Source organism: Thalia democratica, chromosome 2 (assembly GCF_965202585.1).
Source record: "Thalia democratica chromosome 2, ktThaDemo2.hap1.1, whole genome shotgun sequence".
Classification (NCBI taxonomy): Eukaryota; Metazoa; Chordata; class Thaliacea; order Salpida; family Salpidae; genus Thalia; species Thalia democratica.
The window spans coordinates 106,874,729-107,018,907 of NC_139166.1; the positions used below are offsets into that span (position 1 = coordinate 106,874,729).

At 23.7% G+C, this 144,179-nt stretch overlaps 2 protein-coding genes across 2 annotated transcripts; both read right to left on the reverse strand.

Moving 5' to 3' along the window:
* Window positions 1-18,171: 18,171 nt before the first annotated feature.
* On the reverse strand, window positions 18,172-27,534 carry LOC145829443 (meiosis-specific nuclear structural protein 1-like). Its single transcript, XM_082937228.1, has 11 exons — window positions 27,376-27,534; window positions 26,656-26,747; window positions 26,190-26,334; window positions 25,669-25,819; window positions 24,618-24,813; window positions 24,136-24,264; window positions 23,567-23,636; window positions 23,022-23,189; window positions 22,469-22,644; window positions 21,039-21,205; window positions 18,172-18,554 (listed from the first exon to the last, which is right to left on the reverse strand). Exons 1-11 carry the CDS (start codon window positions 27,469-27,471, stop codon window positions 18,442-18,444), a joined length of 1,503 nt encoding a protein of 500 aa, XP_082793354.1. The 5' UTR covers window positions 27,472-27,534; the 3' UTR covers window positions 18,172-18,441.
* A 38,279-nt stretch (window positions 27,535-65,813) lies between these two features.
* LOC145849684 (integrin alpha-6-like) lies at window positions 65,814-96,170 on the reverse strand. Its single transcript, XM_082954699.1, has 25 exons — window positions 95,997-96,170; window positions 94,815-94,951; window positions 93,853-93,996; window positions 92,595-92,686; window positions 89,191-89,257; window positions 88,316-88,435; window positions 84,466-84,644; window positions 84,328-84,392; window positions 83,595-83,707; window positions 80,757-80,847; window positions 79,365-79,467; window positions 78,948-79,046; window positions 78,289-78,432; window positions 76,662-76,805; window positions 76,074-76,224; window positions 75,370-75,533; window positions 74,760-74,881; window positions 73,887-74,063; window positions 72,216-72,366; window positions 71,704-71,915; window positions 70,187-70,304; window positions 69,588-69,677; window positions 68,949-69,126; window positions 68,189-68,363; window positions 65,814-67,683 (listed from the first exon to the last, which is right to left on the reverse strand). The coding sequence occupies exons 1-25, from the start codon at window positions 96,159-96,161 to the stop codon at window positions 67,624-67,626; spliced, it is 3,261 nt and encodes a 1,086-aa protein (XP_082810825.1). The 5' UTR covers window positions 96,162-96,170; the 3' UTR covers window positions 65,814-67,623.
* Window positions 96,171-144,179: the final 48,009 nt, after the last annotated feature.

Genomic DNA, 144,179 nt, shown 5'->3' on the forward strand with positions numbered 1-144,179 from the left:
CAGACAAATGTTTTACCACCAGTAAAAGAACAAAGATAAAAAATAGTTCTTCACAAAAGTTAGTAGTGATAAAGTGCAACTGAAAAAACTAAAACAGACATTTGAAAAATGCATAGAAGAAACAACTGAGATTTTTGAAACAGTTTACTAAAATGATGGACATTATATCAAAATTGGAAAAACATTTTAGAAAAAACAAAATTTACTTGTTTTTCAAAAGACTAAAACTGTCATTAACTCGTACAATTATGTTTATGAAAATGTTTTTTTTCATCAGTTGTGTTTCTATCGAACTTATCTTTGTAGTTGATAGAAAGAAAATAAATGTTTGATTAATTTTTTAAGATTTCTTATTTAACTGTCTTATCAAATAAAATTGATATTTTAAAACAGAGATAAATTATCTCTTAAAAATAAAAGCAACATAAAGCATTTTAAAGAAGATCAAAATAGAGTTAACCCTTTATTTTGAAACACATAATTTCGATAAATTAAACTTTGAAAATAGGGAAAATAATTCAAACTTTATTTTGAAATGAATATATGAGCATTTATAAAAAGTTTCAAAAAAATTCAAATACATTGTTAATCACTATAAGTTTAACAGCAAATTAAATTTCTGAAATGTTAAATAAGTAGATATCTAAAAAAGAAATATCATTTTCCTCAACCAAAAGCTCATAAGAAACCTAATTAAACAAAAAATGCATAACAAAAAAAAAACTAATTTAAAATTTTGCTTATTATTGCTTCTTAATATAAAAGAGAAATTTCTTCTAGTGTCAATGATCCTTCAAAAATTGAAAAAACTGCTTTCGATGAATGCAAAAGTTCTTTAAAAATAAATTTTGAATGCAGTTTTCAGTCTGTTCAAATAAAAATACTGATTTAAAAATATAAGGAAATGTTCAGTAAATTCAAAGAAAGTGGAAAAAAAACTGATATTACTAAAGTTTTTTATATTTTCCAAACTACTGAACAAAAGTTTCTTTTTACTTAATTGTTTAAATACTATTTTCCATTGTTGTTACATATCAGTTTTAGATTTTTTATTTAAGCACTGACGAGGTCTTTGTTGACCGAAACTTAGTTTGCATAGTAAAGTCTTGAAAGAACTAATTTATTATTTCTCGTCTAGTAGTTGAGATCTTTTTATTTCTTCACTCATAATCAAACCATGTAGCTTTTCACAAACAATAACTTTTGTAAATTCTTATTCAAAAAACCAAATGGCTATTTGATTTACAAAATTTTTAAAGAAGTTAGTAAACCTACTTGCCAAAATGAATAAAATAAAACTGTTTGGAAGTTTTTCACAGATAAAGAAGAAAAATCATAAAAGTTTTGATTCAGCAAGCTTTAAGATAATGTAAATAAAATATTGAGAGATTGTTGATTTGTTTGAAAAAACAATTTGAAAGTTTCTATGCTATCAAGGTTAAATATTGACAATGAAAACAAAATGTGAAAGAAGCTTTTACAAACAACTTAAAGATCTTTTTTTGTAAACTGCAAAAAATAATTTGTAAATTAAGAAAGGTACTTAAGTTAATATAAAGTCGTACACCACTTATAAGCATGTGGTGTACGACTCGATAACCGAAAGGTTTCTTCGTACACCAGGTCCTTTGAGCAAACTTTTTGAGCGCTTTTTTTATTGTTAAATAAACAATATAGTACGTTTGTACCCTCTATTTTTTGAAAGTTAAATTATATTGAACACAAGAAAACTAAAGTACATGACTTCTTTGTAGTTTAAACATTTATATGATGTCCAAGCTAAAAAGTGAAACACTTATAAGATTCAAAGAAAAAACAAAATCCAATTTCGAAAGTGTCAAAAGATATTATTTAAGTATACAAGGTGTAACTTAAACAATCTGATATTTGATAAAGTTTCTATACAAGCAAGTCTATTGATTTATAACGAGAAGGGAAATAGTTAAGGACAACTAAGTCCAAATTTTAGCATGACAGGTAAGATTAGGCTTTTTTGTTGTTAAAAAGCGCTTTAATTTTCTACTTGCAGTAAAGCTTGTAAATAATTTTCAAAATTGGAATCATTTGATTATTTATCTACTTGATGCGAAAAAATCACAAAAAAAAACTTTGACTGTGTCCTGGGCAGATTTAAGGTTGTATTTTATATAAAAGGTAGTCTTATTGTTTAGCAAATACAGTGAAAGCTGCAGAAAAAAACTTAATAGTAGTTTTTAATAGATGAATGAAAAGGTTTAGACAAATGTTTGAACACCAGTAAAAGAACGAAGATAAGAAAATAGTTCTTAATAAAAATAGAATTGATAAAGTACTCAAAACTAAAAAAGACATTTAAAAATGCTTAGAAATAACAACTGAGATTTCTCAAACAGTTTATTTGTTTTTCAAAACACTAAAGCTGATATTTTAAAACAGAGAAAATTTTCACTTGAAAATAAAAACAACATAAATAATTTAAAGAAGATCTAACTTATTTCAAAACACATAATTTCGATAAATTAAACTTTGAAAATAGGGAAAATAATTCAATGTTTATTTTGAAATGAATATATGAACCTGAACAAAAAAGTCAAGGAAATTCAAATACATTGTTAATCACTATAAGTTTAACAGCAAATCAAAGTTTTGAAATGTTGAATAAGTAGTTATTAAAAAAAGAAATATAATTTTCCCCAAATAAAAGCTCATAAAAAAACCTAAATAAACAAAAAAATGCATGACAAAAAAATACATCAAGCTCAAACAAAACTGATTTAAAATTTTGCTTATTATTGCTTCTTAATATAAAAGATAAATTTCTTCTAATGTCAATGACCCTTCATAAATTGAAAAAACTGCTTTCGAAGACTGCAAAACTTCTTTAAAAATAAAACTTGAATGCAATTTTCAGACTGTTCAAATAAAAATACTGATTTAAAAAATATAAGGAAATGTTCAGTAAAGTCAAAGAAAGTGGAAAAAAAACTGATACTACTAGAGTTTTTTATATTTTCCAAACTACTGAATAAAAGTTTCTTTTTACTTAGTTGTTTAAATACTATTTTCCATGATTGTTACTTATCGTTTTAGACTTTTTATTTAAGCACTGACGAGGTTTTGTTGACCGAAACTTAGTTTGCATAATTAAGTCTTTAAAGGATTAATATATTATTTCTCTTCTAGCAGTTGAGATCTTTTTATTTGTTCACTCAAAATAAAGACATATAGTTTGTCACTAACAATAATTTTTCTAAATTCTTAATCAAAAAACCAAATGGCCATTTGATTTACAAATTTTTTAAAGAAATTAGTAAACCTACCAGCCAAAAAGAATTAAATAAAACTGTTCGAAAGTTGTTCATAGATAAAGAAGAAAAATCATAAACGAAGCAAAAAAAAGTCTTCAAACATAACCTTTAGTTATTTTGATTGAAAACAAAAAAGGTTTAAGTTTTCAAAACAAACTACTAGCTTCTTTTATGAAAGATTTTATCAAATGAAGCTTGGTGAAGAACGTTGAAGAAAGAATATTCAAGTTTTATTATGACGTAGTGATAAAAATGTTTGCATTTGCATACAGGTCTCGGAAAACTTTATGTTAAAAAATATTACAATACTTATGTTTTCAAAATACAACATTGAAAGGAGATATAAAACAACATTTAACTAGTAATATAACAGTAAAAATGCCAAGTTATGAAAAATATTAGTTAACTATGGCCCGCAGACCAAATCTAATCAGCTGGGAATCATTTAGCTGTAGGTACTTTGAGAAAATCAACCAAAGTCAGCCTTTTTCAATAAATGTTTACAAAAGTACTTGTAGGGATTTATTGCTTCAATTCAAACAATTAAATCATGAATCATTTTGATTTTTAATTAGATAACAGAAAGTTTACGGATTGATTCAAAAGTTTAGATATGACAAACATATTAAATAAAATTCAATTTTACTTTTATTTTTCGTTAACTGCAATTGTTCTTTTATTTTCTAAATATTTGGTTTTAAAGCTTTAACGAAATTTCAAACTTCTTCTTGAAACTATTTGTTGCTCTCGTTATTTAACATAAGAAGTATCAACATTATGCTTCTTTTTGATATTTGCTTCTATTTTTTGAACCTAATCTTTCAACTACAAAGTTCTACGGATTTCATTTTCACTGTTTTATCTTTTCAGATACTGCATAATTTCTTCCAAAAAAATCTTCATAACTTTATATGGTAGCTTATTACTGTTGTTACCATTCAAGTTATAAGTGTTATGTATTCATCTTTAAATATTTTATTTAAATAACACACAACATTTTTGTACTAATTGCTTAACTTTTAAAACTAATTATTTGTGTGAGAAAAGTTTTTACAAAATAAGCAATGGAATCGATCGTTTATGTACTTTAATCAAGAAAAAAGCAATTTTTTTCAACCAGTTTGAACAATGAAAGTTTTGCTTTAATCATTTTCCCGTAGTTCTTAGAATAAATTGTCAAAAGAATACATAGTTTTTTTAACTTTCTATTTATTTAAGCGTTTATAATCGGTACTTGAAATTTCAATAGCAAAATTTGTTATAATTTTTTATTTCTAATTTTGTTGTATGTAGATTAAACTTTTATTTTTTTTTTATAATAGGTTAATAAAGTTGTCTCTTTCTTTATTAGAGTTATGCTTGAAGTTTAACTAATTCAATACTTTGTCTAAACTAAAACTTTTTTATAACTTATTATAACAGTTTTATTTGGTCAAAAGGTTTAAGCAAAAGTTTTTGCACAAACAAGACATGAAAAATAGCTCCGTCTAAAGTTTAGGTCTAAACACTCATCTTTTTTGTCAATCTCAATCTAGTTTGATTAATCTTTTAGTTTTTGACGTAAAATTTAGTTTAAAGATTTGTAAATTTTGTTATTTATACCAACCTAATTAAAAAATATATCAACATTTTTTATTTCAAACTAAGAAACTCTTTTTTTAAGCATAATTAGTTCAATTAAAAACGTTTAACTGACCATGAATATAATCACTTCTCCGTAGTTAAAATGTTAGGCTACTTCCTAAACAACTATTTATTTGAAAAATTTACAGCAGAGTTTGTTTTTAATCAGTGTGAAATAATTAACTGTTTTTAAAGTTTTGTTTTTATTATCCACAAGACTTTTCGATAGAAGCTTAATTTCAAGTGACCAATAAAGTTAAAAGTTTTAATTTTTGTACTTCAGATATTATGAAAAACTTTCATAAAACTTACCTCGTTTTTATGTTTTATTTATTCTTATTTAATCAGAACATTTCTACGGAGTTTTAAATTGTATGTATGATATTTTTCTAGAAATCTTGTTAGGCAGTTTAGAAGATGTATAGTTGTAAACAAAACAACAAGAAAAACGGTACATTAATAAACTATTCTTCAAAATAATATTTTCTTATACTTTATTTGTATTTGTATTTTATCTTTCTTCTTTTTATGAAGCTTGAGAATAAATATTTTTTTATTTTTTTTAATATACGTCTTGGTCTAAAGACTATGCAAGAAATGTTTCTATTACTTTGTTTACAATACAGCAAGGCCCCTAATAATAGTTGAGCCACCTTCAATTGACACAAAGTGACAATGGCAGCATATGAAAAGCTGAATTTTAATTATTCAACTAAGAACATTCCTTTATGCAATAAGATAGAATACAAAATAAAGTTAATGGAAAAAATTAGAAGTTTCTGTAGACGAATTAGAATCAAACTTTACTTCTGCACCAATGATGAAGATAGCACAGACATGATAGAAAATAAAGAGACATATGGTTTCAAATCAAAATTCACACCTAAGCAACCTGAAGAACTCAAGAATTTTGAAAATGAAATGTTCGATCTAATTAATCAAGTTAAATTTAGAAAATCTAAAGACAAATTCCAACAAGAGCTTCAAAAAGACTTAAGACAAATAGGCAAAACCAAAAGCCTAATAGTACCAGCCGACAAGACAAACAACTACTACAAGATTCCTAAATTAGAATACGACAGCCTATTACTAAAATCGATCCGAAAATCATATAAAAAAAGTGACAAAACAGTTATGAATGAGATAAATAAAGAAGCCAAAGAAATAGTAACAAATCTAAAACTTGAAAAGAAATTGGTAAACCACTTACCTAAGCAACAATGCTATATAACGCTAAAAGACCACAAAAAGGATTTCGCCAGCAATCCCAAAACAAGATTAATAAATCCTAGCTATTCAGACATAGGTCAAATTAGCAAAGGTATAATTGACAGAATCAACAATGTACTAAGAAAATCAACCAAATACCTACAGTGGCGAAGTTCCCAAGAAGTCTTAAACTGGTACAAAAAACTAAAAAAACACAAATACAAGTTCATGAAGTTTGACATTGTGGAGTTCTACCCATCTATAACAGAAAAGTTATTAAGTAAAGCCTTAGCTTTTGCAAAAGAAAGTACAAAAGTAAGCGAACAAGAAATTAAGATCATCTTAAACGCATCTAAATCTGTATTACATAACAAAGAAGAAGTATGGGTAAAAAGAAAGAGTAACACAGAAGAGAATGAACTTTTCGACATCACCATGGGAGGTAAGCATGGAGCGGAAATATGCGAACTAGTAGGTCTCTATATACTACATAAACTCAGGTATGCGCTCCCAAACCTAACAACAGGATTGTACCGCGACGATGGCTTAATGGTCATAGAAAAAAACAAAAGTAATGTTGATATAGAGAAAATTAAAAAATCCATGCACAACATATCAAAAGAAATGGGAATAAAGTTAGATATTGAAAATCCTTCACGTAAAATTTACTATCTAGACTTAAGCTTCAATCTATACAACCACACATTCCAACCATATAGAAAAGAAAACAGCAAAATTATATATATTAATTCAAAGTCCAACCACCCTCCAGCAATACTGAAACAAATCCCAAAAATGATAGAAGAAAGACTTTCCAAAAATTCTAGCAATGAAAATCTATTCAATGAAATAAGTAAAGATTACAATGACGCAATAAAGTTAAGTGGCTATAACTACAAAATAAAGTTCAAAGATGAAGATGATGAAAAGAAACAGCCTAGAAAAAGAAAAAGAAAAATAATATGGTTTAATCCACCATACTGCAAATCAATAAAAACAAACATTGGCAAGAAATTTCTCCAAATAATAAACAAATACTTCGGAGTAGACAGTAAATTCAAAAAATACTTGAATAAGAACAACATCAAATTAAGTTACAGCTGTTTGCCAAACATTGAGACAATCATAAAGAATCATAACAAGAAGCTCACAAACTGCAACAAGAATGATGAAGATGAAACATGTAACTGCAGAAACAAAGAGAAATGTCCTTTGAAAGGCGGTAACTGTAGAGCAAAAAATGTCATATACCAAGCCACAGTAAAAACTGACAATGCAACTAAATCATATATTGGCCTAAGCGCCAACCAATTTAAAAAAAGAGTGGCAACCCACAGAACGACAATAAATAGCAAACCAGAAGATAAAAATTATATTCAATACAAACAAGCAACTGAGCTATCAAAATACATCCACACATTGAAGAACGAAAATAAGAATTATGAATTGACTTGGACAATACTGGAAAAAGAATATGAATCAAGACCGAGAATCGAGACGTGCAGGTTGTGCTTGAAAGAAGCATTAAAGATCCTACAAGCAGATAAGAACTGTATTAACAAAAGATCAGAAGTAATGAGCTCTTGCAGGCACAGAAACAAATTTTTATTATTCTATTGGAATGAGTCTAAAACCTAATAATTTAAATATTTTTAGCATTTTAATCATCCGTTAGTTTTTTCAGAATTTTGTTAAGAATTTGTTGTGTTTCCGTTTATATTACTGCATTTAGTTTTTTAATTTCTTTTATTTTTATTTATTAATTAATACCAATATTTAGTTCACCTAATTATGCATTTTTCATTAAAATTTGAATAGTTGATGTTTATTTATTTTTTACGCATCAATGAGTTCAGATTCACATTACTGCCAATGTCTAAATGTTATTTACTGTTTTGAAATTATTTGAAAAGGTCGGCTAAGGCCCACCGAAACCGGTAATAAACCAAAGCAGTGCTTAAACATTTGTTTTTATTATTTTATTATATTACTTGGTTTAGAAGAGAATATCAAATAATATTTTAAACATAAAAGCTATCTTTTATTAACTTAATTTTAAGCTTACTTGTTTTTAACTTCGACAAAGTATTATACAAAAATCCTTTGCCCACACTTTGTATAGAAAGTTTTTATAGCAAGATAAAACCTTCATTCTCTAATCGGTCTTTAATTAAACTAAATTGTATTCTTTAGAAGGTTCTTTTTTGTCTATAAAGAATTTTTCTGCAATTATGATAAAATAGGATCTTCTTTAAATAACTTTTGATCGTCAACTAGACTTGTTAAACTTATTTCCAACTTTTGCACAAAGCTTTTTAATACAAGCGTTTAATACAAATAAGCTTATAAAGCTATATTTCAAAATATGATTACATACTAAAGTTTTTGTGCACAACATTCTAAAAGTTTAAAGTACTTTAGATTTATACTCTTTCTCAGTAAAATTAAAAACTAAAATAATGTTTTTGTAACTGGGCTACACTAAATAACTATTTGACGTAGCAGTTCAAATTTTGTATTTTATCCTTTTTTATTTTGTTTGAAGTACTCCATGTTTTTAAAAGTACACAGTCAACTTACATATAATTATGTTATTAATTTTTTTATAAATAAATAACATAGCATTGACTAAAACTTCTACCAATAGTAAAAATTTGACCTTATATAAAGTAAAGCCTTTAATTTTGGGTAAACAAATTTTAAATAAAACTTACTAGTAACTTTGAATATATGAAAGAAAATCTACTTTGTGTTTTTAATGTTAGTCAGTTTTTTAACAGTATTTCTTTCATAATTTAAATCTGATGTTAATGCAGCCTACTAAATTAAAAAAGAATATTAATTTGTTTTTTATATTGCAATTACAACACTATTTTATTTTATGAGTAAAAAATGTTGTTTAAACGTTATTGGATATTTTTGACCAAAAAAAAATCAACGTTTATTGACTATTTTTTTTAGTAACTAAGTGTGAAAATAAGATTTACTAATAAGTAAAAGTTTACAGTCTGAGGTCTTTTAAACAAGTTTATTAAAAACTGTAAACTGGTTAAAATAATAAGTTTTGTGTTTATAAGTATTATTTATAAATATTCTAACATTTTTAAAAAGCTACTTAAATATTTGGACATGTTATATTCATTGTTATTTTCAAAAGTTTTAGAATTTTTTAGTTTTTCTTTGAAACAATTAAACGAGTAACAAAACTAATACTAATTTTTTTAAAGTAAGCTAAAAAGAATTTGTATTATGTGCAAAAGTTTTAATTTTATTTATACTAGTTTTCAGAACAGTTTGAAGTGTTAACCATATAATTGTATAAAGTTAAATGAAACTGATAATTTTGTTACCAACTTACTTATAAAGTTTAAAAAGTATTTCTAGTGTCATAAAATTCGTTACATACTCTCAAAAAACTAAGATTAAGAAAGCAGATTCATAGCAAACAAAGTATATCTTGAATCTTATTTATAGAGGATTATAGGTTATTAGTTTTAAAATAAGTTTAAAATTAATAACTCAGTCTGTTTAACTTACATATAACAAACTACATTTTTATTAAAACTGAAAAATACAATAAATAAAACTAAAACTCTTACCAAGAGTTAAAAATATTCTTTGCATAAAATAACGCCTCTAGTGGTAAATTTTTTTTTTTTAATAAACTCACCTGTAAGCTTGTGTATAAAAGAATTTTTTTTAATGACTAATAAGTTTTTTCAAAAAGATTTCCTTTTTAAACTAGTTTTAAAGCTGCTTTAAAAGCAGTTTACTATAAAAATTTTTCAAACTTCAATATAATTTACATACTGCAGTTTTTAATAAATTATTTATTTTTTTAAAGTTTAATATTTTTCATTTAAATTTTACTCCTATGTATTTAAGTACATGTCATTGAACAGTCTATAAAAGTATTTAGTAGTTTTTGTATTTGCAAAATAAAGTAAATAAAAATAATGAATATCCATTTAATTCCTGTTAATAAATATTGTAATCTTTATTTTTTGATAATTTTAAAACCATAAAGAAACATTACAATTTTATTTGAATAAAACTAACATTTGAATCTGTTTATTTTAAATTCCTTTTTATGTACAGATTTAAAATTATTGTTGTAATAAATAAACTGATTGTATAATTTTTACCAACTCTAAATTCACAATAGTTTAGTGTTTAGGTTTCAACTTTTTATTTTTAAATGTAAAACTAACAGATTTGTAAGTTTAACTCGCCGAAAAAATTTAAAAAAAATTGTGTTGTTTCCAGTTAGATATGGCTGTAAACAATATTTAAAAAATAACAGAGTTATTTATTTCATTTAAGTGTACTCAGAAAGTTTTATCTCTAGCCAAATGTTAAATAATCGTCGACACTATTTTATAAGTTATTCACTTTTGTAAAAATATCAAGACTTTTAAGTATTTTACCAAAAAAAAAATAAACGATATAACTGAAAATACAAACAAATAGTTGTTGATATAATTTCATCAGGTGTTTAGTTTTGGAAAACATATTAAGTTAAAGACTTTAAAGAAATTAAACCAAAAAATAGAAAGTATATAACTGAAAACAACTACAAATAATGCCTAAACTTAAAATAAAAACAAAACAAAAACTTAAGCGAACAACTGAAATTTAGTATCAAATAACTAAATGTATTTTTAAAAAGTACTTGCTTTTTTTTCAAATCAATTTAAAACATTAAGTTTCGAACGTATCAAATTTCTCCTTCTTTTTTATTAAAAGTTAAAATAAAACAGATTTTATGTTTTTTTTAATTTTTTTGTCAATTATGTAGAGCAAAATACTTTTAATTATGTAAAGTAGAAAAAGTTTTGTTTAAGTTAATTAAAAATGCTAAATATAGGAAATTTCTAACCAATTAAAGTTTTTCTCAAATAACTTTCTCTCAAACTATTTCATAAACAAGTATAAAAAAATTCTCGCAACTTAATACTCATGAAAAATTTAGCAACCAGAAGTAAAAGTTGCAACTTTTTTTAAATTTACTAACTGTTTATTGTTTCACACCAAAATATATAATAAATATTGTTGGTTATTTTTATTAGTCAATTTTCTGATTCGCCTAACTTTTATGCTCTAACTAATAACAATTAATTAGAACTTCAGAAAATTTTACTTCTGTGTTCAACCTTTGAACCTTAATTAATTACATAGTTTTAAAACAAATATGTTATTTATAATGAAAGTAATCGTTTGTAAAACGGTTTTGTGAATATTTCCAATAACAAGTAGTATGAGTAGAAAAATCTTATATTGTTTTCGAGTTTAAACAAAACTTAAATCAAAACTAAAAACATAGAACACCAAGTTTAAAAATTATTTAAAACTATTTGTTGTTATATATTTAAAAAATAAAACTAAAACATTTAGCAAAATTTACTTGATTAGTATTTTTAAAACTAATTATAATCTACTCTAAAAATAGTCGTCACTATTTTCATTATTAATAAATAATAATTTTGTAATTTTTTTATAATAAATAAATAAATCTTAAAAGAAATTGAACATATCTTGAATTTAAAAAAAATTTATAAACGAACAATCTCAGATTTCAATAAAAAACATTTTATACAAATAATGTGCTAATTAAGTCCACAGTATTTTATAATTTTATAAAAAAAGTATTAATGAGTAAAACTAAAACCTTAGTTCGTCCTTGTATATAGTAACGCCTCTAGTGTTAAGAAATTAATTTTCAAATAAAAATTCTTGATGAATTTGAACACATAATGAAAATTATTTTACCAACTCATTAAGTTGTTGATCATGTAAACATTTCGGTCTTAATTTTAAAGCTGCTATTTTAGCAGTCTATCAACAATATTTATTGGTTGTAGCAGTTTAATAAAGAAAACTAAAAAAATTTATTATAGCTTTACATATTGTATTATTAAATAAATTCTTTTTTTAACTTTACTGAATAAATCAAATGATTAAAATTCTTTCCTTTCCAATATGTTCATCAATATTCGTCAGGGAAACTACAATTGAAACAAAAAACTAAGATAAAACACAAACAATTTATATTACATTTATATACTAACTAATAATTGTATATATTAACTAAACTCAAGTGTAATCAACGTAAGTAAAATTGAAAGTTAAGATCACAAAAAGAAGATTTTTACTAAATAAGGCTCAAGTACCCTCAAAATCTTTCTTTTTTATAAAAATCAGGTTTATTTAGATATATTAGAATGGCTTCTAGCCTAAGTAATTCTAAAGTATTTGATCATTTTCTCATAATATAAACTTTGAAAAATCAAAACCGTTTCCACAGCAAGTATTGTTTACTAAAAATTCAGTTAAAGCTGATTTTTTCATCGCATTTATGACAGCTACGCTCTTTTTATCTTTTTTGTCACTTATGTGCGAGATGATACACTTTTATTCTTGTTTTTAGGTGACGAAAAAGTTTGTCTAATGTAATTACTTTCACAGTAGCATTTAAACTTGTAGACTACAAGACAAGATGGTAAATTTAAAACCAAAGTATAAAGTAAACCAACTTTTATATGTAGTATTTACAATCCTATTGTAGCAAACGCAGAAAAATTGGTGTTATTAAATCGATTGATATAGCAAAGTACAGAAAATATGTTCACAAGTTTTTAGAAGATGATTTATTTAACATGAAAACAATTCTTAAACTAAATGGGACCCATGAAACGTTAGTGAAAAGAATAACAAAGTTACAGTTAACAAGGTTAAACCTTATGGACCGAAAAAATTCCCAATATCATTGAATAAACTATATGCCGGTTGTGATTTAATACTACTTGAGAAAAAGATAGTTGACATGGCAAACAGAACTTATTTTTCAGTGAATCCTAGAATTCTCTTTTTTTTCTAAGTTAATACTCCGAGGATCAAGAAAAGACTTAATATTAGCAGAATAAAAAAGTCTGGTAGTCTACAAGTTTAAATGCTACTGTGAAAGTTGTTACATTAGACAAACTTCACGTCACCTAAAAACAAGAATAAAAGTGAATTTTTCAAATGTATTATCTCGCACATCAGTGACAAAAAAGATAAAAAGAGCGTAGCAGTCAAAAATGCGATGAAAAAATCAGCTATAGCTGAGCATTTAGTAAACAATACTTGTGTTGTGGAAACAGTTTTGATTGTTCAAAATTTAGTATTATGAGACAATGTTTACATGTTAAAGAACTCCAAATTTATTAGTTATAAAAGTTTTCAAGGATTCCTGGAAATACTTTTAAAAGTAGAAATATTAAGTTATTATATTTTGTTAGATGAATGTTAACAGTTCTGCGTTTGCTACAAATGGATTGAAAATACTACTTATAAAACAATTAGCAAAATTTACTTGATTTTTGGTTTTCAAATAACCAATAGCTTACTCTAGAAATTAGTTCTAGTCGTCACTATTTTCATTAAAAATTAATTATAAATTTGTTCAAACCTTAAAAGCTACTGGTATCTTAAATTAAAAAAACGTTTGTAAATAAACGATCTCACACTTTAATGCAACAACCTAGTTAGCGTTTTTGTTAGAAATAATGTGCTAATTAAATCCGCAGTGTTTTATAGTTTTTTAACCTAAAATAATAATGACTAAAAATAAAACACTAGTTCGTTCTTATACAAAATAACGCTCCTAGTGCTCCTAGTAGAAATCAAACTTAAAATGAAATCTACTAGAGAGTTTAAATACATAAAGACTATTATTTTTCCAACCTTTTAAGTTTTTGAAACAGAAGATTGTGTTTTCATAATTTTGTAGCTGCCTTGAAAGCAGTATTCCAAAGTTTATTTCAATTCCAAAAAAGTACTAATATGTTTTAGTTTATGACTTTAATATTTTTCATTAAGCTTTTACTATTAAAAATTCTAACTATGTATTGTTTTTGAACATTATAGAATTACATCTATTAGTTATATATGTGTAATGAAACTAACATTTCATTTTAATATTTTAAAGCTCGTGAATAAATATGTAATTTTTTGTAACAATAAAAGCTTTTCCAAAATATTTAAATTATTCTCAAAACAAGCTTTTCCAAATTTATTTAAAAGCGAATGTTGTAAACTGTTTTACGCAGATTTCGTGACGTGCTTCCAGTATAAAAAAAACAAACATTTTTTATTGTTAGGAGTTACATTTGTTTTAGTGCTTATAAAACGGAATTTGACTTGCATTTACTCGCAGTAGCAGTAGCAGTTTCGGCAGTAGCAGTATCATTAGTGTTAGGTAAAGCTCGAAATGTTGTATTATAAAATGTATAAGTTTAAGTCTGAAATACTTCGTTTTCTTTAGTTTAAGATACTTCTTTTTACTTATTTTCAACTGTAGTTTTAGTTAGTGTGTCGTGTGACTATTTTATATTTGTAAATAAACTTTTGTTGACTTTTAAGTATCTTAGATGTATTTATCTTATCTAAAACTATCTATCCCCATTTAATTACCCCTAGCAACTTAGATTGATTACAATAAACATCACGTCGGGTCTTCTTATCGAGACATATGTACAAGCATAATACTCAACAGCAATAATGTTTACAATAATGAACTATTAGTGACAAAAATAGAACATAAGCTAAATACTTTATGTTTTTTTTATATCTTTTTAGAAGGATTATTTACATTTCTATTAACTGCAGTATAATCATATTAGCAATATTAAGATTTTGTAACAAAATGCATTTGATTTGTTTATTTTAAAGTAACTATAATAAAAAAGGTAATAATGAACTTTTTTATTGTGATGTTTTACCTTATTTGTATTGTATATATTCGAATCACTGTTAAACTTATAACAAGTCGAAAATCGATCTTAAAAAGATTTTTAATAACTTGTTTTTTATATGAAGTTAAAAAATATCACAACTAAATGGTTGCCTAATTTAAGAAATTTGAATAAAATTACCTCTTTAATAACCGTAATTAAAAAGCTGCTATTTCTAAAAATTGTATCTAAACGACTAACAAATAGTTTAACATTTTAGATGGTGTAAAATATTTACTGACTACAACTTTATTTCAAAACACTTTTAATTTTTATAGACAGTAAATAAAAGTTAAACTTGTTATACAAGTTTGTTCAGAATACTAGCGAAATAAAGTTTTCGTTTTTAATTGAAGTATAAAACAATGATTTTTTTACCTCAAAATTTTTACCTCAAAATACTTCAATAATAAATGTGTAATATATTTTAACTCGACTTTTAAAGATAACTGTTCTTAAAAAAATAGCATAACAGTTACAAATTAAATCATATTAAAAACCGTATTAAAGTTTGCTTTTATAGTGAAAAATTTAATTCAGATTATTTAATGTGCAAAGTACTTTTTTTTATTAAAAATAAACTAGTGTAAATTAAGTTATATTTACTATAATATTTTTTTAAGCTATTTAAGTTAGACAACATTCTAAAGAAAGTTATATTTAAGCTTTACAAACTGATAAAAAAAAATTACAAATTATATGTATTTATTGCAACTAACAACTAATTGATTTGTTTAGTTTACAGAAAACCGTCATATTTTTGTATTGTATGAAGAATTTCAGAGCAACATTTAGTGCACTTATAAATTATTAAGTACACAGCAATTTGTGTTGTTATAGTTGAATATTGCTTATTTACATATACAAAGGTAGAACATTAATTTAAATTTCTTTACAAAAATACGCCACTATATAGTTTAAAGGCAATTATTTTTAAAATTCATAAATGTTCATTTTTTGTATAACATAGAAGTCGTTTGACTACAAATCTAATTAACAGTATTTTTTGTTGACATAAGTTAGTTTGCTCTAAAATCACAAAAGTTAATGATAAATTATTTGTAAATTATGTGATTTTCAAATTTATATGTTTTTTGTACACGAGCTTTAACTTAGCTCAATTAGCATTTTTTGCAAATGAAAAAATTATTTCTTTTGTTATGGATTTCACTTCAAATAATGATAATTTGAATAATGTTTTACATAAAAACATTTAAATAAAAAAAATCGTGGACTATTTAAAATACTCATAATTAAGTGTATTAAAATAAGTTTGAAAACTTTTTTTTTTGCTACAGTGACCTAGAATTTATTTTTTTGCTAGAAAATTGGGACTCGTTTAAAATCTACCCAGTCAAATTCGAGAGCCGCTTACTGATCGAGGGTAAGAGTTAGGGGTAACATAACAGTGATAGTAGAAATAAATGATTTTTTTTTTCAATATCTGATATTAATTAATAAATATAGAATATATAAAAAAAAATCGGGTGGATTTTGATAGTATACCAGAAAATTAAAGGTTATACTAAATTATTATAAATATTTATATATATAAAGTATATATATAATATATATTATGTATATAATTATTAAAGGAAATATACAATCGGACATATTTGTATATATTATTAAAATATTAGAACTTTGAAAAAAAAAAACAACGATACTTGAGAACACAGTAAAGTAAAAATATTAAAAAATAATGATATGTTTTGGCTAAAATATCCGTTAGAAAAAAATTCAATAAAAAAAATTCTAAGGGGCCCCACTCAAAAATTCAAACCCCAATCCAATGGATTTTTTTTTAAACTAAAGACAAAGGAGCGTTCTCTAGAATAAAAAAATAATTTTAGTTAGCTTTAAAGATAAAAAAATAATTGGATTTGAAGTTTGAACATTTTTTAAAAATTGAAAAAAAGCTTATCGAGCTAAGTTAATGCTCGTTTTTTGCACTTAGTTCGTCAAGCCTAGTCGCATTTTATAAATTTAATTCAAAAAGCACATTATTTGCAACCTTGTAGATTTACAAAAACCTATATTATAACAACTACATTGCACAATGTAAGTGTGAATAAACTTTGTGAAAGTTATTGTAAAGAACCAGTTATATTTATACACTATTTATAATACATGAAGGGTTTTAGATTGTTTCAAGATACAAAACAAAATATCAAACGATATAACATTAAAAAAAATTTACAAGTTTGTTGCATACTTTAGTTCATAACGTTTTCAGACCAGAGTCCGTCCTCAGTGAACTTATGCTAAACTAGCTCGGATTTGAGAATTTTGTATAAATATTGTCAAGATACATAACACTATAGTTTAAAAAAAAAAATTAGGCGAGTTTTATGGACTAAAAACAAAAATTTAAACTAATGGATGGATATTTGCTCATCCATTTTTAAAATTGACCAAACTTCAGGAACACTTAAATGTTTTTAAACTAGTAATTTTTGGATTAAGATTTTTAGAACAACTAGTGTTCTACAAATAAGCTGGAATGGACAACAACTACAATTATATTAATTAAAACGTCTTTTATTCATATACAGCAAGTATAAAAACTTTGTGCTTTTTTACCAAAAGTTACGTCACTAACTACTTTAAACGCGGAAATTTATATTTTTTAACAAATTTATTTCAAAACGTATGATACATTTTAACTTTGAAACTGAACTTATTTATAAACTTAGAATTTTTAACCTTTTCAATATTTGGTATTTAATTATTTTAAACATTTTAAAGAAACAAAATTTACATATGTAAAAAAATTTAACAAATCTTGTTTTGTTTAAGACTAAAAAATAAACAATTTAAAAATATAATTTGACTAATAAAATTTCAACACAAAAAATTTATTTCAAAGTTCGTTTATTGTTAGAAATATTGCCAATATTATTTAAACTAATAAAAAGTACAAGGTATTTATAGTTTAAAAATAGGAAAAAAACACATTACTAAAACATAAAACACACTAATACAAATAGTATAAGGTTATATTTTTACACAAAAATTACCAAAACTTACACCACAAAAAATTATAAACAGTGTTACGTTAGCTTTATATAACTGATATTGATTATAAAAATATAGTTTTAATAAAAAATTAAGTAAAATAATAGCAATAAACGGTAAAAACTATACGAAACTTTTGAATATTCAAAATATATACATAAATATGACATATCTCTATTTTTAATCAGAATAGTATTCTTCTTTATTTAATGTTAAACTGTAAAATTTTAAAGTTTATATGTTTAATTTGTAATCAAGCGTAGTTATACTAATTCAATATCGAGCAACAAATCTACAAAAAAAAACAATAATATATAACAAGTTATACTTTATTACAATTTAACACAGAATTGAGTCATTAAGCTTTTTAATAAAAGTTGCATGCTTTAAAAAAAATATTACAACAATAAAGAATGAATAAATTACAAAACATAAAAGATCACTGAAAACCAAGAAAAAACAATAAAATTTTTAACTTGTAACAATCAATATGACGTCATCACCTTACAACCTGTGTTATGACGTAACAATTAAATCTGCTGATCGAAAGTGGAGTCCTCGAATGCGTCCCTGTGCCTTCGGGAGTACTCATCTTTGAACTGGGATCCAAGCATGTCAATTTCAGCACTGTTTTCGAGAACTCCTGGAAAAATATTTAGATAAATATTATCAGTTATAAGAGTTTTCAAAGACTCCTGGAAATGTTTTCAAAGTAGAAATATAAATTTGTAGAAATGTTTTGTTAGATGTTTCGAGAGTTCCTAAAATCCAATTATAAAGTAAAATAACTATTAATAACCACAAGAGTTTTAAAGAAATTCTAAAAACTAAATGTTTTTTTATTAAACTTAAACCATGTTTTATAAATTCCTAATCAAAAATATATTAGTATACGTACAAACAATTTTGCGAGGTATATATTGCTGCGTAGTTATTATTATATACAATATTTATTATAGTATAAAATGTTATTTTTCTTATACCAGTACTCTAGTATTATTTATTAGGATTATATAATGTTCATTTGTTATCCCTTGGAGAATTTTTCTCCTAATAATTATTAACCACGCATAAATAAACATTACAGTGACCTTTCGCGAATCTACGCACATTGTGTCCACAGAAAAAGTGCGCATTTAAATGAGAGAACATAACTAAACGAGAGGTAGATAATATATCTACTATATTAAGTGTTTTCTTATAGTGTATTTGATTAAGTACAGTTTGGGACTTTCCACAATTTTTTCAGTTTACAAAATAGTTTTCATTCTAGTTGTTTACATATGTGAAAAGTATTTTAATAAAAATTGTTTATGTATATAAAAAAAAAGTGTTTTTTTTTCTATGTTTCTTTGCCACATAAGATTAAGCTTGTATTGCATGGTATAGACAAAAAGGTCTTTCTCTAACGCCATGCATAACAAGTTTATTTTTAGCTGGGCAAGGAAAAAATAGCTATAGTGAGTTGAAATGAAACTTAATGCCATGAATATTTAGAGTAAATTAAAAACTGTACCTTGTTTGATTTAAGTACAAAGGGGGTTTAAGACACGTAAAAAAAAGCAAAGCCACAGAGTTCAACAGGTTTTTTGTAAAGACACAAACTAAATTTACAAATATCTATTTTTTGTTGAAATTCCATCTTCTTCTATACCAGAGTTTAAAATGATATATAAAAGGTTATATATATTACTAACTCAATACACACAAAAACTTTAGAAACTAATTATTTTTTAAATTTCCTTTTGTAACTTTTGACAATTTTAAAATGCGTAATTAAACAAGTGCGTAGATTCGCGAGAGGCGACTATGACTTATTTTCCTAACCTTTAAGAATACACCCCAACAGCTTAGCAGTACAACTAATCTTGTATCTAAATAAGTTTACCTTTAGGAAGATACCCAAGCAATTTAGCAACTTAATTAATATAAAAACTTATAAATAAATACGTAATATTTATTTTTCTCACTATTAGGAAGATACCCAAGCTATTTACTAGCGAAATTAGAATATTAGTAATACAGTAACCTCTCGCTTATTCACGCACATTGTGTCCACAGAAAAAGTGCGTAAAGATATGAAAGATCGTAAAGATACGAGAGATACCAAATATACTTACTATAATAACTGTTTTTGATATTACTTCTGGTTAAAAGCAGACTTGGGACTTTCCAACTTTTAACAATTTGTTTACTCTAAAAACAGTATAAAAAAGGTAAAACTATACATATATTAAAAACAAAGGTTTTAAATTTATGTAAAATAAAAATTTAATTTTGGCTTTAATTTTATTTATATGTGACTTATTTGATACTTAATATTTATAAACTATTCTACTTAGCAAATTCAGTTTATAATTAAGCATTTATTTACAATTTAGAAATGATGTGGTGTCTATATAAAAATCTGTTTCTATAGTCTTTTACAAAAATATGCATTTGGTTCTGTATGGATTCCTTCTTTTGAACAAAAATATATAAAATATAATAAAAATAATAAATAAAAATTGTTTGTGTTACTAAAACTTTTTTTAATTTGTACTTTGTTCACACAAGGATAAACTTGTCTTGCATTGTATCAAATATATATTAACTAAATGTTTATCAGTAAGTCAAGAAACATAAGTTTACAAAGTCTAAAGATATAGAGAGGTAAGATAGCATACAAAAGCATATTTTAAGTTAAAAATATACAACAAACCTATTTTGTGCAATATTAGAATTTTTTTTTTTGAACTTTTTAGAATTCTAAAATGCGTAACTAAACGAGAGTGCGTAACGTCACGAGTGCGTAAATATGCGAGAGGTTACTGTACCCCAACAACTTAGCAGCATAATTAATATTATGTGTATAAATATTTCTCACCTTTAGGCAGATAGCCCAACAGCGCAAGTAATATTATATATATATATTTATTTATTTGTCTCACCTTTAGGCAGATACCCGAGCAACTTGGCAGCGAAATTAGAATATTAGTACATGTTTGTCATACAAATATTATATAAATATATAGTATTTTCTCCCCTTTATTTAACCCCACCTTAAAATATTTCTTACCTTTAGGAAGATACCCAGTAACTTGGCAGCGTAATTAATGTTATATATATATATTGATTTATTTCTCACCTTTAGGAAGATAGCCCAGTAACTTGGCAGCGTGCTCCTTGAGCAACTTCTGCCTCTCCTGCTCGATGATCTCTCTCCTTGATCTTTCCATCTCCTGCGCCTCCTTGTACTCGTCGTACTTCTTCTCTTGCTCCTCGGCGAACCTCCTGCGACGATCTTCGAGCAGTCTGTTGTGGAGAGATTTATTGAGAATTATTTAAAATTCAATTGAAAAGTTATGTGTACCAATTAACACTTTAAATTTGAAACAGTTGATTAAATCTCAAATTCTTGCTTCCCAACTGATTAAGAAATTTAAAGATGTACAAAAGAAAAAATTCATTTGAAATGTGTGAAAATTGTTTCCGTAAAAAGTAGTTCTTTTTTGTATTATATCAGATCTTTATTTAAAAAAAGCTATTGAGTAAACAATTTTTTTTCAAGTTGTTTATGCTTTTTATTTTCTATGTTTTTTAGTTTCAATTAGTTTTACATGAAACGTGTGTTTTATTTATTTTTAATTCTTATTAGAGATATATATTTATCTTTTTTAAAAATTATTTTAAAACAGCTTCTGCACAGCTCTTTCATATTTCTGTTACTTCATCCTTCTCTTATTAGCTTAAACAAACAAAAAAAAAGCAGAAATATTCTGATATACAATTACACATATTTCTGCATACAAGTGTAAATATATATATAAATATTTAAAAGTATTTTTACTTTTGAACGGTTCTCTTGTGTTCCTGTTGCTTCATTCTTCTCTTATTCGAATTGAATAAAACAACAATATTAACTTAAACACAGGTTACGTACATCTACCTATGCTTGTGTGCTCATACTCTATACACTAGCGAGAACTTAAAACTAGAAAAAAAATATGTATATACTTTAGAAAAAACTACAAACTTTTTCTCGGCTCTTTTATGCTCTTGTTGCTTCAATCTTCTCTTGATAATTAAACAAATATATTCACAAATATATGCTAGGCACATCATACACACAACTACACACACATTATATACATGTACTTATATTTTTATGAATTAATACAAATCAACAAACTTTCTTATGATTTTGTTCATTCTTCTCTTGTTAAAAACAACAAATAATCAAACCACATACGCACCTGAGTACTAGTTTGATACCTACAATCTACTACATATCTATATATATATATAATATTCCAACTTTTGCACGGCTCTCTTGTTTTCTTGCTGCTTCATTCTCCTCTTGTTAACAGAAACAAACAAAAATACAAAAATTTATTTACTTTTACACATGTTACATTCGCTTCTATAAATCATATATAAATCTAATTCTAATGAAGTTTAAATACTCTTACTACTACACATTCTACTTATACATATGTATATACAAGTAAGTTATTTATTATAATATATACTCATACATCTAAACATTATTGTAATACATATCATAAAATTACAAACTTCTGCACGGCTCTCTTGTGTTCCTGCTGCTTCATTCTCCTCTTGTTGCTGTTTATCTGCTCCAGCTTGTCGTCCTCCGCAAACTTCTCCATCATCTGCCTGCTGAACTCCGCCTCCTCCAACAAGTTCGCCTCCTCCTTCACTCTCTTGAACGCCATCTGGCGGCGGTAGTCTTCCTGTTGGAAAATGAACAAAATGTAAATTAGAGAAGAGTTTTACATTGAGTACAATGCATGGTAAGTAGGCACCAATTGAGGAGAAAAACAAGTCTTGGATTATAATTGCTGTGTAAATTTATAAAAAAAAAAGTGTTAAAAACGTATTTGAAGTAAAAAAAAGTTAGTTTTTTAAATTTTATTTAGAAAAGTTGGTAGATATATTAAGAATTTTAGTAAATCTTGTGTTAACATTATGTTACTCAACATTTTTTCTTTATTAAAAAACTAATAAAATATTTATTTAAAATTCCCCAAACCTCTATTTGAATCCTGTTTCTCAGTATTTTTTCCTTATCAAAACAACATTTAGGTATTAACTCTAAAATTTCTCTTACCTGCATTTGGATTCTGTTCCTCAATATTTTTTCCTTCTCTTCTCTGTCCTTCTCTCGTTCTTCGTTCCTCTCTTCTTCCCAGGCCAGCTCCAACTTGATCTGCTCTCTTTCCTCTCTCTTCAGTCTCTCCTCTTCCAATTGCTTGCCCAATTTTTCAGCTAGTTGCATCTGTTGATAATTGTATATGTTAAATTAAATGGATTTTCAAAAGATATCATTTGTTAGCTTTACTTGTATCTTTATATTATTATACAATATTTTTTTTTTCGTTCTAAACACTAACTAGTATGAAATGTTTTAAATAAATTATCTAATAACACAAAACATTAATAAAGATAGTTGAACTAAGATTTGATTAATATAAAAATCGCTATGCTTATGGCATCATAATTTTAACACTTTTAATACAGTTTATTTTTAGTTTTTATTACTTGTTCCTCAAGTTTATCCTTTCATTTTGAATTTATTCACTTTTATCTTACTCTTTTGCTGCTCATATGTTTTATTTTTTTTTATAATTAAATTTTCAATTTTATTTCAGTTACCTGCTGCTCATATGTCTTTCCTTTCATCTTTTCTCTCTCTTCTTCTCTAGCTCTTTGTTCCTCTGCGTATCTAAAATAAATATTAATAATTTTGTCAATAATGGACAGAACTAATAAAAATAAAATAACCTTAAACGACCTACATATAAAAGCTCTTAAATCTACTAGTAATTTTTTAATAGATTTAATTAGATATAAATTTTAAAAAACGGTTTTAGATCACATCTACTTATTGGTAGTGCAAACATTTTTATGATTTTAAAAGTTACTTCTGGTCAACTACAATTTCTAAGTCAATATAACGCCCAAATGTGGATAAAAGACTATTTTAATCTGTTTTATGTTTCAAATGAAAATTATTTGGAAGCTTATTAAAAACATTGATACACCAGTTAAGATATATTTCATAATTTTGTTATTCTATGTTTTTAAACAAACAAAAACTTCAAAATTTTATGATTCTTCATTTTGTCATAATTTAATACAAACCTTAAAATTTTATGAATTTCTTATTATAAACGAACAAAAACCTCATAATTTTATGATTTTTCTATAAAAAACAAGCAAACCTCATAATCTTGTGATTTTCTTCTTCAAATCTCTGTTTTTCTTGTTCTCTCCATTCATTTCTTGTTCTTGTGAACTCGTCCAAATACCTCTTTGTTGCTTGCATCTTCTCTATACGCATTTGCTCAGATCTTTAAGTAAATAAAATAATATTTTAAAAAACCCAGATATATTTAATTAAAATATTTAAGTTATACTTTTATGGCTTAAACTTTTACCACACGCATTAGTTTTGTTCTGTGGGGAACTTTTAAACCTTTTATAGTAAATAAAACTAACAGCATATTTAAGGAATATTTACTATTAAGTAATTTTTGATTTTATTCTCAGATTTTTTTGAAACTCTGTGCCAATGGAAGTAATATTTATTCATATTAAAAAAAAAGTAAAAATTTTCAGAGCCTGACAAAATAAACCTAAATTTCACCTTTCATTTTTCCTAATCATCACCCATCAAATAAAAATCTGTTGATATCATTACAACCTTGCGTCTTCCTCATAAATCTTCCTGACGATCTCGTCAATCAGCAGTTTCTCCTTCAAGAACTCCTCGTACTTGACCTGCTTCTCCCTCTCCTTACTCTCCAGCTGTTCCTCGATCTCCTGACGGTACTTCATCATCTGATCGTGCTTCTCAACATCGAGGTGCTCCTCCGCTATCTGAGCCCTCTTGTGCTCGCCTGTAAACAAAATTACCCGTAAACAGATTTAATCGCCTGTAAACAGGATTAATTAAAAATTGTTTCTTGTACTCGCCTGTGAACACATTTCAAAAAGGAGGGAAATTTCATATTATTAAGAAAATTTGTACCCCAAAGGATTTTTTAATGAGGAAAACAAAAAAAAAAAAACAAAATTACCCGTAAACACATTTAATCGCCTGTAAATAGATTTAATTGAAAACTATATTTTGTGCTCACATGTAAACAAAACTACCTGTAAACAGATTTAATCAAAATAAAAAACATTAATTTAAACAGATTTAATTGCCTGTAAGTAATTTTAATCATTTTAAACAACTTTAATTAAAAATTCTATCTTTTACTCACCTATGAAAAGATTTTAAAACAGCAATATGAAATGTGTGTACAATGCCTGTTATGCATGTATATAATATGTATATGAAGAGTAAAAAATCTTGTGATCAGCTTTAAACTTTAATTAAATAGGGAGGGAAAATGTTGTTCATAAAATTTTTTTATCACAAAAGTATTTTCATGAGGAAAATGCAAAAAGAAATTTGTTTGAAATTAATGTGTTTATTGCATGAGAAGAGTAAAAATTGTTGTGTTTGGGTTTAAACATGTTTAATTAAATATATATATTGTGCTCACGTTTGAATAATTTAAATTATGAAAACATTGTGCTTGTCTGTAAACAGATTTACTAAAGAAAAACCATAACTATATGTATACATTCTATTCATTGTAACTAAAATTTCAGACTAAGTTACATCAAACTAGAGTTACTAAACTGTAACTAAACAAGACAACCAATAAGCTTAAAAAAGCTGTTATTTGTGATAAGATACTAACTAGCAATGATCTTGTTGATGGCAGCCTCTCTTTTGACTTCTTCTTCCAAGAGAGCTCTCTTCTCTGCTATTTGAGCTGCCCTCTCTCTGTTCATGTATCCGGTTCTCAGCTTCTTTTCAAGCTCACGCAATTCATCACTGTTTGCCCTTACCTGTAAGAAAAATGTTTTTACTGAAACTACATCTGTTTTATTAATCTAAGTTGGAGGACTTTAGAAAAATATCAAAGTTTAAAATATTTTCTGGCAAGCAAAGTTTGGCTTTTAAATAGAATTATCAAACTTTAGTTATTTTTTAAAAGTTTACACAAAATTTGTTAATTGGGGTCGTAGAAATGTTTTGGTGAAATTTCTTCCTTCTTGTCACTTTTTATGAAATCTGGTTATAGTATAATTCTTACCTTACATATAAACAGACTTTACAATTCTAAAGTAGTTAAAAAATTACTAAAACTCTTTCTTAATTACTTGGTTAGATAAAAGTCATCTTAAACTATTTAAAAATAATACTTTAAATCCAAACTTGTTGCCTTATTTTTTCATCTCTCATTTTATTCAACTTAATTTTTTCCATTTCCTCTGCCAGTTCTTTTTCTTGTTGTGCCTGCTTTATTCTTTGTTCTCTTATTTGCCTGGCTCTCACCAACTGTTCGTCCATTAATCTTTCTCTATTAAAATTGTTGAAATTTTCAAATTAAAAACATACCAATGCTATTTAAAATAATGTTTTCTATGTGTATTTCAAACAAATTAGATCTTTTTAGCAATTTCAATTTGTCTGATCAAAAATGTATAAATTTGCCAACAAGAAATTATTATTAACTTTTATTTTGATTCTTGATTTATTATGTTATAAACTGACAAAACACCTGGAATATTTAAAATACTTCAAATATTTTTTGGGAAAAATTTCAGTTGTTTGCAAAAAAAACTGAGGATTTCTAAATTTATTTTAAAGATATTGTTTTTACAATAAAAAATTAACAAACCTGTGAATTCTTGCTTTATTTTTGCAATCCCTTAACTGATCAACTCTATCTTGACTTTCAACAACTTCTTTAAACATTTGGTCTGTCTTTACCTAAAAATTGACATAAACGTTTCAAATTAGAGCATTAAATTATAAAAGTTGATTACTTTTTAATTGTTTGAAGTTATAAACCAGTAATGTGGTAAACTTTTAAATTTTAAACTACCTAAATACAAAAGTTTTTACAACATAAGAAAACACAAATCAAACCAAAATTGTACAATGAAAATTAAATGAACATTTAAAATAAGAAACTAATTAAGTAAAAAATACAACTTAATTTTTAAACTACTGAATGGCTGTTAAAACAGAGCTAAAACTTGTTTCGTTAACACTTGTTGTAGTAAAAAGTTAATGTAAAACTAGTAAGCAATTAAAATCACTAAAATTTTATTTAAATCAGTTTTACTTGAAGACCTTAAAGTTTTTGCTTAAACTTTTTGGGTGAATTTTTAACCCACGTATTTAAGTACTATATTATTTAGTTTGAAAACTTTGCAAATCATAATGACTTTTACATGTAAAATAATAAAAGCATAAGCATAAAAAAAAGATGCTTTTTACCTTTGGTCAATGCTCAAGATTTGAAATAAAAGTAAAAAAATCTCTTGCGCCTCAAACTTATAGAGATATTCTTAAACACAAAGTTTAATTTATTATTATGAAACTTCTTACTAACAGAGACGTAGTAATCATTATCAAGATCATTTCTTCTTGCATCATAAGCAACTCTCTTATTGTACATTTCAGTTGTGATTCTTCTAGATGTAGCCATCTTTTCTGGTTGTTGTGCTTTAACTTTGATATCAGTAGGGCTTGTTTTTATGTTTTTTATTAAAAAAAGTATCTGAGAACAAATTTTCTTTTTGTACTTATTTTTCAATCTTTTTTTTTTGTATTTTTTTTGGTTTTTAAATCAAAAACTAGTACAGAAACTTGATTTTACTTGAAAAAATGTACAAATAAAAAATACAAAATCTGAATATTTATATAAGTTAAATTAATATTGGCAGGATCGTTCAACACATGATGAGACTCTTTTTGTTTTTCTGCTGAAAACTTTTATATCATTAAGGCTTTTATTAAATCCAAAATTATAATCACTACATATGTAATAAACTTTTTTTTAAATCTTTAATTTTGTCAAGTATTTTTATTTAACCTTCTAATTGTAATGTTGCTTAGCAATATGTAGAAATTTTAGTGAACTAAAGCACTACAAAATAAGTTGAAGCTTAGAAAAACCTAATGGTTTAATACCAATATTAATTTTAATACTAATAGTAGTTTAAGGACATAAGGGGGTAAATAACTTTTTTAAGATTTTGATCTTATTTTATGGAGTTTTAACTAAGCTACATAATGCTTTTTACAGACTATAAAAATTCAAAAAATTGTTTGAGATATAGCTAGTCAAAGTCAAAGACTACAATATAAATATAAGTATAATATAGTAAAATGGCAAAAAAAATATTTCACTAAAAATTCATCTTCTCTTACGTTTTTTGAAATAAATACCTCAAATTTTTAGAAAATGTTCCTTGTCATGTGTAAAAAATTCTGTTGGAATTAATTAAATAATAAGAAAAAAACAAAAATTTTATAATAAAAATAAACAAAAAAAAAAAAGTAAAAACTATATAAAATAGGATTAAATTGTGAAAAAAGTTATTTCTCCCCGATGCCTTTAATAACAATATTTTAATTTTTTATCTGCTTTGTGGAGAATAAATAAAAAGTATAGACACACAATGCTAAATAGAAGTATCTTAAAATGTGCACTAAAAACTTTTTAAACACTGTGTTAAGGCCATAGGCGGTCCAACTGAGTAATCTTATTTTGTAGAGTTTTATGCTAGCTTTCAGAAAATTTCAACCAAAATTTTGTGAGCTTTCCATATAATAAGAATAAAAAGGAGTTAATTTATTTTTAGTTAGAATATGCTCTTATACAAAAATTAAGATTATATACTACAAGTCAGTCTTTACAGCACAAAAAAATTGAATAAATTATTTACCTAAACTTTTTTTAAAGTTTCTTTACCAAACATATGGACTGCAATTATTTCATTATCAGTTTATTTTTAATGCAAAAATGACTAAAAATTGACTTAATTTTGATAGGTCATAAATTAAATAAAACTTCATTAAAATAGTTTAAATAAAATTTTATGTCTAACTTTTGTAAATATGAAGAAATAATAGTTTTAGTAATATAAGAAACAAAAACAATTGAATTTTATTAAAAAAAAACTGTTTAAGATTTTAAGATTACTTCAGGTAAATTAATAAAGTATTAATACAGTAATAAAACTGTAAAAATTAAATGAAGCTTGACAAAATAAAAAAAAAAAATGTCTAGTAAAATAATTTGTTTTGTACTTTTTGGTTTGCACCTTTCAAAGAAACCTACTGTACTCACCAAATTTAGTTATTTGAATCTATATAATTTTATATAGATACTTAAAGTTTTATTAAATTGTAAAATGTTCATGGTAGTTAGAGGTTGCCAAAGGTTTTAAAGATTTTTTCTAGATTAAAAAAATATTTTTCTGGTCAATTTAAAAAGTAATAATAAGTTTAAGGTAAAAATGGGTTTTAAATAGTATAAAAGCGTTGTAAAGATAATGTAAAGCTACTTTATACATGTTTTTAATCTTTTTTATTAATATTTTTTTACATGATAGCTTTTTTGTATCTAATCAAAATTTCACTACTTTACATGATTTTTTTTAATCAGTTGATAATTTTTCCAGGTTTTTTAGTGATTTTTGTTCTAATTTCCAAGTTTCCAAGGATTTTTTTAAAGCTCCTAAAATTCTAGGTTTTTTTTACTTTGATGCTATAAAACCTACTACAAAATACAATTAAATAGTAGAAAACAGTGAGCATCCCTCATTTTACAATTCATTGGCTTGAAATAAACAAAAGAAAAAATAATAATGAAAAACCCTTGCTGGCTTTTAATTTGACAAAAGCTCAAAAGGCTAAATTTTTTAATTATAAGTTTTAAGTTGTAGGAAAAACCTAAATTTTAACATTTCAAGCAAGTAATAGGTTGCTAGCACTGTAATAAAAATAAAAGTTTGTTATTTGATCACTGCCTAAAATTAAACTCCCATTCAGTTGTTGTCAAACATTATTCTATGAATAACTTACTTATAAACACAAAAAGCTAAAACCTTATCTAAAAAAAAGAAAATATTATCTAAAAAGTTCAGAAGTCTTTGTAAGTGAAAAACTAACAATAAGTTGTTCTTAGCCAAAAACTATAAGTTATTCATCCACTTCAAGTGATAGAGAAAATTTATAATTATAAGTACAAACAAAACTATACAGAATAAACAAATTTTATGATATAAATTTGCATTATTATAAGAAAGAACAACAAACTGTTATCACAAAAAAAGGTGGTAATTACCCAGCATGAAGTCGCACCAAAATCAAGCTGAAATTGTATTATAATTAATGTCTTTTTTAAACATAATTTTAGGTTAAAATTCAATATCTAAAACCTAATTTGTTTTGTCTAAAAAGATATTAACACAAATTAATAAAACAAAAATTTTAAATAACCTCTATTTTACTATATTTAATCAACATAAAATATTGTACTTATACAACTGCTTTATATTGTAATTATAAAAGCAATTAATACTAAAGGTTTATTAAAGTATGAGAAATAAGTTAAAGTATATTTATGTATTTGTAAAACATTGAATTTCAGCCTAAAATTATGGTTAAAAAAGACATAAATGTAATAAGAAAGAAAAAAAAATGTGAACACTCACGACTAAGGTCAATGGATTGGTGTGGAGAAAGCTTTCGGTCATCAAGCTGCACACCATTTACAAGTAACTAACACTTTGAGCTAACTTTAAAACAATAATGAAAAAATAAAAACCAAAAACTTAAATCTAGTATAATTTCAGCTTGATATTGGTCTGACACCATGCTAGGCAATTAACAAAACTTTTATAAGTTTTGATTATTACCAAGCTAAATGTACGTGCTATTAATTTTATGATAAAATTGTTTTAATTTTTGTAAGCAACTAGTGTTTATTACAAAATTTATAATTCTAAAACTAATTATTTCAATATAATTTTATTTTGGAGAACAACTTTGGAGATAAAACCTTTCTTATCTTTTAAATTTTTACCAACAACTTCAATGTGACATTTATAATTTTTTATCCTGAAATATTTTACTTTTATTCTATTTTCCCACAAAATTTAGGCATTTTTATTTACTTTGTTTTAAGATATCCAGGGCAACTAACTGTTGATATTTTGAAACAATTTGGCTTTTCTTAATACTTGAATGCTCTCAAAGTTTTAATAAACACTTTTATAGTTTAAGTAATTATAGTTTGTTGAACAAAAAAAATAAGCTAAAATTATTTGGTCCTAGGACCTGGTGCACTAAGAACCTTTCTGTTATCGAGTCGCACACCACTTGAATACCCATTAACGTCTTGTCTAGGACAAGGGAAATACTTTTACAAAAGAAACCTTTCTAAGAAATTTTTACTTAAGTAATTTTTATAAACTTATAAAGTTTAAGTTTTGTGAAATCTTTTTAAATAATCAAAAACGAAAAAATTGTTCATAAACTTGATAAAAAATAAAACACAATACATTTAGTTTTCTTTAAATTTATTTTAGTACTTTTGTAGTAAGGCTCATAAGAAATTGTTTCTTGCTAAGTTGGAATGAATGCAAAATAAAATAAAATCATACCAGAGTTTAAAGTTCTAAAATATAAAATGACGTAATAATCAAATATTAAAAATTAAATAAGTGCTTATGCTAAACACATTTGGTTTACTAATAAAACTCGTTAGAATTAAAACAATGTAAATAAACAAGCGATAAAAGTTAAAATTAAAACTATAATTTACAATAAAATTTAACAAGAAACTAACTACTCTAATACTACTAATATAAGGATTTTAAAAGTCTAATTTGGTATACGAACTTTTTCTGCTTACATAAACTGGGCCTTTAAGATTGAATACATAAGGCTTCCAGAATATGCAGTTGAAAAGAGTTCTCCGCTCTCCTCTCACTATGACTGAAAAATTGTCCTTTTTATAATTTCTACCACACTCAGGATTGTCCAACAAATGTTGCCCAATCGCCGAGAAGTATTTTTTCGTTGGTTTCTCAAAACGGCCATCAAACCAGATTTTCAAGTTTTCAAAACTTTCGGAACATGCTAATCGATTCTTATATAAAACCTTTGAGTTGTTTTTCCCACGTAGTCATAACCAAAGTGACAACTACATTTATACATGATGTTACTTTTTTTATGGGTGGGAAAACATCTTTGTAAATTCCACTTAAAGGTCGATCAGTATACAAAACTTTTTTTAAATGAACAGAGCTGAAAACTTAATTTATTTCCTTTGAAATTTTCTTAGAAAGCCTCTTAGAAATATTTCTAAGGTAAAGCAGTTTTAAGTATACTGGACCAGTTTATGTACGCAGAAAAAGTTTGTTGATCAAACTAGACTTTTTAAGTCCTTATATTTGTAGTTTTAAAGTAGTTAGTTTCTTGTTAAATTTTATTGTAAATTATAGTTTAAATTTAAATTTTATTGCTTGTTTATTTAAAATGTTTTAATTCTGACGAGTTTTATTAGTATACTAAATGTGTTTAGCATAAGCACATATTTAATTTTTAACATTTGATTATTATGTTATTTTAAATCTTAAAACTTTAAACTTTAGCATGATTTTATTTCAATTTGTATTCATTCCAATTTAGTAAGAAACAATTTCTGATGAGCTTTAGTACGAAAGTACTAAAATAAATTTAAAGAAAATGAAATGTATTCTGTTATATTTTTTAAATAAGTTATGCACCGGAAAAAAGCTGTTCAAATATGTTAAACACAACTAAATATTTTAATTTGAACTTTAATTGTAAATATCATACAATCTTTAAAAAACAAAGTTGTGTTAATCAAAAAAAAAATTTAACAGTAGATTAGATTTAAAAAATACAAAGTTTTAAAAGCACATCGAATATAAAACAAAAATTAAAAGTTTAAATGTAAAACTTTACGTTTTGTAATACTTTTAACGTTTGTAAATGATAAATTTTTAGTCTGTAGTGGTTAATTTTGGTTTTTTTTTATTTAATAGTTATATTACCGCAACGCTTTTCACATAAATTAAATACTTTTGTTTATAAATAAAAGCAATAGTTAATCGTACTTTCGTCTTATAATTTATTTTTTCTTCAAAATTATTTTAGTACACATCGTTAATTCACAAAAAAGTTTTCAGTAAACTAATAGTAAGTTTAAAAATTTTGATACAGTTGTATGAAACATGTTAAAAAAGGTTTAGCTGATGAGTTACAATGACTACTTTAAGCTATTATAAAATACATTAAGATAATTAGAACAACTTTTAATCATGAGTTGTGAATAATTATTTTTTAATTGTTTTAATAGAACTTAATAAAGTTTCTTTAGATCTAACTTGTTAAGTATATCAATTTATTTAAATATTATATTCTATAACTATATAAATCTCAAGTATTTTAATTCAATTAATTGGTATTATGTCCTAAAAATTAAAAAAACAGCTATAATCTTACAAAGTTTTGGTCAAGTTTAAAAAAGATTTCTACAACTTTCTTATAATAAATATTACTGAAACTTATAATCGAAAAAAGTCTTGTGAACTCAAGAAAAAATCTTAAAAACTCACAAGAAATATCTGAATGTGAACCTTTATTAATTCTAAAAACATTGAAGTGTTGTTTATCAGGCTTTTAACCTAAGAACTTTCTAAAAGTCTATAAAATTTCTTGTACCAAATGTTTAAACATTTAATTTAATTTAAATGTAAAAATTTTATAAACAAAACATTCAATTTTTTCTACAGAAAAAGTTATATTTAAAGAATAAACTAACCTTTTTTTAGTAAAAGTTAAGTTGTTAAACTCTAACTTTTCAGGGTTAATAATTTTAAAAAGACTTTTAAAAACTCCATATAAGTTTGATAAAATTAACAATCGGAAATTCGGAATGTCTCATTATTTTTATTATTATACTTTATAGTTTTTTGATTGACATAAAAAGAAGCTCAAAAGTTTGATCCAGGACCTGGTACATGTAAAAACTATCGAGTCGCACACCACGGATATCTTTAACGTCTTTACCATGAGGACAATTAACTAACCTTATAATAGTTAAGTAAAATAGAAACAAACACTACAGAAGACAAATTACAATCGCTAAATCTGACCAAGCTACTACATTTTAGTAAGTTTGAAAATTGTCTTTCAGTTTAAGTTCAATCTTAAAATTTATTTAAAAATAAAAACTTTTAAGTGAAAATCATGATAATGAGTAATACTTTATTGTAAAAAATATTAATCATTATTTACGTATAATTAGCTTAAGTTAAACTTTTGTTTACTCGTTCGTAAATATATTATTTCAATTATTGTTATATTCGTGTTTAAATTGAAAATTTCTAAGGGTACTTTTCAAAGTTTTACTGTCTTTGTTTGTTTGAAAATAAAATGTTTATAAAATTTACATTTTTAGTTGTTCAAATGTTATTTTTCATTCCACAACTATTGTTTGCTAACTCTGTCATTTTATTCTCTTTTGTTTAAGGCAAAGTTATTTCAAGTAAAGTTATACTAATTGCTCTTTCAAAACTTTTTTTTTTGACTTATATTCGTATAAACTTAATGCTTGACGATATAAGTTAATTAAACTTACCATTTACAATAAATAAATTAATAAACTCAGAATATGGCAATTTCGATCATATTTGTCATAAAACAACTAAATGTACATTTTTAATACAATATAATTTTTTGGTTATTGTTAGTCGTAACGTAGTACTTATTTTTAAAAGTTAAACACGATTAATACATGTAATTAGACTTGTTTTTGTAATGCCTACCAATTTTTGTAAAACTTTTAAGCCCTTGGTTAAGACAATTTGATTCATAAAATGCATAAAAAATACCCTTATTCAGTAATTACAAAATCAATACAAGCTAATTATAGTAATATACTAAAACTAGTAACAATAACTATTAGTACTAAAAATCTATCAAGAAATACAGAAATTCTAAATGAAATAAAAATTCAGATTATTTCATAAGTAATTCATAAATGATAATAATTTCAGTGCTTGCAGTTGCATAGTTTTGATGGCATTTGCTTTTTTAAGATGAAAAAGAATTATAGTTATTTTTGCCTTTTTATGATTAATATATTTTTAAATTTAAGCAATTAGTTACACCCTGGGGCTTTATGATGTCATAAGGGTGCTGTTTAAACTACTTCAAATGTTATAAAAAATTATGGTTTTCTATCTGACAAAAGTCCAGATATGATTAGTTTAAACATTTGTTAAATTATACATCATTAAGAACTTTTGATCTTTCAGTATTCAACTAAGAAAGTTTTTAAAACCATCTTTAACACTTCTAAACCATCATTTAACACAGAAATGATACTGTTTGTAAGTATTGTGTTAAAACTTAAAGTAAAATTAAATTTAACATATGTATAAGATATATATGAGGTCTGTTGCTCTATTAGAGATATATATTATATAAATATATAAATTTTAGAGATTTCCACACTAAAATTTCAGCCACAAATTACATAATTTATAATTTTTTTATTTATTTGAAAGATTAATTCAATTATTTTTCATTATTTGTGGTCTTAGTTTGAACTTTAGTTTTAATAGAATTATTTATTTTCATATTCTTATAAATTCAGGCCAATTTAGGCTAGTCTTGTGTAATAATTATAATATTTATAGTCGTTTTTTAACCTTTAAAAGTTAATCATATTAATATATATTATATATGTTACAGTGTCTGATCTGGATTCTAGTTAAAAACAGTGTCTAATTTTTCAAATATATAAATGTTATGTTATTTATATGCGTTCAAGCTCGGTTAACTGTAAAAATTTATTAGATTTTGGTTCTTACTGCTTAGTTTATTTATTATTAATTTACTTTTATAAACTGAGGCTGTATCTTTCTAGTTTTTTATGACTCAGGCTGGTTTTTAAGCTTAAAAAAGTGATAACCCTGATCAGACTACTTTACTAAACTTGCCTTTTTAAATGAAGAATAATATTTATAATATAATAGATAAAATGTTGATTATAACTAATCATTTATTTTCATATAACTGCTTAAACTTTTAAGTAAAATACCCATTTTATGAAACGGATTTTTCTGTACTTTAATATTAATTTTATTTTACTTTTGTACTTTAATTAATGTAATATTTAAGCTTTTGCCCACAGTCTATTTACTTGAGAAGTATGGAACTAAGTAAAATTAAACATGAAGTTTTAAAATAAAAAAACTTATAAGAGTTTATACTTCAAATTTTTTTGTCAATTTTTGCAAAACATATTTCACCCTTTTATGACCTTCATAGTTTTCTAACAAATCAAAACTTTAAATTTTTATGACTAAATACATTGTACAGCTTGAGTCTTTGATTTTTTAATTAAGATTCTTTTTAAATTCTCAACTTGGTTTAGTTGTAGTACTCATGTAGATTGTTTTTGTTCTGTTTTATATCACTATTTACTTTCCAAAATTTTTATAACTTAACTAACTCACTTCTTTTATTATTTGAAACTAATTTGTAAACATTTTCATAAAAACCATTTTTGCATTAGTGACAAAATATTTTGTTTTGATCATTTTTCACAATCCATAGCACTCTTTTAGATTTTTTTATTTTTATTTTTGTTAATTTAACTAGTTAAATTTTGTGACTTATTAATAATATCCGTTTTTTGTTTGCTTTTATCTTTAAGCAAAAAAAAAAAAAAAGAAATATTCAAACTGTTAAGTTTATTGGACTAAAATCTTTGCTCAGAGGACCTGGTATAAAGAATAAGAGTGGCCACTAAACCTGAAATTTGACAATTTAAGCTAAAAAACCTGAGTTTGATAAATTTTGAAAAAAACTGGATAAGTCTGAAATTTTGTCTTCATCAAAGATTCTTTATCAAAAAAAACATTTAAAGTAGCTTTACTATCTTTTAATATCTACTATAAATATTTACTATATTTTAAAGTATTTTTTAAATGTTGATATAATATTATACATAGTTTTTTACCTTAAACTTAATCTTAAACTAAAAATAGACAAGTAACAAAAAACCTTGAGGAAATTATGAAATCCTGAAGAAAATTTGCCAAAAACCAGTGGCTAAAACCTTTTATCAGAGGAATTTGTAAAGAACTAAATTTTTAGGGTGGCCTTTAAACCTGGAAATCTAAATAAACCAAGAATTTGAGAGATTAAAAAAAAACCTGTAATTTTCAACAAAAAACACTTGAAAACTTGGTAAATCCATGCTTAAACAACTTTTAAATGTTAAGTATTAAAATTATGTTTAAAGTTCTCATCAGTTAAATTTTGTTTAACTATAAAAAAAAATTGTATGTTGATATTACATTGCAGACCATATTTGATAATTTAGCAAATTTTACAAAAAAAAACTGGAGCATATATACAAAAGAAGTAAGTTGTTTTAATGATTTTCATTATTAAAAATTAACTTTTAACTAGAAAACTTCAGTTAAGTTATGTTATAGAATATAGAATAAGTTGATTAGATGTAATGTATGGAAATTTCAATTGATTAAAATGTAATACAACATAATGAAATTTTAATTTACCTATAAAACTAAATTTAATTTTAAATTTATACTTGATTATTAAAACCACATGGTATTAGAGTGATAACAGATAAGTATTTTTTGCTATATGTTTTGATGTTTTTAGAATTTAAGTACAGATAACAAAACTAAAAGTTTTTAAATCAATAAAAATTAATTAAGTTCTATTTATTTTTAATAGTTAATAACTTGGTGTTCCATTATGAACAAAATGTTTAAATATTTTTATTTAATAAGTTAAAAAAAAAGAGTTTAAAAATATCAAAAAAAGTTTAATATTTTTTACAAATTTTTTAATCCAGAGAAAAGTTTGTAAGTTTTAGCTATTTTTGACAGTGTTCCATTAGTTATACACTAGGACCTCAAACTAAATAAAAAAGTTTAAACTTGAAGTTTTTTTCTTTCTTGCTGGAAGTAAATAAGTAACTCATTTGTAAACTATTTAGACCTTTTTATACTGTTTTCTAATGCAAATATTTATCAATTTTTGTGATTTAGTTTTATTAAACTTATTGTATAATGAATTTTAAAAACTATAAACTGTATTGGCTCAGATAAACCCAAAAGCTTATTGAATTTATAAGGTTTGAAAATTATCGTTGTATTTACTATGAGTACATCTTTTATACATAAAGTCTGGAAATCCTAAATATTAGTTTGCTTAAGTTTTCTTTAATAATCATAAAAGGTCTATGATAAAGTTTGTATGTTTTTTGATTAAAAAAGTTAAAAAAATCTTAATAAAAAAACAGTTTTTAAACTGTATTTTGATCATTGGTATATATTTTTTTGTTTTAATTTTTGTGAGTTTGTGCATTAAATTTAATAATACAAATAAATGAAATGTAAATTCAAAATACAACTCCATAAAAGTTGTTTATACTTTCTTTTAATAATATAATACTAAACAATTTTTACAGTCTGTAGAATGATTACTTCTGGGTGTTTCACTATCAATGGATGAAGTTCAAAATTGCAATTTTATGTTTAACCAATCTATTTTAGGTGAGCATAAAACTTTATTTGTCAAAAAAGTACTAGTAAAATTTTGTTTTTTTTTTTACTTCATCAAATTTTTTAAAGCTTACTTTTATTTTTTGCACACTTTTTCTACTATAAATCTAGTTAATGTTTTCTTTTTAACGTTGAATTTATTTTTGTACTTTAACTAACATTGAATTATTAAATGAGTTTTAATAAATTGGTTGCTTTGTAAGGAAAAATTAAAGAAGTATAAGTTAATTTTTGTTCAAGTAGTTTACATTTTTCAAAACAAGTCTTGTATAATTTAAGTTTATTTAATTTAGAAGAAAGTAAAAACATTATAACTATTTAAAACGCTAAAGTTATGAGTTTGTAAGTTTTAAAACGTTAATTTTACTGCAACTTTTATTACAACTATTGTTTGTGTAATTATAAATGTATATGTTCTACACAGAATTGATTATTTATTTATGATTGGTTATATTTAATACTAAGTTTTCTTACTTTCAAATTGGTTTTTGTTGATTAAAAATGAAATGAATTTTTTTTTTGTTAGTTTTTATTTACTACTACATTTAAAAAAATATTTCAATTTAAGAAATAGTGTTAAATGCTGAATTGAACTGTAAATTTCATGGTCATTATATAAGTACTGAATTATTTTTTACACCAACAATTATTATTAAGGTCATGGGGGTTCAAACTTGTTTTTTACAAACTGGTCTTATTTTGTAGAATTTTTTATTAGCTATAATATATTTTCAATTGCTTAACGAAATTCAAAGTAGCTTTCTAGAAATAAGTCGTATAATATATAAGGTTGGTTATGGAAGGCAAAAATAAGAAAAAACTTCTTCACTAATAGTCTTTTATCTCCATAAATTTTAACAAATTTTCTTCAAATTTTCACAGTATATCCATTACTAATATACACGTTTTTTAAGCGCAGGAATTTTTTAATTATGAAAAAAAAAGATTTGAAAAAAACCACCTATTTTTGTTTTATTGTTGTCTAAAATTTTTTACTTTTCATTATTTTAGAAATTTGAACATTCAAAGTCTTTTAAATTTTATAAGCATCCTAAAAGTTTTAAGATGTTAACTTAAAACATGAAAAACAAGATATATTTTTTGTAAATTTTTAAATTTTGGAAAAAAACTGACAATAAAAAATTTGCTGTCCATACATTTGTATCAGAAACTTTTGACAAAAACTACAATATCTCAGAACTTAAATACAGTTTTTAAATTCTGTAAAAGCTGATTTGTAGCTTATACATAAAGATTTCATATAAGAGCCCATGTTTATTTTTGTAAATATATTGTTTGACCCTCTTATGGCCTTAAATATGAAAATACAAACCAAACAAAATGATATAACAATATTTAAACAGTAACTTTTTTAGCAATTCTAAACTTTATGTATGCTGTATAGCAAAACTGAAATTTAACTTTGTGAATAGTATTTTAACATGATAACTTCTTACTTTTATATAACACTACAGTGAAAAATTGTACACATTTCAAATTTTTTGTTAATAATTTGTAACCTTTACACAACATTAACGAGTGAACTGTCACACAGTTTAAACACTTAAACGTTATAGTAAATTTTTTTAATTGCTAGATGGCACCACAGAGCATAGTAAAGTGTTTTATCTTCAAATATTTAAACAATCTGTTGAGAACATGATATAGACGCCCTTAGTAAACTTTCTCTTTGTTATTTAATATATAGGTGTAACAAACAACTGTAGTATTAATCATATCCATAAAGTATTATTAATAAATTTTTTTTAAAATGAAGTTGATTTAAATATTTTACATGCACTTTGTAACGAATATTTTTAAATGTTAATCATACCATTGTTTATAATTAGTTTACAAATTATATTCCAACTTTAACGAAATATTTGCAAACTTTTATCATAGTTTTTGTATATAGGTGTAACAAATAACTATAATATTAAACATATCTATAGTATAATTTCTAATGATATTCAATGGAAATTGGAGCAAATGTAATGAGTTTTTTTACAATTCTTATCTTTTACATATTAAAATCTTTTTTTTTTGTAGTTTATTCCTTATATTTTATAAACTTTTATGGTTGTTATTGAATAAAGGTGTAACAAATAACTATAGTATTAATCATATCCATAAAGTATTATTATAAATTCATTTTTAAAATGAAAATAGTTTAAATATTTTACATTTCGTTTTGTAGTGAATATTTTAAATATGAATCATACAAATGTTAATATATAGTTTAAAAATTGTATTCAAACTTTTACAAAATATTTAAATATATTTTAAAATTTTTAAAGGAGTACCAATATCTATATTATTAATCACATCCATTAAAAGCTTTTCATCTAAATTTAAAAGTAAATTCTTATGTAAAAGTTGTTACAAATATTTATTGCGTTAATCTTATCAAACCGTTTATTTTTTCATCATCTCTTTAAAACTAAGATTTACGCATTAACAAATTTTTCTTATTACTTTATTAAATTTCAATCAAATACCATTAGTATTAGTCATTTAAAATGTTAATTTTACAAATTCTTCTCCATAAAATTATTCATGAAACTTGTTATGTCACAATCATATTGTATTTCACAATAAATGAATTATATCTTGTAGGTAAGTTTAATTTCATTTTTAAATTTCAATTCATTTAGAACTTTTCATGAAATTCATTAGGTTCCATTAATCATTTCACAGCCATATTTTGTATTGTATTTGATGTAATTTTAATTATTTGTTCAGAATAGAATTGTAGGCACATGTAAATCTTTCCTGTAAAGTGCAGTTCTGTTAATATCATTCAAAGTTGCAAAATGTTTTTTATTATTTTTAAACTACACTTTAAGCTTAGCTTGAAATTTGAAGAATTTTAAATCAAACTTTAAACCTAAATTCATTTTCCAAACTTGTTTTTGTCTACTTATTTGTTGATAATTTTTTATCAAGTAGTTTTAACAATTATATTTTTTATTAAAATATTTTATTATAAATTTTAATTATCATTATAACAATTTTTGAACTCTCATTGAATAGGTTTTATCAATAAAAAAAAAATTGAACTAAAGTTTTTGAAGTTGCTATTAAGTTTATGTTTTAGGTTGATTTCAGTGTGTTGTGCTTCGTAAAATGTTTTTATAAATATTATTTACTAATTTAGTTTTGATTGCCTTTTTTAAAAGTATCGAATTTTAAAAGTAGCGTTAAATTTCAATTTATTGTATATTTCTCAACATGCTCTTAGTTTCAACTAAAAGCTTTTAATGTTCAATAATTTTAAATATATATGGCGATAATGAACCCATGATTAAAGTATAACTAAGTACATAATACTCATGGAAACTGTAATTTTTACCAAATGTTTTTGGCTTAATTAGTAGTTTTTGAATTTTACTGATTTGATTTGCAAAATTGTAGCTAACTTGCGAAAAGTTTAACCTGTTTCACATTTATGGTATTAGTTTTGTACATAACTTTAAAATGAAAATAATAAATATGTTAGTGATCAAACCTGGAATTAAACTATTTAAAATGATGAAATCAATAATTGTATTACTTGATACCTATTTGCAAGTTTATCAAAAGTATAACAGTTGTCTCAATTAATTTTCTTTAGATTTTGTCACAGTTTTATCAAATGTCAAATATTTTTGTGTTTTACTAAAATAATATTCAAAATTTTGTTTAATAAAAGTTTTCTAAACTATAAGTTTTAAATGAGTTATCTTAAAGTATAAATAAAGCTTGTAAAAATTACAATTAGATTTACCTTTTTTTTCGAAAATGTTTAATACTTCCAAACCGCTTTAAGAAGTAAATCTGTAGGAAGCAAAGTTTCACTCCAATTAGATAAAATTATGTCAATTAGTATTTGAAATATTAAAAGTGATGCAGTGATTTAGAATATTAGCTTTTATGTTCAAGCGATCATATTAATGTAAACCTATTATTATAATTTTTTTAAATTTAAAATGGTCCAAACATATATTTAAAACCATTTTTAAAAGGTTATAAATTTGTAATAAATGTATATTACAAACTGATATTTTCATAAATTATTTTAAAGGTTTATTTGTAATAACATTTAAATTTAATTCCATTAATAGTTATAAAGTATATTTTGATATTTTACTCAATTGAAACATTCATAAAATTTACTGATAAACTTTTAGTTTGCTTATTTCAGAATAATTTTATAAAACTTTGGAAATATTAAAAATAGCAAAATGTTTATTACAATGTTACTATAAAAAGTTGTTAAATTTATGTAATTCATATTTAATATACCTATACGTTTTTTAAATTTCATATTTAAAATTCAAATAGCACTTTGAAGTTGTTATTGAAAAGTAAACTGTATATTATTCTAGATTATTTTTGTATAAAATTAATAAACTCTTAAGCAAGTTTGTTTGTATATTAATGTTTGATATATGAAATTTGTTTATACCAAGCCAGAAAGTATTTTGTAAATTTAGTTATAACAATATAAATGTCAAATTTTTTTTCGAATACAAACATACATAGACATTTATAATGTTTGATATATTAAGTTAGAGCTAGAAAGTAAACTTTCACTTATGAATTTGTAAATGTCAGTTTTAATTTGTATGCTTTGCATAACATAATATATAAAGCACTGTGTTTCAAATTACATTAAATAAATGCATTATACTATATATTTATATAACTTTGATATTTAAAAGATAATTCGATTTTAAGTTACCAATACAGTTTATTCTTTCAAGACTTTAAGTAGTATTTTATATAATATTAAAAAAAATACAATCAATATAAACATTTTTTGTTGATTATATAATATTTAAAGACTTGACTATTTGTCTTAATATTTGTATTCGAGGGTTTTGCTTGACATAATATATGAAACGCTGTCTTTCAAACTGAATAAAATAAAAGCATAATACAATATATTTAAAATAGATTGTTTGAAGGTATTCTGTCGTTTTATAGTAGTGATTGGACAACCTCGAATATTTTAAAAGTTTATATAATAAACGAAAGATCTCTGTATCTGTTGTTTTTGTTTCTGTAAAAGAATTAAGACAGTTTTTTAAACCAATTTTGATACATGCAGATTACTTTATTTTTATAAAATTTTGATGCTTTATATTATTTCGATAGTAAATAACTATTTAAAATTACAAAAAAGCTTAATAGTTTAATTAACAAGTTGTAGCCTGCACAGTTTAATATTTTTTGTCAGATATTTTTAAACTGACAATTTAAATTATTTTATGCTTGTATCACATAGATATTTTTTGCCGTTTAAATGTAATTGAATTAAGAATATCCCTTTACGGAAAAGTAGTATAATTGCAGCTATGAAATTTTGAATGAAAAATTTCTGTCACGTTTTAAAAAGAAATGATAACATAAATTAAACAATGTTGTACTTCAAAATAATTTTTATAGCAATAAAGTGTGAAAAAATAAGTTTTCAATTATGATTCAAACTTATAAAAAATCAATAAAATCAGATATAAAAAGTTTAAGTTATAAATATTTTCAAAAATCGTAGAACTAAGGTCACGATTATAGAACTAATAAATTAAATTATATAATGTTAATTTAACTCAGATAATTTAAAGCTATCAAAAAATATTAGCATTAAAATCTAATTTTACGGAAAAAATATCCAAAATTAGTTTTAAAGTCATATCGCAAACATTTTTAGATAAAATAAAACATTATTTATCACGTTTCGCGAAAATGATGAATTTAAAATGTTCGTGATATTTTGATAAATTGACCAAAAAGTATTAAATATGACTAGAATGTAGTTTTTAAAATGAAAATAAATCCGTTATTTATTTGAAATTTTACGCTTTGTAATTTTGAAAATTAAAACGGTAAAATTTTATTTTAGATTTACTTTTAGCTTTAAATGTTAACCTTTATTTTTTTTCAGTTTATTACAGATTTTTTGATATTTAAGTTTATTTGAGTTTTGTTTACTGTAATTAGCTTTAACTTTTTTATTCGTATTAGGTAAAATAAATTTTTTCATTTTGATTTGTATGTACTTAAAGTTTTATCGAGTATTGGAACATATGTATTGGTTAGTAAAAGTTATAATCTATCATCAGAACTGATAAACAGTTTTATTTTATTTGGTATTTATTATCAAATATTTATTTAAGTACAGTTTAATGTATTTATTTTGTAGTTTAAATTAAAGTACAGCTTTTAATTTGTAAGCTTTGTGTTCATTACAATAATTTTTAGTGATAATAAGATTTATTTTTATTTAAAAATTTTGTTAAATTTTTAACTTTTTATTTATATATGTTTTTTAGTTTTTAAATGGAAGTTAAGCTTAAGTTTTTATATTTAAATGGTGTTACAGTTTCCATTTAAAACATTTAAGTTTTCTCAAAATTTATCAACTTTTAAATATTTAAACGTATATTGTCGCAAAAGTTATTAAAGTTTTAACTGTAAAGAAAAGTTAGATAAACTTAATTAAAAATTACCTTTCCTTGTAGTTTTGTTTCTAGAGTTTTAAAATTTAAACAAACTAATAGCATTTGTTTACTATGTTTGATAATTTTTAATGTTAGTTTTTCAAAAGGAGTCAAGTTTGAGTTTGAATCATTAATATTTAGATGAAAACCTAAGTTTTAACCATAAGATTTAGGTATTAGTAAGATAAATATAAGAACAATAAGAAAAAATAATCTGAAGTTTACAATAAGAAATTGTACTTTTTTTAATTAAGTAGTCTATTAAAAAATAACCTTTTGTAAGTTAAAACTTTTGATTTTCTTTTAAAATTTGTTATTATATGAAACAAATTAACAGTTTATATACACAAATTAAAGTTAAAACCTAATGCTTAAAGTTTTAAAATGAGCTTTAAAGTTGTAAATTTCTGATGGTATTTTTACTTCAATAAATACTTTCAAAAACATTTATTTTCTAACAACCTAACTTTTAATTTTCACCTTTAAATATGTACAAAAAATCAAACTTGGTTTCAATTTACAAAAAAGGAGTCAATTAATTTTAGTTCCAAAATTTAAACTGATATTTTTAACAAACGAAAGTTTAATTCAACCTTCCAAAAGGAGTCTTAAATTTAAACTTTCAAAAGTGAAACTGATAAGAAAAGTTTAAAAGGAAATCAAGTTGAAAGTTTTATCAAGTTTATTTCATGAAATTCACAACAATAAAACATTGTTGGTAGTGAAAATATTTCTTGGAAACTGTTTTTAATAAAAAATATAAAACTTAAACAAACTTTAAAACTTTTCTTGTTTATTGATTCTATACATAATTTTGTTTTTTATTAAAAACGTTATTTTTATTTGAAGTAGTTTAATTTTTTTACAAAAAAATCACATTTAGATACTAATATAAAGTTCTTCTAAATTTACACTCCAAAAAGAGTTGTTTGAACGTATACTCCAAAATTTACACTCCAAAAAGATTTATATCTATTTATGAAGGTATTGTATATCTTTATGTTAATATATATTTTTTTAAACTTACACTATAATGATTAACTGATTTGTAATGTCTCATTTAAAACATTATTTAAGCATGTTTCAAATAACATTTTAATAAACATTGTTTAAACAACATAGTTATTTACTTAATAAGGTGTTGTTAAAATTTTGTATAATTTCCTGTTAATTTTTTTTTTTGAATTTTATAAAAACTGATAAAGTGTTTTATATATATATACCTTATAGAAAGAATTTTTTATTTAAGTATACTTTAAAACAATAATTTAATAAATACTCTGACATTGTTTTAACAACATAATCATATTTGTATTATAAATGCATAAATATAATTTGTAGTATAAAAAACATTATACTTCAAAAATCACAAAGTATTATTCAAACTACTGACTTTTCGGGTAAAAATTTCAAACAAAAATATTAGTTTTAAATATTTGCTGTACTTTTATTTAAATGAAATTTATGAGTCACAGAGGCTAAACGTATTTTAAACATTGATTATCTTAATTTATGAAAAGTGTTTGTTTAACATTGACGTTTAATTACAAAGTACACAAATTTCTCATTCATAATAAATTATACAAAATTCAAAAATTATAGTTTATTTAGTAACAACATAAAATTAAAAGTTTTCTTATTCGTAAAAAAAAAGTTACACAAGATTTGTTCATAAAAATATAAAAATATAACTTGTTTAGTAACAACGTAAAACTAAAACTTTTTTCGTACATAAAGTTTTATAAATTCACATAAATTCTGTTATAAATGTAAAATTAAAACACTAATTATAATTGTTTAAGAATGACATTTTATCACAACAAATTTATCATAAGCTTTTATAAAAAATACTTAATAAAAATGTACTATATTTAGCAACAAGAGAAAATGAAATCTTTTAAAGTTTTTTAAAATTGCAGAAACTCCAAAATATTCGAGTAATTGAAACACACACTACAGATGGGAGAAAACAATTTGTTAGTTCATTGTTTTCACATTATTACGTCATACTTACTAATAAATTCTAGAGGGAATTAACAGAAGGTTGGAAATTTTCTTTCATGTGCGCTTTTAGTTTTGCACCTTTTATAAATTACTTTTTACAAGTTCAATAACAAACTGTTATTTTGGTTTATTCTGATTAATTTCAACTAATACTAAGTTGTTAATAAGTTAACTAATAGTTGTTAAAAATTGATCTTTTACAAAAAGGATTTATGATAAAGTTTTATTTGTAATTTTGGTACTATAAATTTATTCTATTATTACAAGGATTTGTAATAAATTTATATGTTTTTATTGGTTGTTTTAAATATCTTCGCAAGTAAAATGTTTAAAAAATTAAATAACAAATATTTTACTTTAAAAAAAAAAATAATAAAGCTTAGTCAGTTGCATTTTTTGAGATATACTTACAAGAGCTTAGCATACTTTTACTTAGTTTTGCAGGTTTTAGATAACAGTTGTAATCAAAAATATTAAAAAATAAATAATTTTGCACAAGAAATTACTTAAAAATATGTTTAGTTGTTCTATAGTAAATTATTAAGTAAATTATTTATGTTACAGTATTTGTGACTATTGTGTATTGAGTTAAATTTATTATATCTTAGATTTCCTTTAAACTCAATGATTTTTTTTCTTCAAACTTGAAAGTAATTGAAACAAAATTAAATTAGTTTTGGAAATTAAAGTTCCCTAAACGAAATAAAAATATAATCTAACCTTTTGTTTTAATGGTAATTTAAAAGTTTAAAACAAATAGTGTAGGTTAAAAATAAACTTTTATTTAATCAATTAGTTACGGAAAGACAGTGTGAAAATATAATTTGAACAAAATTTTATTACTTTATTTATTTAAATTAAATTTTATTGTTTGTTTGTTTGCTATGGTAGTTTAAAATTGTTCACGGTTAATTTTGCTTTTGTAAACAAAACATATTTTTATTAAAATGAATGTAAAATTTCATACTAGGTCACACTAGGTGAAATATTTATATTTTGACTCCGTTAACTTAATTTCCTTAAAATAGAAAGTTTAAAAGTAATCAATTCAAAAAATTTAGAATAAAACTTATAAAAGCAACAAAAATGTATTTTTATTAAAATGAATGGAAAATGTCATACTAGATATTAAAATCAAATATTTTAGTCTGTTAAGCAAGTTTCATTGAAAAGTTAAGTAGAATGGTAATCAACTAAAAAATTTGAATGAAACTAATAAACTTTTTTAGCATTTTTAGTTGTATTTTTTTAAATTTAGTTTTTAATAAACAAAGTATCATTTCACTTTTTTGTTAGAAAGTTTAAAAATAAGTCTGTTGTTAATTTTTTTCTTAATGTAATGAAATTAAAAAAAAATATCCAATAGACAGTAGATAATTTTTTTAAGTAAGTAAAATCAAAAATAGTAGTGTTTCGAAAAAAGAAATAGTTTAACATATGCAAATCAAATAAAAAAGTAGCAACTTTTACCGAAATAATGAAATAATTTATTCGTAATTGCTTTCTTTAACGTTATTATCTAATTTAGTTTTCTAATCTTTAAACTACTTCCTAAGTTTATTTTGTTCTTTTAAAGTTTTCTTTTTACTGCTTAAAAATTATCTTAACGAAATAACCACCTAATTTAAATCCAGTTTAACGCTATTATATTTACAGATAAACAATTTTTTATGTTTTTGTTTAAAAGTATAGGAATTGGTGAATAGCATGTTTAGTATTTTGTTCTCTAATGTTTTAATAAATTAGCTTCATGTATTGATTTCATCAATTACTATTATGCTTATAAGTATACACATTAAATATAATTCATTTAAAGTTACTTTTTGACAAATCAGCATCTTTTTTTATATAATAGTATACAGTATAATATATTAGAACTACTTTCTTATAGAATACGTGTATATCCAACTTTAGTATTGTACGCGCTTAAATAATTAATTATATATTTTTAAAAGATATAACAAAACACATTTATTTTTTCTAAAATTTGTTTGAATTTAAAAAAATAAAAAGTGTTTTGTTATATTTTTAAATAAGTTTTGCACCAGAAAAAGTTGTTCAAATAGTTTTAAGAATTTTAATTGTTTTATTTTTAAAACTAGTTGCTAAATAGATTTTAATTGAATACACAGTTTCAGTTTTAAACAATTTTTAGTAAATCATTAAAACTTATAAAAATTATAAAGTTTTTTTCTCTTAACTTAACTCTCTTAACTTAATGTGAATATTTTCTGTTAATACTTTTAAAATTACAAATAAAACAGTCTCAGATTTTTTTTTGTACAGCTTAATCACAACTGTGTTTAAAGAATTCAAAATTTGTGTAACAAAAATTTAATACTACTACTTAAGTTGCTTAAGTACTTTTAAGTATAACAGAATCTCCAAAAGTTTTTTTAAAAACCTACGTTTAGAGAAACTTTAAAAGCTATGGCCCCCTCCGACAAGACTTCTAAAAAATAATTACTTAAAACCTTTTTTTTGCTGTTCATTATCAACTCCAAAATATTTGGTGTAAGTTCAAAATTACGACCTTGTGGCCCTTTTAGCCTTTTTCAATTAATAACCTCATGACCCCCTTAGCCCCTTTGCTGCTTATTGCCCCAAAGGCCAATTGGCCTGATGTATACAATACAGTTTTGATTGTATTGAGTACGTAACAACTTTATTATCTTAAATGAGACACAGACACTTAAAAATCTAATGCTTTTCTAAATACAACTATCCTGTATTGTACTAATGTAGCCTTAAATTAAAAGTTGATGCTGTTACAAAGTATAAAGTTTAAATCATAAAACTTAGTTAAAGCTATGTTCCAATTTGTTTAAAAAAAAAAGGATAATTTTTTTAATCAGCTTAATTGAATACAAGTCAAACATTATTGTTTTCGTTATAAAATGAGTTTAAAAAGTTTGAGTTTTCAATACAGTTTGAAATTGTCATTTAAAATTACTTTTCAAAAAATCACTACAATTTTTTTCTGTAAAGTATTAAAACATCAAACAAAATCGTTTAATGATTACATTATTATTCGTCCTAGACATTTTAAATATTATTTAAAAATTAAATAAAAATTTATTTTCAAAAATTGTGTACGCAAATTAATCTTGATGAAATAATTTTGCACATCGATGATTAATCCTTTTTAAACGTAAGTTTTGGTCATACGACTTAAAATTGTGGTTTTGATTTCTACTGTTTTATTTGTGTTCATGCTTAAAACATTAAACAAATCACTTAATGTTTACTTCCTGTTTATTTTAAACTTCTCAGATCATTTAACAAAAAATAAGTTACTTAACTTCCTTAAATAAATAAAATAAGTAATATTCTATAAGGTGTTTAATTTAGAAAAATGAATGCAAAAAAAGCAAGTCAAATTTAATTTCATGACCAAAACACATGACATTGTTTATATTTAGATCTCTCTAATTCTTTTACATATTTCAAAACAAAAATGTTTGTTTCCCGTTTAGTTAATTTCTTCGAACATTGTAGGAAACAAATAACTTTAAAATATATATATTTTCTTATTCTTTATATTTATTGTTTATATTTGAAATTTCAGCATTTCCTTTACATAATTTAAAACAAAACAAATCACAGTTTCCTGTTTGATTTAATTTTCTAACAGTTAAGCAATAAATTATATGAAATATTTATTTTTTAATATTCTTTATGTTTTTTCTATGTATTTGTAATTTATCTATTTCCTCTACATATTTTAAAACAAAACAAGTCACAAAATGTTTGTTTCCTGTTTGATGAATTTCTTCAAACAATGTAGGAAACAGTTAACTATAAAAAATAAATTGTTTATCAATTAAGGCGAATCTTAAACTTGTGACTTAAACTTGTGATTGTGTATTTACACATTTTTTCTATTTTTAGTTTTTTAATCGTTGTAGACTAAATAAAACAAATTTTATCTTCTTCAAATATTTAAGAATATTATAAATAAATGATTAAAACAATTTTGTTGATTTTGTTTAAATTTCTGGTTCTTTGAAAGACTAAAATTAAACATTAATATATTTAATTTAAATCAAGTACTATAAATCCCATACCAAGTTCAGAAAAATAAACTAGATTAATGAAATTTTTAAAATAACCAGTACACTTGGTTAGTAAAATGCCTGTTTTTTTGTACTATTCAATTCTGCTAAAGAAATCAAAATTAATAACTTCAAACCTTTCATTTTAATGCATAGAAACATACATCTGTAGTAACATTCTATTGCTTGTTAATAATAGTAAAAGTCCATATAGGTAATACATTCTATTACGTCACTAATGAAGTCATATAGGTATTATGACATAATAACTGAAGCACGTAGATGTTTATATTACTTTCGGATTACAGTATATATATATGTTGCCAGATAGGTAATGTAATAGGATTAAATAATAAATAAATAATTGTGTGTATTGTGCAAAGGATTATACTGTTAAAGTTGATTTAAATACAATCTAATTTATTGATTGAGTTATATTCATTATTTCTTATTGGAATCCGTTATTTCATTTAGAATTTGTTGAAATATTATTTTCTGAATGTAGTTTAAATGTTTACTACTTAAAATTTTGTCCGTTTCAGTAACTATTTTTAAATCTTGTTGTTTTTTAAACATAAGTGTTATACTAATAATTTAAAAGAATAAGTAGTATGTTGATTGTGTTTTATTAAGTTAGTTTTTGAAATTAATATTTTTAGTATTGTTAGATAGTTAATTACTAAAGTTTCAGAATCTTTAGTAATCAAAATAAAAGTATATTTTAAAGTATAAAACTTACTGTAAATAACTTAAAACTTTAACCAAATAAAAAACTGTGTCAATTATAATTTAAATGTACATTACAAGCTATTTTTTCAGTTTTTACTACTTACTACATTTCAGATTTTAATAAAGCTTGTTTTACAAAAATAATGCAATTTTCTGAAAAATATTGAATATTGAAATGGAACTTAATTTGCAAATAGAGTTTACTTATTCTAGTTTACTGTTAAACTGTTGGTTAAAAGTCTTAGCTTCATTACATTTAAATAATGTTTTTAAACATTTAAGTATTTCACTTTAAGGTCAACTGAACTTTAATGAAAAGTATTAAAAAAATAGATTAGTTTTCTCATCTTAAATATACACCTAGTTTGGTCAACTTTTTATTTTAGTTAGTTCAACAAGTTTTGTTCATGAAATTTAAAACTTCATACAACTTTTACATAAAACACATTTGATATAATTTGACATAATTTATAAATTTTATGGTTTCTTGTTTTTATAATCAATTAATTTACTAACGTAACTTAATACATCCTCCTACTTTAAATTATAATTTTACTAACTATGTATTGTATAAAGACTTTTTGAAAAAAACTTTTAAAACCTTGACCTAATTTTTTTAATGATTTAATCTTTTTTTTTTATAAATATCTAATTCTAACAAGCCAAACAAATACTAAAAAGGAAATTATTACAAATTTAAAAGACTGCTTAAATGTAAGAGTAAAGTTCACAAATTTAAATGTGGTTTTTTATGCAACCTAATAGTATATTTCTATTTGATAATTATTTTTATTTTATTTATATGAAACTTGTTTATAAAATCTCAAAAATAGAATATAATAGACCGTTGCCATAAAAGTGAATTAACACAATATTCAAGCATTTCCAAGAAAGTTTTTGGAACCAATTTTTTGACGTATAATTTAATTGTCTTAATTTTCAATTTATTGTCTTCTTCTAAGAAATTTTGCTTACATATCATCACATGCTCTGTGATAACAAACAATCTCGTGTTTTCTTTGTTTTTGTGACGTCAAAATACAGCGATAATGCATAATTAATGTTGTGTTTTGAGTTACACTTACTATACACAGTAGTAAGTCCTTTCAATACATTTTTAAATTGATTTTTCGTTTTGTGTAAACATTTAAAGCTTATTTGATCGATTCGATTTACGGTAGTAATCTCTTAATCTATTTTTAGGAGTTTTGAATTGTGTTTTTTTCAAAAAAGTTGATTTTTTGTTTTGTGTAAACATTTAAAGCTTATTTGATCGATTCGATTTACGGTAGTAATCTCTTAAAATATTTTTAGGAGTTTTTATTTGTGTTTAAAAAAAAAAATACTTTCTTCTAAAAATAATGTAAATAAAGTTTTGTTGGGTTATACAAGTTAAGTCTAAATGCAACATCGTTTTTTTGATTGTTTATAAAAATTGAACAATAGTTAAAGAATTAAACAAGTTTAACTGAAAGTAAATTATTTGAAATGTTGATTTTTTAAATAAAGATAGGCGTATACTAGATCAATATTTTTATGTAAGCTATGTTTTACAGATTTAATTAAAAGTAGGTAAAATTAAAATATACTAAAGAATTTGTTTTAACGTAGATATTGATTGATCTGTAACTTAATTATTTCATTTACTAAAATTATTTCTTTAATAAAATATTCTTTAATAGAGTTTAAAAATCGTTTTTAAAACAGTGGTTTAGTACTAAAGTTATTTAATTTAATGTTAACTTTTTATTTTGCTTAAATTAATTAAATTATTTTTATTACCAAGGTTTAACTATTTTATTCAGCATATTTTTACAATTTCAAAAATTATATGTAATTCACTAGTATAAAGTAAAATAGCTAAATGAAACAATTTACACAACTAAAAGTCAAGTGCATAAACTTTTGACACACTAAACATTAATTTAATAAAACATATGCTATCATATCTGTTCAACTGATAAATATGTCAATAATTTGATTAAGTTTGAAAAAGCTTTCCTATTTTTAAACTAGTTAGAAAATCTGTTACACTTCAGTTTTATATTTTAAGCTTTGTTTAAACCTATTTATCTCAGATTAAAATAGTGTTTTCCCACAAAAAATTCTAAATTAATTTTATTTTTACAGTTTCAGTTTTTTTTTGTTTACTTTCTATAGTTTCAATCAAATTTTATGCTAACTTAGTTTTTATAGAGTTTTAAAATTATGTTTTAAGAGTACTTTTTTTCACTAAATGAAAATAAAAGTTTTTAATATATTTTTCTGTTTAAAATAAAAAAAATATGTTATTATAAACTTATATTTTAATGATGTTTTTCAAAATAACAAAGTTTTTCACAGACTTTATCTCTAAGTTAGATAAGATATCATATTATTAAATATACTATCTTTCACAATATTGATTTTAAATTTTTTGATGTTTTAAGTAAATCTAGCTCTAGTTTACTTATGTAAAAATAAATAAATAAGATTTAGTGGACAAGTTAAAACTATTTAAATTTGAGTTTTTACTCAGATTTATTGGGAATCTTAACTTTTATGTTTGTACTCTAATATTGTTTCTAAATATTTTACTAACTATGTTGTAGATATAAGATTAACTAAGCTTAAACAAGTCTAGTCTATAATATTAAAATTAATACTTCTATAGTATTAAATTACATAGTATATGATTGACTTAGCTTAAGTAAACTGTTATTTTGTGATTGTTTTTTTAAGCTAATTCTGTTTATTTAACTGTATACAACTTATAAACTATATTATAAACTCAATATCGAAAAGTTTTTACTACATTTTTTAGATTTAGCAGTAAATTAGAATTATAGAAAAGTTTTGGACTAAGCAAAAATTTAAATTTTATTTTAAATTAAAACTGAATAAGTTGTTTAAAGTGTTTTTTACTGTTATAATTGAGATTAAAATGTTTGTATTGATAATTGCAATTGAGTTTACTAATCAATTATATAAAGTTCAATTAAGTTAACAATAGTTATGAAATACTTTGTAATATTTGTTAGTAAGAACCATAACAAGTTAAAAATTTCAATTATTTATTAAGTTCGTTCTTATTATTTCACAATTATAGATGCCGTAACTATAAAAATATTAGACTTGTTTAAAAAAAAAGAGTTTGTTTTCAATCAAAACTTTTAGCTCTAGTTTAACATTCTTTTATGGCGTTTTAACAATATTGGTATTTTAAAAATAAGCAAAATAACATTAAAGATTGATATACAGATTGATATACAGAAACTAAATTACTAAAAAAGTTAATTTGTGTCTCATATCTGCAAAAATTTAAAGTTAGAAATTAAAATATAGAATTAATAATTGATATACTTGTAAAACACAAAAAAAAAGGTTTAATTTCAGTTTCAGATGTAGAAGGAAAGTTCATGCTAATTCTACACATATATGTTTCCTAATAGTCTAAATTAAAACTACTACGAGTTTCACGTCACATAAATATTAGTTATGACATCATAATAACACCTGTTATGACTAAACAATAAGTCTTTTGTAATTGAAACGGGACACTTAAAAATGAAACTTATTTGAAAACTCAAAGGTTTTTAATTATAAAATTTAGATTGTAAAATTTTTTGATAATTTCCTTGTAAAAAACATTTTCCTTTTTTTAAATGTTGATTTTTAGCTTTAAACTTTTATATTTACAAAATTTTTTCTCATCTAAGACAATATTTTGTTTGTTTTGAAAGTTATACTAATAAAGTTGAAACACAATTGCTTTTAAAAGTAGTAAAAAAAATTGAAGTAAAAATATACAAGTTTCAGTCTATTAATAACTTTCAAATGTTTATATAAGTGCTTGTACTTAAAAACATTTGTTTGTTTAATAGATCAAAGAAACAAAAATCTTTTAAGTTTTAAAAAGTACAATATACTGGTTGTAAAATAATAATTATCAAAGAAGTACTTTTGTTCAAAATGTTTTTATACTTAAATTGATTATTGTTACAATTGTTACTATAATAAAGCACTTGATTTGTATAAAGATTAAGAATGAAAAAAAAAACTTTTACTAAAACAAACAAAGCAACAATTGAGTTTTTATTGTAAAATATATTGTTATTTAAAATAAATAATGAAACAATACATTTTTACATTGTTAACATTGGCTACTGTGCTTTTAATCATGAAATAACATTAAAGTTTTGTTTGTTGTTAAATATTTAGCATTTAAGGAGAAATTGAAAATGTAACAAACTTTGTTTATTTTATATTTTAAGCGTACAACAGTTCTTTGTGTTAAAAACATAACTCAAGGCCATAATATTATTCTATTTATTAGTCAAGTTAAAAAAAATATAAATTGAAACCTTAAAATGTCAAACTTGTTAAATAATGTGTTTGTTTGATTTAAGGTTTCATAACTTTTTGTTTATTAATTTTAAGACAAACAGCTCTAAAACTTAAAGCTAAATACAAAAACTACCTTCTAGTTTGAAAAGTCGTATTAGTAAAAAATGTTCAAAAATTGTGAAAAGAAAAAAATATACTTATATAGTAGTGTTACTAATTATTTTAATTTGTTTAGATACCGTTTATCGAACAAATTAAGTATTACATTTTTTAGATACAAGCTAAAATCTATTATCAGTAAAGCTTAAATCATTTCTGGTTAAAAACTTATTAATATTATAGTCTTAAATTATAAACCTAAAATTCCAGTAATGTATATGATTGACATATTCGGTATGATGTCACAATAAATATTATGGATTTTCAAAAGTGCACTTATGATTAAAGTAGCTTAAATAATTTGACTCAATAAAATAAGTTTTATAATTTGTAAGATAGTTCTTTATTATTCAAAAACTTATTAATTGTTAAAACAAATTTATCACTACAATTAATACTAAATTTTTAAAAATTAGAATATTTCAAACATAAAGTCATAAAATAAATAAGTATAAAAATATATTTTGGAATTGGTATAGCGCATTTATGTACTTTGAAATGTTAATTAGTTTATAAGAGCAAAAAAGTAAAAATCTTTTTAAATTCCAAAAATAAATGGTTGTAAAATATTGTTTATCAATAAAACACTTTTGTTAATTGTTTTCATATTTTATATTAAATAAAAGACTGATTGTTATTAAAAGACTTACTCGAATAAAACATTTTTTTCGTGATTTACATTTATGGAAAAGATTATGAAAAAATGTGTTTGGTTTTTTAAAGTTTAAGTTTTTGCTACTGAACTATAAAATAATTAGATTTTTTTTTGATTTTAAATATAAGTTTCTTAGGAGAAATTGATTATATTTTACAACACGTATATTAATATTCAAATTGTTTTAAATTTCACAAAAGTTTTTTGTATAAAATACCTAATGTTAATTTTGAACATTTTATTGTAAAATTTAATTTTTTAACTAAAAATTTGGTTAACAAAAAAAATAGTTTCCGTATTTTTATTTATAATATTTAAAGCTGAACTTATCTCTGATAAAAGTAAAAGTTTTTATTCAATTTAAAATTTTACTTTTTTTATACCATTTTTTAACAAGCTTATAAGTAGTTTTATAAATAAACTTAACTAAAAAATCACTTAATAGTTTTAGCTTAAATTATTTAACTGTTTCTAAAAATAAGTATCTTGTTTTTAAAATTTGTCTATATATAAGTGTTATAAAACGTACATTTAAAAAACTAGTTTAAAAAACTGAATAAAAAAAATATAGTTTTATAGTAAAATAAAGAAAACAGTGCAACAAAGTATTTATTTTATATTTAAATAGTAATACATCACAAGCACTTTGTTTATCCTAATTTATTAGATCAAAGTAAACATTTTCTTTTTGAAATGAAATAAGTACACATATATTTCACTTAATTTATAACAAAATATAACATCAAAGTAAAATAACACCTTTAAATTGAATAAGGCTCTTAAATAAATGCATATTATTGTGTTAAGACACACAATACTTTCTTTTGATAAAAATGAACTTTGAAGATAAATTGAAACAAAATATGCTTTCAAACAAATGTTTATTAAATTAATGTTCCAAATTGAGTTTAATGTAGATGTATTTGTTGAATTATCTTGTTTTTATTGCTTAATTTAGATCTAATAGAGATAAATATATTACTCCCTTATATACTTGTTTTTATGTTCGATAACTGTCAAATTTACCGCTTAAAGATTTCTACTTCAATCTTTATAAAAAATAACTTAATTGTGCTATGGAGCTAAAAAATGAGAAAACTAAATAAAAGTAGTTATTTTATACGTTAAACTTACAAAATAAACTTAAAATTTTTTCTGTAAATACTTAAAACGTTTTTAAACAGCTTGGAATTCTGACAGAGTATGATTTTAAAAGAAACACGTTAATTTTAAGTTGTTTAATAATTTAAAACATTTTATTGTAATTATAAACCTTTATAAATTTGCTTTCATTTAGAAACAGTTTTATAAAAGCTTTCTGTCTTGAAAAGTAAATTGAGACAAAGTAAGCTTTTAACCAAATAAATATTAAATTACGCGTTAAATTAAGTTTATTAAGCCTTTTAGAAGTTCTTATTTTTATTAAACTACTTTACTGCTGTTTCTTAATTTATTGCAAATAAGATAAGTACTTTATTTAGTAACAGTTTATGTTCGTCATAAATAGATTTATAAAATTAAACTTAATGCATGAGAGTTTGTTAGTGCCTTTTTAATATAAAACATTTTATATTTTTTCAACGTTATGTGTTTGTTATGTATTTTAAACGAAAGAAAGTAAAAAGGAAAATAAAAAATATGTTATATTGCATCGGAATAAAAAAACGCATATAAAAACTCTTAGTTTTTTAAGATAAAACATAAAAGCATTAACTTATAAAAATATTAAAAAAATTTGAATCAGCATAAAAGTTTGAAGTAAATATATTCAATGTTATTAAACAAATTAACTTACGTATTTACTTTGTATAATTTGTAAAGCGAAGTGCAAATTACTGTAAATTGGTTAAATATTTTCTTATACGTAAATGATAATAGGTTATCCTATAAAATCTTTTGATGTTATTTAGTACTTACATTTGTCCTTTAGATTTGTTATTTTAAACAAATTGTGATTAATATGAAATTATTTTTCTACCCTCATTATTTTTGGAAACTTTTAACATTTTTATAACTCAATCACCAAAAAAAAGTTCTAGAAACCTTCTAGATCAGTTTTGCGAAAACTTTATTTGTACTAGGTTACAATTTCTAAATTAAATAAGCAAAAAATTAAGTAAAAAATGTCAAAAACGACATATATTTTGAAAAGTAATCCAATATAAAATGATAAAGTATTTTAGCTGTCAAACAGTTTAACAAACAAGAAAGTTTTAGTAAACAAGAAACATTTTGAAAGAAGTATTTGATTGATTAATCGTTTGTTTATGTTACCAACAAAAATAAATTAAGATTTAATAGATAAATCTTATATGTATTTATTTAAAATGCAGAAAAGTATAGGGTAAGTTTTAAATCAAAATAGTTTAAACCAACATAACAATAAGTCATAAGCTTAACAAGTTTTTTTATATTAGATTTTCGAAACATTAAAAATAAAGTTAAGAGATAGTTATTTTATGTTGAAAAAATAGAGTAAATGTTTTATTGTTTCAGTTATAATTTTATCATAATTAAAAAATAAAAAATATAAATAAACTCTTAAAATAATAAATCATAAGCTTAATGGAATGTGTTCAATATTGCTTATACCTCAAATTAAAATTTGTTTCAATAAATATATTTTCAAACTAGTAACCAAACACTGTATCAAACAAAAAAATATTTTATAAGAACTTCGAACCACTTAAATAAGTGTACTTTATTTTTTTTAATTTTTCTCTACAATGAAACCCTTGTATAAAGTAAACTTGTTTACGCTTATTATAAAATTAGTTTAAGTAACCAAATAAGCTTTTAAGCAAATATTTAGTACTGCTTAATTTAATTTTGTACTACTTTGTAGTTTTTAACTTGTTTGATTTTTTTAGAAGGAAATTGATTGATAAAACAAAAAGTACTATGTTTGCTTATCGTTAAATTATCTTTTAATATAATTTACAAACTTTCAAAGTTTAAACAGTTTTTGATCTTGTTTTTATTAAACAAAAATCTCAATAAATTTAGAGAACATTAAGCTCTCAAAATTTGTGTTATAAAGTTTTGTTTTAATCTTAAGTGAAATAAAAACTTAGATAAATAATGTCTAAGCTACTAAAATAAAATGTTTTTGCAAAAATTTAGACAGTAGATGTGCAATACTTCTTTGTAAAAAATTAACTTAAAAATTTTTTTAAAACTGATAGTCCTAAAAACTAGAACCAAAAAGTTTTAATCAAAATTAAAGTGATATAGATTAATCATAATATAAGTCAATTAAGTTGAATAAACCATAATAGATGATGTTGTCTTTTTACTTAAAAAAGTTTAACGTAAACTTTTTTTAGTAAAAGTTAAACAACGTAACAGTATAAATACCAAGCTCAAAAGTACTTTTATTTTAAAACAAACGATAAGTTCAAATTTTACAAAATTTCAATACAAAACAAAATATCAAAAAAAAATTATTAAAATTTAATTCAAAAAGTGTTTAATCTAAATTAAGTTTATTAAAATTGTTGAAATTGAAGGATAAAAAAAATACACCAAAAAAGTCACTATTGAAAAAACATAACAAGTTTTTTGTAAAACTAATCCGAAACGAAATACCATAATACAATCTAAACTACGTAAATCACAGGGTCAGAAAATACATATATGGTTAGAAAATTGTGTGTACAATATTTTGTGGTTTGTTGGAATTTATCAAAAATACTTGCTTTTAGATTAGTACAAATATGGAATTTTATTGAAGTTTGAATGTATTGTGCTATTAAGGCGCTTATTTCAAATGTTATGTAACTTCTAAACCTTTAGTTAAATCACTTTAAACTTAGCAATTTTTATTTTTGATTTAGCTAGATTTAAATTATTAATCATAATAAAAAGTAAAGTTTTGACTCTATAGATGTATTAGTTTTTTAAACTGTGTTTTGTTTTTAATGTACAGAGAGAAAAAAAAATATTTATAAGTATTAAAAAATTTTTAAGTTTTGTTAAAAGTGAAAACATAAGTTAGCGTAGTTCTATTTATTTAGTTGAAATGTCTTAAACATTTTTATTTAGTATCACTGAGTAATAAATTCAATTTAAAAGCAATTATAGTGTTAACGGAATAATAAAAGGTAAATTAAAGATTAACTTTCATAAATCCAAATCAGAACTCAATTTAAAAGATTGACATTTTTAAATTGACTTCGTGACTCATAGATAATTACGGACATTTTTTGTTTTTAACAACAACAAAAAATTCAGGTAAGTCTCTCATTAGAAAAAGTTGAATTTTACATGTTAGTACAGTTTTACAATGTTTTAACTTTTCAAACATTGTAATATATGTTTACTTTGCTTTCTAAAAACAGAAAAAATGTAATAACTAGTTATAATGCATGTAGCTAATATTAATGTAAGTAAAACATTAAAAAAAGTTTTCAAAAATATGCTATTATGTTTAAACTAATACGTATACGTTTTTTATTGCCATTATATGTTTCACAAGAATTTTAAACATTATTCAAAATAAACATCACATAATTTAAGGTAAATATTTTTAACTTTAAAAATTATTAAGTTTGTATTGCACACTTTAATTTTAAACATAAATATACATTTGTTTTTAATCAAATTTACAAAACAAATTTATCTAGATAATAAATATGTAAACTATAGATGAACTACATTAAACTTTAACACACTTTTAGTATGTTTAAAAACTAAAAAAGCTAATTTACATCGAAAAATATGTTTTTCATCAAAATTAAAGACTTTATTCTGAAATGAATATATTAGACAAAAAAAACTTTCTTAAATCCCAAAGGAATACATATAAGATTTACTAGAGCCTTTAATAACACTAAACTAGGTTAAAATAACAAAACGTTTAACCTTCAAAAGAAAAACCGCTTATATTAAAATAACAGTTCCCAATAGGCTGTTCTTACTTTAAAACTTTGCTGCAAAGTTATACAACTATAAAAATAAACTGAAAATTTTTATAAAGTTTTAAAATAATGTTTACACACAAAAAATTTGGCTAAAACAATAAAAATATAATTTAAAAGGAAATGACCACTCATAAAATTACCAACACTTGAATAATAATTCCCTGAAGAAATAAACTTCCTTTTACGAAACATATGTTGATCAAGTAGGATAACATTTTTAATTTGACAAAAGTACTAGATCAATGTGAAAATTAGGTTAATATAAAAAAATTAATCAAAAAGATATCATTGCCTGAAATTTAAGTTTACCATGTTAAAAAACTAAAATAACTTTAACAAGTAGTTTTTTGGTCAAAACTCCTAGTTAGTAATACTATATATCGAAGTTTTAAAGTTTTGACGATATTAAATATTAATGATCAACAGTTTAGGTTGGTCTGATTTAAAAACAATCTTACAACTCATTGTAGATATAGTTTAAAGAAAATTTACTCTCATAAATGGTAGATTTGCTTGTATTAGACAAACTAGTACCAAACTTAAAGATTTTGAAAGTTTTTTCACAAAAACAAAATAGGTAAATTTTTGAGGGTTGCTTGTTACTTTCTAAATTTGAGTTCAACAATTATAGATAATTAGTTTAACTGCATTAACTTTATAAATATTTTTTTTACAAAATATAAGTGTTTGGAACTTCTTATGAGAAAGTTTCATAAGAATTAAGATAAAATTTTACTTTATTTGAAATAAAACGTTGAAACATAATGTAGTTGTGATTTTAAAATTAGCGTAAAATCAATTTGATTTCATGCTTTTTAAATGCAAGCGCGTACATAGAAAGAGAAGAAATTTATATTGCCGTATGTGAAATAAAGGTGTTCTTCAATATTTTGTCTAGTTTTTAAAATCAGTTATAATGTCTGCATACTAAATTTTGTTAAGTGGTTTAAACTGGTTATTTAATCTATATTTTTGTTTATTTAACTTTATAAATTATAAAATAAAATTTAAAAACAAAAAACAATAAAAACACATTTTATTAAAATGCTTAATCTAATTACATCTTAATTTAAGAATGATGATTAAAATAATAAATATGTTTTAAAATTTTGTTTTAAAATCTATGTATACGATGTCTTTTATAAAAAACTTTTCTTTATTGAGAAATACATTAAATTGACAATAGTCTTATATTTAAGATTTATTGATAAATTTGACATAATAATAAAATCTAATAAAATATCAATAACAGTTACGTATATGTGATTGAAATAAAAACCAAATAAGGGTAAAGATACAAATTTTATATTTAGATATCAACGCTCGATTTGATCTTATTAAACTAGTTTATCACTAGATAAAACAAATTTATCTTATAAATCTATATTTTATTCTATTTTCAATATAAATTTCTTCTTAAATCGATAAATTAGCTTTTTAAAGTAAAAAAATCACAATTGTAGAAAACAACTGCAGTTAAAAAGTTCTGAAGAAAATCTTTATTTTGAATTTTGATAAATTTAAAAACTAAACATAAGCAAAATAAAAAAAAAATAATTTAAAAACAAACAGTTACACTGTACAAGTAAAAAGTAACTTCAGTTAAATAAAGAAAGTATCGTAAAAAATTAAAGTTATTTACCTTTTAAGTTTAAAATGTTGCTTTATGTTGTTTTTAAAACAGCCAATTTTTTCATCAGGTAAAAGCGAAAATAACTACAGGTGGATTTAATCGCATTGTGATAAAAAATTGCAACATAAATAATCTCTTAATTTTCGAGCGCCGAAAAAAAGTTGCTCTACAAAAAAATTGCAACGCTTAAAACCGCACAAACTTCGTTCCGCTCTGTTGGTTTTCGTTACCATGCAAACGCGTCTCTCTCGTTCTTAAGTTGTCTCGTTTTTCGATATTGATCTATCACGCTGGTCTAGCTTTAAATTTGAATTTTTTTGACCAAAAACTTTTTAATAATTCATCAAAATTTTTAGCTTCTTTGTTTTAAGTTGAAACAAAAGAAGTTTATGTTGTTTTTAGAATAAGATATAATTATTTTGAATTTATTATTTTGATAATATTTAAATAATTATTTCACTATCTTGTATTATATTTATTCATAATTACTTTGAGAACATAACATAAATATTTCTAAATAAATTTATGTTTATATAAATTTTCATATATAACAACAGTTTTTCACACAAATTTTTCTTCCTTATTTCCTGTTTCCTTTATAAAAAAATTGTTAATAGTTATTCTATACTTATTGTAGGAGAAAAAACTTTGTAATCTATAATAAATAGTTTATTTAGTTTATGAAATAATAATTAAGTTATCAAATTATAATAAACATAAGGAAAACGTTTAATTCAAAGTTTCTTACTTGTTTCTTGAAATGGTAATAAATACAATTAAGACTAAGAATGCTTGAAGGTATTGCAAAAGTAAATCTTAAAGAAATTTTCTACAAAAAAAAAACTCTATATCATTTTAGATGATATTTTAAAAATACGTTTTAATAACTTATTTAATTTAATTTTTAACAAATTAGAAGTAGAATTAGATTAGTTATTATCATGTATTTTTGAAACATCTTACATATAATAATGTATAACACAAACTTTACTTAAATCCAAGGTATAAGTTTTTTTGTTTACAGTCTCATAAATAATCATTTAAAATAAAAATATTTATAAACAATTACCAAGAAAAACTTTTCATTCATCATTAAAACAGAGTATAATCCTTTTCAAATCCCTTTTTCTTATAAAAAGCACGAAAAAGTTTAAAAACCTCATACTCATATTTAATACCTGCATTAAAAGATTTAAACTTTTCTCAAATTCATAATGCTTAGTTTTGACTTTTTTATGGGTCTTACATATACCAAGTTTTGATTTTTTTAGACTTTAACCTCAATGTACTTTTTACCAAATTTACAAGTTTAAATTTTCTTTTTCTTTGTTACTATTATTACTCTAAATTATAAAATTATCTGTAACATTTTTCATATAATGACTTAAAATTTAATTTTATCCAAATCGTTAACTAGCATTGTTAAAAATAAAACACTAAAAAAAAGTATCATAAATTATAATTTGGAATACTTATTATTAGGTTAACGGTTGCATGAAAAAAAGTATAACTTTTGGATGAACAAGAATATAACAAAAATTGAATTTAAAAGGGAAACATTTTATCAAGATTAAGCAATAAAAATTGATTGAGTGCAAAAACACTTTATATTCGTTCTTGTTTATACTTTAAACGTTTTCAAAACAAGAAAAAGGTCATGGAGAGTTTGAATTTTGTTTGTGTTAAAACATAAAAGAATTATTTTGATTTATAAGTGCTATTTTAACCCATTTGTGTGAAGTCTGAAGTTCTTAAATTAAAAAATTATTTTTGACATCATTTTTATTTAATAAAATATTTTTTCTGGTTTGTATGTTTTAAAAAACTTGCATGTCTTAAACTTAAAATAACATACTTTATGTCTAAAAACTAGTTCCAAAAAAAAAAGGTTGCTTGTAGTAATTAAAAAATTGATTTACTTTTGTTATCTACAAAAAACCGTATTTAATGTATTTCTTAATAAATCAGTTAACATACGGCATTAGTTTACAAATAAAAAAGTAGAAAATAATGTTATTTATAACATTTGTAGGACTTTCAATAATAATAAAAAACACAGATTTTATTATAATACACGAAAATTTTTTCTTATGTGTTTATTTGTAGGATTTAATTAATTTTTCTTTGTTGAAAAAAATTATTAAAAAAGTTGCTTCAGTTGAAACTGACATATTTATTATTTAGCTACCAGTTTTTAGTTCAAGTAAAAAACAGCAACTGAATACTTGGATTTATATAAAAAAACTGAAGTATTCAAAAGTAATATTATATCTAGTGATAAGATTAAAAATCCTTTCCTATTTACATGCTACTAAGTAGAATAAACTAAATGCACTATAGAGTGTTGATAAATAAAAAGTTTTTAAGCTAAAAATAGCTTTGTTCTAGAAAAATTACATTTAAAATAATACAAAAAAAATACAATCTTTCTTCAATATTGTTTTTATTCAGCATTGTCATAAAATACAAGTTATTTCTAAAGAACAAAATAAAGTAGTTATGATTGTTCATAAAACGGTCTAAGCAAAAAAAAAAAAAAGAAGAAAATTCAAGCAATTAGAAAAAATGCTCAAAAAAATTTTCAAAACTTTAATAACAACTATTTGAGTAAGTTATGACGCAATAATTAAAGTTACTGAGTCATAACCAGATAACCGATTAAACCAAAACTAATTGAGAAACTTTATACTGAGCTCCGAGTTAAAGATTTTCAATCAAAACATTTCTAGCGTTAAAGAATATAAGAGAAATAGTTTGCGTATAAAAATAAATTCTTGAAATATTTTAATTCGAGATACACCTTTATACCAGACTTTAGAGAACAATAAATTATTTGTTTGAATTCGAAACGTTGGCTGTAAAGTTTTCAATGAAATTAATTTGTTTTGATTTTTGAAATTTTTTGTTTATAAAACTATCGAAATGTAAACAAAAAAAAATGTAGGATATTTTTTTAAACAACTCATTCATACGAATTCGGTGCAAAAAACAAAATAATTTAAATCTCTAACATGAAATAAAAGTAATTACTACAACAGCTGTTTTAAAAGTTAAAAGTAAAGTAATTTAAGAGGCAATTAATACGAATAAAAATAAGCACTTCTAACTGAAAAAAATAAGGACATATACTAGGGAGTTTTTGAAAACTTAAATCCTAAACTATTTGGTTTAAAACACAAAAAAAAAACAAGTTAAAAACAGCTTTATAGTTTCTTAGGCATCAAATTAAAAAGTAACAAAAAAGTAGGAGAAAATTGAAATGTATCTTAAAAATTGTACTTACTAAACTTGATGTATTTCAAATAAATGCATGTATATGAAATTATTATAACAGCTAGACTTGATAAATAGTTTTGTACCGTTTCAATTAAAATTTTATTTGAAATTTAGGATATGAACCTGTAAAAAAAAATTGAAAAAAGCACCATTTTATAGTCGTTGTATATATTTTTAAGCACAAAAAAAAAACTATCTAAAAAGCTTTGTATCATTAAAAAAAAAATTTAAATAATACTGTTGTAAATTAATATATGCAAATAAAACAAACAAGTTTAAATAATAGTTTGGAAAAATAAAAAGCTAGTTGTAAGTATATATAAAATATGAAGCAGCTTAGTTTTCTAATAAAACTAAAACAAATTATGAAAGAACTACAATCTATCATGGATTTTGTTATTTAGTTTAGAAGTTTTAAGTAAAAAGAAGCAAAGTTTTCTGCTGTCATAATTACAGCTTAGAGTGTTATATTTTATTATATCACTCTTGAAAACACTCTAATGTTTTTTAATTATTTTATATTTTCATAATTAGATATTTGAAAGGCATCAAGTTAAAAAACTGTATAATAAACTTCAAGGTTTTTATGTTTGTTCCACATAAAAAAAACTTTAATAAAACAAAACTTCTAAAAAGATTAGTTTCGCAACAATTCAAAAATTTGGATATGCATAAAGTTATAACCTAGGAAAATAACAACACTCTTTTTAAACATTTTAAAAACAAAGTTGCAATAATACCAATTGAGTTTTAAAAAAGTTTTAAAAGTAATTAACTTTCTGCATGCTAAAAACATTAAATTTATATTTTTTTCATTTAAAAAAGGATTACTGTGAACAAATTTAAACCCGGATCATTTTCAATTTAAGTCTTGAAACTGTTTAATAATATTTTGGAAGTTCATCAGGAAATACGACCTAAATTAATAGTTATGACGTCACAAAAGTCCTTAGTATGACGTCACAGCTACTGGTTCAACCACTGAGACTCCTCCTGCTTTTTACTGGCTTGCTTGTGGTGTCTCGCCTGATGAAAAAAAACAAAATAAATTTAAACAATCATTTTTTTTTGAGTTTTTAGACTCCATTACAAATTACGATTCAAAATAAATGATAATAGTTTTTTTGAACTTTTAAAGTAACAAAATTACATTGAGGTAGGTAATTCTTGAAAAATTATCAATTGTGATTGAAACTTTTAATACTTAAAAATTAAGTTTTCCGACCTTCTTTTTTTTGAATATTGAAAATAATTACCCAGCAGAAAGTAAGATTTTTTAATTGAGTTACTTAATAAGATAAGAAAGATAGAAACTTGAGTAAAAAGAATATACTTTGAGAAACTCACATCAGTAGCGCACACAGTTAGCAAGAGACTTAGTTTTATACATTAATTAAAATGTTTTTTTTTATTAAAGATTAAAATTAAATACAAGTTGATGGTAAGGTGAAGTAGAGTAAGGTTGAAGGTGAGTAATACGTTTGAAGTAAACTAAGTCAAGTAAATTTTTTTTTTATAATATTCTGTTTACCTTGTGGTATCCTCCGAAGTCCCTTTGCCTGGTGAAAAATCCGCAGCAGTACAGTATGAGCACCAGTATGACCAGCAGAATAATTCCTGCTAGTATGGCAGCAACCACCACGAATATGTTGGTGGATGGTTGTGGTTGAAGAATCTTCGTCGTTACCACGTTTGTGGAGGTTTGTCTGTGAAAATAATTCGTATTTACGTATTATAATCCTTGAAAAGTTCATCCTAACATTAATAAATATTATTTTGTTTAACTTAAGTGTGTATGATTTATGGTTTATAGTATTAAAAGGGGAAGTTATAGAAAGGCCTTGAGGTTATTACGTTTGTAGAAGTTTTTCTGTTGTAATAATTCGTATTTACACATTATGACCTTTAAAAAGTTCATCTTATAAATTTAAATATTTTTTTATTCAATTTTTAATTTGTATAATTTATAGTTTATGGTATTAAAAGGGGAAGTTATAGAAAATCCTTGCTGTGAAATTTTTTGCTGTGAAAATAATTTGTCTTACTACACATTATAAAAACTATATATGTATATGGTTCACTCTATAAGTTAAACTATTTAATGAGGAATGGAAAAATTTGGAGATTGGTTTCAAAATTTAAACTTTTTTTATTCAATTTTAACGCGTATAAACTCGCAGTTTATGATATTTAAAGGAGGAGGTAAAATAAGTTTTGTTGTTACCACATTTGTATTATTTTATAAAATCCAACGCTATTGAAACCCAATTAAAATACTAAAAAGCACTTACGATGTGAAATGAGAGTTCGAAGTGAACTTGATGCTTCCCGACTCCCTGTTCATCAGCTCTATGTGGGATCCGAGGTTTATGGAGTAGATCAGGTCATTATACTCCTCGATAAACGTCGAGTTCCACAAGACTCCTTGCAGCTTCAGGATCACCGTCTGGCCCCGCGGTATTTGGTTGACTGTTGGGAGTTTTAAATAAAAAATATAAGTTGCTGTTGTTTTAATTTAAGAACACTACCTAATTTGCACAATGCACAGCTAAGGAGTTATTGTAATTAAAAAACAACAAGCTACTAAAACTTGTAACTTAGTTTAAAATTGTGGGAATAAATTTGTATTTTTGTTTATTAAAAGTTCAGATTACTGTCATGGATAACCAATATAATTGTACTTAGATTTAAATAGCATAAATTACAAAAAAAACTGTTTAAGTTTGTTTACTAAGATAAAAATTGTAGAAATTTGGTTTAGTGAGGAACTAAAATTGTTTAAAAACAATAGTTTGTTGTTTAACAATTTTATTTTGTAATTTAGTATCATAATAATAAAACACTCAGCATTTTATTTGTGTAGACTATTTATGTGAAAAAGTAAACTTTATAACAATATTAAATAATATAAACTCTTATTAATTTTATACCTGAACAAGTGAAATTAGCACAGCCTTTGGCCCCTGGGCATTCAAAAATTGTTGTTTTGTTCGAATTTCTGTTTGAACCACTTTTTGATCCTGTAACAAATGATTATTTTAGTTATTCAGTATTATTTTAATACTGCTTTGAGCAATATAGTCGCTAAAATTTTTATGCTTGCCAAAACTTGTTGCTTCTTTGGAAAAATATACTACATTAAAAAAACTTGAAAGCCTTTATTGAACTGGTCAATGTAGTAAAGTTAAATTAACCTTAAATAAATTATACTTACAAGCTTGCATTCATAAGTATACATACTTTTAAAAAAATTTTACATTTTAAGTATAGACAATATTATAAAGGTCTTGTTTCTGTTTTAAATCTTTAATTTGTAGGTATACTTAAAGTCTAAGAACATCTAATATAGTCTAGTACTAAGGTGTTTTTAAAAACAACCTAGTACAAGCCATAGTAATATTAGCAGGTCTTCTTATACATAGAGTATTAATGTGTGTTTTAAGTCGGTCTCTACATAAATACTTTGACTTTTTTTATCATAATAACTATCATACATACTATTTTTTTCAGAACAATTATTTTTACGTACCAGCAGTTTTAATATTAGCAGGTCCTGCTCCCAGGACGTCTACTTCTTCTTCACTTTCTTCTACGTCTCTTTTGCGTCTTCTAGATGACTTGAATGTCAAGTTGAGAGGGTTAAGGTTCTAGAAAAAAATTATAATTAAAACATCACGATTGAAAAATATTAAGATATTTGTAGCATCTTTAAATGGTATGAGTAAGGTTTATTAAGCATAGAAGTATTTAAAAAGGAAAATTGATAAGCACAGCAGCACTAACTTAAAATAGTAAAAGTCAAAATTATAAAAACGTTTACAACATTTACGTATAATTTTCATTTTTAAACTACTTTAGTTATTAAGCGTCGTTTAAAAATGTAAATACATTATGGTAAAACCAGTTTTTTTAGCTAAGAATTTTAAGAATTGTATATTAAAGAATAAAAGTAACAACTTGCATATAAATATAACAGTTATACTATTTTAATTTTAAATAGGTTTAGAGTTAATATAGAGCTCTTGTATCAGTTTCATAAAATATTATATACAATTCTTTATTTAAACATTACAGTTCTAAACAAAGTTAGGTAAGCGCACAAAAAAAAAATTAAAAAGTATAATAAAAACTAAGTATAATTCTATTTTTAAAAGAACCTGTTTATTGAGTCAAAACTGTACAAATGTTTAAACTTTTATTTTGAAAAATAAAAATTGAATAAAACAAAAATTTAAGTAAAAAAATTACTAAAAATGTTTAAGGACAAATCATTAAACAAATATTGCTATAAAACTTGGTACAAAGGTGGTAAAGAAATAATAAGCAAAAAAAAAAAATCAAAAAGTTTACGCTTAACCAAAAGTAAATAAAAATATCAATTAATACAAAAACAAATACATTTTTCGAATATAAAAATGAAAGCTTTAAAACCAGTTTGTAAATTTACAAAAGTTAAAAACATAAAACAAACCATATATATTAAAGCGTACAATTTAGGTAATAAATATATTTTTATTCAAAAACAGCTGCTATTGTGTTCATTTGTAACTTACATACTTATAGCATATAACTTATACGGATTACTTTTAAATTACTTTGTTTTTATAACTGTATGTTGCTAATAACATAAGTAAAATAAAAAGAACATTCAAAACGTTTTCATACACGTAAATTATTTTTCGATTTTTGACATGTAAAGTATAAAAACTTAGTCTATATATTAAGTTGTAGTAATCAAATGAACTCGAAGAAAAGTTATAATTAAAATTAATTTGTAAATATTAGTCATAGAAAATTACCATACTAAAGCTTTACTCTTTCAGTTTCATAGATTAAATAAAGTGTACTGACAAAAGTATTTGTAAATATTCTACTTTTGGATTCAAGGTTTACAAAAGTATCAATGAAATGTTAAAACAATAAATAAAATTAACACAAACTAATTACCTGTGATTATCACTATATAATTTACATTCGATTCACGATCGATTACAGTTAATAAACATAACAATTATAAGTAAATGATACAAAAGACAAACTAATTACCTTTGGAAAATCACAATCTAGCTCAACACCATCAGCAACCGTCTGCACCACAGCGTCAACGAAGTACAGCAGCCACTTCTTGTTGTCGTGTTGTAGCGGCCAGTCAATCAGGAACTGCAGGTTGTTCAGTGTGGTCGTTCCGTGGTTGGTCAGCTCGTACGAATGGGTCACTTTCGCCCCCGCCATCAGTGGTGTCTTCACTGCTGACTCGCCTGTGGTTTGGGATTTTTTTATTAACCTTTTAAACGATCTGTATACTTAAACGTCTAACTTTAGGGTGATTTACATACATATTATCATTATAGGATGTTGTGTTTTGGAAAAAATAGTTTTACAATAGTGTTAAAAATATTTAAACGTTTTATAGGACTCCTTAAAATACTTTAAATGGACACAACATGTTCTAGTACTATCCTATCTTGGGACTGTATATTAATTAAAAAAAGCTAAATTGGTATGAAAAAAGGTATGGAAATAGTAAGAAAATTTGTAAAAGCTATAATTCAACTAACCAATAACGCTACCAACGGGTGTTAGTTTACCGGGAACAGAATTTGAAACAATCAAAAGAGTTCCTTCTACCTGAACTCTGCAAGTTAGATTCAGTGATAAATTGCTGTGATCTTGAATGGAAGACGTCCTTACTTTTGTTACCGTTTTCACCTGCATGAGTTTAAATGGTTAAATATATTAGTTTACTATACATTTCACCTGTTTAGAGCATTTGTTATCAGTGGTAAGTTTACTTTAATAACTAGGACATTTGTTTTATTTTTTTAAGAAATCTTTTATTTAAACTCCAAGCTACAGCCTCTACATTGTTGAACTTTTTATGCATTTTCTATTATTAGTTTGAAATTCTACTGCACAAGTACTATTCTATTATACGCATATATGTTTATAGTACCTGTAGGTAGTGCGATTAATTTTCCTAATATAAATTTTTTTCAATAATGTACTTGTATATTTCAATCAACTAAATATAAATATAGTAATGTGTTTGAAGTAAAAGTGTAATTTTAGAAATTTTAAACAACAAACAACAAAATTTTAAACAAATTTCATACAACATAGTTTTTTTTCTTCAACATAGCTTTAGTGTCATGTAAGTTCAAGTTTTGTTCAGGTGTGCTTGAAAAACCTCAACTATGTTTCAGCTAACTACCTTTCCTATTTACTTACAGTCATTAATAAGTTCAACGTATTTTACTGGTTTTACATTTGTTTAAAAAAAATCAAATATGTTTTATTTGTTTTATTTGCACTTTTGACACCAGCTTATAAATAAGTTACAAGATTACTTGCTAGGAGGTATTGTTATGTTTTTCTGAAAAATTAAATATTCTCAACACATTATTAATTTTATCGGATTTTAAATACTAATATTTATGAGGGCTTTATTAATGCAAATTTTCAAAATACTTAAGTATTTGTAAACTGTAAAAACGTGTTTAAAAATTGTAAATATGTTGTTTGATTTCTAAACATTTGTTACTATGCTTTAAAACTTTTATTTAAATCATTTATAAATAGTGTCAAAAAAAATGTTTCAACTAAAAAATGCATGCGAAATACTATTTCTGAATTAATGTTTTACAAAATTAATACGTTGATAAATTTAAATAGAGTTTATTAAACTTAACTAGAGTAGAAATTAAAATGTTGAAGTTTAAAAGAATTGGTACGGTTTGTTTTACTTAAAAAATGTTTCACTTAAAACCACAGTAACCAAGTAAACAACTATAAGTTTCAATTGTATTACTTTTATTTATTAGGTTGCTTAATAAAAGTTACATTTATGTTTAGTCCATTCATAACTTAAAATTTTTTAAGCTTTAATCATCTTTTCTACTACACATATATTTAATTTTGGTTTGTTAGGGTGGTAGTTTAATAAGTAAAATAAATGAAGTATTTAAACTTTTTATTTTCAAATTTTTAATTAGCATAGTAAGCAAAAAACAACAAATTTCTTTAACAAGGTTATTGGGTTGAAATATAAGTTTAAAAAATAATTTTTTTACCACTTTAGTTTTTGATTGTATAAGTTAGTTCAAAAACTAAACTCTTAAACAAAATTCTACATTTTTAGTTAACACAGTTCATAAAAATATCATATATTTTTATGAAGGTTTTTGGTTGCTAAAAATAAAACTTTTTATTTTATTACTTAGTTTTTTTACCTCTTTGTCAGCCAGGAAGGTGCCATTTCCTCTGAATCTCAGCAAAAACTTCTTGGTTGTTTTCCCCATGGGATTCCCCAGGTTGACGTTGATTGGCTGATTTACCGAATGCAGGTTCTGCTCAGGGATTATGTTGATGTAGCTGAGACCTTCTGGCAGGCCTACCGTCAAGTTAGCCTGAAAAACGTTTGGTAAAGACTTGTATTTGAATAAAATATATGATTAGAGATTTGTAGACAAACTTGTTATAGATTCTGTTTAAATTTGGACTAACAGTTTAATATAACATTTTAAAACATACTTATAATTTGAAAAGCAGTTTGTTTTAATGAGTAAATGTGACACAAAATGTGTCTTAAGCAGAATTTTTTATTCTGAAATTTATTTTAATATTATGAAAAAAAAACTATATTTTATACTTAAATATAAAATCTTAAATGAAAAAAAAAAACTTAACGCACAAACAAACAAATTAGGTCGTGCAACAAACAGTACTTTGAAAAGAAGGAAATAGTTTTAATTATAAACAAATTAAAGTTCACAAGTTTTCACCTAAACTTTTCTTTAATTTTTGTGACTTAAGTTTACTTAACAGTTTGACATTAAGTTCCTGAACATTGTTTGTTAAACGTCAAAAAAAGCGCACAAAATATTTTGTTCAAAGAACTGGTGCACAAAAAAACCTCTTGTTCATATAAGTATTATGTTATAATCTATTACCTGATGAGCAATACTAACAATTGGAAACAAAAAAAAAAAAGACAACAAATACAATGAAGAAATTATTCTTGTTTAAAATTCTACCTCATTTGTTACGGAAAATTGGATAACAAATAATATAATAAAAAAATATACTAATTATTATTTTTTTACCTGATGAGCGTCGTCACCCTCATTCGTCACTGAAAACTGGATTCCAAGTTGTCTGAATTTTGAAATTACCAGGAGAGTTTCGCCCGCTGAGTTTTCTTCAATCTTGTTCCATGTTTCGCCCTCTTTGAGAATGCAATAACATAAGTATAATTTATTACATTTGGAATCATTAAAGTTTACTTTGTAGTGAGCGCTTTTGCTGATACCTTGTTTAAATTTAAACTATAGCAAAAATTCAATTGAATTCACACCATCTAAATGTTGTTCATAATACGCATTATTAATAAAATTATGAATAATTGAAATATTATATAAAACAAATTTTATTACAAATATTAGCTAAGATTGTACTTACTTCGCACTTCAACTGAGATCATTACTAAAGTTACTGTTACCAAAAATTAGTTGTATTAGAAACCTTAAACGTTTTGTGATCGTACATAATGTGTACTATAACTGAGATCATCAATACATATATCTATTTAAAAAAGGCGATAGATACTTCAAATCTTAACCATCTAACGATTGCACATGGCACTGTAGCTGAGATCACTACTAGATTTACTATAAATATATATTATATATAAATAAATATACAACAACATCTAACCATCTAATGATTGTACATAGTGAGCGCTGTAGCTGAGGTCCGAGATGCATTTCCCGTCGTCTCCGCATTTCTTCTCTATCTTCAGATTGATCTCGTTCTCCGAAGCTCCTCCTCTCTGGATGACCGGGTTCGAAAGAAGTGGTTGCACATCTCTCTTTCTTCTTCTGAAAATTATTAAGGTTGCTTGTAAACTGATATTTACCTTATATTTTAGAGGTTGGAATTATTTCTTCTATTTTCTACGAATAAAAGATAAATTTATACAATTTTGTAGCGTTTAGGTATATATATATTTTTTTTTTAAAAGTAAGTTTGTTAGTTAATTTTTATCATTAATAATTAGAATTATAAGTTTTTATTTTAGTAGATATTTTAGATACAGTAAGAAAGTATCATGTTAAAGGGAAAACTCTTTTTAATCTTCCTTAATTTTTAGTAAATTATAAAATTTAGCTTTAATTTACAATAAAAACGTTGACTTTTATGAGTTTGTGAGTACTTATCATTTAATCATTTTCAAAAAACAAACCATAGCTAGTAAGAAAATAACAAAAAAACTTCAAGCTGCAAGTTTGCAAGTAAAACGACAGTAAAAATAAAAAGTGTTAGCTGACTTTAATTATCAGTTAATGCTTTCTCACAAGAAATTTTAAACATACTTTAATATTAAAAATATACAATTTATTATGTAAACTTTCAACAACCTCTTAGGGGTTTCCTTGATGTCGTAGGTCAATTTAACGTTGACGGGCGACAATTTATCAACAATCTGGTTTTTGACTCTCAACTTAACAGTGTCGCATTTGTTTACTCCCTGTCCGCTTATATCAATCACTGCCATATGCTTGTCTTGACCTGTGAAATTAGCTTAATTATTTGTCATTATTATATTGTGTTAATCATAGTTTTAATCATAGTCTTGATCAAAAGAAAAATCCTATAGCTCGTATGTTAAGTTATCAACATTTATAGCAAAATAAAATGACACAAGTACATAGGTCTAATAGCTATAATAAAAATCTTGTAAAACATTTTTACTTTATCAAAGTAAATACCAGCTTGTAACTGGTAATATTTTTAGAAAAGTTATCTACTCTCAAAACTTTAATACAAAGCAAAACAAAATAATATCTAAACCAACAAGCTTACGTAAAATAAGTATAGTTGATTTTAAGATTACATTTAAAAAACCTTTTAGATTTTCCAAATGTGTATGATTAAATCAAATTGGTTAACTTTTAACAATCTTTTAACTAGAACCTTAGATAAAAACAAATATGTATATATCTCACTTGGATGTTCAACGAAAACGACTCTTCTCTCATTCACGTAATTAATAGAATCCAACAGAAGAGTGTAATTTACTTTTATCGGCTGATTGTACTTCTCTATCGACGTGTAGTTCATACACACCTTCAGTTCGAAGGGCTCTGAACCTGTATAAAGAAAATAAAAAAAATTTTAAAACAAAATTTCACAAAAAATTATTCTATGTTGATTACTTTTTTGGACTTTTAGTGTATACTTTTAATTCGAACGGCTCTGATCCTATAAATATATTCATTATAAATGTTTTGTTACAAACTATTATTTTACGTTGATTATTTTATAGTACATTTAATAGTTGAACTCATTCTGGAAGTTGTTAAAGAACTTTTTAGAAGTAAGTTGTAATACGAAAGATTAACAATTTGAAAATAAAATTCACTATGAGTTTAGGTAAAAGTAATGTCACAATACCATTTAACACACTATTCAAACCAATTGGTTTTATCAGTTTAGGATCTTTATTTACAATATTATTTGTTCTTGTTATCACAGAGTTCACTTTAATATACATAAACGAAAAAAAAGAACAATATTCTCTATACTAGCCATGACGTACTAAATTTACTCAATAGTACTTAAAAAAATCAATTATAAACCGAAGTTTAAAAAGTAAAAGAAAAGTAAAATTTAACAAAAATCTACCCGGAAATAACAACACATTCTAAGTATTCACTTTAAAACACTATTCACTTTAATATGTATATATAAAAGAATTTGTTTTGATAAACTGCAGCATGTAAATAAGAATACATTCTTCGCGTTATAACACTGTTCACTTTAATATAAACAATAAAAATAAATATATTTATAACAAATATCTTCCTTGTAAAGAACAACACATTCTTGGTACTTGTTATCAAAATAGAAATACACAGGAAGTCATAAGTTTTTTGATGTTACAAGAACTCTTTGTTTATAAATAATTTAAAATATAAAACAGTTTATTACTTTTACCTAGAAAAGACAAGACATTCTCGGTACTTGTTATTAACTGTTAACTAAAATATAAACTATACAAAACACGTTTGTTTTTAACAAACTCTTTACATAGAAATGAAAATACATTCTTAGCGCTGGTTATAATTTTTTTTGTATTAAGAAGATTATAATAGATCAAAAAATATCTATCTTGAAAGGTTAACACATTCGTGGTACTAACACTCTTTAGTTTAATATAATAATTTTAATAGTATCCAATAAGAAACATATCTACCCAAAAAGGACAACACTTTCTTAGTGCTAACATTCTTCAATTTAATAAAATAATTTTAATAGTATCTAATAAGAAACATAACTACCCAAAAAGGACAACACTTTCTTAGTGCTAACACCCTTAAGTTTAATATATATATATTTATGTAATATATATACCTGGAAAGGACAGCACATTCATAGAGCTAGTTATAAAACTCTTTAGTTTAATATACATATTTGTGTAATATATCTACCTGGAAAGGACAACACATTCTTAGTTATAAAACTCTTCAGTTTAATTTACATATTTATATAATAAATATACATGGAAATGACAACACATGCTTGGTGGTAGTAACAAAACTCTTTAGTTTAATATACATATTTATGTAATACCTGGAAAGGACAACACATTCATGGTGCTGGTTATAACAGAGTTCACTTTAACCACGGGTCTGCTCCTGAAAAGGACAGCTTTGTCACTGAGGGATCCGACTACCAGGTCCGGGTATCCGTTTCCATCAACATCTTGGTCTCCACCTAAATGTATAGTATTTATTAAATATAAAATAAAGATTGAAATATTTCTGATAAATACTTAGATATAATGTTTTGAAGTCAAAACATAAAGTTTTCGTCAACATCTTTGTCTCCACATTTTTAATTTATTCGTTATTAAAGCAAAAAAAATACTAGTAAGGTATCTCTGTTTAACATATATATATATATATATATATATATATATGTAATTAGAAGTAAAAAAAAATAGGTTTAATTACTTTGAGTCAAAATCAGTTATATTGTTTGGTATAAATGTTTTATCTTAAAGTTATAAAAATAAGTGTATACTAAGAACGTATTTTGTTTAATATAAACAAACTTTATAATGAAATAACATGTTTCCGTGAATTATATATATTAATAAACATGTCTCTTATTCATATTCTTTTATATTAATTACCATCACCGTTTTTAGCAGCAATATTTTATGAAATTATATAAAAAGTCTCGTTTGTTATTTCAACATTTTTACAATAGGTATGTTTATTACTTACCTAAAGAATATCCGAATCCTCGAACATCCGGTACCCTTAAAGTCTGTGTCGGTTCTTCGAGTAGACCTGAAGGTGAAGCACTGTATATTTCCACAATACCTGTGTTTTAAAATAACTATTAATATATGCAATTGTATACTAACTGTTAGTCTTATAATTGCTATACTGAATTAAGTTATGCCTATATTTAGTGTATCTTACTATATAAATAAGATTTAAACAGCGATGAGATATTAGTATTTTATTTACATATCATACAAGTAAATTTATGTAAATAAACAAAAACAAACATAAATAATATAATTTACCTTTAACCTCTTCAGCAATTGTTATTTTTTTTAGACGAACATGGGTTGTACACATTTTTTAAGACTTATATATAAAAATATAAACATGCTAACATATTAACTAATTTACCTTTACCCCCTTCAGCGTGAGGAGCTCCAATCGCAATTTCAACGAAACCATCTCCGTCCAGATCGCCACAAGTTATAAGTGAACCTCCAAATTCTGAATCGATCTGTAAAAATAAATAATATAAGTATCATAAAGTACATTATATTCCAATTGAAAATTCTGAGTTGATATTGTTGTCATTAAAAGTATTTGCTATAATCTATATAATTAAAAACATAAATTAGTAATATCTCAGTTAAAATTCAAAAGTTATTATAGACAAACCAATTTCTAATTAAATCTATAAAAAGTATTCGTAAAATAATATATATGTTAGTTTCATTTTCCAAAGTAGTTAGGTATTCTGAATTCTGATTCAATTTACAAAATTTTCATTATTTGAAGTCAATCTTATCACTGATAAATTATGATCTAAACCATCTCCTCAAGTTAGAAATGATACAATTTATTGTCATTCGACTTTAAAAACTACTTTTATCCCCTTAACGTTATCGGTAATAATTTATTAGTTTTATCCCCTTAACTAATTTGATACGAGTGTTAATGAAACAGTTAATTTAAAAAAAAATAGTATAAAATAATAAACATGGGTATTATGACCAGTAAGTTTATCATGTAGGTTTATCAATAAAACGCTCATTTAAATTAAAATAACAAAAAATATTACTTGTCCAGTAAAAGTTTGTGTTGGCTTATCAAAAAAAAATCTTTTAACATTTTTCTTTTTAAAACAATTAACAAACTTATTTGAACAGTTAGTTTTTGTGTATATTTATGAGAAAAATATCATATTTATAATTTAATACCAAAAGTATAAATGAAGTATGCATATGTTAAGTAAGTTTATGTGTGTAAACATCAGAAGATATCATTTTTAGACATTAATAACACAATACATTTAAAAGTATTTACCAGACCAGTAAGTTTTTATGTGTATTTTTTTTGTAGAAAACATTCTGTTTAAACATAATAACAACAAAATAATTACTTGTTTAGTAAGTTGTGTGTGTATTTATCTGAAAAGTATCTTATTTCAACATAAACAGCAAATAGTTTTAAATTATTTACTTGTCCCGTAATTTTTTTTTGTGTATTTATCAGAAAGTATCATTTTTAAACTTAAACAGTAAACTATAAAACAATATTTACTTGTCCTGTTAACTTTTGTGTGTATTTATCAGCAAAATATCATTTTTAAACTTAATTAGTAAACTATAAAAAATTATTCACCTGTCCAGTAAGTTTCTGTTTGTATTTATCAGAAAGTAACTTATTTAAATTTAAATAGTAAACTATAAGATAATATTTACTTGTCCAGTTAATTTTTGTGTGTATCTATCAGAAGAATATCTTATTTAAAAATAAGTAATAAAATAAATAATAAACATATACCTGTCCTGTTAACTTTTGTGTGTATTTATCTGAAAAATATCCACTTCCATCGTTCATATAAACGTAAACTGCACCCCCTTGATTGTTATCCCTGAAATTATATTTATTTATTAAACTATTTTAAACTCAGTCATTATGAGTAAATTACAACTCACAGTATAATAAAGTTGATCTACTAATTTAGGATTAACAAAAATTAATTTAATCGAAATAAGATTTAAGAAAATTTTTCTCAAACGTGTAAAACTATGCTATGTAAATTAAGTTAACTAAAATTTATCATACACTCTCATTATATAGTTACAATGTAAAAGACAGTTTAAGGTAATTGACAGAGTAGCATCTTCAAAATTAAAAGGTTTGGTTAAAAGTATTCAGTAACCAAAAAAAAAAAACCGATTAGGTACTTATCATTTTATTGTAAGACACTATTCACGAGGTTATCTAAACCATCAGAATTTGTATATTTATTATATATATTACAAACATAATAATTACCTGTCGTAATATTGAGGAGCTCCTACTATGAGATCATCTAATCCATTAGAGTTAAATAACTAATGTATATATTACAAACATAACAATTACCTATCGTAATATTGAGGAGCTCCAACTATGAGATCATCTAATCCATCAGAGTTAAATAACTAATGTATATATTACAAACATAATAGTTACCTGCCGTAATATTGAGGAGCTCCTACTATGAGGTCATCTAATTCATCAGAGTTAAATAACTAATGTATATATTACAAACATAATAATAACCTGTCGTAATATTGAGGAGCTCCAACAATGAGGTCATCTAATCCATCAGAGTTAAATAACTAATGTATATATTACAAACATAATATTTACCTGTCGCAATATTGAGGAGCCCCTACTATGAGGTCATCTAATCCATCAGAGTTAAATAACTAATGTACATATTACAGACACAATAATAACCCGTCGTAATATTGAGGAGCTCCCACTATGAGATCATCTAATCCATCAGAGTTAAATAACTAATGTGTATATTACAAACATAATTATTACCGGTCGTAATATTGAGGAGCTCCTACTATGAGATCATCTAATCCATCAGAGTTAAATAACTAATGTATATATTACAAACATAATAATTACCTGTCGTAATATTGAGGAGCTCTTACTATGAGGTCATCTAATCCATCAGAGTTAAATAACTAATGTATATATTACAAACATAACAATAACCTATCGTAATATTGAGGAGCTCCTACTATGAGGTCATCTAATCCATCAGAGTTAAATAACTAATTTATATATTACAAACATAATAGTTACCTTTCGTAATATTGAGGAGCTCCTACTATGAGGTCATCTAATCCATCAGAGTTAAATAACTAATGTATATATTACAAACATAATAATTACCTGTCGTAATATTGAGGAGCTCCTACTATGAGATCATCTAATCCATCACAGTTAAATAACTAATGTATATATTACAAACATAATAATTACCCGTCGTAATATTGAGGAGCTCCTACTATAATGTCATCTAATTCATCAGAGTTAAATAACTAATGTGTATATTACAAACATAATAATTACCTGTCGTAATATTGGGGAGCTCCTACTATGAGATCATCTAATCCATCAGAGTTAAATAACTAATGTATATATTACAAACATAATAGTTACCTTTCGTAATACTGAGGAGCTCCTACTATGAGGTCATCTAATCCATCAGAGTTAAATAACTAATGTATATATTACAAACATAATAATAACCCGTCGTAATATTGAGGAGCTCCCACTATGAGGTCATCTAATCCATCACAGTTAAATAACTAATGTATATATTACAAACATAATAGTTACCTTTCGTAATATTGAGGAGCTCCTACTATGAGATCATCTAATTCATCAGAGTTAAATAACTAATGTATATATTACAAACATAATAATAACCTGTCGTCATATTGAGGAGCTCCTACTATGAGGTCATCTAATCCATCAGAGTTAAATAACTAATGTATATATTAGAAACATAATAATTACCTGTCGTAGTATTGAGGAGCCCCTACTATGAGGTCATCTAATCCATCAGAGTTAAATAACTAATGTATATATTACAAACATAATAGTTACCTTTCGTAATATTGAGGAGCTCCTACTATGAGATCATCTAATTCATCAGAGTTAAATAACTAATGTATATATTACAAACATAATAATAACCTGTCGTCATATTGAGGAGCTCCTACTATGAGGTCATCTAATCCATCAGAGTTAAATAACTAATGTATATATTACAAACATAACAATTACCTGTCGCAATATTGAGGAGCTCCTACTATGAGGTCATCTAATCCATCACAGTTAAATAACTAATGTATATATTACAAACATAATAATTACCTGTCGTAATATTGAGGAGCTCCTACTATAAGGTCATCTAATTCATCAGAGTTAAATAACTAATTTATATATTACAAACATAATAATAACCTGTCGTCATATTGAGGAGCTTCTACTATGAGGTCATCTAATTCATCAGAGTTAAATAACTAATGTATATATTACAAACATAATAATAACCCGTCGTAATATTGTGGAGCTCCTACTATGAGGTCATCTAATCCATCAGAGTTAAATAACTAATGTATATATTACAAACATAATAATAACCTGTCGTAATATTGAGGAGCTCCTACTATGAGGTCATCTAATTCATCAGAGTTAAATAACTAATGTATATATTACAAACACAATAATTACCTGCCGTAGTATTGAGGAGCTCCTACTATGAGGTCATCTAATCCATCAGAGTTAAATAACTAATGTATATATTACAAACATAATAATTACCTGTCGTAGTATTGAGGAGCTCCTACTATGAGGTCATCTAATCCATCAGAGTTTATATCGACAAGTTCTACTGCGTAACCAAAAGCCGATGCCACCAACTCTCCTATCAATATCTGAAAACAAAGTGAGGTTAAATGGTTTGTAAGTATACATATAATTGCAATGTCTGCAAATAAAAGCTAGTATATTCGTTTAGAACAATAAAAAAACGGTTGTTCAAGTGTGATTCTACTTTTAATTTTTATTAGTAACAGATCATTCTTTGCTATTTTTTTTATATGTTCAAAAAATAAAACACATACGTGTTTTATGCTACTTTATATCTAATAAACGGGCTAATGAATTATTTCATTATTAGAAAAGAGCAACAAATATGTCAAATAAACCATAGTGTTTTATCAATAATATGTATAGTGGTCACTAAGTGCGGATGATCTTTTCCAGACTTTTATTAACAAAAATAAACATAAATGTACATATATACATACACTGAAACTCACTTTAAATAAATATTTATTAAAATATAATAAACTACTATAACAACTATGCTATTATTATCCACCTACAAAAACTTTAATTTAGTAATAGATGAAGTAATTTATTAAATGTTTAATGATATGTATGTGTTGTATTATGTTTAAAACTCACCTGATGCATTTAATATATATAAATATACAGATAGTTAATCTTTAGTGTTGTTATATATATACATATGTTATACACTAAAACTCACCTGATGCATTTCAGTTTTCAGCGACCCGTATGCCGACTTTGTCGAGTTAAAAACAACCGCGAATCCTGTTTTACAATGTATAGTGACATAAGTTTATATATATATATATATATACATGTTTGTAATATTAAAACAAACCTGTCCCGTTGGCCCTCGGTGCCCCCGCCACGCTGACGTAAAACCCCTCAAGCATGACGCCTGACGTCACGCTGAAACCCAGGTAGGAGTTTCTCGTTATGACGTCATAGGACTTGGTGTCCTCGTTGTAGAACTCCCGGTTGACGTAGGACGCCCCGTCGTTTCCGAAGAACGATTGACTGCAAAAATATTGATTACATATGTACTTTTTTTAACATAATTGTAATGTTATTTATATTTTTTAGTGAATTATTTAATTGGTTCATGTACACCGTCAATTTCGAAGAGTTTCCGGCTAGAAACATGTTTTTGATTAGATTAGATATACAATTTTGTTTATTATACATTGTAATCTTTTTTATTTATATTTTCTAGTCAATAATTTCATTTATTTGTTTAATTAGTTCATGGTTGACGTAAGATTCACCGTCAATTTCGAAGAATTTCTGGCTAAAAAATTGTTTATTTCAATTTAAAGTCTAACAATTTTTTTGTTATGATTATTATTATTTTATACAGATTTTTTTATTGCAGTTTACTTTAAATTTGCCGTTTTTCTTAAGAAGGATCAGCTGAAAAAATGAGTATGTTTTCATGTTTTTAAGTATTTTGAAAGGCTGTTGATTATAACTAATTTTATACTTAAAAGTGTTTAAACAAATATACAAAAATGTTTTCATTAACACTTTTAATAGTGTGTATTTTAGTTATCAGTCAACTAATCTTTAGTTTAAGGTTATTTGTTAGATCTTATATATAAAAAGTCGTCTGATACTTTTAGGACACTGAAAAATAAAAGCTAGTTTTTTTGAGAAAAATTAGCTTTGAAGTATGAATCTTACTATTCAATTATAATAAAATTTAATAATAAGGATAAAAATATTTAAATAAGAGCTAGTTTTATAGCTAATTTACTGTTCTAACAACTTTAAGTTTGAACAAAATAGAAATATTTCTTAATCTAAAATAACATTTATTAATATTTCATTACTTTTTAGCATTTGTTAAAGGGTTATTAAAAGATTTAGTAATAAAGTTCAAATGCAGTATTATAAAGTTTGTTCAAGATCAAAAGCAAATGAGTAAGCTGAAAAGAGAAATACTTAAAACACTTGACTTTACAGCTGAGCACTTAAAAAGTAAATTTGTCAAAACAGATTGTTCATTCCAGTTTGCAGATAGCAACTAGTTTTATATTAACTGCATATTGTTATATAAAAATTTTCAAAATATTTAGGCGGTTCTTTTTATTAGAAAGAACAAAAAACCAATTATGAAAAAAAATCTTTGCGTTTTATCTGCATTTTAATGTACTATTGTTTTCACAATATTTAGGCGATTCGTATTTTTGTTAAAAAGAACAAAGAATAAATTAAGAAAATACTTTGCGAGACTGTAAAAACAATAACTGTAAATTGATAAACTTCAATTTGCAAATATTTATTGTAAACCGATAGATAAAAAATAAACAAAGGTCTCCATATCAGAATTTCTTTTTATTGAGTATATAAGAAATTATAGATTTAAAAGTTTTGTTTTTTATGTATAATTGTTTTAGTTTGTAACAAAGATTGATTGAAACTTGTAATAATAATAAAAACTTGTTGATACTTACTACGAATAAATTTATAGTGATAGCTAATTTTATTTAATGTTCAAAATTAACTCAAAAGTGTAATAAAAACTTTTACATGTTTACTAATCTGTCTATAATATTTTTTTTCTATATACAATTCAAACAACATTTTGCACAAATTTAGTAATCTAATTGATTGAAAAGCTATCCAAAACTATTGTTAAATTTTTAATGTTACAATTGTGTGTTTTGGTTAATATTAGATTTAGTATTACTCAGTAAGTATAATACTTTTAAAGGTTGTCTATAGATAACTTGATAGAAGTTATTCAGACTAAAAAAAATTAAGTTATCTAATAATGATTTTTTAGTTTTCTCTTAATGGTATCGTATAAGTAAACAAAATATTTTACAATTCTAAAAACAGTTTAAAAAAGTATCGTATATCAATAATTAAAGATAAAATTTAAATAATTTAACGTATTATAATTAGAATATTGAAGATCCTTAAGAGCTTTTGAATCAGAAATAAAAAGTGTTTGTAAGTTTTTTATGTTTGGAATAAAAAAACAGAAAACAATTACTAATGAAAAAAATAATATTTGTCTATTTCAAACCAAATATTTTTTTAATAAATATACCTTCTTTTTCTAATAACGCAAGTGAATAATACAAAAATTAAACTTATATCAATAATAAAGGTTTAGTTTGTCAAAAGAAAAAACTTTTTTTCAAATAAACTTAGTACTTTATTAGATTTAGATTAAAACAATAAAAAATTAATTATTTAATAACAGTTTTATTGTTAGATATTCGTTTTACTTTATACTTGTTTAAAATAGAATTTGAAAAACTTGAAAAAAAATTGTTAAAATAGTTTCAAACAAAACTCTTTTAAAAGTATTTGGCATGCAATTCAAAAAGAAAAAAAAAAAAACATTGCATAACTTAAACAAAAAAGTGAAAAATAGTTTTAAAGAATTTAATTACTCTAGGTCTAGAACAACTTTTAAATTTAAAAACAGAAACATAAACATTTAATATATACAAGAAAGATCAAAAGTTTAAAAAAAACAAGTAGTATAAAGATTGATTTAAGTTAAACAATTAAACAACGAAACATTTAAGTACTACTTGAAAATAATTTTTGAAAATGAATTTAAAAAAAATTGCACTTTAAAACTAGATTTATAGAAAAATATCTATTTAAAAAAATAAAAATTGTTTCAAAAAATAAATAAAGTATGTAGCATATTAAACTAGTATTATGAGTAAACTAATTTATTTAAAAAAGGTAAGGTTTTTATTAGAAACAACTACATCAAATTGAAATCTATTAATTTTAAACTTGTTTGTTTACAAAATAAAAGTTTTTGACATAAATTAGAAGTTTAATTTAGTAAAATTATCCTTTAAAATTGTTTAGCAAATTTATCTAAAACCGGTTTTTTAAACAAGTAAAACTTTTTTAAACAAGGGGGTAAGTTTTACATAAAACAAATTAAAACAATCTAATAAATTTAAGCTAGTTTTATAACAAAATAAAAGCGTTTTAAATAAACTTGAACTTAAATTTCAAAATGAGCCAAGTTGGTTATAAATAATTAATTCTGTAGGAAATTTAAAGAGCAGTTCTCCAGCTGCTTACTTCCAAAGTTTTATGAAAAATTTAAACTACGTTCGCGACTTTATATACTAGTTTTCTAATTTATACTATATACTTTAAGTATAATTGAAATACAATTGAAATACAATTGTTAAAGTAACTAAGACACTATGAAAAACGTTTTATAAAGTGTTTGCGATGAGGTATAAATAAGTTAGAGTAAAAATTTTTAAAGGTATTTATATTTAAATGATTCAAAAACTTTTTATAGTATTCATATTAAACGATAGTAAACTGCTATAACTAGGAAGAAGCAAGTCTAAAATTTTTTTATGAAAAGTTTTAAAAACAAATGAAACTTTCACAAATAGTTTAAGGTTGTTAAACTGATAGAATTGTAAAAAAAAATTAAACCTTCTTTTTAAACTTTTAAAGTTTAAATCCTGTGTTGTATATAAATTTTAAATTTGGAGAATAAAACAAAAGTTTTGGACCAGGTCTTGCCTTTTTATAAAAAAAGAATTTTAATGGTACATTTCATCCACCTAATATTTGACTTAAAGAAATTGTTTTTCAAACTTTTTTAGAATTTTACACTCACCCCATATCTTTAGCAAACAAAACTAAAATTTTTAATTTATATATGTTTTTTGAAACTTAGCACTTACCCCATATCTTTTGCAAACATGGCGCCCTGCCAAAAATAACTTCCGGGCATACCCATAAGCATCAGGGGGTTTTTATCTGACGGGTGACCCCACGCTACCGAGGTACCAGCTTGGCAGTACCTGTAACAAAAAGTATTAGTTTCTAATCAGGGGGTTTTTATCTGGAGACCCCAAGCAACCAAGGTTCCCACTTGGCAGTATCTGCAGTTTGTAAATATTTAGTAAAACTTTATTACTTGAAAGACAGAAATAAATAGATTGTACTATTGGTTATAGGTGTTTAATACTTTGTTTTTTGTAATAGTTTATTTGCAAAGCAAGAAGTAAAATTAAGTTAAACTAATAAAAATTGTAAAATAAACAAACTGGCCGCGAAACTTTGTTTTGAAGAAATTAAAAAAAAATAAGTTGTGAAATCAATTAGTAGTTAAAACAAAACTTGTGAAGTTCGATTTTGAACAAAAAAAAAATGATTACAAATTACTTGTGAAATTCAATTTTGAACAAGTTAAAATAAAACTAAATAAATAAATTTTAAAATTAATAAATAATCAAAACAAAACTTTTAAAGCAATATTTTTAACAAAATAAATAAAAATAAATTACTTGTGAAATTCAATTTTGAACAAGTTTAAGAAAACTAAATGAATAAATTGTGAAATTAATAAGTAATCAAAACGAAACTTGTGAAAAACGATTTATATGAAACATAAAATAAATAAAAATAAATAACTTGTGAAATTCAATTTTGAAAAAAATAAAAATAAATAAAAATAAATTACTTGTGAAATTCAATTTTTAACAAAATAAATAAAAATAAATTACTTGTGAAATTCAATTTTGAACAAAATAAAAAATAAATAAAAATAAATTACTTGTGAAATTCAATTTTGAGGGCAACTCCTTCCTGATTTTGAGAGCAAGGAATAAGAGGAGAGATATCTGTGAAAAATAATAATTGAAAAAAGAACTTAAATAATGGAGAGATATCTGTAAAAAAAAATAATTTAAAAAAAGAAGTCTGCTATGAAAATGAAGAGATATCTGTAAAAAATAATAAAAAAGAATAGAAAAGTCTGTTATGACAATCAGGAGAGATATTTGTAAAAATAAATAAATTTTTAATATTATAAAAAAATCAAATAATCTAATAAATTATTAATAAATCAAATATAATAATTATTAATAAATCAAAATAAGAGGAGAGATATCTGTTGAGATAAATAAATAATTAACACTGATATAAAAAAAATAAAAGAACAGTCTGTTTTGACAATGGAGAGATGTTTGTTATAATAAGCTGGTATTAATAAAACATATATATAGTATGTTATACTAACAGAGATATATATTACATATACTTTTTATTATTTATATTGTTTTTGTTTTTGTTTTCATATTTAAATTTATTTCTGTTTTTTGAAGTCAATAATTAAAATATTTAAGAACAACAAAAATATCCAACCAAAGATTTTTCGTGAATACCAAAGTTTGTTGTATTTTATTTAAATTAAACTTGACTTGAAGTCCTTAATACTTTAAAAAAGAAAACTAGTACAAAACGAATACTGGCGGTTTCAGATTTGATGAGTAAAATAAGTGTTTCATGTTCTAAATTAGGGGTGGGCAACGTAAATATTTGACGGGCCGGATCCAGAAAAATATAGTCCTCAGCGGGCCGGATCATTTCAAGTTAGTGATCTTTTGGATTCAGCTGGATCCTTTTTTTAGATCCGGATCCCACTTTAAACATATTATCCGGATCCGGCTAAATACTAATTTTAGACAAAGATCTAGATCCGAATGGAAGCTAATTTCAAAAAGATTTGGATCCGGTTAGATGCTTATTGATCGGGTATTTCAGAATTTTGAATCAATATATTAATTACCAAGGTTCTCAAGTATGAAATTTTATGTTAAATTTAGTGAAGTATTCATAATTATATATATATTATAACTCTGGACCGAATTAATAATAGTTAGTCCTAAAAAATTATAATTTGGTTACTAAAAGTTACTCGAGCCTAACATTTTAAGCTAAAACATAAAAAAAATGCTAACTATTCGAAATTAATTAATTTTGGAAATCCTTACCTGGAGTTTATATTGATAGTATTTGTTCAAAAGTTAACAAACAATACAATATTAAACTACGATTATTTAATTTGATTAAGCTAAAGAAGATTCATTACATTTTTTTGCATGTATAAAAGAAACAAAACAAAAAATAATTCTGATATAATAAACAGTTTTACCATAAAAAGTAAAAAAAATAAATAAAAGATCTCGATGAAACACTTAAGGTTGATCATGTATTAGAGTTGTTTAAATCTAGTTGCATGACAGTTTTGGAAAATCTGCAAGTGCACTGAAACACCGATTAGGTTTGAAGTTAGCTTATCCTTGTTAATGTTTATTGTCGGAAATGTTTGTTTTCAAATGTATGAAGTATCGAACAACACAACTAGTTCCATGGTCATCTTTAGAAGTTGACAAACTTTAGCTCGATCAATTATACATAAAATTTATCTAAAAATTTTATAAAAGCAATAAAAATTACATGTTTGATTTCAAATTTTCTTATTAACTTATTTAAAAAACAGTTAAGCCTAGATAACAAATTACTTTGGCTTGAAATTTTAACACTTTTATAAACTTTCAAATATCAAATAGTTAAATTAACTTACGAAATTTAACCAAGTTCTGTACTTTAAAAATATTATTATCAAACAGTGCACCCAAAATACTTTAATAAGTTTACTAACATAAAATAACGAAATATTTAAACAAAAAAGAAATTAATATGTATTTTTAGCATAACAAACCTTTTAGTTTAATAGACTTTAAGATTAAGGTCGATTTCACTAGTGAAAATATTACTAAACGAAAAACTAAAACATAAAACTGTCACATTATACTTTTAATGTCAAGTTTAAAGAATTTAGCAAGAATAATTATGCTAAAAAGAAGTCAATGAGACATTTTTGGATCAACAAACAAGTTATTTAAAATCTGGAAGTTTATTTGAAGTAGTTATTCTCAGTAATGACTGAAAATTGGTATCAGTAAGATTTGAACGCAGCTTACTTTTGTTTATATACATGGTTAAGAATGTTTGTTTGCAAAAATATGTAGACCAAAACAGAACAAATAATTTCATTGTCATCTTTTTTAAATTAACAAACTTCGACTTGTTAAGTAATTCATAAAATCTGTCAATTTTTCAGTTTTGAACTTTTCTTTTTGTGTACTGCCACATTAAAGTTCAACAGTTCTAACAATATTACTAAGTACATTTTCGGTGTCAAACGTCGACGGTGATGAAATAATGTCAAATTCTTCACTTAATTGTTAAAAGTCTGCAAAACGACGACCAAACTTATTATCAAGTGAAACTATTGTCATCAATTGGTCATCACTAAACTTAACCATATATTTAATCAAAAAGTCCTTAATGAAAAAACAATAGCAGAAAAAGTGCAAATTGTAGTCTAAACTTAAAACATTTGAAAAATATTTAAATTTGAGCAGTTTGACTTAGAAAATTTGTCGATGTTTAATAAGATATTTTTTTTTACTTTTAAACAACTCAATACTTATCTGAAAAAGACAACAACTTTTTACACGCCTATGTTTTATGAAATCATTATGGTAGGTAAGATCATCAAAGTTACTTTAGCAAACAATTGCTTTTGATAATTTGAGAAAGGATTACTTCAACTGACTTAAAACAGAACAAGATACTATAATAAAATAGTTTTTTATCACCACAAATAATAAACCATTTTAACAAACGTTTTCAGGGTCAAAGTCTTACAGTTTTGTTTAATGAAATACTTCAAAAAAGGTTTTGTACAAGTTTTGTGATAATTATATTGGCTGGCCGGATTTTATATAAATCTTGAAAATGCTTAGCGGGCCGGATCATCCACTTGCGGGCCGGATCAATGTTGTCCGCGGGCCGGATTCCATTTAAAATTAAAAAAGGTTTGGGGGCCGGTCATTTTCACTCTGCTGGCCGGATCCGGCCCGCGGGCCGTACGTTGCCCACCCCTGTTCTAAATGTAAGAGTTGGTAAAAATATTTATTGTTTTACAGGCTTTATGAGAATAAATAAAGACTTCACAAAAAAACTTTTATTATCAAGAGACTTATTGTCTAAATTTAAAATCTTTTTAAACGATTTTGTAAACTTGTTTTAATCATCAAGGTTAGTTTTGTAGTCTGACACATATTCTATATATATATATATAACTAAAATATTAGTTAGTTAAGTTACCTTCAACGTTTAGTTCGTTGTCGAGAACGTAGCATTTACCGAACAGAGATTCCCAGTACTTGGAACCGCTAGAATTAGAGTAGCCTGACCACCTGGAAATAAAAAGCAATATTTAAGTTTTAGATGTTAGATTCTAGCTTTTTAACTCAAACTTGAAAATAATAATCAATATTCTGATTCTAGTTTTTAATATTCAATTCAAAGGGCTACTGGTGTTTGTAATAATGTATTTTCTTATCAAAAACAAACAGTACAAGTGCCTTCAAAGTTTCAACGTTTTTGTGCTTCAAATTTAATTTTTGTTTTAAGGTTTTGCTAGTTTATAATTTTAAATGTTATATATCCTTTATACTTACATCGAAACTCAAAAATTATTTATTAAAGTTAAAAATCTGTTTAATTTCTAAGACCAGCTTTTTAAATTTTAATGTCAACCTTTGGCCACGACAAACGTTTTTTTGATAACCTTTTTATTAAAAGCAGTAAAAATAGAAAAATAAAAGATAACCTGCTAGCAAAAACAGCACATTTCAACAAAAAAAAATAATCTAAAGTATCAGATATAAAAGTGATATTCCTGACATTTCCATCAAAGAAAACATTTAATAAAAGAAATACTAAATAAATTAGCTGGTTTTCCTAAAAGCCCAAACACTAAAAGTTGTGTTTTAATATACAATTTAATTTCAATAGATAACCTGTGAACATAGAAATCTATAACTTACTTTGACTTCATTAACATAAACAACGTAAAATGATGTTTGTAGTAAAATAAAATTGAAGTACTAAAATATTTATTTTTTTATTATTTTAACTGCGAAAAACTACTGACATGATTTACATTTTCTTTATAATAGCACTTCAAAAAAACATTAAATAACTGAACTAACTTATAACTTATACTTGTACAATATTGAATTTTATAATACAATAAAATAACGGAACTGTGAAAAGCTACTACCAGATTTACCATAATAATTCTTAGAATAAACATGAAATAAATTAATTAATATACTTTACTGAAACTATTACCATTGCAATATTAAATTTCTAAATATATTCTATTTGATTAAAACTAACGACTGGATTTTCATCTCTACCATAATAACTTTTACAAAAAAAAAAAAAGTAAATTAATTAATTTGCTTAACTGAAACTATTACCATCACAATTTTGAATTTTCAAACTTTATCGTTAACTTTACCAAAGTGAAATAATTAACATTAAAATAATATTTATTTTAATGACATAAATTAACCTGTGAGCGCACACGGCGACCTTCATTCCTTTTCCCTGCGACTTAACAGCGACACCTAGCCACTGACCCCCAGTGGGCTGATTTCCTGGGTCGGAAGTTTCGATTTGGTCCATTCTTTCGCAGTTTTCCATCGACACGTCACATCTGTTTAAATAATTTTGTTAAAAAACATACTACTTGCTCATACATACTCACTGTAAAAAATTACTTAGACATTTGACCAATAGTTTGTTCAGTAATTAACCAATATCATGCATTATACTCACTTTTGCATCTACTCGGAATAATGTATCAAAATATTTGACCAATGTGTGCATATATTTGTGTTGCCAATAAACTATTAATAAAAGATAAAGTCTAGTATGAAAATTGTGTCTTGGTGCTTTGTCCATGGGTTTAGTATTACTTAATTATTAAAAAGTCAACTCACTTGTACATGGATCCAGTGGGGAAATTGTATTTCGGTGTCTGGTCCATGGGTTTAGTATTATTTAGTTATTAAACAATCAACTCACTTGTACATGGACCCAGTAGGGAAATTGTACTTCGGTGTCTGGTCCATGGGTTTATTACTATTTAATTGTTTACATATATATATATCTACTTACTTGTACATGGATCCAGTAGGAAAATTGTATTTCGGTGTCTGGTCCATGGGTTTAGTATTATTTAGTTATTAAACAATCAACTCACTTGTACATGGACCCAGTAGGGAAATTGTACTTCGGTGTCTGGTCCATGGGTTTATTACTATTTAATTGTTTACATATATATATATCTACTTACTTGTACATGGATCCAGTAGGAAAATTGTATTTCGGTGTCTGGTCCATGGGTTTAGTATTATTTAGTTATTAAACAATCAACTCACTTGTACATGGACCCAGTAGGGAAATTGTACTTCGGTGTCTGGTCCATGGGTTTATTACTATTTAATTGTTTACATATATATATCTACTTACTTGTACATGGATCCAGTAGGAAAATTGTACTTCGGTGTCTGGTCCATGGGTGCACCGACCAGAACGTTGTTGTCCGCCGGATTCGTCGAAGGTACCGGCGGCGGGTTTTCGTCTTGAAAGCTGAAGCTTTTATCAACCTGTGATAAATAACAACAAATAAGTTTTTAAAAGTTATAATAAATAGTTATTAAGAGCATAGTAGTTCCCATATGTGTTTTCTTCTTAGTCTATAGAATGAAAAAAAAAAACAACTTAATATCGACAGCAAATGTTTAAAACTGTTTTTAGCAGAGTTTTTTTTTATGCTAAGAAATAAAAGTATTTATTTTTCAAATAATTAAAAAGTTTTATAAGCGTATGCATGTAAAATGATTTTTAAAAGTGTTTTTAGGGATTAAAAGTGAGTTATCAAAAGTACTTTGATCGATTTGTAAAATAAAACTATGGTAAAAGGCCAAAAAAAAAGTAAAAAAAACAAAAATTATTATCAAAATTTAATGCAATGTATGAACAAAACTTAAATTTCTAAACAAGATTAGTTATTAAAATTTATTTATCATATTGATGCTGAGCTGTAAGTTATCAAAACAATTTCATTGGTTTAATTTGAAATTTATAACATTAAAACAATAATGTACTTATAAAAAGAGCATATAACATTTAAAGCCGACGTAAATAAAGAATTTTTTTTAAATATTCAAAAAAAAAACAACACAAACATTTAAAGTGTACTAAAAATAAAAATAACACTTTAGTTAATCATGTTAAGAAGATAATACAACTTTTTTTGTGAGCTTATTAATTATTTTTTAAACAAAAAAACTAATGTCTGTAATAACAATTCTATTATAAATCTATACTTCTTTTAATTTGTTAATTAATAATTCACTAAATTGAAAAACACTTAATATACGTAGTGTATAGCAACTAAAAGCCCGAAATAAAAAAATATAAGATAATTACTTTATCTATTTAATCAAACAATCATTTAATGTATTTAGAGCAATTGAAAGCCCAAAATAAATAGTTTTGACATAAATTTAGTTGAAAAATTAAACAATTTTTTGGTTGTATTTTCAATAAATTAATTTTTAATTATTTAGATAAACATTTAATGTATTAAGACGAAAAAAAAACTAAAAAAAATATTTAAAGAAGTTTTTATTAATTAATCAAACAAACATTCAAAGTATGCAGAGCTACTGAGAGTCCAAAGTAAGATCCTTCGGGTCCCTTGCTCACGAATGGATCATCTACGTCTAAATTGTAGCCTTGCGACGTCAGAAACAGAAGTGACGTCATGATAACAAGTGACGTCACGAACAACGTATTTAAACTTAACCTCATTTTGTATACTTTGTCTGTTGGAAAAGTGTTTGGTTTATTTTATCATTGGCTTTAAAGTTTGGTAAAGTTTTGATTTGACTTTAAATTTTTTTTTTAATTTTTTTCGCTTTGAAATAAAATGTTTAATATTTCTAACATACTTGTATTCTAGCATTATTCGAATGAATACTATTTGTCGTTTACTAAAAAAAGATATTGCATAGTTATTAACGTTTAAGTTTTTTCAATTTTTTTTTTGTGTTTTTAAACTAATTAGTTTTTGATAAATTGACTGATTAAAATACTTGCTTGTTAATTTTGAGTTTTTTTTTATAAAACAGTTTTAGAGAAGTTTTCTGAGGTGATATATATACAAGTTTATAATGATAAATTTATATTACAAGTATTCCAAACTTAGTTAATACAATTGAAATATTAATTAAAACTTTAATAAAACTTTATGCTACTTTTAAATTTGTACACTAAACAAAGTTTAATAAATCAGCTATTCAAAGACGAAAAATAAACTTTGAAAACTGTTTCATAAAACAAACTGTGAAACTAACTTTCCAAAACTAAATACAAAGCTTTAAGCACTAAAAAAAAGCATAAAGCCAATCAATTGCAACCAATACTTAACATAAAAAAAGTATAAATTAAATCTTAATCTATTAAGCAACTTAACATGAATATATGTTAGACTTTAAAAACCTGGAAAATAAAATCTAAAACAACTAACTAAATAACATTTGATAGTTTAACTCTTGAACTAAAAACATTTGAGCTTTCCATTGCATACTAATAACGTTTAATCTAGTTTCAGCCTGAGGGCATATAGTTAAGATGAATTCAAAAACTGTTTTAAACTGTCTCAAGTATCATAAAAATTAACAAAAGTGTTATATACGGTATCAGCTGTTACTTTTTCAAAGTTGAAATAACTTTTATGTTTACTAAACTTAGATGAAGTGTAACTTAAACAAATTTTAAAATTATTCTTTATATATAATCAGCATTTAATGTGTTTAGTTTGACAAAAATAAAATGCAATGTACTAAATTTTTCATCAATGAAAGTATAACTGTTTTAGTTAAACGAAATAGTTTTAGTTATTTTGAAGTTTGGTTTTCCTAGCCTATTTAATTTAATAACTATAAAGCACAAAAAAATTTAAAAAAAAAGAAACTGGTAAAAGTAAACGTTTTTTAATTAAACAATAAATCTACAAACGATAAACAATAAATCTACAAACGATAAATTTTAGAAATGTGCTAATAAAAACACATTTTATCCTAAAATTTAAATTACTATAATAGAATATTGTTGTGTATCATGAAAAAAGTTTTGTTCCAACATAAATGTTTAAACCTTTAAGCAGGTTTAATTTTAATACGATTTTACAAGTTTTAAACTTTTAAATTAGTTTTAGTAAAATTCAGTAAGGGGTTTAGTGTTTATTTTAAGCCAGTATTTGTTACATATCGAAAATTTAAGAAATAAGTTTTTGACCTTTAACTCTTAAAAAAATTAGAAAACATGCATTTCATTTACTTTTAAAACTTTAAAATTACTTTAAAAACTAAAATTAAAAATGGAAAAGTTAAATGTATTAAAAATAATTAACAACAGCTAGTAGTTAACTTTTAAAAAGTACATCAAATTATAGCTTAAAAACGTGAAAAGTAAAACCAAACATTTAACCTTTTATTAAATGCTAGAACTTACTAAAAACACTTAAATAAATAAGCTTTTATAAGACTACAACAAAAACAGTTCTCTTACTCGGATGCTTGAATAGGCATTTTGTTTTATATAACTAAGAAAATTTTATCAAATAAAAATAAGCAGTGTATGTTGAAATAAGAATAGAATTAAAACATTTGTTTTAGTTAATAAACAAAGCAAGTAAAATAATGTGAGTAGCAATGAATGTAGCAAGCTATGTTTGAAGTAGAGCATTGAATGACTTGCAAACAAACTATTTTTAAATGCTTCGCACTCATATTGTTTTAAAATTGTATAATTTAAACTTTATTTTACACATTAGTCAAGTTAAAAAAAAACCTATGCAAACATTACTTCAAATGTTTACATAATATAAACAAAACAGTTTTTGTAAGCATGTTACTTACTGAAATAATTAGAGCTTAAATATGTTTTCTGACTTGAACTTAGCTGTCAGCATTTTAAACAAATTATGGTCTGCAAATTTAAATTTACTTTCGGAAAACTATGAACAAGTTTAAATAAAGATTAGATAATGTTTAACTAAACAAATTAAATCGAAACACAAACCAAGTAATCGACTTAAAGTTTTTAAAAAATTAAAAAAAAAAAAATTCGATAGGCAGAAAGAAATTATAAATAAAAAGAACTGAGCAACTAAAAAATTAAACATTCTTTTCAATTGCAAATCTTAAAAAAGTTAAAGTTTATTTTTTAAATTTAAATAAGACATTATTCAAAAATAAACCTACAACTTTTACAACGTAAAAAAAATGATTTAAATGTAAATACTACGCTGTTAAGTAAAAAATATTAAACTTAAAATTAAAAAGCTACAATGAAACTAAAAATAACTGTTTTAAAACAAATTAACTTTAAGTAATAATTGCTAATAAAAACTAACACTCGTCAATATTTCATTAAAAAAACAATCAAACAAGTTTTATCAAATCGTGTTTCATGAACAGTTACAAAATAAAAGAAAAAAAAAACTTAAATCAAAAACTGAAACATGTTAATTTCAATTGCAAATCGACTTGTTCTGCTGCAACAAACCGTGTTACTTTGAGAGAAACGAGAGAAAAAATCTCGTCGAAATTCGCTGATGCGTGTAAAATTCGAGAGAAGTGAAAAAGGTTGTTGAAAACCAGCGAAGCGTGAAATTCGTTCAAACATGTCACCGTGTGTAAAGTGGAGGGCGGAATTGTCGGAATGTGAGACATTTTGGATTTTTTCGATATTGCGTTTATCGTACCACGGCTGATTTTGTTATCATGTTATATTTAGATATTTTGCATTTCTGTTGTTTTTTAAATCATTTTATCGTTGAGATATTTTGGCTTTTTTTGAAATTGTTTTATTTTTAAAATCAGGGTTTACTTTAGTCAAAACATATCTTTTGAATTTTACTTAATAGGTTTTGCGCTAAATATTATAGGTGAAATATATTGACTTTTATTGAAATTTTGTTTGCTTTATCAGAGTTGTTTTTAAACGTATTTAGATTTCACCTTGTAGTATTTCCGTAAAAAAACATTTTTAACGGAAATAAAAACGGAATTAAAAAAAACACGTAAGTTAACATTTTTGGTATTTTTCTAAATTGTTTTTACTTTATGAGGGCCAATTTGTTTAGTAGCTCGTAATTCGTATGTTTGAGTTTTCTTTCATCTTTTTAGTAACTTTCTTAATACTACTGAAAATATAACTACAAACTATCAAACTTAATATTCTAAAATGCTAAGGAAAAAATAAGGACTATCATTTAATTTAAATACACCTAATAATAGGATAAAAAAAAGCATATTTTAACTTTGTACTGAAATGTATTGTTTATATTTATTGTTGGTCATAAATTTAGAGAAATACAAAAACCTTTTACTTGTAAAAATGTGTAAAAATGTTTATGTTCACCTTTTTTATTAGTAGAGTCCACAGCTCTATAGTAACTAACAAATTATTTGGTGTAAGAATATAAAGGGTTATAAACAAATACCCTGTTTATAAAACCAAAATGTTACTTACTTTGCCAATTAAACACATTATTTGAATAGTTTTACACTAGACTTATGAACAGAAATCTAAAAAATAAGACTTTATAAACAATTTTTTAAGTAATAAAATCACTTAGCTTTTATTTACTTGTATTAGCAGAGAGATTTTAATATGTAATGTAGTTTTTATTGAATGAAATAAAAACTACAGTAAACGATCTTAAGCAAAAAAGCTTTAAAAACATAGTTAAAGAACATCTAACCAAAACAATCTGGCTCAAAATATTAGTTAAATCGTTGTTCAAAAATATTTAAAGTTTTTGTTTTAACGTGTTTTTACACTTTTTCTTCATTTTCAATACAAATGTATGACTTTTATCTTCTATAGTAAAGTCTTTAAACTTTTATTGTTAAAAACATAAAAAAATATTATTTAAATTTTTTGATAGTCACACTGATCTATTGAACTTTATAAATTTCAAATTTTTCTACCAACTAATATACTTAATTGACATCAGTGTCTGTAGAAACAAAGAGAAATGTCCTTTGAAAGGCGGTAACTGTAGAGCAAAAAATGTCATATACCAGGCCACAGTAAAAACTGACAATGCAACCAAATCATATATTGGTCTAAGCGCCAACCAATTCAAAAAAAGAGTGGCAACCCACAGAACAACAATAAATAGCAACCCAGAAGATAGAAATTATATGCAATACAAACAAGCAACTGAACTATCAAAATACATCCACACATTGAAAAACGAAAATAAAAATTTTGAATTGACTTGGACAATACTAGAAAAAGAATATGAATCAAGACCTAGAGTAGAAACATGCAGGTTATGCTTGAAAGAAGCATTAAAGATCCTTCAAGCAGATAAGAATTGTATTAATAAAAGATCAGAAGTGATGAGTTCCTGCAGACACAGAAACAAATTTTTATTATTTTATTGGAATGAATCAAAAACCTAATAATTTAAATATTGATAGCATTTTAATCATCTGTTACTTTTTTTTTCAGAATTTTGTTAAGAATTTGTTGTGTTTTCGTTTATATTGCATTTAGTTTTTTTTTAGTTTTATTTATTAATTAATACTAATATTTAGTTCACCTAATTATGTATTTTTAAATAAAATTTGAATAGTTAATGTTTATTTATTTTTTTACGCATCAATGAGTTCAGATTCACATTACTGCCAATGTCTAAATGTTACTTACTGTTTTGAATTTATTTGACAAGGTCAGCTAACGCTCACCGAAACCAGGTAATAAACCGAAGCAGTGCTTAAACATTTGTTTTATTATTATTATTAATTGACATCAAAAATTAATAATAGTTTTCTAGCAGTTGTTTATTTAAAAAAATACCAAATACTTAGTTTTGGACTACAATCAAGTAAATTTATTTTATTTTAAACAGTGTTTCTACTACGTTAACGTTTATTTCAACAGTCTATATTGTTATTTTCAATCATACAGTATACAGCTCACTCTTGAGTATGTACTTTAAACTTAGCTCTAAATTGCCTACTTATAAAATACTGGTTTATTTGTTTTCTTAATATGGTAAATTTAACTATATTAAATAATAACTAATTAGAATGTCTTAAAAATATCACTAAAAATGCATTTTGTACATAAAGTTTTTACTGTAAAAGTGCGTACTCATAGTGAAGTTAAATGTGCGTACTTAAAAAGAAAATAACTCAATATAAACCGAGTATAAAATTTATAAAAAAAAATCGATATTAAATTCTATGTAAAATATGTTCGGCTTGTTTTTTTTTTCTTGTTAGATTAGTTAAAAATGCTAAAATTTTATATAGAGCATTTCTACTTTTAAATTAAAAAATGCTTTATTTTTATAAATCTATTTATCAGTAATAACTTTATTAAACTTTATTTAGTGAGTTATATCTTTATTTGTTTGTTTTTCTTCTTTAATTTTCAAAAATTTTTGAAAAAAAAAAGTTCAATTAAAATATTACGTACTTTCTTAATCAGTCTTAATCCATATTGGCTAATATTTCCGTTTTGGTGGTTATTTTTCTTATCAGCAATTTTGTAAAACTAAAACTTAAGTAAATTCCTTTTGTTTGATGTAAGCATTATTGTGGTATGAATAAATTTAATTTTTGAATAAAATTAAAAAATCTAAAATAAGAATTTTGGAGGCTGGCAGTTTAACTTGTTAAAAAACTGCTCGGAAACTCCAACATTTTTTAATATGAAAAGTAAAATATTCAAAACACAAAACAGTTAAAACACGAGAAAATATTTTATTATATTTTATGAAATTTTCTTGTTGATTATTCCCATTTTACCCATTTTTACTGTTTTAGCTATACCAGATTAACCTTGGGTAAGTTTACCTCTGAGAGTAAATTTTCTTGATTACAAGTTATCTAAATTTGAATTTATTCATTGTCTTTTTTGTTTATAAGTCACTGTTTAAATTTACTTTTTTTTTAATAAACATTATCTTTAGTTTATTATTTTTCTTATTTGTTTAGTAAACTTAAGGTTCAAAGTTTATAGCATTTTTTCCTCAAAACAAGTTAAAAACTGTAGATTGGGGGTAAGTTTGGTAATTACCTTTTAATAATCAAAATTAATTGAAATCTGTGTTTCACTTTGATGGTATAAAATCATTATTTAGGTAAAAAAAAGTCATAATCTAGTAAGTCGGTTTAATAAGATTTGATAAAAAACTCAAAAAGTATTGATTTACCTATTTATTTAGTGGGGTGTCACAAGTAGCAACTATTTTACTTTTCTTATTAGTTTTGTTGAATTATCTTTCCGGAGACAACAATTAAATACTTAGCAAACTTAATACATTTAAAAAATATATTTAAATAAAATCTACCATTAACATCAAGAATGAAATTTAAACCTTAATCCTATCAAACATTATGTTCTTAATATTTATAAAAAATTATTCTACAATTAAATAAAAACAAAAACTAACCTTTAACTAAAGTATGTAACTATCTTTGATTTTTAAAATTTTTAAAGGGTGCATTAACTAGATCTTTTAAATAAAATTACTTTGAAATTTATAACTCTATAATTAAAAAGCTGTAAGTGGTATACAATGGACACTAAACTAATTTACCTGTAAAAAGATATTATCGTATCAACTAGAATTAATACAAAGAAAACATACCTGAATAATCTTTTACTAACTCAGCCTATGTAATTAGTATAAAGGGAAATTTAATTAATCAAAAAAGTAAAAGAATGTTCATTGAAGATTTTATCGAATTATAAATTCAATAAATAAAATACTTGTTCCTAGTTTTTTAATACTCTTTAGTTTAAACACTAATGAAGCAGTTTTATTACGTCATAAAGTTATATTGTATTTAAGAATGATAACATATTCGTATACTTAAATAAAATTTTTAGCTTGTTTCCGTATATCATGTAAGAATTATAGAAATATTTGATAATTTTTTTATCAAATCAAGTTTATGTAAATTAACCTGATTTTTTTTAAACTAAGATAAACTAAACTATTATTAACTATCTGACATCAAAACTTATTGTAAGATTAAAGTTTGTTTATGATAAAAATAAGCATGTTTAGTAAAATAAAAATTATAAGCGATTATTTTTAACAAAACTTAATAACTAAAAAGTATCTATTTCTTTGTATCTGAAAAAGATTGATATTTTTTTTTGTATACAAACCGTTTTACAAGCTTAAAATCTTTATAAAACCACTTTTAAAATTTTAGATTAGATTTTAATTTGTAGAATCTTGTAGTTTAGTAAGAACTTATTTTACTAAATAAAAACTGATATCATCATCTGTCGTTTTTATGATACATTGTTGTTTTCAAAGTAATCTATTTTTTATATTAAGTTTTTTTATATAATTTTTACTCAAGTGTAACTTAATTACCTCTAAACTATTAAACACTTACTTTAAACCAAAAGTTTAGTATTATTTAACAAGTAAATTATTATACTAAAATCTATAAATTACATCATAACTATTTATTTTTTAACTTATATTTTATTAGAATTAGAAAAATTATATTAAAACAACTATTCTTAAAAAAAGTAAAAAAAAAATTGTAAAAAAAGAATTGTGTTTAAAAATTTTCTAAATAGGAGCAAAAATCTTAAGTAGTCTAAAAATAAAAATTTAGAAACTATAGATAAAAAGTATAAAAATGATATTAACGACAAAAGTTTAATGAGTATTTAACAAAATTATTTTGATTAATTGTTAAAGCTCAAAATAAAAAGCTTACTTATTTTTGACAAATTTATTAGGAATAAAGCAAACTCTTATTTTAAAGTTTTATATTTCTTTTATACATGTTTTGGAGTAAAAATAAAAAAAAGAAAAATAAACCTTTACAGTAAACTTTACAAAACAAAAATTTCTAATTTAAAAAAAAAGGCAGAATAACGAAATAAGTAAATAAAAAACTAGAAGGTTAGAAAAAGTAACAAAAGCAATTTTTTTTAGTTGCAAAAAAGTTTAACTAAAAAAATCAGTAGCTATAAATTGTATATACTTCACGAATACTTTACTATTTTAAACAGATGAAAACTGCAGCGAGTCTAAAAAGCTACTAAGCTTAACAAAAAAAAAAAAAAACGATTAAACTCAAACAGTTTAAATGAAACAAAACTATTCTTTAAAAATAAAAGAAAAATCTAAACACCAATGAATCGAAAACTTTTTGAAAAGCTTTAAAGAAAAATTAAATTGAGAAATCTTACTTAGTTAAAGTGTTAATACACTTAAATTTTATTTTTATTTTTACACTATTTATAGCTGAAAGTATTAAACAATTTTTTCTTAAAATGGTTTATAAAAAAACAGAAAAAGTTTTTTTTTTACTTAAACAAGTGATTATCAAGTTAATTCAATAAAATATAACTAAATATCTAATATTTCATGTCTATTTACCCAACCCGGTCCTTCTTCAACTATTGTTCCGTTCTCATCGTAATGTAGATAACGATATGGTAAATAAATTTGAACCTGAAAAATATTTTAGTTTGTAAGTTTGTTTGCAATCTAAAAACAAATTTTAATAAAAAAAAAGTATCAATTTTAATAAAAACAAGAAAAAGAAATTTTAATTTAACACCGTTGACGTTGAACAATTCATACGAGTTTAATGAGTTGCTAAAAAAACTTTTACTAATCTATTTTACTACTTAAAAACTTTTAACTTTATATACTTTTTACAGTTATGATATCTACAGGACAAAACTAAACACGAAATTAAAACATTTTTGTTTTACTTACATATAAAGCAACTGATGTTTTTATAAACTGTTTGTGTTCAGATGACTTTAAGTAAGACAACTCATATTCAGTACTGATTTTATTACAGGTAAAACTAAAACCAACTTCAGAGTTAGTTTGTTCAATCACTCTTCGTATGTCATCAAAATTAATTCTTATAAGATTAAGAACCCATCTGCAAAGTAAAGGTGATTTTGTAACTTCTTTTTGTTTAAGTTAGTTAAAGAATTAACTTCATACGTTTACTTAAATGTATATAGTATTTAGGCTATAATGAATTTTATTCATGAAAATGAGTAAAAAAATTAAACGGTATTCTTAAAAAAGTATGTATATAAGATGTTAAGTATACTTTTTGTTTCTATATTATTTTGTAACCAATTTATTTTTGCTTAAAGTAAATCTTTAGAAGCAAGTTTGACTTTTTTTTTAATTGAGCTACAAAATATATTTGAGTAAATTAGTAGGGTAACTAATCAGCGATAAAAAACAAACCTTTAAACTGTTTAGCTTCAGAATTTTAAAATAAATTTTTCTTAGTCTATCGTAGTCCTTATCAACGAAATTTAAACCTAAGTAGGCTAATTTTCCTTCTCGTTGACATAACAACAACATATTTTCCGCTTCTTCAAAGTTCTTCACTTCTATTACAATTTTTTCACCAGCTAAAGTCATTCTACTTATTTCATCAGCAGAATTAATCAAAGCATTTTTGGTACAGTTATTTAGTACGTAACAAATATACGCTACTCCAAACACTGTTAAAATAAATTATTTGATTTTGTAGTTTTAAAACTTAATTGAATAAAAAACAAAGAAAATGTTTTAAGTTTTTCAACAAAAAAAAAATCTATAATAAATATTTTGAAAATATTGTTGTCATTTTTTTAGTTCAACTAAACATAATTTAAGTTCTTACTATTTTTTCTATAGCTGATAAGTTTAGTTCTACTTTCTTTTTTACCGTATATTTTTGTATTCGTAACATAATCATATTTTTCATCCTGTCCAATAATTACTAATTTAACCTGTTAAGTTAAAATAAAATACATTTAAGTTATTCAAAACTTATAAAGCGTTCTTTTTATAAATTAAATAAAGCAAATATGATAGAGGGAATTCAAGAAGACTTTAAATCCAAGGTCAGCAAATATGCCAGTTATCTATTTTTTCAGACAGTTAAACAATTTTCTTCAATCCGAAAAACTATATAGCTCAGAAGTTTAACTTTCTTAATTTCCATAAACAAAAATTTGCTTACTATACAAAACAACAAAATATTTCAATTCATAATTAAATAAATTTAAATAATACTTCAAGTAAATCAATAATTTAAGCTTATAAAAAGTAATAAAAGTAATAATTTAAACACAATAAAATTTATATATTTGAAAAATTTGAAAAATTGGACATTTTACTAAAATGAATTTTTACTATTATACCCTTTTAATTGCCACTGTATGGTGATTTAGCTACGTTAATGCTTAAATTAATTTAAGTTTAGTATACTCTTCTGAAAATGTTCTTTATAGCCAATAATATATAACTTCTATAGCCTATACACCTACAGCCTCTATAACTAATATAGTAAACAACCTATAGCCACAATTCCAAAGCTTTAACAAGCGCTTTGGTCACTAGATCTATTGAAAAAAATGGAGGTTTACAACATCAACCGTCTCTTAAATGCAATTCTTATCAGCAAATGAATTTTTCCTGGTTTCTAAATCTTCTAAATATCTTTTGGAGTCTTTAAAATACTTATGTACTATATTACTTATGTATTATTTATAATACATATGTTCCAAATCTGCAATATCTTGTACTAATTTGGTCCAATGAAAAATATTTTATTTTTTTTATTCCTCATTGTAAGGTAGTATTTCATTCAGAGATTCTGTAATTAATGAAATACAATCTTGGTAATTTATTATGCTAATTTTGCTGTCTTTACCTGTTTTTCCAATCACAATTTCTCTGTTTTATGTTTTGTCTCTAAGTTTTCGTTTAGCTTTTTGAAGATTTTTATTTAAATTTTTCTCGAACTTATGCATATGCATTACCTGATGCTTTAGGTTACAGAATTTGTTTCAAAAAATCTGGATGTATAAACCAGTTTTCCTCGTTATTTAATTTTTATCTGGCCTTGAGAAATAGGGGACTTTTAGTTTGTTGTTTAAATAACAATAAAATTGATTTGTGTCATTAATACTTTATCTTTATTCATAAAAATGTTTTTCATCTCTATTGCCCGTATGTGTTTTATAAGATTTCTTTTTCCCATTTAGTGTGAGTATGATTTTTTTAAAGCTAATAAAATTACCGTTCGCTTCGTTACTAAAAATCTTAATAAAAACAAGTTTATGAAAATAAAATATTTTAATGTACGGAAATACCTTGCTTTTTAGAAAAATGTTTGATCAGTTTGTAACAACTGATTTGCTTTATTTTATAAATATAACAAACAAACTTACTGAGTTTGTATCATTTTCTAGTTCATACGCACATTTATTAACAAAGTTTTGTATCTTCAAATTATTGATAGTCTTACGCAGATTAATTTGAATTGATTCAACGACGTTTTTAAAGAAAGGTTGAATTTCATTGAATAAATCGCAATCAAAGTTAGTACCAATTACGCTGAGATCCATGTAGTTGATCTGTAAAAATATCAAAATTGTACAAAAATAGTAGTACGTTAGGTAGTTTACTAAAATTTATAAGTTTATTTTGTAGTGCATGAACTAACGTTCAGTAACTTTTATATAATCTATGATGTATACTTATCATCTATAGTAAGTTTGTACAATAAAATAGTTCAGAACAGGGCTTCCCAAGCTTTTTTCTAAAGAACCACTTTGAAGATATAAAAAAGCGATAGCCCTGTCCCAGTAAAATTTCTCAAAAAAGTACCTTCAGACTTTTTTTTGCTCTCATATCAACTTCAGAATTGCTAGTATAAGTTTCAAATTATACCCCTTTGCAGCTTATGACCCCTAAATTTATGAGCTGGTGGGGTTATGAGTTTTTATCTAGAATAATATTTTGAAAAAATATGGGTTAACCCAAAATTTTATACAACATGAAATTGAACAAATATTTTATGATACAATTCTTAAAGTATAGATATTAAGCTAGAAGTTTTACTAAAGCAGGGTTTCCCAATCCGTTTCCATGAACTCCCTTAATCGGAAAATTAAATTATGATCGCTTCTACTCATTACATTAGCCAAATTAAGTTTCATTCTACAGTAAAACCTCTTTTTTCAAACAAATGTAACAATGGAAAAAATAAATGTGTGTTTCTCGTTAAATGTAACAAAGAAATTTTTTTTTGCGTTCATTTTAAACCACATAATATGTAGTGTAAGTTTTAAAGTTGTCTTGAAATAGACTTAATTAACCCTTATGGCCCCTTTGTTAGTCACGGCCTCTTTTGACTCCTTTTCAGCTTTTATTATCCCATAAATTGCTAAGATGACTCAAAAAGGGCCATATGTACCAACTTGGGAAACTTTAATCACAAGCGTATCAAAATGTAGAAGGAACAAAATCTTTTTATATGTCTGAAGGTATTAATTTTGGAAAAGTAAGTTTAATAAAGCTGAAGAAGTAAAAAAAAGAAAATATCACTATGACTTGATACTGTTACATCTTCTTGTGTTTTAAATACTGTACTTTACACAAATAATTGTACCTTCAGATAATACACAATAATTTTCTCTTGAGTACGCACTTTGAAAATATTCTAAAAGTACGTACTTAAGAAGTACTAGTATAACGAAGTATATCACTTGTGACACAAATTTGTTTTCCAACATGTGCGTACTTATTTGGAAGTGCGTACTATACAGAAATTTAAGTGTTTATCAAAAATTACTTAGAAAATATAAAACATTCCTTGATCTTTATGAATACGAATACAAGAAACAATTAACAGTTTACAGCAAATAAGTCAAACATAAATATAAACTTAATACTTTAACAAAGAGAATCCGTATATTTTCTTGAATTTTAGACAAAAAGTTTTTTTCTGTAAAGATATAATACCTTCAAATACTTAAGATTATTGAGAACTTCAGAAAGATTTTCCCCTTTATTTATATTTATTTGAAGCTCGTCGACTTCTGTAAATATGGATTTCACGAACCAATTAAACTTGATAAAACAGTTGTAACCGAACTGATCAGTAATTTCCAACCATCTGGAGGGATTTCTTATATCCAAATCACATTTCATCGTTTTTAATTCATAGAAATCTTCAACTAGTTGAAATAAAAAGAAGAATTCTAGAAATTTGTTACAAATTTTTGTACAAAAATTCTAGTTTACTATATATTCTTATATTAGTTGTCGTAATAACCATATAAAGTTCTTTAGTAATAAACGTGAAACTTCAAAGGAAGTAATTAAAAAATTTTAGAAACAAGTTTTACGAAAAGTTTAAGATAGCTAATTTTTATGTAAATGTAATTTTCTAGAAATAAGTCGAACTTTTATATATATTTTTTGTTTATGTCTTAACTACACAATACAAGTAAACTTATTTATTTCTTTAGAAATTTTACCGTAGTTTTATAAATAAAACTTATACAAAAATGAAAATTTATGTTGAACAAAATATATAATCTTAAACAAAAATTATATTGTTTTTATTTCAATTAAAGTTTTGTAAAATAACTGCATGGTTTTATTGAAAAAGCATTTGATTAGAATATTTGCAAAAGCATTTGATTACTCTATTTTTACAAAGACCAGTTAAGTCTGCGGTATTTACAACTTTGGAAAGTTGTTACCGAAAATGTTAATGTTTATTAGATTTAGATTAGTTTTAATATCTCAGTTTAAAGCTATATAGAACTTACCTGGTCACTTTTTATCTATATCAACGAAAATTGTCATTCTGAAATTATCATACTCAGCTAATTCTACCTTCAACTTTTCTGATAAAAAAATGAGTAAACTTATCCTCTTTACTTCTAAACCTTTAGAATTAAAAATTTTAATTCTATTTAATTATTAACACTTAATGAAAAGCAACATACATTAGTTTATTTATATATAGTAAGTAATATTTATAAAGTTATTTGTGTTTTGTGATGCCTAAAGCTACCAAATATATAAAATGCAAAATTACTTTAAGGTAAACAAAAACAATAACATTAATAGTTGTTTTAAACATAGTTTAGTTAAAGTTATTAGTGACATAGAGGGTAATAGTAAAAACAATGAACTAGATTTAGATATTTACAGTCAATTTAAAAAAATATTTAAAAATTAAATTATTTGTGGTTTTAATAAATACAACCAACTTGTTTTTTTCATAGTACTTTTTAGTTTCTTTTTGTAGCTATTGCTATAGTTTGGTTGGTTTTTTGAAAATAGATACACAAAATGGTACAAGTATCTACGAACTTCAGCAAAGTAACTAACTGTCTCATTTGAACTAGAAAACAATTATTTCCTTAGACATATTTCAAATTCAGTGTATGGCATTTGATAAAAAATATACCTAGAAGCCATCAACTCCTAAAAAGATTAGAAAAATGCTATTGATAAATTCATTATCAGTTTAGTTTTATTTTATCAGGTTTGTAGCTATTGTTGGTTTTATATATTTTATGTTGTTATATTTCAATTTTGTTTTGTTTTAAAATAAATAGTTTACTATTTATACTGAATAAAAACACAATGTGAATTTATTTCAATTTTAACAACTGTATACTTCTCGTTAGGAAGCTTTGCAGTTTATAATTTATAACAGTTTCTAATTTAATGAAAATTGCCAGTTAAAATTTCGTCAAGATAAAAAATTGCTTATTTTATGATTAACCTAAAATTTTTACAGATTAAGATGTAGGCTATACAGATTAACTAAATTATATTTATAGACATTTAGAGCAATAAAATATTCATTTTCACATAACCAATAGCTGAACTTAGTTCTTATGTATGTACTAAAATAACATTTTTGTATTAGGATGGGTAAATAATAACTAGTATATTTTGTTTTGTTTAATCCCCATTTAGCAGTACTTAAAGTATACATTACGCGCATTACATTTTAGCAAGTTTGGTTATAAAAAGATATAATTACCGATAACTGAAAGTTTAATAAACATAAGAAGTTTTTACCTGGCCAAGCTGGTGGCTAATTTGTACAGAACTTTTACGTTTGAACGAATAAAAAGCTTTAGTAGTGATTCTTGCTTCGATTGGAATCAATAATTCAAGGTCTTCGAAACTTAAATCGTTTCCTAAATCACCTTCTTCGATAACAAACTTTTTTTTACAAAATAGTTGAAAGCAGATCTTTTCCAGTTTTATCATTTTACTTTCAGTAATTCCATCATGACCGTAAGATTTCGTATTGAAGACATTATTAAATACCAGATTGTACAAATGCGTGGTTGTAATGTTCTCTGAGTCAATATCTATTCCCATTTCAATAATTTGAAATAACAGAAACACATTGTTTGGGTTTGTTGCTAGTTTTATAAGTCTTTTTTCCTTGATAAGTTTGAAACATCTTTTTGCTTTATCATTATCTTCTTCCTTTCTAACATAAAGCTGAAGAGCTGATTCTACAACTTCACTATCAAATCCTTGTAAGGAATACTTGCAGTTTGCAATGAAGTTACCGTCAAGTAAACAAAGTTTGTAAGGTCTAGACGTTAGAATAACTTTGCATTCGCTTAAGACTTTGCGTGCTAAAATTGCACTAATCCATTGCTTAGAAGTCTGGTTTCTTCCTAAGGAAGTCTTAAACTTATCTGTAAGTTTAGAACATGACAACTGATCAAAGCCGTCGAAAATTAATACAACCTTATTTTGATTTTGTATTAACCATTTGCTGAGTTCATCTAAAACTAAATCATCAGTTAATAAATTGCAACAGCTGTAATCTAATAAAAATTGAGCAAAATTTGAAACTTCATCTAGCTCTACTAAGCTCAAATCTATAACAAAGCAGATAATGTCAGCTTCATAATACTTCTTTGCAATTATTCTGGTTAGGAAGCTTTTTCCAGATCCTCCTTCGCCGGATATGCTAATATAACTTTTCTTGACATTTTTGTTCGATTCATCAATACTAAACGTTATTCTGGATTTTAAATTAAAATACAAAAGTCAGAAAGGAAAATTTTACTTACCCTAAAAGATCCTTTAAGCAGACAAATATTTTATCCTCTTCCTTAATTTCAGGAATTAAATCATAGTCCGATTCGAAAACATCCCAATTTCCCCCAAAAGGAAATTTGAACTTTGCAATATTATTCTTAGCAGCTTGCTTGATCTTATTTATGTCGAACTTATTTGATTCTAAGAAATAAATTTTCTTAATACTAATCAACTTGTCAAATTTAAATTTTGAATGTATATAACAAGCTTTATAAAAAAAATATTTTAAAGGAAAATGTTTAAAACAAGACTAACCTTTTTTACTGCCGCCCCAATTGTGGTTAACTGTCAAGTTTTTAACTATTGAACTACCACCAACATTAATAACACCTTGGCTGTAATTTTCCCATACGAGCAGATTTCTGAAAATTTTTAATACTTAAAAAGAATCTTTGATTATCACCATGTAAGCATTTCTTTAGAACAATTTTTTGAACTTTTTTAACCATCTACGGTTAAAAAGTTACAATTATCACTAGTTTGAGAATAAATGTGTTAAAACTCACGTTTAATATTTTATTAATATGATAGTAATATTTTTAAGAACTATTAAACTTTTATAACATGCAACTAGTACTAAATCGCAACAAGTTATTACATAACTGAAAATTGACTTTTCAATACGAAAATACCTAAGAAGATATATTTAAAAAGTGGCTTCTCGTAAATATTTTAATTCTCTGATGAAATAACTAAAAAAACAAGATTGTCAGCGATTTTTGCTAGTTGCCGTGTAAAGCAGTTTAAAGCTAGTTACAATTTAATAAATGTTTTTATTTTAAGCCTTTTTTAGCGTATTTGTATGAAAAATAATTATTTTCTAAAACAAAGTTTTGTTATAAATAAGTTATTTTATTTTACAGGAAAAAGTATTATTTTTTCAGTATTATTATTTTCAAAGAAAATACAATCTTACAAAATCTCAGAACTTCTTATTTTAAAGTTTAAGTTTTGAAGCATTAAATTTTTTTTTATTTAATTTATAAAAAACTTACTCGTATGACTGACCAGAAAAATAGTTTTCGTAAGTAACTGATGTCTCATTATCTAATATACTCATCTCTGATATCGACCGTAAATCTTCTGAAGTAAAAGGAAAAATTTTTGACGTTGAAGGTTTATTTTCCGAGGTAAAAGGAACAACTTTTGAAGTCGAAGGTTTATCTTCCGTAGTAATAGGAAAATTTTTCGATGTCGAAGATTTATCTTCTAAAGTAATAGGAATAGTTTTCGAAGTCGAGGATTTATCTTCTGAAGTAATAGGAATAGTTTTCGAAGTCGAGGATTTATCTTCTGAAGTAATAGGAATAGTTTTCGAAGTCGAGGATTTATCTTCTGAAGTTATAGGAATAGTTTTCGAAGTCGAAGATTTATCTTCTGAAGTTATAGGAAAAATTTTTGATGTCAAAGGTATACTTGCAGATTTTTGCGTTTCTTTTTTTAGAGTGATCTTTGGTGACACTTTTTTAAATAAAGACCTTGCAATTTCTTTTTTAGGCTCTGATGAGTCCATTTTTGAATAAATTCTTGAATAAAAAAATAATAAAAAATATCTTAAACACTGATTTTTTTTATATAAGGTCTTCATACATTTAAGTGAGTTTTTAAACTATTTTATTTGTTTAAAAACTTTTAAAAGTACTTAATTAATGATTGGCTTTTTAAATAAACAAAGTTATTGTAATTGTTTAGAAATAATATTTACAAGTTGTTAACATGTTACCTAGACAAACAAGTAAATATATTTAAACAATAAAAAACAAATTCTGAGTTAAAATTTTGCTTTTAATTGCTAAATTTATCAAAGTGATGGTTATAATGTCATTACCATAAGTAAATTATAATGTCTGACAAAGACATCAATTTTAACTAAAATCAAGGATTTTTTTAGTTAACCAAAATACTTTAATATAGTTTGATATATTTTAAGATCAAAAGATTACAAAAAAGTGACTTTTAGTGTTAATATAAATACAAGATTCCGAACTTATATCTTTACATTTAGTTTAAGCTAAAATTATCAACTTTAGAAAGATTAAAATTATTTTGTTTACATTTTATTATTTAAAATTGCTTATGTAAATACAAATGGAAAACTGTAAAAGCCTTAGTTGTGTATTTTACTTTTTGTTGATCGCACCAAGTTTTGGTAAAAATTTTAAAAGGTATACTTCATTTAGTTTTACAATTGTTTAGTAATAGTATGATGTTCTTTTAAAGTACAAACGCATTAATCTGTTATAAATAATTATAAAGCTAAACTGTCAAGCTCTTTTACTTTCGTTTTCAAATAAGTATATTAAGATTTTAAACTAATATCGTGTTTGTAATTTTTTAATACCTTTATACAACTTTATGATTTACTTTTATTTGAATTTACGATACTGCAAACTTTTTTATTTGTTTAGAATAGGTTAATAGCTAACCATTTTTAAAAACTTTTTGAAAATACCTAAAATAAATACTTGTTTGAGCCACTTAAAGAGTAAGCATAATTTTTTGATAGAAAATTATTTCTTTTAAAACTTTATGAACACAAACAAAATTGATAAAAGCGAACGTTTTGCAGTTCTTAAGAATAAAAATAAGTTATGAAACAATTATAGAACAAAATCAAGCCTAATAATAAATTCACAGGGATTAAAACTTTAACTTTTTAGTTTTATACAGCATAAAAAGAATATTAAAAGTTTTGAATTTCACTTCAGTTTTCTATTAATTAATAACTTTAAGCTAAATTTTTATTTCAAATTTAATCTGTTTAGTAACCCATGCAGTATTAAAAGAAAGCAAGTCTAAAGTAATAAAGTAGAACACCATTTAGCTTAATTAAAGTTATAAGAAACAATTATCAAATAATGTTACTTTACCTAGTACGTCTTATTATCTTATTAACTGTTAAGCTACATTGGATTTAGCTCCTAAATTTTATCTACAAAAGCATCGGCGAATATCTGCAGAGCAGAACCCTGGACTTTCGTTTGCCGTGAGACAAGCTCAAGTTTAAAAAAGGGTTAATCAAGCCAATTCGATCATCAGACCACAAGTTTCGGTAGACTGAGACCAGTTTGGTTCTTAATAGGATTCATCAGTCAGTAATAACCGAAAAACTTGCTGTCTTCAATGAAAAAACGATTTATACATGCAAGCATGAAGCAAATATTTTCTGGCATTGATTAGTGACGTCAGCATTGTCAATTGGTCTCAGTCTACCGAAACCTTGTGGTCATATGATCGAATTGTATGATCATACCTTTGCTAAATTTTATCTGACCATACATATGGTTATTTCGTGATAATATTAATAACATTGCATCTAATGTGACAAAATAAAAATTTCATAATTAAAGAGACGTCACTATTAAGAGTTTCGATGTCATCAACATGAAAATAAGAATAAATTTAGTCGCTTTTGCAAAATTTTTGCCGTTGTAAATAGGAAAGCCATACAAAGAGACCAATAAAAAGACTTACCAGAGTTAATGAAGTTAACGAGTATTGCATAACAGGATTTCCTTTAAACTTATATACTTTTATTGTTTTTTTGGTTTGGTCAGTAAGTTAAAAAGTCAACTTATTATTTTTTCATTCTTTAAAACCCCAAACAGTGTTTACTTACTTAAAATTTTAAATCTATTTAAGCTAAAGTTATGAGATAAAAAGAATAAAATAGTAATTAAGTTTATTAATTAGTTTCAATGCATGGTACAATATTTTTTTGTCTTAAATGGGTGAATTAAGTTTAAAGTTTAAACTATGTTATAGTTGCAAGATGGTAAAAGTCTAAAATTTGATAACATAAAAAGAAATATTATTTTGAACAACTAAAATGTTTTTTTTAATATATAACTACAAATTCATTTTGCAGTTTTAAACTTATACACAAGAATTTTAAAACTTTGACTAAAGTTGATTACAAAAGCTAAACTAAAACACTAATAATTCTATGCATATAATATAATTAGTTTCAATTAGTTTTCAGTAGCAGTTTAACGATTGTTAGTAACAAAATAGCTCAATAAAAATGCTTAAAATTATACGTATTTAAAACTCATACTAATTTAATAAAACAAACAATAATGAAGAATAAAAAAAAACAGTTTAGGCCTTTTCTGTTATCGTAAATTAAAACTAAAGCTTATAAATAAACTTCATAAATAGTAAAAAACTTAAGTATTAAAATTATTTTAAAACTTTTTCTGTAAATGTACTTGTTAGTATTTTAAAACAAAAATAAATCCTCTCAACTATAACAGAGTCAATATCTAAACTGGTTTACTGTTTACCATATAAAAACATAAAACATAAAATTAATAAATTTAGGTTTAAAGAGTATTGAAAAAAACTTTAATTTATTATTTTTTTTATTTATTATGATTTAGTGATTTATAAATAATTCGCAAATCGGTCCAGGACACAAGTCAATTGTTTTTACTGGTGATTTTTTTCCTGCATCAGTAAATACAAAAAATAAATTAACGATGGTTTAAAAATCTACCAGTTTATTGTACGTTTTCTTCAAATTAATTTCGGACAACCGTCCTTCATCAGTGAAAATTTAAAACTAGTAGAACTAAACACATTCATGCAACAAAAAAATAAATAAAAGTTAAAATATATATTATGACGTAGTAGTTCAAAACTGTGTATAAAACTAAAATTTTAAAAGCTAGGCGATTTTTACATTATAATAATATTTTTGTAAGTAAAAGTAAATCCAAATGAAATGAATATAAAAACAAACACTTTACCAATATAAACTTTAAACTAAATTAAAACTATCTTAGTAAGGAACTGTTTGATGTTAGTTATTGTTAATAAATAGTTACTGCTATCGGCGAAATACAAATAAAAATAAAAACTTTTCCCAAACAATACTTAAAGTAATTATAAAAACTTTTATTAATAACAAGCTGTATCTTACAAACTTTTTATCTTAAAAGAAATAGTTTAATCCCTGAATAAAAATAACTATTTTGAAACGAAACTTAAATCTAAATAAGATAATAATACAAAAATTATATAAAGAATTAAATTAACTTGTTTCAGCAGCAAATTATTTTTTCTAATATATTGTTTTTTAAGGTAAACATTTTATCAAATAAACAAACGGTTAAAAACTATTGTGAAACAAAAATTATTCTTTGTGAAACTATCTTATCAAAAACCGATTACTGTAAAATTATTGATTTTATAAGTTTTCTATTATCTATAAAAAGGCAGTATTGTTTTGTTTATGTTTATACTTGCTTGTAATAAATTAACCCATTTACTCTCTAAATAATCTAACTTCGTATGGTTACTTGTTGAGTCTGTAAAAGTGATTGAATATTCTTCTTCAAAGATTTTGTTCGATGTTGGATGCTTGTTGGCGTAGTGAAGTTTGAGTGCAGCTCGATCATTTGTCTCGCTGGTGGTCATGTTCTTCCAGTTTTGTCTGTGAGAGCACCATCTTTGGGAAAAAGACGTAATTGTCTGTCCCACATAGTGCTCACCACAGATATTGCACTTTGCCGCATAAATCCCAAAATTTTTGCAATTCAAATTCTGTTTTAATTCAATTGTTTTCCCACTTTTTGATTTTATTAAGTTAGTTTTTTTCACCATTCCGCCTACTCCCCCTCGGTTGCACAATAAGCATTTTCCACAAGGGTGAGATCCACCAATTGCTACACTATTTTCATAGGCTTGGATCTTATAGTTTGTTAATAGTGCCGCAATTGTTTGTGGACGTTTATATTTTGTTAATAGTGCCTCAATTGTTTTATTTGATAAAATGTTTACCTTAAAAAACAATATATTAGAAAAAATAATTTGCTGCTGAAACAAGTTAATTTAATTCTTTATATAATTTTTGTATTATTATCTTATTTAGATTTAAGTTTCGTTTCAAAATAGTTATTTTTATTCAGGGATTAAACTATTTCTTTTAAGATAAAAGTTTGTAAGATACAGCTTGTTATTAATAAAAGTTTTTATAATTACTTTAAGTATTGTTTGGGAAAAGTTTTTATTTTTATTTGTATTTCGCCGATAGCAGTAACTATTTATTAACAATAACTAACATCAAACAGTTCCTTACTAAGATAGTTTTAATTTAGTTTAAAGTTTATATTGGTAAAGTGTTTGTTTTTATATTCATTTCATTTGGATATACTTTTACTTACAAAAATATTATTACAATGTAAAAATCGCCTAGCTTTTAAAATTTTAGTTTTATACACAGTTTTGAACTACTACGTCATAATATATATTTTAACTTTTTTTTATTTTTTTGTTGCATGAATGTGTTTAGTTCTACTAGTTTTAAATTTTCACTGATGAAGGACGGTTGTCCGAAATTAATTTGAAGAAAACGTACAATAAACTGGTAGATTTTTAAACCATCGTTAATTTATTTTTTGTATTATGATTTAGTGCAAAGCAACTTAAAAAAAAACAGATATTAAACTAAATTTAAACATATGATTTTAATAAGAATATGTAAAATATTTTTAAAGCATTTTGTGTATAGATAAAATTATCACAATGATGACACGAATAAGTTAAATCAATTAAAAAAACAATCTTTTCAAAAGCATGCATTTTTGTTAAGGTTAAGTTCCAATAAAATTTAAAAACTTAAAATAAATAAGTCTTTTAAAGTAATTTTAATTGTTTTATTCACGTTTATATTTTAAAGAAAGTTAAAATTAAATACACAAGTATAATTAATATTATGATATATTTTATATTCAATAAATACTATTATTTGTAATTTTTAAACAAATAGAACAAATTATGAATAATTTAATGTAGCTTTAGCTGATAACTATGTTACAATAGAGTTTAAGACTGTATAACTAAACTTCATAGTTTTAATATAATAAAAATAACCTTTTACTTTAAAAGCTTGTAAATAAAACTAAACAGTTTACTTGGTTTTGAACTTATTGCAAAAGTAATTACTTTCGGTCCATAAGTCCATAGGCACGCGTTTGTTTGTCAAAAGTACGTAATTAAACAAACACATTAGATCAAACTTCAAAAAATATTTTATCGTAATAAACCTAATAACCTTTTGAAAGTTTATCGATAGTTTTGAACAGATTATTGTTAATAAAAATAAGATAATAATACTAACTAAGAATCTAAGAATCTATACTTGATGTTTATTTTAAACGTTTGTTTTAACGTTATACTTAATTGCCTAACTGAAATTACTTTTTTAAACTTATTAAAGTTTTAAAATGTGTTTTTTCTACTTTCGATATTGTTCAAAACTGTACAAAAAGGTTTATAGTTTCAGTAAAAAAAACGGTTGAACAACAGTAAGTTTAATAATAATAAAACTATTTATTCTAATGATCAGTTTTTAAGTTATTTGAAAAAGATAATTGTTTTTAGTAAAATGTGAGATTTATATAAAACAATTTCATGTTCAACATTTTATTATAATCGTTCAGCTGTGAAATAATTTTTTTTTCTTAATTTTAAGGTACTTAAAAGACATATTTACGTCAGATAAAGTTTACGGTTTTATATATTTTTTAAACGAACTTAAGCTCATCTTAAATCTTCGTGCAATCTTAAGCTACAAAACTTTACAATCATGTTTAAATAAAGAACTTATACGTTTTACTGAGTTTGAAAACATTTAAAAAAGAAATATAAAGTCATAAATCAAAATATACATTACATTACAATACGAGGTTTTTAAAATATTATAGTTGTCCAACAGGTGTATGTGAAAAATGATAAAAACTAGACTAGTAATACGTATCAACTGTAACGTAATAATGAACGATAAAACGCAAATATATTGTTGAAAATTAGAACTATTTGAGTATCACTTTAAAAGCTTAGTTTTATGTTTAATAAGTTCTTTTTTAACTTCTTTTCGCACAGTTTATAGTAAACAAAATTTTTCATTTTTTTTTATTCAATCGGCAATTTTATAATATTTTAATTCACTTACATTTGTCTTATACAGCTTTCATAAGTTATAAAATGTACTAATACTTATTCTTAAAATGAGAAAGAAAATTAAAAAGAACAATCTAACAATTAGGTTACCCTGTTTGCAACTTGTATTTTGGTAAGTCTCTTAAATTCAGAAACTTTAATATTTTGTTGATGATTCAAAATTATTAGTAGTCTTCAACACAATAAATGTAGCTTAAATCAAATTTGATGGTGTTAAAAAAATATAATTATTTTTGGATACTTTAATGTTTTAATATGTTAGTATGATGCGTTAAAATATTTACAAAGCCAGTAGTGAAGTTTTTGAAAATACTTATGAAAAGTGTATAAAGCTTTTGTCTATAAAAAGTGTATAAATAGCTGGATTAAATTTTGATTAGAGGAAATTAATAGAGAAAAATTCTGAGAACAAACTTATAACTAAAGTCATTAAAATTTTATTACGTTTTTAGCTTAGAGTTTTATTTAATCTTTAAAACTACATAACTTTTAAAAAATATTAAAAAAAAAAAGACTTTGTTTGTAATACAATGTTTTTAAAACATTAACTTTAGTTTTATACAAGTATTCATCTTCAATTTTAAACTAAAATGTTAGTTGTAATAAATTGATAATTTTTTAGTATTGAAGCATTTTAAAAGTATAAATTTTATTGAAATAATTTTTTCTTATTCTAAATAAAAATTAGAAACGTTGAACTTAGTTTTTACAATAAAAAAAAAGAAAACTAATACATTAGTAACACAAAAAATGTATTTCATTGTAAGCAATTTGATATTTTGAAAATTGTTATTTACACTTCCAAGTTAAATTTCACGAAAATAGTTATTAATTTTAAAGACTTTAAACTAATACAAATAAAAGTAAAATTTTATTGCCGCCGTAGTTAAGTATAAAAATTAATATCATTATGAATTCTAGTTTCTTTTTTTTCAAAAAATTGTACTTATTTTTATAGGGTTTTAAATCAATCAATTAAATCAAAACTTTATAATCAAAAACTTTACTTAATGGTGTATGCTTAAAAACCTTGTGAAACTATGCAAAAAAAAATTCTTTAACAAAATTTTATTATCGTAAGTTGAAAAAAATAAAACTAATACTTAAACAACTTATTTAATCAAAATTGTTATTACAAAAAGGAAAAACAGATTTTACATTTAATACTTTTTTTAATATATTTATTCCTTACAATCAAAGATATAGAAAGATAATTGAAAAATAATTCATTTTAGATTTAACTCTTATAGTTTACCTAAAAAAAACTAAACTAATTTTATTTTTTAAATATTTTTAACACTTTAATTATATAACTATCGTTGTAATTACTATTAAAAAAATATTAGTCCACGTGTTTAGCCTTCAACTAAATATGTTCACTCAAAGTAAATTAAATACATTATTTAAACAAAATAATTTTCCAACTAAGATTTATTGCTTTTGTAGTGTTTATCGTTTAACAAAATATAAACAATTACCTCAAAATTTTTGTTTTTCTTAATATAACTATTTAAGTAGGCTATTTATATGAAATTAACACTGAACTAAAATACTTATAAGTAAACAAATTTGTTTTAACTTTAACTTATATTTTAAAATTTCGCTGTAAGCATGTAAAAAATTTTAGCTATTAAAAAATTTATCTTCATTAAAAAAGTACAATTTTGTATAATATATACTAGTAAATACAGAACTATATCCAAAAACATTTTTTTTATATTATCGATTATATAAAACACGTTTTTCGAATTATATACTGTTCTATATATATTTTAATATTTTACTTTAATTGTCAAAAAATATTTTTTAATTGATACACTTATATAGAATTACGTTCGTTAGAACTATTATCTGGTACGTATTGTGTTAAAAATCGTATCAATATCTCACAGAAACAGTATCTCACAAAAATTATCGTAATGTATTGAATAAGTATATATCTACATAAATAAGATTCTATAAACTAATTTGTTATCACTAACTTATTATAAAAAAAATATAAACATGAATGACCTTAAACATCTATTTTGTTAGAATAACTGAAAGTAATGTTTAAGATCATTCAAAATTGGCTAATATATAATTTGTTCAAAAAATAACTTTTGTCTTCAAATAAACCTAGCAAAACTTGATAAAGACAAAACCAAACTTTGATTAGTGCATATTTCATTGAAACAATGTTTAAACATTAAATAAACTAGTAGTAACATCATGATTATAACAAAATAACAGCTTACTAACGAAAAAAAAAAAGTAACATGCGTATGCATAATAAGGCATGTTATAAAATTTAAAAACTATTAATAAACTTAACATAAACAAAAACAAAAATTCCAAACTTTCCTAAAACTTGTTCAACTAGCAACATTTTTGATATTTGCAGTGACAATATAGTGTTTTGTTTGCTGAGAATATAGTGATTGAACAAACATTTAAGCATCCAAGTTCATATTGAAGCAGTGATACCTAACGCTTAAGCTTAAATTGTGAATCAAATTGTTTCAAGTTATTCTGTTAGTGACTGATTTGTTCACTTGTGATCAATAACTTTTATTGCCTGATCGTTTAATTTTTTTATATGGTGCTGGATTACAGGTATAACTTTATTTTAAAAAGAGATTAGAAAACAATTTTGACTACATGATTTAAAATATGAACAAGCTTAAAAACTGCTTTATCACAAATACAAAAAAAAAACTATAGAAAGAAAAGCTTATGTATATCTTTACAAATTTTACAACCATGCAGATCACTGATGACGTACGTTATATTCCAAGTGACGTAATAATATAACTTCGAGTAGAATAATTAAGTGATTATTTAAAAAACACTTTTCTAAAACAAACACTTACAGGTATGAATAGGAAAAAGTCTCTCACGGGCCAAATTTTTTCTTAAATAAATCTAAGTAAAAAAACAAAAAAATTTAAAACAAAAACTATTTAAAAAATTTTTTTTTACAAATTCATCAATATTAGATATTAGTAGTTTTCGTGTCAAAAACTTTATAAAGATAATTTTTTCAAAACGCTTTTAAAAGGAAATTTACCGAGTAATAGTCTTAGCAATAAATATACAGCAGCTACATCTAAACATTAGTTTAACTACAACTTTAATGATTGGCTATAAATAAAAAAAATCATTTTAATTAAAAGGTACAATTTAAAAATAAAAGCTATTAAAAAACATTAAAACAATTTACATTTATATAACTTTATTAACTTTAAGAAAAGAATCTGAATTTAATAATTAGTATATTTCGGAGTTTAGAAATTTTAGTAGGTTGTACTGATCAAAACTTTTACCCTTATAATTAAAAATTGAATCCTTGTTTCAACTAAGTAGTGAAAAATAGCCTACAGTAAAATACTTATGTTTTTTAATAGTTACACGAGCTTAGGAAATTTAATAAACATTATGGTTATTTTGATTTTTATTATTTTTGTAGTATATTTCTTTAAAACCTGTATAAATATTATCTTTACATAGAATAAAAACTTCAAAATATTTACAACTAATATAAAGCATCCTTATAAATATTAATAAAACTAAATAAAATTTAACTTTTATAAAGAATACAATAATAGGTATTGAGAAAACAAAACATCATTATTGTAATGCTTTTTTTAGGTGGTAATGCGTATTTAAATCTTTTGTGCTAATGGCTAAGTATATTTGAAATCACCCTTTTACAATTCAAATCTTGTAATTAGAACTAATCAGTTTACCCTTCTTTGAATTTTCTGTAAAAAACTAATCTAGTTAACTTAAATACATTTAACAAATTGTTAGTAAATTAATAACGTTTGTTTGTTGAAAGTAAGTAATTAAACTATCCAATAGTAAGTATCTAAAATCCAAAATAATTAACCGTTAAAAAACAAATATTTCTTTAAAAGTTTATCGATAGCTTTAAGCAGATTTTTGTTATTTAGTTTTCTAAAATTAATAGGCATACTTGATGTTTCTATTAGAAATTTAGGGCTATATATAATTTAAAAAAAAAGTATTTTGTTTAATTTGTTTTAAATTTTTTAAATGTGTTTTTTCTATTTTTGATGACGTTTAAAACTGCGAAAAAACTGTTTTACAACAGTGAGATTTTAAATAAAGTTATTTTTTTTAATAATAATTTTCTAAGTTGTTTCGAAAAGATAATGGTTCCTGTAAAGTGTAAGATTTTTATAACACAATTTATTGTTCAACACTTTTTATAGCTTTTTTAGCTGTGAAATAAACATTTTATTTGTATTAAGGTTAACGACATGTTTATCTTAAACAAAATTTAGGACAAACTTTTACAAAAATATAAAATTTCGACCAAAATAAAGTAAAACTATACATATACTTTACATCGAGTAATTTAAAATATTGTAATTATACAAAGGGTGTCTGTGTAAAAATGATATATGCTTCAGTTCACTATTTAGTTTAAATAGCTACCAATAAATATCAACTGTGACGTAATAATGATCGATAAAACGCAAATTTTTCTTGAAAGTTGGAATAATTTGAATAAGACTTTTAAAAGTTTTGTTTTTCGTTTGGTAATATGTTTTTCATGAATGTTATCGCACAGTTTACTTTATAAAAAAAATAATATTGTTTTTTTATTCAATCTGCTACTTTATAATATTTTTACTTACTTATATTTGTCTTATACAGCTTTCAAAATTTATAAAATGTACTAATACTTATTGTTAAAAGGAGAAAGCAAGTTAAAAGGAACAATATAATTAGTTAAGTTACCCTGTTTGTAATTTGTATTTTGGTAACACTCTTAAATTGAAAAAACTTTATTACTTTGTTTTTTTATTTTATCATTTGTATGTTGGTAAAATTATTGAATTTGGAACTTTTGTACTTTATTTTTGATTCAAAAATATTGATAGATTCATGAAATATTCAAAACAAATCAATTTGGCAAGACTTCCTGAACTGAAACTTTCTAGTAGTCATGGTCATGAAACTATTTTAAATAAAATAATGAAGTTTTTTATTGAAAAATTGCTAAAAACTAGTAAGTGTTTAAACATTTTCTAGTAATTTTTTAACTATGGTTTGTGAAGAGTAAAAAAAGCTAGTATTGAAGTTTTTAGAAATACTATAAAAAAGTGTTATGTGATTATTAAAGAATTAGATTCAAATCTTCGTGTTCGATTTTGAATAACTTTTTTTTTTAAGTATTGACAGTTTAAATAAAATTAAAACTTTTTTTTTCTTAGAAATTTACTTGTATTTCAAAAACAGTTAAGTTTAAAAGATTGACATTAAAAAGTTTAATTATATTTAAAATACAATGTTTCTAAAATATTTAAATAAGTTTTACACATCACTTTCATTCAACTAATTAGCTCAAATCATTGTCACATAATATTTTGATTACTTTGGAGTATTGGAACATTTACATTAAACAAATTATAAAAGTATTTCGTTTCTAGGCTCTAACTTTAGTTTGTTTGTTTTAATTATAAAAATTACACTTACAAAGTAATATATCTTTTACATTTAGTATATTTCTATTACATGACATTTATTTGTACTGATTGTTTTTTGCTAATGGACTGTTTTAGAACAAAAGTTATTATATCTAATGTTCATTTTACATAAGATGAATACATCAATTTTTTCAAATACCTTTAATGCTAATGGATACTCTTAATACAAATATTAGTTCAGAATTTTTTGTTACAATGTTTTTTGATGAAAATAATTTGTACTTAATAAAACTTCAGCTAAAAACATGCATAAAACAAAAAGTACCTTTTGCTAAATACATTCATAAACTGTTAGGTTAAACATAAAACTATACGATACGACTCTAAATATCATAAAACTAATATGTCTTAGACTCATAAATTTTAAACAAAACATCATAAAACAATAACATAAACTTTTCTGATATCAAAACAGTAAGTAACATTATTTTATCTTTGCAGTGATAAAATAGTGTTTTGTTTGTTGAGATTATGGTAATTAAGTAAACATTAAATAAATAATTTCATCATAGAACAGTGATATCTAACGGTCAAATAACTAAAATGTTATTAAACAAGTCCAACAAATAAAGCGCTATATTTTTATATTGTTTCTAACATTAAAAACAAAAATTTTATTTAACCTGTACATAAAAATTATAATAAATAATATTATTCTAGTATTATAGTTGATTTATACTTTTCTCAAATTTGAAAATTTCTTGTTAAGTATTTTTTTATGTTTCTTTAAACACATAACAATAACTTTTTTATTTAAAACAAAAAAAAAATCGATTAGCTATGATTACAATAATTAAAGTATAATTGTCAAGATTCACATAATAATAGTACAAAAGTGATGTTTAAATTATAACTAAGGCATTAAACTTTATCAAACATTAACTTAATACTCACTTAAAATGAGAGCTGATGAAAAAAAAAATGGTAAAAATTTAACAACTTGTAAAAAAAAATATTAAACCATTAAATACTAAAATCTGAACGCAAAGAGTCTAATAAGATTTAAAACTTTTTATTTAACAAAACAACTAATTAAAAAAAAAAAAAAACAATTATACAGGTGACGTAATGTTCATTTGAAGCATTTAATGAAACTTATTCTGACGTAATAGTCATAAGAAGCTTAAAGTTGTAGCATATTCAGATAACGAAATCATCTAATTTTTATCAACTTATTAAAAAATTAAAATCCCAATATTATGTTTTAAAATGATTATTTTATTTGTTTATACAAATATTAGCTATGGTTTAATGAAAAAAAATCGTTCATTATACGTGAAAAATTAATTTAAAACAAAAAGTACTAACAACTTATAATGATTCACATTTAAACTAGCTTCTAAACTAATAACAACTAAATTAAATCCATCTTTTAATGAAAATTAAATACATTACAAAAAATGAATATTTTTGTTATTTTACCAATTTAACTTTAATTTTTTACAAAACATAACAATACAATAAGTTATATCAACTTTTATTCATAATATTTAAGCACTAAATATAACTGTTATGTTTTAACTAAACTAATATTAATGTAACAATCTCTACTTTTATTGCCCATTTTATTAAAAACTTTCCGATAAATTTTGTAAGTAGTTCTTTTTAAAATGCAAAACTGTTTTTTTAACAGGTTAATTTTCTTTTAGTCCATAAACACTCAAGCAGTATAAAAAGTAAAATGTATAAAAAGTTTAACTTCAAACAACATATAATACGATTTAGAAACAAGTGTAAAAATGTTTTCTATCATTTCTTAATAGTCAATTTATCTCGTAGACAGTTAGTTTTTAACGTAAAACTTCCATAAACTTATGATTAAATTATTTAACAAAACTATTCTGAAATATTTTGATGCTTTCTTTTTAAAGTGTTTGTTAAATATGTTTTAGTTCGAAACTTTTAATTTTTAAAAGTAAGTACCAAAATTTTGTGTTTCTTACTAATTGTCAATAACTAATAATTCAATTAAGTCGAATTAAGATAGAATTCTTTATCATTTAATGGTTTAATGATTTATAGTGAAATATAGAAATAAGATCGGGTTTAAACATTGCGGTTTAATTTTTTTTTCTTAACTAAGTGTTTTTTTATTTTAAATACATTTTTGAAATAAATATTTAACACCGAAGCTAAGTTGAACTACACCAAGCGTTAAAGTTATCATATCAAAAGCATACACAAGCTTTGAGAAAATAAATACAATGTTTTTTTTTCAGTCGTTAGTGCGTTTCATATGTCTTTTGTGTTATATTTATTTTAAGAAATTGTAGAAAATTTTTTATTAACATTAAATTCCTATAAACTTATGGTTATATAGTTAAAATTTGAAGAAACTTATTAAAACATTGTAAATTTTTCTAGCGTAACAATTAAGTATATTTTAGTTTAAAACTTTTAAATTTTATTTTAATTTAACTAAGTAGGAAAGAAGTTTTTATGTTTCAATAAATAAATACAATGTGTTTTATTTCTGGTGTTAGTGCGTATCATATGTCTTTTGTGTTATATCTATTTTAAGAAATTGTAGAAAAATTTTTATTGTTCTACGTTTCAATGTTATGTTTCAATGTACTTTTAACTTAGTTTCATAAAATAAGCAGGGTTTGTTTTATAGACTTATTTATTTTTTAGATAAAGTCTATATGGTAATACTAGTATCGTTAACTGTAAACATCTGTAAAAAAATATTTTTTTCATTTATTTTATTTTAATAGTGCGATAGATCCGTAGAAATTTGATATTTTTATCAATTGAAATTATACTTCAATTGAAAGAAATTAAAACTATATTAATAGTTTTTTTTTTATACGTTGGTCAATAGTGCTCGACCACATAATTTGGAACTAAATATCTACAAAATTATATAAAAAACAACAGCTTTATACAGTTGTTTCGTATATGAGACATTTCTATCTCATATGATCCTCAGAAAAGATTTGTGTTTTATAAAACATGTTTTACAGAAATTTAGAAGTTACTTTTAATTAGTTTAACGTAGTATGATAAAGGATTTTGTGCAGTAAGCTTAGTTATAAAAATACGCTGGTTTTGTTTTGTTATTGATTTAAAAGTTTGAGCATTTTGATAAAGTTTTAGTAATTGCCATCAAAAGTTTTGTTAAGTATGGAAAGGAAAGATTGTATTAGAAAAATGTTTTAAACTGCTTGTTTGTGCGGCTTAACTTTACATTGATGTAATTTTTAATTAGGTTCAGAAACGTAGCTAGCTCGAAAAAGTTACGAATCTACATGAAAACATCTGAAATGATGCATAATGACGTCATAGCGGTAACAGAGCATTTTAAACTAACTATAATGTTATTGTATTTTAATATGAATGTATGCAGTTACCTTAAAACTGCAAAAATAAATGGAACGTTTAAATATAAGTTATAACTGTATACAAGATAATTTATGCTGCTCCTCAACCCCTATGATTCTGTATGTGTTGCCACTTTCCTTCATTGTATATAGTTGCAAGAAAATCTCAATTTAACTGAAAAACAGTAACATTGTTAACTGTACAATTTTCAGAGTTTGCGTGGAAATTTTCAAATTCAAACATTAAACATAGTCAATTGAAACAACATTAAGTTATGCAAATTTTTTTATCATATAATTGTATGACTTTGATTTTTCAATAAAAAGCTACATGTTTTATTAGAATCTATTATTCAAAGCATAGCTTTTAGATAAATGGAATCTTATATGATTTAGATCTACTTAACTCGTCCAATATTCACGACATCAAAAGTGGTATAGAATGCATATATATCCAAATAATCTCTCAGAAGTGCAAAACTAGGTATAAATGGTTGCTAAAAGCTAATAAAGCAAGGCCTTTTTAATCAAAAGAATTAAATCAAAGTGAAGACTTGCAGAAACGTACCAAGCTACATCCAAAATTAGATTAATTTTTGCTGAAAATGTATTACTTTTTTTGTTCATAATTGTTTAATTATATACAGCTCTAACATATTGAAAAAGTTTTAACTAGCTACATTATGCTCTATGTAGTATTATTACAACTATTGTATGTAACAGCTAGAATATTTAGCTTTTATAATTATTCTTTCTTAGAGTGTTTTTGCTTAATTTCATTTTAAAAACTAGTTAACTAACTTCCCTTGTACTTGCTCAAGCACGTAATTACAATTACTAATTGATTGTTAATCAATTACATTTTCATTAATTCATTTTCAATATATATATTTGTGTGCTTCGTATCATTTTATTGTCACTTAAAAAAGGTCTGATCTTACTAAGTGAAATGGTGTAAGCTTAAGTTGACAATAGTTACATAAAAGATATTTAGAAATTTTTATTATTTAAAAACTTTATTGTGCGAACTAAGTTTTGGTCTCCTCTTCACTGCTTTCTAAATCTGAAAAGATATAAATAAGTAATAGTCATGAAAAATAGTATTTAAACAATCAAATAAAAATAAAAAAGTTTACGTAAAAACAAAAAAAACTAAAATTTAATCTTAAGGTTGAATTTATGGTACAGTTTAAATTTTAGAAAAATTTCAAAATCAATATAATACTAAAAATATAAATAAGAACCTATATGTAGACTTATTCATTTCTTCTAGTGAGTTTTCAAAATAAGTATCGCTTAAATAAAAACATAGTTAGTAGTAGTAAATGAGCTTAAAATTGAGATATAGATAATGTAGCTAATTTTAATTGTGACGTAATTATCTAATATTTAAAGACTTTACGCTTATAACAACTATAAAAATTTAAAATTTTTCTTGAATGCTTATCATAAAAACGTTTAGGTACAAAAAAAACCATATTAAAATAAAGCGCTTTATTTGTTGGACTTGTTTGATAACATTTTAGTTATTTGACCATTAGATATCACTGTTCTATGATGAAATTATTTATTTAATGTTTACTTAATTACCATTTTCTCAACAAACAAAACACTATTTTATCACTGCAAAGATAAAATAATGTTACTTATTGTATGATATCAGAAAAGTTTATGTTATTGTTTTATGATGCTTTGTTTAAAATTTATGAGTCTAAAACATATTAGTTTTATGATATTTAGAGTCGTATCGTATAGTTTTATGTTTAACCTAACAGTTTATGAATGTATTTAGCAAGAAGTACTTTTTGTTTTATACTTTTTTTAGCTGTAATTTTTTTAAGTACAAATTATTTTCCTCAAAAAACATTGTAACAAAAAATTTTGAACTAGTATTTTGTATTAAGAGTATCCATTAGCATTAAAGTTATTTGAAAAAATTGATGTATTCATCTTATGTAAAATGAATATTAGATATAATAACTTTTGTTCTAAAAAAGTCCATTAGCAAAATAAAAGCAGTCCAAATGAGTGCAATTGTGATAGAAATATATCGAGTATTGTGCAGTTTAAATAAATTACTTGTAAATTTATATTTTTTAATAAAAACAAACAGACTGTAGTTAGAGCATATAAATGAAATATTTAATTTTTTTTTGTAATGTTACAATACCAAAAAGTTATTAAATTATTTAGTGACAAAGATGTGAATTATAATTGAAGAGAAAGTGATATATAACATTGAACTTAGTAGTTTAAAAAAATTGTACTTTAGACAATATAATATTTTATAAAGTCAATCTTATATACTTAACTGTTTTTACAACACAAAAAAAAAATCTAAGAAAAAAAAATAGTAAAAAAAAATAGTGATTTAGATTATAAATACTTTCTAAGACTTTTTTGTTCAAATTCGAACACGAACACTTAAATCTGATATTTCAGTAATCACTTTACACTTTATAATAGTATTTTTAAAAACTTCAATACTAGCTTTTTAAACATTTCACAAACCATAGTAAAATAATAATAAAAAACTTTTAATCACATACTAGTTTTTACAAAAACTTTTCAAAGTAATTTCATGGTTTTATTTAAAATATTTTCATTACCTTGACTACGAGAAAGTTTCAGTTTAGGAAGTCTTGCCAAATTAATTTGTTTTGAATATTTCTTGAGTCTATCAATATTTTTGAATAAAAAACAAAGTATGAAGGCTTGTTACTTTTTTTTTCCAACATAAAAGTTGCAAACAGGGTAACCTAATGGTAAGATTGTTCTTTTTAATTTGCTTTCTCAGTTTAAGAATAAGTATTAGTACATTTTATAAGTTATGAAAGCTGAATAAGACAAATATAAGTGAATAAAAATATTATAAAGTAGCAAATTCAATAATAAAAATGAAAAATTTTATTTTTTATAAACTGTCCGAAAACAAGTTAAAAACACATTACCAAACGAAAAACAAATCTTTTAAAAGTGTTAACAATTTATTCTGATTTTCAAGAAGAAACTTGCAGGTTATTGTTCATTATTACGTCACAGTTGATATTTATTGGTAGCTATTTAAACTAAATAGTGAACTGAAATCATTTTTACACAGACACCCTTTGTATAATTACAATATTTTAAATTACTCGATGTAATGTAAATAAAAAGTTTTACTTTATTTGGGTCAAAAATTTTATATTTTTAGTAAAAATTTGTTTAACTTCAGTGTAGTAAATAGTATATGTTTTTTGATTAAAAATTATTGTGGAGTTTTGTAATTTAAAATTGTACGATATGAACTTAAGATTTTAGATGAAGTTCGTTTAAAAAACTTATAAAGTCCTAAACTTTGTTTAAGATAAATATGTCGTAAACTAACTTAATACAAATAAAATGTTTATTTCACAGCTTAAATAATTATAAAAAATGTTGAACATTAAATTGCGTTATATAATTCTCACACTTTACTGAAACGATTATCTTTTACAAACAACTTAAAAACTGATTATTAGAAAAGATAATTTTATTTACAAACTCACAGCTTTTAAAACAGTTTTTTGCTAAAACTATAAAAGTTTTAGTACAGTTTTAAACAACATCGAAAAGGGAAAAACACAAATTTAAAATATTTAAAACAAATTAAACAAAATACTTTATTCTAGAAATTATATATAACCTTAAATTTTTAATAGAAACATCAAGTATGCCTATAAATTTTTAAAAAATTTTATTAACAAAAATCTGCTAAAAGCTATTGATAACTTTTAAAGAATTATTAGTTTTTTAACGGTTAATTATTTTGAGTTTGATTTAATGAGTTTGTTTAATTACGTAATTTCAACAAAGAAACTTTACTAATTTACTTACAATTTCTTAAATTTTTTAAGTTAACTAGATTAGTTTTTTATAGAAAATTAAAAGAAGGGTAAGCTGATTAATTTTAATTTCAAGATTTGAAGTGTAAAAGGGTTATTTTAATTATACTTAGCCTTTAGCACAAAATATTTGAATACACATTACCACCTAAAAAAACATTACAATAATAAAGTTTTGTTTTCTCAAAACCTAAAATTGTATTCTTTATAAAAGTTAAATTTTATTTAGCTAAGTTTATGTTCACAAGGATGCTTTATATTAGTTGTAAATGTTTTGAAGTTTTTATTTTATGTTAAAATAATATTTATACAGGTTTTAAAAAAATATTATACAAAAAAAAATCAAAATAACCGCAATGTTTATTAAATTTTCCAAGCATATATAACTATTAAAATAAATAAGTATTTCACTGTAGGTTATTGTACTACTTTATTGAAACAAGTATTTAAATTTTAATTATTTTAGTAAAAGTTTTAATAAGTAAAATCTACTAAGATTTCTAAACTCCGAAATAAATTAAGTTTTACATAAAAATTCTATTTTAAAGTTAATATAAGTGTAAACTATTTTATTAGTTTTTAACAGCTTCTATTTATAAATTGTAACTTTTAGTTACAAGGATTTTTTTTATTTTTAGCCAATCGTTGAAAGTGTAGTTAAAATAATGTTTAATAACATAAAACTTTTATTCCTAAACAAATTTTGCAGGATTTTTTTAGAAGTCTTTAAAATTTTTACCTGCTGTATATTTATTGCCAATATTATTATTTTGTAATTTAGCTAAGATAGAGTTGGTAAATTGCATTTAAAAAAAATAACTTTATAAAGTTTTTGACATAAAAACTACTATAACTAATAGTGATGAATTTTTAAAATTTTTCTTTAAAATAGTACTTTTATTTTGTTTCATAGATTTATATAGGAAAAACTTTCGCCCGCGGAAGACTTTTTTCTATACACGACCCGTATGTGTATTTTTAGAAAAGTTTACCAGTTGTTTAAAAATAAGTGCTAACTTCTGCTTAAAAACATTTTTTCTTAAATACTTTTAAACTTTAAACGTATTGCATCAGTAACTTTAATAAGTATTTAGTTACTTAATATTTTCCAAGTTATATTATTGCCTTACATTAATTACAAAGTATTATCAATATTTGGCTGCTGCATGGTTTTAAAATTTTTAATTTTTTAAGTTGTTTCAAGTTGTTTAGACTTTCCAATGGGCTCCACTTGTTTAAATCTCAAAAACAAAAAAATTACATAAAATAATGAACCATGGTATTTAATAAAAAAATATTTCTAAACCTTTCAAAGTATTAAATGTTAATTAAGTTAACTTAATAAGAAAAAAAAATATATGTTATGCAGTTTAAAGAATTGCTTTAGGATTTTTTTTCCTATTGTTTTTTGTAATTATAATACAACCGTTTTTAAGCTTGTTTATATTTAAAATGGTATACTCATTTTTTATGATCTGTTTTAAAGAAAGTTATGATATACCTGTTAGCTTTTATTTTAAATACTTAAACCAACACTACATAAAAAGTTAAACCAATAGGCACTAAAGGTTTTTAATCACAAGTGAACAAAGTAATCACCAACAGAAAAAGTTAAAATAATTTGAAATTGTTTAAGCTTAAGCGTTAGCTATTACTGCTTCATTATTAACTTGGATACTTAAATGTTTGTTCAATTACGATATTCTTAGCAAACAAAACACTATATTGTCACTGCAAATATAAAAACATGTTGGTAGTTGAAAAAGTTTTAGGAAAGTTTGGAATTTTGTTTTGTTTTTGTTATGTTTTTGTTAAGTTTATTAATATAATTTAAATTCATACCTTGTCATGCATACGCAATACGCATGTTTAAACTGATATTTTTTGTTATCGTTGGTAGACTTTATTTTAAATATGTACCTGGTTATTAGTATTATATATAGTTATGTAGTATTTAATTGTCGTTTTTATCAAATGTTAAGCTTCCTTTTTCTTTTGTTTTATTCAACTGTTGCCAGACTTATTGGAAACTCAAAGATATCTTTTAAAAAAATATAATTTAGCTAAATTAAGTTGAATTTTAACATAACTTTTAGTTGTTTAAAATTATAACACAACGGCTACTAAACAATAGATATAATGAATTTAATTCTAGTTAAGTTGAATCAAAGACGAAATATTTATTATGAATATAATTAAAACAAAAGTTCTATTGAATTTATAGTTTTACAAATGTTTCTTGCTTACGTGATGATCACAAGCAAATAAACTAACAAGTAGCAAAGGATTAACACTTTATATAGTTTTATCTAAGGTGATAAGGTAGTTTTTAAGTACATTTATACAATTTGAGTTGAATTGTTTAACATTCACATAAAATTCAACAATAACACAAAGGCAGGATGTGAAAAGTATAATTGCAATATAATTAGTAAAATTAAAGGTAGTTAGTTAAGTAAATTTATACAATTTTAAGCTAAATTGATTAAAATTCACAAAGAATACAACAATAACACAAAGGCAGGATGTGAAAAGTATAATTGCAATATAATCAGTAAAATCAAAGGTATTAAATTAAATTAAGATATGTTCAATAAAGATTTCAAATAAAACTTAGTGAAATTCCAACATGTCCCACCAACTTCGAACTTGTTGTTGTCTACAAATGAAATTCCAAGTCTCTTTAAATTGCAGAGAGTACAAATGTTTCTTGATCTTTTTTTTGGTTTGTACGATGAATAATCTCCCTTTTGGTTATTTTTTTTTGCAATCGATGTTGTTATTTTTGATTTTATGAATGAATCTACTTAATCTTGTACTTCCCGTAACTATTGCGCTTATTAAGGATTGTATGTGTTCATAAAGTTTAGCTTTAAATTGTCTTCAGTTGATCCAATATATACACATTCTTCATTCTTATGCAAAACTGTTGCTTTATATATGACTCCTTTAGTAAGACATTCTCCTTTTACAGAACTTTAGATCCACAATTACAAGACTTACTGTCTTCATCAGTTGTTTTGTTCGAGTTCTGAAAGGTTTTATGATTATGGTTGGAGATTTATTTTTCCAAGTTACTAATTATGGTTGGAAACTTTTTCTATACAGTACGGACCACAAGCAATTTTTTAGGAAAGTTTACTAGTTGCCTAAAAACAACATTTTTAGAGTTTATTTACAAACTATCAAAGTTGATTTAATCATTAACTTAGATAAATATTACTTTACTTATTCTATTCAAGGTTATATTATTACGTCACATGGAATATAACGTACGTCATTATTTATCTGCATGGTTGTAAAGTTTGTAAATATTTACAAAACAGTTTAAGTTTTATTAATTGTTTATATTTACTAATAGGCTCTGAATAGATAAATTATCGATTTCATCATTGTTTTAAGCTAATATACTTACTAACTTAAGTTTTTAGTTTTTAATATATTATATAATTACTTGTTGTTTTATATCTTTATCATACTTAACTCTCGCTTTTCTTAATTAAGCAATTTTAATTAAGATTCTGAATGATTTTTAAATCAAAGTTTGTTTAGGGTTATCCTTTTATTGTAATGTTTGCTTTCCTAATTTAGAAATTAAAATGGGATGAAGGTAGTCTTCCTCTTTTGATTTTAAAGACCGGACAGGGTTGAATTTTAGATAAACAAAATAAAAATGGTAAAAACCATTAGAAAAATTCTATTTGAATAAGAATTGAAAATGTTTATTAATAAACGAAAGATCTCTTCAAAGTGCTTGTATAAAACTGTGAGTGATTTTTTTAATGGTTTTTACCATTTTTACTTTCTAATTTAGAAATGTTATAAACAAAATTAATTTATTTTTGATTTGAAATAAAAACTTAGATCTAAAGCTTAATTAACCAAAATACCAACAATTAAAATGCAAGAGATGACGATGATAAACTAAAATTTTGAAAACTTAAATTGTTTAGGCAATAAAAGAATACATGTTAAAATTTTGTTGAAGGACTAAAAAAATTATAAAAAGAAAATGATTTATTTTGTTTCAGTAATTTGTAGAGTTAATTCAAAATTTCTGAATATCTTAAATTCAATTTTACAAGTTAACTGCCGATGGTTAAGTTTTTGTATACAACTTTTAAAACCCTATTTTCTCAAAACTAAACTAAGTACTTTGTAGGGCTTGTTGAATATAGTTTATTTTTTTCAAAAATATTAACAAAAAAATAAATAAATATTCCAGAAGGAACGCATTACACGCACCGCTAGTTAATGAGTCATAAAATGTTTTTTTAATGGAGAAGTTGTTTTAAGTCAAGTAAATAAAAAAATTGTCTTGTAATAACTAAAACATTTATTAGTTTTAAATAGAAATTTAAAATTAAAAAAAAATATTTTGCTAGAAGAGATCTTAGCGAGGCAAATTTACAAAACTATTAAATTTGCACTGTGTGAAATTTATTATGCTTTTTGATTTGAGCTGTGCTTCCTTCAAACTGCTTTAATGTTAAATGTTTTTTTTTTAATGTTTGCTTTAGTTGATGTAAAATTTAAAAACTTAATTGAGTAACTATTAAAATAATAATGAGACTTTTATATAATTTGTGTTACAATTTGAAATATTTTACTTGTCAAGCTGAAAATGTTTTAAGCTTACTAACAACTACATATTTATATGTTTTAATATATTTTTTAAATATATATTATAATAAAAAGGCTGATAGATTGTTTTAAACAATTACACATTTTAAACCTTAAGTTTTTTAACTTTCGCCTTCTGAAGGTTTATTTTTTTAAATTGTATATTATTTTCAAAAAAAATTCTATTTAAGTCTTTAGTATTTTCTAAACGACTTACTTTTTATTGCTTCAAAACTTTTTGAAATTTCCCTTAGTACTTCCAGACATTTTTTTTTGTAAAAGTTTTATCGGATTAAGTGCAAAGAAAAAAAATATCCTTGAAAATATTTGAAAACTTCTCTTTTTATTGAAAAAAAAACTTTGTGAAGCAATTAAATTTATTTGTTTTCAGAACTCTGATAAGACATCAAATGAAAAGTCAATGATAAGACAAACTTTACAAAATAACTAAAAATAAAGGAAGTTTTTTACAATGTTTTCAATAATTTAATGCTAATTGTGCTATTTTTTTTTAATTTCAGACTAACATCATTAATACATAACAGTTTTTTATCAACTAACAGGTATTTAATATTTTTTTTTTAACGAAAAAGACTTTTAATTATGTAAATGAATTTATATAAAACCCGTTTAAGTAAGTTAATATTAATCATTTTTTTTAATTTTATGAAAAGGTTTCGCTGTAAGAACAGACAAAAAGGAAGCTGCAAAAGCATTATTAAAATAATTGATAGCAAGAAAAATAAGTTACTATTACAATTTATTTATAGCATAAATGTGCTTGCTAAGCAATAATACAAAAATTGCAATAACAAAACCTAAATTGAAACTTTAAAAACTTGTAAAGTTAAAATAAAAGCAGTCATGTAAGCTTTATTCTGCATGATTAAAAAAAAACTAGTGATATGTTTTGAATATATTTAAGTATAAAAATGTTATTAACTTTGAAATAGCATCTGTAATCTTAGAAATGGTAGTTGATTTACAAAAATGGTTTTGTAAGAAAAATAATAGCACATTAACAATCCATATACTATGTTGTTAATGGTATAAAGTTTCAACTCAAAGTATTCATTTTAGTAATAGGTACTCATCGTTACAAATTCATTTTATTTTTGAATATTTTATTTTTTTAGCAGAAGTAGTATTTCTAGGTTATACAGTATTCATAATTTTTTTTGCTTTAAACCGTTTGTCAATGTGTTATTATCTATTCGGAAGAGTACTTGATATAATCTTCGTTTAAAATCTACTTGTAGTCAGCCATTTGTGAGCAACTTCTCTTATTTTTACTTTTAGAAAATAATGTTTACTAAGCATAGTTTCGTTATTTATCTTATTTTATTTTATTATATTATTATTTATCTTCTCGTAGGTCTGTTTTCTGTCTTTTGTCTGTTTTGTCTTTTTTGACTTTTGTCTCATAAATTGCATCTTCATGCTTACACTTATTTTATACTATGAAGCCTCTGTTTTTTAGTTGTATGACTAGTTTTTATTATGGCTATTAATAGTTGTTTTGATAAAATGGGAGTAAAATCTTTATGTTGAAAATTCTTCGCAGTTCTGGTATATTTAAGAAAATACTTGTCCAGTAGTTTCATAAATTTACCAAATTTTATTATAACGGTTTAGCAAAATGATGGGTTTTAGGACATGCATTTTCTTTTTCTTTTAACACTTTTATTTATTGGATTGTTTACAAGCTTGTGGTTGAAACGGCTCTTATCAAGTGTAGTTTGATAGATTTGGTTTGAAGTCTCAAAAGTCTCTTTACCTTCTGGTTGTTTTTAATGATTTTAAGTTTATTGTCTTTTATTTTGTTTGAGTAGGTTTTTTGAGTAGATAGTCATGGTATTGGGTTTGTGGAATGATGGCAATCATAAACTTAGATTAATACCTAAAAAACTACTAAAATTCCATCAGAATTAGTTTCAAATCCTGCATCTAACTTTTTTAGGTTATATGTATCTTTTTTAGATGTTTAATGTACTTATGTATTTAATAAGACAAGCGTATTAATCTTAATAATCGATGAAACCAGGATCAACGATTGATGATAGCGCGTTTAAAACAGAATTTTCAAAATTATATCTTTCTTTTGTGGTCTATATATAAATAATAGGTATATTATTTACTAAAATTTCGGAGCAGGGCGTTTAATATTATGAGTCTTGGAAATCTTGGTTTAGAACAGTGGTGCAGTACGGTTAGAATAAGGTTATAAACCTTTGGCACCATAATATACAAATCATATTTGTATATATAAACTATTATTTTTTTTTATATCTTATTCTAATAAACCATAATGGACTTGCACGAGAGGAAAAACATTTCAAGTCAGCCGATAATTGAGTTATGCTAAATTTACAAAAACACCGACGAAAATCTGCAAAGCAGAACCTAAATTTTCGTATGCTGTGAGAAAAGCTCAAGTTTAACATCGGGTTGATCACACCAGTTCGATCATCACACCACAAGCTTCGGGAGACTGAGTAAGTGTAATATTTTCGGTTGCTGCTGACTGATGAGTCCTAATATGGGCGAAACCGGTCTCAGTCTACAGAAGTCCGATAATCGAATTGGTATGGTCAACCCTTTGTTACGCTAAATTTAATAGCACATATGACGTTTTTACTTTAATGTAAGAAATTTTTTTTTATATCGAGGTTTATGAAACCTTTATATTTTTTTTATTGTTTTTATGAATCTAACTAACAAACTTATAATCGTCTTATACGTTGAGTTATAAATTAATATTGGTTTATGTAATACGACTCTACGATACTTCCCTAAATTTTTGTTAAACTCTAGTACTGCAACTAATGATCAAAATTTGGTGTATGAGCTTTAAAAGTGATTTATGTACCACTAGTATTTGATATTTTTTACTCTTTTAAGTTAGAAAATCTTTTTACTGTTTCCTGATTTATCACATTTATAGAGTCAGTGTGATTGATTGCTTTACAATTAATTTTCTATTCTTGGTGAGTTACTTATACTTGTTGGGATCAATGTGATACAGACTTGATGTTATATGCTTAACTGATCGTTTTTATGCTTAACAGGCTTTTAGTGTCTTTGAGTTGACATCACAAAAAGGTAAGTATCACAAAAGAAAAATTTTCATTTGATTTTAACATATTGACTGTGCAGTTTGACGGTAAAATAAGCACAGTGAAGGTTTACCCAAAATAAATTTGATAGTTGCATATTGCAGAAATAAAAAAAAAGTATCATTTTTTTAATATTACTTCTTTAATTATTGATTGCCTAATAACTTATTCGCAGCCTCATTAAAAAATGCACACTGAAATTGCTCTTTCAGTAAACCCTAATATAGAGTTTCAGTAGAAATTCTAAGAAAGTGTAGCTAAGAAGAATGAGATGGATGCAGGTGGAATTCGTTAGTGGACCCATTCGTGCATACTTTATCGTTCGTTACGTTTTGGACTTCACTTTTGTTACTGGTAAGTTCAGAGCTTCTTAAAAGTCAACTAAAATTAAACCGTCGTTACGCAAGGCTCAAGTAAAGGCGAGCAGGTATTGTAGGATAAAACCTGACGCTGTATAAGTTAATCAAATGCTAGAAAACACAATATACAAGTCTTCTGAATCATTTCACCTAGTTACATTTTGAAAAAATCCAAGGTTTAAAATTGATGACTTTAAGAAGTTGTACTTTAAAAAATTATTTCTATCTATTGTTATAGGTATTGAAGGTATTAGTTTTTTTTTGAATAGGCTTTCAACATACTAAAGTGATACTGTACTAATTAATGCTAATTGTTATGTATAATAGTTTATTTAAACTATTTTGCTTTTAAGTTTAATGTTTTAGTATTTTAGTAGTTAAACATAAGTTAGTATTGTTATGCATACTAAAATAGATAAAACTAGTTTAGTACTAAATGTGCTTCATATGTAAGTGCATCCTGTACATAAAAATATTAATTATGTGGACTTGTTCTAAATAAAATATATCAGTCATTTTCTAAAGTGTTTTCTTTTTAGCAAGACAGTTTAAAGTCAAAATCAATAAATTGTTGCTATGCATCAAATTAAAAATATCACATAGTTTTATAAAAATGAACAAAAAGTTATAAAAATATTTTAAAGTCTTCTGTAATGAAAAATAAAATCTTATTACTACTTGCCTATATAACTTAAATAATTCTTAAATGGTCTAATGTAAGTCCTATTAAGTTAAATTTAAAACAAAATTATTTTCAATTTAGTATCAAAGAGTTAAAGAATACCATTATACCGAAATAAAAATACTAAAATATTTAATAGAATACTTTGTAGAAAATTAATGAAAAAACTTAAATTAATAAAGTAATAAAACAAAATAACAAAGTTTCACTAATTGGATGAATTTTTTGCTGTAATAAGAATTTTATCACTTGATCACACTGTAAACAATGTTGATAGCAACAAATATTTTAAAAACTAATAAAACTTCTAATACACAATACCCATAGATGAAAAAATAACTTTAAATAGTGTTGTTTTCTTTAGTGTGTTATTGTTTTATTCTTTCTGTTTAGAAAATAATTTTAATTCCTGAAAGGCTTTTATCTTTGCCAAAAAGTAAAACTAACATATTTAAAATATTTATAACAATGTTGACAATTTAGTTTGTTATATCTAAGAAGCTTAAAATTTTTGACTAGATAAAAATAAAAGAGACAAAAGGTGGTTTAACAATAAAAAGTTTACTCTCAATTTATATTTTTCAATAGAAAAATTAAAAAATGATCAATTATTTTTATAAGTGTAAGTACTAATTTTTTTATTTAGTTAGTTTGTTCTAAAAACAAATAACTACTTTTAATTTTATTACTGCTTATTTTTTTCTTATGTATAAAAAAAAAGTTAATCAAATAAGTAAAATAATGACACTGTATTGTTTTTGTATTCTGAATCAAAAAACTAAAACAAACTAAAGTTTTAAAATAAGCAAACTTTAGATGGTAAAATAAGTTTGGCAAGTAATTTAAGTACTGAAACTATTAATAAGTTTGTAAGTTTTTAAAGCAGTATTCAAAAAAACCTATTTTTATTGAAGTTCTAACCAAATAAAAAAAAAAGATTTATATATAGTATTTTTATTGTGTATAGCTTTTAAAGTTTTCTATAAACAATTATTAAAATTAAAACTGTTACTTGCCGTTATTTGAAACAATGTAATTTTTAAAAGAAGTAATACTCCTTTTCAGTGATTCAAAGGTTTTTAAGTTCAATTTATTGATTATGTTACGCATTTCACCGCGTTATGACGTAATAATGCTCTTTGCTAAGAAAAATACTTCCTCGAAAACAAAGATAAGAAATCAATATGTTGTCATTGGTTTTGTTTTAATTACAATTGTAAGATAAGGTCAAGTAAGAATAAGTCATTCGGGATTACTTATGTAACTTGTTTTCAAGAATACTTTTGTTTTGTATTCAAATGTTTATTTCATTTATTAAAATATTTAATTCATAATTATACTAGTGATGTTTATACTACAAGTTTAAAATAAAATTAAACCTCTAAACTCTAGCCCTTTGAAATTCGATTAAAAACTTTTTAATTAATCTTACAAACATAGTAACAATAACAAATAAAAATTTCTACAGAAATTTTAAATAATTTAAACTATCTTTTTACTTTAAAAAAACATACTAATACTGTGTTAATTATTGAGTAAATGACTACTGAGTAAAAAAATCTTGAAATCAAACACTACTTATATCTGTTAGCGTAGGAAAATTATTTTAACTTAATATTAAAAGTTTATAATAAGTAATAAATTATATTTTATGAAAAAAATAACTAAAGTTACAAAATATAGTTTTTTATAGATAAAAGCAATATAACCACGGTTTAATTAAACAAAAATTGACATTTACTTAACATAAATATTCCAATAATTTTCTTACAACTTCAAAAAACTTTATGCATTTTCTTTAACTTTCATTAGTTTTTTAGTTAAAAGTCTAAAATATTTTTAAAGGTTTAAAATAGTTTTCTTTGAATTATAGTTAGAATTGTAGTTGATTTAATTTTGTTTACCAGATTTCTATAAGAAACTGGCTAAATAATTGTTCAAAGTCTTTTTTTTATAAATTAAGTAATAACAAGCGTTTGTTCGGTTTCCAAAAAATTTATTTTTAAAATATTGTCAATTCTGTTCTAAAGTATGACTGTTAATTAGTTAGATTACAAACTATTATTATTTTGTTTAATTGACGAGTTTTGATGTAAAAAGTTTTACAATTAACCTGTTTTGTTTTACACAATGCTTCTGACTATTAAGTTTAAAAAAAAGCATTAAACATTTACTTTTAGTTCACTATTCATTTTGTATATAATTCTTACAAGTGTGTAAAATAAGTATTAATAAGTTATTGTTAGTTTCTGGTAATTGTTTTACTTAATAAGTATTTAAGTTTTTTTTTATAATTATTTAAGTCTCTTTATTTTTTGAAGTCTAGTTTTACTTTAAGGAAATAGTCAAATAAATGTAAAATGAGTAAAAGTAATTGTTGTAAATAGTTTAAAAATTGTTTTGTCACTCATCATTTTACAACTGAAAATT

Bases quoted from the DNA above. Each gene is read 5' to 3' on its own strand.
- LOC145829443 (XM_082937228.1), bottom strand. From the start codon at position 27,471: ATGGCTACATCTAGAAGAATCACAACTGAAATGTACAATAAGAGAGTT. The intron at 23,637-24,135 runs GTTTGCTTGTTT...TATTTATTTTAG, and splicing joins GAAAATCACAAGATTATGAG to ATACGCAGAGGAACAAAGAG. The intron at 18,555-21,038 runs GTGAGAAATAAA...ATATTTTTCCAG, and splicing joins ACTGGGCTATCTTCCTAAAG to GAGTTCTCGAAAACAGTGCT.
- LOC145849684 (XM_082954699.1), bottom strand. From the start codon at position 96,161: ATGAGGTTAAGTTTAAATACGTTGTTCGTGACGTCACTTGTTATCATG. The intron at 92,687-93,852 runs GTTAATTTATGT...TTTTATTTCCAG, and splicing joins GTCGCCGTGTGCGCTCACAG to GTGGTCAGGCTACTCTAATT. The intron at 69,127-69,587 runs GTATAAAATTAA...AACTCCCAACAG, and splicing joins TGCTAATTTCACTTGTTCAG to TCAACCAAATACCGCGGGGC.